We start from the raw sequence: 107,451 nt of genomic DNA on the forward strand, positions 1-107,451 counted from the left end.
CTGATGCCTAATTTGATGTAGTATTACATAAATTTCATTTCTGCTGCAGTTTATGTACAAATAACATAGAAGAACTGAACTAAAATAGATGTCATTACTGCCTACCAGTAATTCTATTCCTGACACCCAGTAATTCTATTACTGGCTTCCAATAATGCTTTACAGATAATAAAAAACCAAGTAGCTGAAGAACATGTTCTTATACCCTAGTAGTGACCTCTTCAAAATTAGAGCCCCATCTTACCAAAATCTGTTAAACAAAACAATTTGCCTATAATAATCAAACACACACTAAGACAAGTTTCAAATATTGACACGCATAATTTCTATTACTGACACCTAGTAATGCTTTACAGACACCTAGTATTAAAGAAGGACAAAAGAAAGACAGCGAAAAACATTTTCTTCTACCCTAGAAGGGGCTCTTTGCAGCTCTTCTTGTTGTGATGATCCAATTTGTGACACCGACCATAAACAAATGCCTTCTTCTCCGTCTCCGTAGAAGACTTAAATTAACCTCTTCACCTTTGGCCTCCCAGCAGGCCTCTTAACAGCAGGGGCAATATAAGCTCATTGGAGTATTCACATGTGGAAGCATCAACATTGCTGATAAGATGAATAGGAAAACTGTAGCTCATCTTGAAAAGTTTAACATGAAAGTATATATCAATGAAGTCATACACGTTCAGAGATGAGGCTTGTATAGCGAAAAGACCATGAGGGCAGGGGAATCAGTTGATCTGCCACTTTTCACACAAAGCAAGAACGGTCATTGATGTTCACGGAACACACATACTCATCATCCCTAACCTAAAAAAGAAACAGAAGAGAAGAAAAAGTATCAAATATTTGCAGCGTGTCGCTGCACCGATAGTAGAACGTGCCGCTCAATATTGAACACAGAAAAGAAGTTACTGGGGGTCAGTAAATCAATTACTGGATGTCAGTAATCATTACCACATATACACCGGCTGCAGAGTTGACAAATTTGCATTTCCTCTTAAAACCTTCTCTATCTTGGGAGTGAGCTCAGTAGTCCACGAGTTAGCCTATGCGCTTCTATCAACCATTTGCTTCATCTTTCTTAAACGAGTCTGATCCAACATAGCGTAAGGTGGCATTGTGCGCTCAACAACAATCCAATTGTTGAATGATTCAGCAATCTCATTAGCCATTATTCCATAATGGCAGCCCTTAAAAAAAGCTCAACACCAATGTTCTAAGGGGATGTCTTTCATAAAATCATCAATAATGTTTGCACCACCCTCTTCCCACAGCTTCCGCAAATTATGAAAGTATTGCCTTTCAGTAGATGAGTAAGCTACTTTCATGAACATATTCAAAACATCATCAAGAACAATAGTGTGACCCTTGCCAGTATATCACTTTTTCACACTATGTAATAACCCGAATTTTTGATTTCCATTTCGTATGATTTCTCGTAAATTATTATTTTGGTAATTTGAGTTAACTCACACCTTTTTGATAGTTGACTTTGCGAAACGGTAGTGTTTTTGGAATTCCAAAGTTTAAAAACGTTAAGTTCTTTTGACACAATAGTTGACTTTTAATCCGTCTCTCATTTTTGAAAACTCCCTTCATGAAAGTTGTAGAGCTCGCCGATACGAGTTCGTGGACGTGCGGTACGCTTAAATTGGATGTCGTATGTGGAAATTGTTAGTAACAGAAGTTTAGTTTCCGATTTTAGAAAGGGTATTTAAGGACAAGTTTGGAAACCTAATTTCATAAAATTAGAAAACCAATCGATATAGCTGCACGCGCGACTGTTCACCACAAATCGCCTTCGATCTCATTCTCCGTCAATCTCCCTTTTCTGGCCATCGATTCTATCGCCACAGGTCCCGTTGGAATCGCACGGCCATGCCACATCGATCTGTGGTGGTGGCATACCCCATGTGCAGCGTTTCAGCCGCACCCGAGATCGCACAAATTCGGCATCATCGAACTCGTTGTCGCCGGCGAGTCTGGGGCATGAGGATCGAATCAATTGACAACACCGTTGAACACAACCTCCGATCTGGGTTTTCTAGTGGCGACGTTACCGGCAGTTTTCTGCCGATTTGGTGATAGCTGCAAGTATGAAAATGTTCTACTCCACGTGATCTATGTTGTTGCTATTGGAAATTTTGTGTTTTGTTGAAGTTTTGGGTGGAGGAGACGGTGGTACACGTGCTGCCGCCTAGGGCGGCACGTGGGAGGATGTTTGGCAACATGGAGTAGGTTTTAGGCCGTAGGGTTGATACAGGTGAAAAAATGGGTTGATTTGAAATCTGCGAGTGAGGTCACGCGTGGCTGTCTTGGGTGGCATGTGAGCCCCACGTGCGACTGTCTGGGGGCGGCGCGTGAGCCCCACTCGCGACCATCTATGGTGGTGCGTAAACAGTGATTTCGTGAACAGTGATTTGCTTGTAATTATTATTCTCCCATATTTTATGATGGTCATTTTTAAGCGCGTTATTATACCACTAAGTGACAAATGAAACGAGTGAGGGAATCTCGCTTAGTGCTGTAGAAGTTGCACGCAGTATTTAAGATGAGTAAATCTCACTATGTCAAGTTTTCATTTGGCGGTGACTTGTAATTATGTTAGCGTTGTTTTAAGTTAATAAAAGGGAAAAATTCATTTTGCTTACCTCAACTTTTGGTCTCTCATCAGTTCACTCCCTCAACTTTCGTTTTAATCACTTTACTCCTTGAAGTTTTCAGTTTCCATCACCTGTCTCCAAAACTCCATTTTGGCGTCAAAAGATGACATTATGCTATGAGTTGTTCCCGATTCTACTGTGTATTTTATTCCTCTAAAAGGATAGATTGGACATTTTAACATATTTTGGCTCCTAAAAAACACACACACACAAAAAACTTTAACATCGTTTGTAAAATACTACAAGTTGCATTTTAATTAGTTGCTATACTCATTGTATGTCTCATGAACAAACACTACGTAAATCATCAAAACCACATATATGATCATCTACCGTTGCATCTAAACGAAAACATGAAAATGCAATGGTATTTATGGTTGCTATTATGGATTGAGTAATATGTTTTCATGTTTTCGTTTAGATGCAATGGTAGATGAGCATATATGTGGTTTTGATGTTTACGTGTTGCTTGTTCATGATACATACAATGACTATAATAACTAATTAAAATGCAACATCCATTATTTAACAAAAGATGTTAAAGTCTGATGTGTGTGTGTGTTTTTTTAGAGCCAAAATATGTTAAAATGTCCAATCTATCTTTTAAAATACACAGTGGAATCGAGAACAACTCATGGCATGATGTCATTTTTTGGCACAAAAATGGAGTTTTAGAGACAGGTGATGGAAACTGAAAACTTCAGGAAGTAAAATGATTAAAACGAAAATTGAGGGAGTGAACTGATGAGAGACTAAAAGTTGAGGTAGGCAAACTGAATTTTGTCCTTAATAAAATGATTTTTTTAAAATAAGTGAACGGTGACGTTGGTATAATATAGTAGGTTGTGTATCTGTATTAAAATGGTAAATATAATACATATATATAGTTTGTTATATTATATAATGCTATGATTTTATTTAAGTTATGTGATTTATATTGTACGATCAGTTAGAACTCTAGTATGTCTGTCGTTGTACGGCATGAGAGGTAACCTAGTGGGGTTACTTGGGTCTCATGAGTGCACATATTTTTAAAGAGTATTAATTGTTACCCTTCCTTTGTTTTGTGAAATATATAACTGTTTGATTTACTCATACGTGTTGTAAAGCTTACCGGGTTTGTGTTTACAATCCCGTGCACCAACCAATGGTGTAGGGGATAGTCTTGCAGGTGAGGAAGCATGCTTGGGGAGCTGACATGGAGGATTGCAGAGTGATCCCCTCTTTTGATTTTGGTGAGGGGATTGAGTGGGTATTACATTATCCAATTGTATTGATACTTGTAGGGCTGAATTGGTTGATATACCAGTCTTAATTTTCCAATACCATATACCAACCAATATATATTTGGTATGAAAATCCACAATTTATACCAACCAATAACGTTGGTATACCAATTAAGTGGTACGGTTGGTACTCGGTTGGTACGGTTAGTAATGGGCTTGTACCAACATATTTAAGGCCCAAAAATTTAAAGGCCCAATCCAAATAAGTAATAACAAATAAGTGAAATAGCAATAGAATTTCAAAGTCCTATATAACTTCAACCAAATTACCAAATACAAAGTCATAAATAGAAAGCCAAAGTCCAAATAGTCAAACTGTTAAAGTACTTATGAATTCTCAAAAAAATTGAAAAAATAAATGATAAGTTTAAATGCGATATATGTTGACATGTTGTAAGCAGTGATGGTGCTATTGATAGGTCTAAGCATTTGTATTTGGGAATTCGATTGAATCGATTCATTTATAATTAAATAAAGAAATTGAAGACGAGAAAAAGAGTGTACTTGAGAAATAAACTCAGAGAGATTAGATTAAGGTTAGTAGATTTATACGGTTTGGATTTTTTTCAATAAATCTACGATTGAAATTTAAAGATATATATATTTTTTAATTAAATAATTTAATATAATATAAGTTGATAGGTACGATATACCATGGTATATGGAAAATCTATACCACCTACCTACCATATTTTTAATGTTGGTACGGTATACTGTACCATATACCATGTACCAAGTATTTGGTATACTAACGTATTTGGTACGGTTGGTATACGAATTGGTTGAAATAGTTTTATATACCATTGCCACCCCTAGATACTTATGTATATAAATTGGTGATGTATTATTCAAGTTGACTAAATCGTACTTTGAACTCAGTCATACACTCTTGCTGTAAGATGATCTCAATTTATTTGAAATTATTTAGAGTTTTTTTTCATGGCTATGAATTTAAATTTTTATCATTTAAATTTAGGGTTATGACAGACTATGAATCAGATGGTGATAACAATAAAGATGAGGGTTTCGAGGAAAAAACAATATCAAAAGCACTCAAAGAGCCCATTACCTAGGTCACTAATGAAAGTGATTACTATTCCCTGAGTTCAAGCAAACTCTTCAGGTAATTAAAGAAGAACATCTAGTTGGATTATGTCTCTGAGTCATATATACATAAGGCCAGTGGGAATAAATCTAAAATGAAAAGACCAAACATATCATTTACTTGGAGTCAGCAGTAAGAAAATTGATGGGGTCAGTAAGGAAATTACTGGTAGGTAGTAAATGATAAATCGATACCTTTATTCCCATTTCTTCTAGTGTGTGATAGAATCTGGCCCTTGTATATGCTTTTCCCAAATGCACCATCAACATATAAAACAGGGAGGCAGGATTTAAATCCCTCAATCTGTCCCACATAAGCTACAAAAACCCTTTGGAACTTATTAGTGGACTCATCAACTTCAAGAACGAAAGAAGACCTTGGATTAGTCTCCAAAATAACATCTATGTACTACCTCAACTTGTTGAAAGAATCGGCATAGAGCTTCTCTATAGCCTTCATCTTCGCAGTCAATGCAACCTTGTACGTAATTTCAAAACTATATGCCGACTTGAACTTGTTCATTATTTCAGACGGTTTCATACCAATGTTGTAGCTAATGTCGGTTTCAATACAAGTGCTAACGATTTTAGACCCTAGATGCATGTGTTTCTGAGTTCTAAGAACTCGTTTACACTTGTGAACATCATGTAATGTAATTCGGTCACATAAAAACATTAATTAAGAGCATCCATTGAACCTTTCACAAACCAGTCACACCCCTCAATATTGTAATTTTCACAAACCGCATGCACATAGAACAAATCATTCCTCACCAAAACATAACAAAAACCGGTTTGAACGGTATATTTCCTCAACTTATCAGGAAAATCAGCAATACTAGGAAACTTCTGCCCAACACCTTTGATGAATGAACTACACTCATCCAAACGGTATGAATTGTTAGGTCTGTCTCTAAAGGCATCACCTAAATAATCATTCTCTTCAAAAGCGTCACTAATTCCAGAACAACAATCGTTAACAGTTCGGCTTCCAAATTCAACATCACTCACCACAGCTATGTTAACGTGATCAATCTTGTAAACCTTAGCACAGTAAAACAACATCTTCAAATCTTCCTCCTTGTCTAAATAGATCAGGGCAAGAAGGAGATGAGTACTGGAGCTTGAAAACATCATGAGAAAATGTCTTGAATCGACGACGAATAACTCCACATAAAAGATAAACTGACGACGTTATCTTATCGTGTAATCATTAGTGGATTATAAAAACCTTTTCCACAAAAGATAAACTGAGCAAACAGGGAATCATCCATGATCATGCATACAAAAACAACACAAAATCAAAATTACAAAATCAAAATTACCGACACCCAGTAACACATCCGGAAACACAAAATCATAATTACTGACACAAAATCATAATTATTGACACCCAGTAACACATTCAGAAACACAAAATCGTAATTACTGACACCAAGTAACACATCCAGAAACACAAAATCATAATTAATGACACCTAGTAACACATCCAGAAACACGAAATCGTAATTACTGAAACTCGGTAACACATCCAGAAAATTGAAACATTAAAGAAACAAAAGTAATATGCAAGAAAGATGTACAAAACATATAAACAAGATCTCCAATAACAAATAAAGGCAACATAGTCAAAACATAAGCATTACTGACACCTAGTAAATGATGAAACATTTGATTTAAGCGATTTAAACCAAAACATCTAGACATCTTCATGATTTATATACACAACACACAGTCACACATAGAAACGAAACTATAAGATTAAAGAAACGAATTATAGTAAAGCTACTTCAAAATGAAACGAATTACAGAAACACAGAGATGAACAACGAAATCTAAAAAAAATCACGACGGTGAAAGCAAAGATATCGGAAAATCAAACCTGAAGACGATAAGAAACCTCCAATTAAAACAAAGAACAACAGAAAATGAATTTCAAATCACGGCGAAGCTACGCTTGAAACTTCCTATTTGAAACCTCTCTCTCTCTCTCTCTCATTTCAAAAAAAATCGTTGCGATATGTTTCTCTCTCCTCGCGGCTAATTCGAAATATAGTTAAAAAGTATGGAATGGTACAAAAAACAGAATAAAAACAACTGAAAAATAGGAAGAGTTGTTGAAACGGGAAATACAATAACAACCTTGTGTTGACTAGGGAAACAATCTCCAAAGATACTTGATTTGAGCAAAAAAGGGTTTCAAATTAGTATGATTTGGACATTTTTTTTTTACATCAGATAATTCTATGATTATATCATCAGATTTGCCATGAACATTAGTAGCTAGTTAGCTCTATTTAATCACACTCATCTCGCAATCGGCCTAGTTAATTTAATAATTTGTTAACGTTGGAGCCCTATGTTGTTTACATGGCAACGTACATGAACTCAGCACAGCATTTTCATAGAGAAAAGAACTTAATTGTTTCCCTATAATGTTTTGCTAGCTGTTTGATTATGATTGATCGATGAACGAGTAGTATCGCCTTCAATCAAGAGGGGCGGTGCCGTACAGTTTAATTAGGAGGTGATTATGGATACTATATCGATCGTACCGTTTAATCAGAAGTAGTTATATATTGAGGTTCTAGGAATCCTAGGAATCCATGTATCTTAACAAAACAACGAAGATTTTATCGCTTGGGTCAGATGGGAAATTTCTGCAATTTTTATCGTCAGTAGTACTTACGTACTGCATCAGGACGTCCTTCAGTATCCGTCATCACCTGCATGTGCATGCAGACTCTTATATGTTCATTCATTACTTTCTCTGTGAATTATGTCTGGCAAGGACGATTCAAAATTTCAAACGTACAGCAAGTCAGAAATAGAATCACAAATAGTAAAAAGCTACAAATTAAACAATTACAATGATCGAGTATGTTGCTCAAAGTGACCTTCAGCAAGAATGGCAGAATCCTAATCAATCGTGTTCTCTCTTGACTTCTGCAAATGCGCGCGGACTGGGAAGCTAAATCCAAATCATGAAATAACAAAACCCTAGATTGATGCCCAGCCTAGCTAATGCACATCAAGAAAAAGAAAAGAGAAACTAAAACGAAAGGAAATGAAATCGCATCTAAATTGTATATATATTGGAAGACAGATTATTGTCCTGATTTCTTGCCCTGAATCTGGACTTGGTGACGCCAACACTAGCCATTGATAGTGGCAAGCCACTTTAAATTGCACTTGAGAATGAGACCACAAATGGGAAGAAAGGGAAATGTTTGCGTGACGTTTCTTTAGATTATTCAAATACATACACAGAGAATATGAAAAGGAAAATCACTAAGGAATCCAGCGAGCCCTTCATGCATAGAGCACCCACCACTATCAAGCAAAACTTTATACACATCATTGCCACCAAGACATCATTTTATTCAATTATTAATCTGCTTAGCTTATCCTCTCGTGATTAATTTTAAACTAAGTAGATAATCCACTTTGATCAAAAAAAAAAAAGAGTAGATAATCCACACTTTGTTAATGTATGATTAATTGGTTAGACGATTTGTGATGCCAACAGGGACTTCTTGATCAATGGAAGTCATGATTTAAATATTGCATCATAAGACAAGAATTGTTTATCAGCAACCCAGTACAGTGGTCACCATTATGTGTCTATGTTAATGGTGATTTTCTTTCTTTGGACTCTCTTTTTTCCATTTCTAAAGATTAATAGACTTTAAGCACACTGATTTTTTAATTTCCCCTCTTAATCTGAATTCCACAATTCTCTCTTTCACCCAATTTTATATTCTTTTGAATGAGTTCATTATAATCAATTTGCAGCTTGATCCACACAGTTATGGTTGTCGTGCTGCTCATCCATCTATATATATATATTCGAATTTCTATGCTATCAAAGTAATCAGACATGGTAATACAATGCAAACTGATCGCAAACTAGATTAAGGTTTTATTGAAGTAAATATCGATGAAAGGATTGAAAGCTCAAGAACTAACCTTAAAGCATGTCTGGTCTCTTTGAAAATTTAAAATTATAACATCAAAAGGTCAATAACTAAATCCTTAAGTACGTCTAGTCAATGGGGAAACTAACACCAGATTTGCCTTGAGCACTAAACCTAAGCAAACACACGCTGTTAATTAAGATTGGCTTCTTAAGAATTAAGATAGGGTATTAAGATAATGCAACTTTAACACGGCAATATTGTGGGAGCATCTAAATGCTCGTTGGTCTTCACTCTCACAGATATGGATATAAGCAAAAGTGAGTGTGATGAGATCTCTATTCTAAAGCAAGAGGTAACAGGTTTTGTTTATTCTAAAGTGTGCTAGATACTAGACAACTTGGTTATGGCGTGCCCTTGGTAGATATATATATATATATATATATATATATATATATATATATATATATATAAGTGGTGCATATAAAGGTTAACATGCACTTCTAATCCTAATTACCGATCTGATCCAACTCCCCATCGTGTTTTTGCAAACTGCCTTTTTTTTTTTCAAAAGCATTACTACTTTCCCTTCACCTTCAAAATAGAGATTGAAGAAACTAGAACTCATCCCATCTAACTCGATTTGAGAGTTCCGCTGGAACATGCATGTCATTTTCGGGCACTTTTGTTTGCTTGATCGCTCAAAATCGGACAGATTGTTCTCTATCGATCACTATACAATAGAATGTGCCTTATCATTGATTTCGATTTCATCAGTAACATGGAATTGTTTACGGTAAACCAATACATTAAAATTATCATATACTTCGCCTAATATATATGGCTCAAAAGCTCAAGATTTGTAATACAAAAATCTAAATTAAAGCTAAAACAGAATCAAGACTATAATTTTACAGCTCGGTGGATTCTGATATATAAGTACATATTGAGACGGCTCTTGTCCCCGCCCGTAGGATCATTTGAAGGGTCAATTGCATGCATTTTAAGATTCGCTTAAGTTAGGTAGTTCATCACCAAACTTTCATAACGTTTAGACGGTTTAGTGTTTGTTATTGTTGGCTTCTTCATCTTTTTTATGTGCATGGCACGCTCATGTTAATTACTTAATTATATGTCGGCTTAGTTTGCGTGCTTCATATGGCATACTTTGCGTGCTTAATCTAGCTGTTTAAACAAATCAATATTGAGGTTTTCATTCTTTCTACTATAAACGAAATGGGGAAGGAATATGAGGAAGTCATCTTAATCTTTGTTCCCCCGGCGCATTAGTGCTATAATGTATAGTTGAAACAAAGGGCAGTGTTTTTTGTTCCCAGTGACGGATCTAGAAACATTTGTTAACCAATGGAAAATTAAGATGAAGAAGATGTCAATTGAAAATCTGACTCTCGGTAAATAAATTAAACAAGAAAAACATCATCCATTCATTATTCATCATCAATGATTAAAAAATAATAATAATTGAAAATGGAAGAACACAAACAGTGAGCGACATAGATGATAGCTAGGATTGATATCTTGAGACAAAGAACGTAAGATGGACTTTGTTAGGAGAATTCAAAATGTATTGGAAAATTGAAATATTTTTTTGAAAGGAGGAAACTGAAATATTGATAGACTAGTTATGATATGCTGATACTTTAACTGTAATATTTAAAGGATTTTTTTTTCAAATTGAGGACTCAAATGAGTCATATCAATTCAATTTTAGTTGAATCCTTAAATGACACCGTTTTACTACTACAAAAGGAAAAAGAAACAGAAAAAGAACGACATGCAACTCCATCCCCATAATTTTGCCCAAAACTACCATTTTTACATGGGTTTTCCACTAAAAAAACATGGATTTTACATGCCTTGTTTGACTGGAAGTTTTCGGAGGGCTTAGCTTAACTTATTCATTGATCATCATGTGTTGGGAACACTGATGGGTGCTTAATTGTAAGCTTGCTTTGCACTACAAAGTTTTTGCTGTATATATACTATTGCAGGTTCCTTAAGCTTTTGTATCAAGTTTAATATAAATTGTTTTTTCTCATTTAAGCTTGGTGTTGTTTTCAACCAACTTTAATATGCACTTGTTTTGCCGCGTCAGTGGCTCTATATATTAACATGTGATTCTCAAAACAGATACGTAATGTGAAATGAGTTTGTATCTGTTGAAACTTGGTTTCTTAAAATTGTTTGTTGCCTTGTATGACTAGAATTGCTTTTTGAGGGCTTAGCTTACCCTATGCATTAATCGTCATGTGTTGGGAACACTAACTGTTGTTTAGTTACTTTGTGCTTTGAAATAGGAAGATGGATAAGAGAAGCTGGCTTGTCGCAGATGAATAAGTCACCACAAGTAGAGCCAATGACACAACTTCCACAATGCATCCCAACCCCAGACGACAATGGCGGGTATCGGCCTATAATGTATCAAAGGGATGTTGATTCACAACCTTGTTGAAGATGGTTAGTCTCACCTCATATAGGTGACCTTAATGCTTTAGATGGTCCTTTTTTGTTAATATTAGTGGAACTAATTATTGGACAAGGATTATGTTGTTCATAGGAGGAAAATATTAGTGATGTTCCATCTTGAACAACATTGTATTATAGAAGGCCAGCCTTGTGTTTTTTGTAATCCAAGAATGAATCTAGTTTGAAAATATATATTTTGGTAGGAATATGAACTACAAACATTTGGTCTGAATGTTAAATGTAATATTTTGGATGGAGTTATGGATTTGTTTGATTTGTTGTTAATATATTGAATATATATTATATATAATAGAGATATATGAGTATGGTAATATATATTAGGCCAATATTGATTTTTTAAAAATCTATTATAACTACTCACACAAAATAGTGTGGATATAAGTCTCAGGACATCACACTGATATCAGTGTGTATTGTAGTATGACACACCAGTGTGAATAAAGAAATTTATTCACACTGAAAACCTGTTAGACAAATTGAGTATAGTGTGGATATAGTCTCAGGACATCACACTGATATCCATGCCTAATAGCTATTAGCCCATCTCCAAAGTACATCGATAGACATTTTCATATACGCACCGTGCCTAATAACTTTCAGACACTGACATCCGTGTGAAATATTTTCAATTCTCACTTATTAAAATCAGTGTGAGAACTCTTTTCACTAGTAGTTTATATTTCAAGCAAACAATAAAATTTCAGCCTAAGCACTTGCCTAGACTTGCCTATGAATGAATCCGCCCCTGTTTGTTCCTATAGCGGTAGCCATGGTATAAAATTGCATTCAATTGATACAAAAGTTAATTTTTGAACTTCTTTACCTAGTGTAACAATACTCAGCTAAACTGATTCAATTTCGCGGTAATAGAACTCGATCAGATAGACTCCAATATACACGGCAAGTTATCAAAAGTTTTCTCTATTTTTTTTCTTTCTATTAGAAACAAAGAGCATTATAGAGAAAACCATTTGATACACTGGCCTGGTCCCTACGAAATCTAAATGGAATGCTGGGTAACCAGAGTGAGGAAGCTAAGTAGGTTACCTTACAACATCAGAAATGTACAACGATGTAAAATATTTGCCTCTCCGTATGTGTCCTTGGTGTTTCTATTCTTCCTATAAGAAAACAACGTTCTTTCCTATATGATAGTGCTCTAATGTGGTAATTTGCTCTAATTTGAGGTATGATTCCCCTAATTAATCTGCTCTAGCGCATACTGCACTAAAATTGAACCAGTCCGAAACAGGAAGGTGATCATGTAGCCGTTACTATTCCCGCTAAAAAGTCAAAACCAAAAAGCCAATCACAAATCAGAGAATTACACAAAAGACTTGTAATATTAGAAGACAAGCCCAACCCCACGCCTCAAAATCCCAAACAAACCCAAAGCCACCAAACGCTGTCTCACTTTCCAAACCGTCACTCCCCGCGAAATTAACCATTACCCACTCCCACTCCCACTCCCACCACGCCCATGCCCCGCTTTAGCGCCACTTCACCTTCGGTTCAGCTCCGATCCGACGAATGGCCAATCTCCGGCGAAGTTATATCCCACGACCTGTTGACCAGTGGTATGTTTGAATCGAAGGAACCTTAAATTAGAAGCATGACAAAATCAGTACTTCTCATTTTTCTATATTTGAGCAACTAAATATTGTACGTCGTTTGTTTCAGAGTAAGTAAATGTTGAAATTTGATATGCAAAATCTAAAATGTTCAAGGATCGTGAAGTGCAACATTAAGAGGATGAAAGAAAAAAAAAGATTGCGAGCTTTACATGGACAATAGGTTACAATGTATGGACAGTCGTTGTTGATGCTTTACAAACAATTTTTTTTGAAAATCTCAAACCTATTTTAATCATTGATTCAACTTCAATCTATGCATGAAAAGAAAAATGGGCGGTCTTATTACCTGAGTAGTTTACAGAGAACCACCTTATAGTTAAAAATAAATAAATAAAACATCGGAAATAGTATCTATTAGTACATACGTCACGGCTGTCCTTTGTAAACAACATAAACCAATGAACGAGTGCGCAGGTTCAGAGAAGAGGGCGATCCACCTGGTGGGCACATTAGCAGTTGGTGGGATGTCACAATGGGGAAGAGAGAAGTCTCAAAGGAAGTGGATTACGACGCTCTCTAGTCTTGGGTGATCCTTTGACTCTCTCTCTCTCTCTCTCTCTCTCACACACTCGGCACAAAATTACAAAACAAATTGAATCAATTCTGAAAATAATTGCATAAATCGAATTTGTTTTTTACAGAAATATATTTTTGAATATTAGTCAATAATTGAAATTAGGGAATTTATTAATATGTTAATGGGGAAGATTAGAATTTGGGTGATTAATAAAGTGGAGTGAAGGTGTCTATTAAGGTGTCGTCTTCCCACTTTGATTCTTCTGCAAGATGATGGGATTTGGAACAGTAGACATACCAAGCTCGTCTTCTTCTTCTTCTTCTCCATCATCTTCTTCCATTCATAACTCCCACAAGGCCACCTGCTCTCTCTTCTTGAACTTAGAGCGGGAAAAATAGCCAGTCTTGCTGCAAGTGAGCTTTCAAAGGTTGGATCTTTTGTTTCTGCATGCTGTTCTGTTTTGTCTTTTGTTTTCGTTTGAAGTTATTAGTGTCCAACTCTAGGGTTCTGTGTCATTATTGGGTTTGGTTTTGAGGAAGCTTATTTGGCTTTCTGAGCTTGCTTACATACCAAGCTTCGTGGGTATCATCATTTTTGATGGGTTGTTCCAATTGATTTGATGCATAAAAGTAAAGAACTAAAAGGGAAAGGATAAGTTTCTAAGTTTAGTAACTTCCCCTTCTCATCATTGACACTAACCTCTTTAGGTTTTAGAGTTTTGTATACTGATGAGGAAATGATATGAATAAGCGTCTTTCTGAGTGTCTGTATCGTTTGATCTTGTACTGAATCATTGATTGTATTCGTTTTCTGATCTCGGTCTTTGTAATTGGTGGGAAGTTGGAATGGTAGGCAGATTGATATTTCTGAAATAGTTCCCCTCCCTTGTCTGTGCTGTTGTTGTTGACTTTGACATTCAAGCTTCCCAATTCATAGACGTTGTCATCCAACCACAATGAAATCTGTAGCTTTTCTTGCAATGATAGAGGATCGAGTACAACTTTGGAGTTGTTGACTTGGTTCCGCTCCCAGCCTTTTGCATATCAAAAGGGTGAGGATATGCTAGGATTTAAGTTGGATTTTCTAGTGCTAAACGTTGGAGTTTTTGAAAATAATGAATTTTGTTCAGCTTATTCAGTTTGTTTCTGAAAGTGTTCATTCATCCCTTTGTTATCAATCTCTTTTAACTTATTTCACTGAGTTTGCATGCATCAACATGTAAATAATATAGTTACTGAGTCGACTTTGGTAATCTCGAGTCTTGTTGTATTGCATCCTTGGTTCTGTTCTGGCCTACTGTTGTTACCACATGGAACCAGTTGACTTTAGGAGAACGCTGTACAATGTGAAGTTGGATACATTTTTTTACAGTATATTATAGAAGCTTATGCTAATATGCTTTAACTATGGCAGAAAAACAGAATATTTCAACAGGTTCAAGTTATTCTATTGCTTTATGGCACATTGATGTGCTTTTAAATTGTAGTTAGCTATCAAACATCTGATTCCATGTTTCTTATTAGCCTTTCTATCTCTTCATGGTTGTCATCATCTAAAATTATTAGTTTAAATGTAGCATGTATCTTTGTTGCCGTCTGGCTTTATCATACTTGGATTTTGGTTTTGGCATGTTAATTAAGATTGCAGAATTAGTCACCATGTGCCTCGAAAATGCTCTATGATCTATATCACAAGACCATACACTGATTTGAGTTTTTCCAGTGTCAGTCGAACAACCATGAACTCTCATTCCACCCAGTTTGTCACCTCAAGAAGGATGAGTGCCTACGAGCCAATACACCAGATGAGCATGTGGGGAGAAAGCTTTATGAGTAATGGTAATTTGAATGCCTCAGCATCTCTGATCTTGGATGCAGACACAAAGCTAGATAACCAGGTAAGGTTTTGAAATTAGCGCTTTTGGTTTTTGTTTCTTGGAGCTACTAGTTATTGTCTTATTATTTTTCTAGTCAGAGGATGCCTCTCAGGGAATCCTGGGGACTTCGATCAAGTATGACCAAGAAGCAACCAAACCTACGGACAAGGTAAAAGAGACTGCTTTTAATTTATTTATTTTCAATATGTCCTTTCTATATTTAACTCAAGATCAGGCTTTTTGTACCTGCATATATACCTTAGGTTGCGATAAAAGGTTTATCGTCTCTTCTGTCTGCAAACTTACAAGCTGTTACGTTTCTTTTATATCTCCACCTCATTCTTTTTCTCTTCTAAGAGTTAAACTGCAATGATTTCAATGAAAGATAATAATAGCCAAATCACATTAATATAATCGATCCTCTCTCTCTGGATCTTACAAATGGCACAACAGTGGTGAGAAAAACAGGAATTGGCCTTCTTTGGTTGAAGCGTATCACAGGTTAACCCTCCCATGAGGTTAACCCTAAACCACCAACCAGGCATAGATCTTCCATTCATTGATTCCAATGTATTTCAGTATGAGAGGGTTAATGACCTTATTCATAGTATGGTCCTTGCTTGCTAGATGTATTGAACTAAAACAAGTTAGAGGCCTATGCTTGTGCATACTGGTTGTGTTAATGAGACATATACAGGCAGGAATAGAGTAAGAATGTTGCATACCTTGTAATGGATCCCGCATGGAAAACATTATGCTGAACTTTCTGACTGCTTAGCAGCTTATATTTGGTATTTATTTATATCTTATCTGTTAAACTTTTTAGGTGCAAAGGCGTCTTGCCCAAAATCGAGAGGCTGCTCGTAAAAGCCGGATGAGAAAAAAGGTAGGAAGTGGTATGCATATCAAAAGATATGATACATACAGCTAGTAATTTGAACTAATTGTATGACTTTTTTAAATGCAGGCTTATGTTCAGCAGTTAGAAACAAGTCGTTTGAAACTTGTTCAGTTAGAGCAAGAGCTTGACAGAGCGAGACAACAGGTTGGGAGAAGTTTCTCTTGCTTTTATCTTGATGCAATTTTATTGTATGCTCCTAAAGATCAACAAATTTAGCTTCCCACTTGTAAATAAAAGAAGCAATATATGGATGATTTTTTGTAGGGTGTTTATATTGGGAGTGGACTGGATGATAATTTTCTGGGATATTCTGGCACCATCAACGCAGGTTTGTCTGTTAAGTTGCTTTCTGCCACATAATTAGTACTGTATATGAAACTATAGGAGCTTGATAGTTTAAGGATTTCAGAATGTATGCGATAAACTAAAAAATGTGTAGTTTTTTTTTTTTGGGGTTCTCATTTTGTTTTCTTCTTCTTTCCTCCAGTCAATTTTATGAGAAACAGAAAAGTCTTTTGTTATCGGAGTTCACCATGAAGTCTCTATGTCAAATGATATATAAAGCCTTTGCTTTCCAATATGGTCTTGCTAAGATTTCTATAATTCCATATAGCCTAAACTGAAGTTGAAATGTAACCCCATCTTTTGCTAGTGCGTTTTAATGGTTTTATGACTTCTTTTAAAAAATCTTAGTATTTATGCTTTCACATAGGGTACAACTTGAGTACTTGAGTTTAGTTCAGCAGATCATGCCATATGTAAATCAGAGTTTATTGTACGTTGCTTCTAATCTTTTTGAATAGTTTCCTATTGTTATTATAGTTGCTTATACATCATATGCTTCGTATCATTACATTTGTCGTTTCATGTTCTTGTATTCTGATTTTCAAAACTTTGGCGTCCACAGGTGTTGCTGCATTTGAGATGGAGTATGGACACTGGGTGGAGGAACAAAATAGGCAGATTTCTGAACTGAGGACTGCGTTGCAGGCTCAGATAAGTGACATAGAGCTTCGTTTCCTTGTGGAGGGCGGCATGAGTCACTATTTTGAACTTTTCAGCATGAAATCAAAAGCTGCAAAAGCTGATGTTTTCTATATAATGTCTGGGATGTGGAAAACATCAGCGGAGCGGTTTTTCTCATGGATTGGAGGATTTCGACCTTCAGAGCTTCTTAAGGTACTTTTTCCTCCCTACATGTGGTTTGGTGGTTTACAGTAGAACTTGTATGATATATACATATATACACATTGAAATGGACTTGTATGATAAATTGATAATAGAATTTCCAACAAAAATAAGTTAATGGATAAAAGGGGATTAAGACGTGGTTTGCTTCAATCTATTTTTGGACGAATGGTGAAATGAAGAGTTGTACTGTAAGACAGACTAGTGCAGCATTTGTTAATAGGCTTCCTTACATACAGAGCAAGAAGTCAATGCATGTGTTGCAATGATTTTATTTACTTTTGATGTTATTTAAATAGATCAGTTCCTAAGGTAGAGTCCGGAGAACCCTGACTATGAAGTGCTTTTGCATCAGAAATGCAGTGGAATCAAACCTGGTTTTAAAATATTTTTCTATAGTTGTGTTGTTGTTGTACAAAGCCTATGGTATCATTACTGAGAATTGAGATAATATAGCTTTAGGAAAAGACTTACTGTTCTAGTCTGTCGTGCTAACCTAACTTGTTTATAACCAATCTAATCTAAAAGACTTCAGACATGCATATTAAATCAAATGCCAGTCTCGAGAGTAGGGTAAATTTAAGTTGACAAGTTTATGTTGACTACAGGTTCTACTGCCTCATTTGTACCCCTTGGCAGATCAACAACATATGGATGTTAGCAGCCTTAGGCAATCATGTCAACAAGCAGAAGATGCTCTTTCGCAAGGTATGGATAAACTACAGCTCACTCTAGCTCTTGCTGTGGCAGCTGATCCTCCAGGTGAAGGTATTTATGTCCCGCAGATGGCCATTGCGATGGAGAAGTTGGAAGCTCTCGTTAGCTTTGTGAACCAGGTAATGTACTGCATACATCCATACACCTACTGAATGGTTTTGCTCACGTTATACAGTGGGTTTAATATCTAATGACTCTAATTTTCTCTATCTTTTGCTAATCAATTTATGAAAATGTTAATGCTGGCTTGTAAAATTCAATTCGTGGATTCGTGTGCTGAATTAGTAATGAGTAACTCTTGCTCTCTCTAAGTGGAAGCATTTGGGAGGCATGACTTGTTAGTTATTATCTCACAGTATTTTTTTTTTCCAAATAGGCTGATCATCTTCGGAAGGAGACCTTACAGCAGATGTTCCGCATTCTCACAATCCGCCAGGCAGCTAGAGGCCTTCTTGCATTGGGAGAGTACTTCCAACGCCTTCGAGCTTTAAGCTCGCTTTGGACAACTCGACCTCGTGAGCCTACCTTATCTTAGCATCAAAGAGCATAGAAAGTTGAGGCCGATATCCAAGAAAGATAAGCACCTGGAGAATGATACTTCCATTGTTCCACGACCAGAGGTATCGTCTGATAGTATTATTATGTACACATGTAGCCATAATCAGCATTTCTGACATTTTTCCAGCGGCGTCCCATATTTTGAGAAGCTCTAAATATGAATATAGCCATTTTTGTCTGCAGGAAGTTTGTGTAAGTAACTTGCTTTCTGTTTTCTTTTGTAAATTATGTCATTTTGAGATATTAGTTCTCGAGCCTATAGATGGAACTGTATCATGTAAATATTGTTACGAGGGGGGACTTACTGTATTGAAATCGGTCACATAGAATGGTAAGATGTGCTTTGAAACTTATGTCTTCGTTTGGGAAGGTTAAGAATAAGTGTGTTTGTAGTTAAAAACTGTGAAATTTCGATATGAATCTCCAGATGTGGAAATAAAAAACGATCTTCAGTCTGCTAGGAAACAGATTAATCCAATTTAAATAGAACTGAAACAGTTTGTTGCCTCTCACGACTAGGAAAGCCGGATACAGAGGTTTGGAGTGACCCCCATCATGCTGCAAAAGCCTTGGGCAAATTTTGCATCAATACTGTTATATAAGGTAGTATATTATTTACACTTCCACAGAACTAGAAACGTCATCGAGGTTTCCATGATTTGCATCTGTTCTATGTAGTCAGGAAGGCAAGAATACGATGAAGACAGTTTTGAAGTTATATTCAAGCTACTGCAACTCAAGTTTCTATTCCCATCTCAGCTAGTTTTATTGCTGTAGTAAGAAATCTAAAACGAGACATCACAGTTGTATTAATACTGACTCAATCTGACAAAGAAGTTTGACAACAATCAAATAAGACTTTTCAATAACAGGGAAGATGAGTAAAAAGATGCTAATATGACTTGATAATTGATGTGACTTTGATGCTAAATAAGATCTAACAGCGTGGGGGTACTTAACAGGGCTATCCGACCAAGTCCGGCTGCTGATTTTGGCCTTCCTCCTCAGAACAGAACTCATCGTACAACTTTTTCTTAGTCAGTTTCGCATAGAACCTTCCCCATTTGTGCATGGCACGCTGCAAACGAGCACTCTCGTGTCCTGAAAATAGAAACTTGAGGTAGTCTTTCACTAGACGAGCCAATTCATCGCCACTGATGATGTAAACATACTGCAAAAGAATTAAGTTTCACACGTAATTAGATATTGGGTAGGGGTTAAAGGACACGTGATGGGCTCTCCTGCAAAACCACATTAGAATAGGAAAATTTTTTTTTTCATTCCATCATAGCCTGATCACAGCCAACACAGGTGGTAAATTAAACGAATCAATGGTGTGGGTAACCTCTATGTAATCAAATGGTTTCTCACGGTTCTTCTCCAATACCAGGAACTTATTTTGCAGTCAGAGTGGTAAGATTATTGGCCAACTATGGAAGCCTACTGATAGCTATCTATTATTATTACTAGCTACAAGCAAGTCTTGTGTCACTTGTAATGTTTTGACTTATGTAAACTGTTGTGTAACTCTTATGTTTCCTCTAACCTTTCAAAGAAAACACGAAGCTAAACATATAGTGACTATCCTGCAAGAGAGTGAGGGTTCTTACCATAAAAACAACCCCTAAAGTTGCTAGAATCACTTGCAGTGTTTCATTGATGATTCCAGCAATGCCTCCATCCTCAGATCCACTAGAGCCCCCTCCACCGCCATAGCCACCAGAACCGCCGCCGCCGCCACGTCTGCCACCGCCGCCACCACCTGTTACTTTCTCTTTGTAGAATTCTTTCTTTTCAATCTGTGTACGTAATACATCCTCTATCGATGATTCCGGACCCAATGCATTCTCAAGAGCTTTCCCTGCTGATGCCTGGTTGCATTAAAATGCGTGATGTTTGGGCACTCACAATGAATCATATGAATATCAAAGATTCTACATGTTTGTCAACTCTTATATCATAGATTCATAAGCACAAGCCTCCCTATGCATCAGACAACAAAATCACTTAATATACAAGATTAGATCAGCAAACCTTGAAAATAAATACCCCATAGTTAGTTCAGCCATACATGTCCTATATGCAACATAGTTCAACATATGTACTCCAACAATTGTGCAGCAACAGAGGAACATAAAGAAAGGTTTGTTACCTTATCATCACTTCCGTTCTTTCCCTTGCCGCCCAATAAGCAGACAGGTGAAGGGTGTTGGTACATAGATGAAGCCCTGCATATCTGGTTCTTCAATATGGGCATGCGCTGTTGTTGATTTGATGCACTTAAGGTTGCCAACGAAGGATTTTGAAGGGGATGTCTAGCATGGACTAGTAAACTACAAGGCTTAGGAGAGCGATGCCAAGACTGAGACGTTTTTCTGACATAGAGGCTAGGTTGGCAAGAGGTAATCTGCAAAATGTCCATTCTCAACAGAGCCTCGGCTTTGTGTAAGTCTCACAATCTCATATGAAGATTCCTACATTACATATCTTCAAATGTCACAGAACAATTTCCCAGAAAATTTGATAAAACTCAATGTGAGCAATAAGATGGATTGATATTAGAAGTCCAAATTTACATATGAGAGGATTACACAAACAAAATCAACTCAAATTGATCGGGAGTTCATTACTAAACTCAGGAAAGTCTAACCATTTATCGAGTGGAACAAGATTTCTTCTAGATTCAATACTGCTGTATAAAAAAGCAGCGCATTCCGTTTAAACCAAACTGCAGATACTTACTTTTTGAGACAAATGAATCTTCTCAAACAATTGTAACTCAATTTCAAGTTCATAACACCAAAATTTTAAACAATAATCGAGTCTATCATCTTACTTAATTTGAAGCTGAGATAAACAGGAAAGAATCAGACAAACCACCAATTATTAGGACTTTCTAAATGAAAATCATCAAAGTGCAAGACAGTATAGCAACCATTATCAAACTGATTGCATATCTGATCGACCTCTACAACCTGAGTTTCAGCTGTGCAATATCAAAAGACTATTGTATAGAGACTAAGAATTAAAACTTAAGCACATTCTTTTTATATATCAAGATACTCTTGTGAGTTGTGTCCTCAAAATGATGGATATATGCCATACGAGCTCCACCATAAAGCTAATACCATGTCACCCAGGTTGTGTCGTGCATGGGCTGCCCATGCCAAAAATTTGATGGAGGAACTTTGAAATCATTGCTGGCTCAAATATTGTGAAGGAAACTATCTCCACATAGAACCTGAAGTAAGAATTGCAGGAAAGACCACAATGGATTCAAACTCCCACACTCAAATGAGTCAAATCTGAGCTAGAATCCACCAGTCTAACAATCTTTCAGAATCCCTATCAAAGTATCAACTGCTTGAGGTCATACTCTTAACAAATTCTCTCTACCCCAGAGTCCGAATTCATAGAGGGCCCCGACCCCTCAAACATATCAGCTACTTTGTAATTATTGAAACTAAACAAGCAATTAATGCAATGTTGGGAACTCATATTTTAGAGCCACCTTCCCGGTTCTCCCACCCAATTGTCCCCCCAAAATCTCACCACCTTTTATAGCTTAACTTCACTTTGCAACACTCTTAACCCACCCCCATAACTTGCAAAACATCCATTGATGGAATGCATCCTAAGTACTGGCAAATAATCCACCTCAAACCAAATGAATTAGCTAAAGTTTATTGCCAACTTCCACATCTATTCCAACCTAAATAACACTACGATGGTTTATCAGGAATTTGGAGCTGTACATCATGTATTAAAAAGAAGACGGAGAAGAAGGCATATCACATATATACTACATGACTACAATCTTGCTTTTCACCTAAAACGCTACTTCTTCAAATTTGATCGACATAGAAACCGAACTAAATCATCCACCTTTTATTGAATTTTCAAGTTCTCCACTTCTCCCATATTTACATCCGAATACTAAACCAAAATCTCAGAAAGAAACTCCTATCTAAACAAATCACATGCAGAAGTTATATTGTTGCGGCAAAACCTAGCTACTGCTTTGATTAGCAGATGATGAACAAAAAAAAACTAACTAAACCTAAATAAACCATGAAAATACGAGAAGCACTTATAAACCCAACATACTGATCAAAGTAAAAGGAGTGTATTATACCTGCAACGAGAGAGAGAGAGAGAGAGATTGAGAAGCGGCAGAGAGTCCAGAATGAGGTGAAGGTGTAATTAGGCTTCAGGGTTTTAAAGGTTTATAAATATAAGAATTTAGAAAATAACATAACGAAAAAGGAATAATTGCCCCGCGAGAATCATTTAAGAAACACCAACGGACCAACCCTACGTTTAGGGACCGAAACCGACCTTCAAGTCTATCGAGTAGACTAAACTCGAAGAAGACTTCTTTCTTCTTCTTCTTTCTTCTTTCTTCTTTCTTCTTTCTTCTTCTTCCAACCCTACTACATTAACGCAGTATTAAATTCTTTGTATTAAGATATCATACTTGCTTTATCGCAAAAACCGTAATCTGATTGGTCAGTTAGCTTAATTGACATCGTTGAGGTCACAGATTCTGAAAATCATACATAGTAGACCCTTCTCGTGACACTGTTTCTAAACCCAAATATACTTGTACTGTAATGAATTTGTGCCTTGTGACAAAAGAAAGAAAGAAACATCCTGGCACAATATTTAAAGGAAGATTGCAACCCGCTTAAGGTTGAAATTTCTGTCTCTCTCTAGTCAGCGCAGTTCCACCTGATCGTAAGCGAATGGAGTGACCAGAGATCTCAATATGCACCATTACTCCTGGTGGTATAGGGAGAACAAGCATACCCGTTCATGCATTCTCTATATGGTGCCTTCTCTATATGGAGTTTCAGAATTAGCCTGAAAACTATCCAGAGAAACGTACCGTCACTTCAGCATCTGATGGCTAGTGTTGGATTTTCAGGTAATCCTTCAAATATATACAGACTTCTATTTTTCCACGGAATGCTCAATTTGGAAATCGTAAAATGCGATTAAAATTTTCAGAGAAGCCTGCTCTTCCATCATGATTTTGCTTCATCTGTGTTTGGCAATGACCATGCTTTTTACCTATTTACTTATCTTTGAAGAATGGGGTTTTGGGAAAGATCAAGCATGCTATTTCTCATTGAATTGCCACAAACTGCAACGAATTTCCCTGTACATTACTACATTAATTATTCAAGTTTCCTAGTGGAGGAGCCTCTAAGCAAAGCAATTTCCAACTCAGTCTTCTTCAAGCATTAGCTTTCACAACTTTGACATTGAATAGTCCATCGCATCTACAAGAAAATCTGCACACAGACAAGTAATAAATTAAGTACTTTTTGAAGACTCAATCAATGTTAACCAGTCAACCCCAATCAATTTTGATAAGCTGACAGAACTCATGTTATCTCTGTTGTGTGTGTGTGTGCGTGTGTGTGTGTGTGTTAGTGTTCATTAGGAAATCAGATGTGTTCATTTATACCAAGAGTATATGACATAACAATTACCTGCATCGTCCTTGGTAAAACACATCGGTGGTTTTATCCTAAAAACGTTACCATGCAACCCTCCTTTACCGACCAGAATTCCAAGCTCTTCAATAAGGAAGAACATAATGAATAATACATAGTAAAATATTTAATAGAGAAAATGTAATTTAACAGAGGAGGCTTCTGATATTATTCCAAGACTTGAGAGGGTGTCTCATTACCTCTAAGTTTTTCAAACAACACCGCTGTTTCTGCCTTGGCAGGTGTCTTTACAGTTCGATCGGTAACCAGTTCCACTCCCACCATTAATCCTCTACCTCTGACATCTCCAATGACTGGAAAAAAAATATCATACATAGGAAGTTATCAACACTTGCGCAAACATATGACCAATTTAGACAAATAAAAAAAGCAAGGCATTTAGAAAGGACTAGCCAAATTTAACACATTTTTTGCTAGAATCCGCAGCCTGTGTTTGGTGAGGTGATAAAACCAAGTCATAAGTAAGATGTAGTTGGACCATAGAGTGATAACCAATTGTGCATGTAATGAGTTATGTCTACATTGGCTATGAGATTCTTGTCAAAGCATCTTAGAAATAACCTAACCAAGATATTGGAAAAGACATATTAAACCTATTTGTTTAGGATCCACTTGCTTTTTCTAACGTCACTAATCGAGTAATGATCAGCAGCTCTCAATTCAGTGCCGTATGAGGAAACATAAAAATAGAGTAGATTACTGATTACTTATCAGATAAAGCTACACATAACTATTCTCGGGATCAAGTTATATCCCTTGAGGTATGCTCAAGGACTGATTAATTAAATACGTTAACTGGTAAAAAGTGACTAATTTACCAGAACTTAACAGGTAGAGGTCTGTTGATTCAACTACATAACCTCCACATGCACCTTATGGCTATTTTGATGTCCCCAGTCTTTCACCTTAGTCCTTGATTGTCCTTAAGTAGAAGCCAAAGAAAAAAGAAATAGAAAGTACGAGAGAACCAGAGCAATCAAATTCTATAGCTTTTTCCACAATTGCCTCTACTCACCCCAATGGATTTGCTAATTGTAGAATGGGCGTGTCAACATCTTTCTAATTGGAAAGGATGGAAAAGAGTACTTCTACTGGTTTAGACAATGATGTGGGTGACAAGGGCTGTTCAGCTCTATAGGTAATTCAGAGACCTAAAACTAGCACAGCAAATTACCTACCCAATACAAGGACAGGAACTAGATACTTACGTAAAAGAGATATATGTATTGGGACAGGAACTTCCAATATATTACAAAGTTTCAATTGTGCTTACTGTCATGTCTCTCTTGCAAGTCTCTCAAACGCCCCAACAAATGTGAGCCAACATCGGCAGAGTGACTCTGACGCTTCTCCTCATCAATGACTTTCAGAACTGCAAGCCCTCCTGCAGAGCATACAGGATTTCCTCCATAAGTGTTAAACTGTATCTTTTGCGCCAGAACACTCGCAATTTCTGGTGTAGTGACCACTGCTCCCAAAGGCAAACCATTTCCAATGCCCTGACAATATGAAAGTTGGGAATTAATTGTGTGACTAGTTTTGTAAATAAGTACTATGCTTCACTAAAATCAAACCATTGGTCATAAAGTTTATGCATCTTCCTCAAAAACTACTGTGTTGCATCAGAACGCACAAGTCAAACAATTAAACAATAAATACAACTATCTAGCAGATATGTTGAACACCTTAGCCATTGTAACAATGTCTGGGATCACACCCTGAGTTTGAAAGCCCCAATAGTGACTTCCAGTTCGGCCAAACCCAGTCTGGACCTCATCGGCTATACAGACACCACCTGCCTTTCGAACAATGTCATAAACTAGTTTCAGATAACCAGGGGCAATTTCTACAGCTCCTCCAACTCCCTACATTTACATAAAGAGGATAAGAACTAATTAATCATCAGCTGAATAATCAGTGATTTTATGTACTGAAAATAAGCTTCATTTGATACCAAACCAGTGCTTACCTGAATTGTTTCTGATATGTAACCGGCAACTTTGCCGGAAGTCCCATAATCGATGTGATCTTGCACATCTTTCGCATAACTCCTGGCATCAGAGCCAAAGATTCCACGGTAGGGATCTGGATTTACAACATGATGGATCTCACCCTGCAAAGTGGAGCTGCTCTTCAGCAGATTTTTCATTGGCATGTTTTTGTGAACAACTGATTACAGAGTTTTGAAGTTACAGAAAACAGAGATGACTTCTCATTTCAGAGGACTAAACATACAACCTATTTAGGACAAACCTGTGGAATTGGATATTTCCACGTGTTCAATGCTGTCAATCCAATGGTATTTGAACTTCCACCATGATATGCATTTCTCAACGCAATCATACCAAGACTGCCACTGTACAGACGAGCCATCAGCATTGCTAACTCATTTGCTTCTGTCCCAGAATTCACAAAGTATACAACCTGCATTTGACAATCATCTTGTATAAGATACAGTTTTAAAATGATTGCTGGCACATATTCATACCACGAAGCAATTGTTTCCATCTATATTAAAAGAAACATGAGTTAAGAATAAACACATAGTGAAGCAATAAATGCCATAAAGATACAGAAACTAAAATGGTGAACCCTGGACCTACATTCACTAAAAAGAAGTGCACTGTGGTAGTTATATTAACATATTATAGAAAAGGCTTAAACATACCATGACTGATTAATTAACTACACACTCATTTTCTGCAATGAACAAGAATCACATACAAGGTCAAATACTCATCTGGAAAAACACACTGAAGATAACAAACCTTGAGATTTCCCGGCATTTTTGAAGCCAATGCCTCTGCGAAATCTGCAATTGCATGGTGCAAGTATATGGTTGTAGCATGCTGAAGAAGCTGGCTCTGCTCCATGATAGCCTTTAAAACAACCGGATGACAATGTCCGCAAGAAACAGTCACAATCCCAGCAAATGCATCGAGGTAGCGCCTGCCATCCTCATCAAACAAGTATTGCATTTTCCCTTCTACAATATTGATCTGTTTGCACAACAAACAAAAACTCTCAAAACCCAAAACACAATAGTTGACAACAAACAAACAAACCAACTACAAGGGAATCAGAACATAAAAATATGGACTGATCTAAAATACATGCTTATATGCATCAACGTCATCCTATATATGATATTTATTAATGCAACAAAATATAAGGGGATCTTGAAACTCATGGCCCAGTTGAAAAAGACTCAATCTTGATTAAAAACCACAGAATACCATTCCAATTCTGAAGTCTACATCTTGGTTTACAAAGACTAATACTTCTGTCATTTAGAATCAAAACCAATATAAACAACAAAACAAAGAGAGCAAGAATCGTACAGGCTTCTGGTAGAAGTGAAAAAGAGAAGGACCCAGAAACTTCTTCCGCTTCTCAAGGACCTGATCGGCGCGTGGCCCATTGTACGGCCTCGGCTCATAATTAAACGGCGGCAACGAAGGCACGGAAGCTTCTTCAGAGGTAGCAGACTGAAGAGTAGAGAAGGAAGCCACCCTACCAATCTTGGGTTTGGATAAATCTCCCACAACTCTTCGGAAAAGCTGCCTCTGAAACGCCATGGATGGTTGTATGAGAATGCGGAAGGAAATGACTCAAAGGAGAGAAATGGGAAAGAGTGCCAAAGTGGGTTGCAGTATTTGTAGGCAAATGTGAGAAGAGCGTGTGTGCTGGCTATGGCGTGGAGTTTGCATCTGTTTTGTTTTTAAGCTTATCGAAAGGGAAAGATAACAACAAAGATACAGAGTCCAGCTAGGAGTTGAGTGCGTGTGTGTGACTCGATGAGATTCCCTACGAAGGGGGGTAAATAGATTCAATAGATTCAAGTGGGGTCTGCTTTCATCATTATCAAGAGACGATTCCCTACGAAGGTTAAACTGGTACTTTCTTTACTTTCATCATAATTCAAGAGACTTTTGGTGGTTGCGTACACTAGACTACTAGAGGAGTGCTTGATGATTGATGTGGCTTTAATGCTAATTGCTTAAATTGAGCTATTGAAGACAAATCACTCCAAAAAGAGATTTGCTAGTGCATTGAAAAGTTCATAGGTTTTTCTGGTGAAATCATCAATTACGGGAATGACACCATGAAATCTCACCTACTTCCATTCTATGAATAACCACAGCTTCAGAACTATAGACAAATCACAACGTACTAAGTAGCTTACATACTTATCTATGGCTCAGTTCGGTATTGAGATTTAAGTAAAATAAACACTTATATGAGTTCATTGTATGTTTGATATGTTTATCATAACTTGCTTATTTATGAAATGTAGCATAAATAACCATGATTTTAAACAGCATACGGGTTACTGCTTATTTGAACCTTAGTTTCTCAATTTTTTTCGAGGTTTTTTTTATTCCAAAGTCAGTAACCCACATGGGCTTTTGTTTTTAGTTGTGTGGTTAGTTGTTTTGATGTAATTAGTTTGTTTGTGATGCATGATGAAATAACTGTGTGTTATTGAATTATATGAGGACATATATATAGGCATTACAAAACCACAATCACGTAGGATTTAGAGTCTTAATCTATTACGGAGATGTTAATCTATCTCCTAACATGAAACCTATTAGGCTTAGACACACACAATGATATAATAGTAATTCTCCCGGAACACTCTCCCTTGTGTCGCATGCCTAGGTTGCATGGCGCACAACGTTGCCTCGGTAAAAATCTTGTCAAGCAAAACAAAAACCTCTTGGGTAAAACAAAAAACTTGATCGAAGGGAAAAAGAGCACAATGCACCAACTACTTAAAGATTTTAACATGTGATGTAAACTCCCCCTGAAGTCTACCAAACTCTAAAGTTCCGATAAACGATGCATGCCAATGCTTTTCACATGTTTCACAAAAGTAGATTTAGGTAGAGACTTGGTGAACAAATCCGCAACATTAGATTCTGAACTCACTTGATTGATCTGAACATTCAAGAACTTCTGTTGTTGAACATTGTAGAAGAACTTGGGCGAAATATGCTTGGTGTTATCTCCATTGATGAAACCTAACTTTGTCTGCTTTATGCAATCAACATTATCTTCATAAATGCATGTAGGATTAGTTGTAGAGACTAATCCACAAGAATCACGAATATGACGAACGAGTGATCGTAGCCAAACACATTCTTTAACTGCTTCATAGAGAGCGATGATCTCCGCGTGATTCGAAGAAGTAGCAACAAGAGTTTGCTTCGTGGATCTCCAAGATATCGTCGTATTCCCAATGGTAAACACATAACCGGTTTGAGAACGAGCCTTGTGAGTGTCAGAGAGGTACTATGAGTCGGCATAACCAATTAACAAGATGTTTAGAGTCTTTGCACCGGGGGAAGGAGCTGCACATGACCAGTTGCTGCTCTCGGCACCGTGGTCTGCCGCCACGCCGTGGCTGCCGGCGATGCTGTCAAGGCTTCCTACGACGCCGGTGTGAGGTGGCACAACCATGGTGTTTTCTCTGTTGTAAGGATAGAACAATCTCATGTCAAGGGAACCTTTGAAGTACCGAAACAAATGCTTGATTTCATTTTTCCAATGACGTAGCGTAGCCGCGAAGCTAAATCTAGTTAATAGGTTCACTGCGAAAGATATGTCCGGTCTAGTGCATTGAGCAAGATACAATAATGCCCCAATTGCACTAAGGTATGGAACTTTAAGACCAAGAACTTCTTCATCATCCTCTTTAGGACGGAATGGATCCTTCTTGATATCTAGACTTCAGATGACCATGGGAGTAGACAATGGACTGCATAGATCCATATTGAAACGTCGAAGCATCTTCTGCGTGTAGTTTGACTGGTGGACTAAGATGTCGTCGGCCCTATGCACAAGCTCAAGGCCGAGACAAAATTTCATCATCCCTAGGTCCTTCATCTCAAATTCCGACTTCAAATAAGACATGGTCTTTTCAATCTCATCAAGAGTACCAATTACATTCATGTCATCAACATAAACTGCAACAATGACGAATCTGGAATTTGTCTTTCGTATGAATATGCATGGGCATAGTTCATCATTCTTATATCCTCTCTCTTTCAAGTACTTGTGCAATCGATTGTACCACATTATTCCAAATTGCTTCAACCCGTACAACAAATGACATAATCTAACTGCATGAGCACTCCGTGGTCTGGAGGCACTTGATGGAGGTAAAGGTAGTCACTCTTGAGCTTTCATGTATATCTATGCGTCAAGATCCCCATAGGGATAAGTTGTCAAATCCAGAGTGGATAGACTTTAACATTGTCTGTCTGATGTACCAATGTTTAAAGTACATAAAAGAACCCATCTTCATCTTCCTCTGATGATTCATCTTCATCTGAAGATGAACTAAGCCGCCCATCATAGTCGTAGTAAGACAACATAATCATTGCATATGGTGCCATCCAACGCAAAGAGTCTGTGAAGGCAGAAATGCTGGCCAGTGTTTGCGGACAACGAAGACGTACAATCGAGACCCAAAAATGCTTGATGTTCAGCAACGGCGGTGAGAATGTCTTCTTGAAATTTTCTGGAAATGTGAGAGCTTCAGCAATGGCATCATGACGGACATTTAGCGATACTTCACTGCAGCAAGCAAAGTTTTGAAGAAAATCTCTCCAAGTAGGAAAGTGCGTCCATGGAGGGAGGAAAGTGGATTCTACAACTTGTTCATCATCCCAATCAAGCTTGAGAAATGCAGCCACTGGATTTCGAGCTTTCAGAGATATTACATCATTAGGCAGTAAATAACCATCATAGCTGAAACATCTGAGATTTGGAATATCAATAGTGGCCTTGATCAAATTATGCCGGTATGTTCCGGCCATTCCAAAGGAGGCATACGAAAGCTGAACAGAAACGCTGACATACTTTAACTTGACGCATTCATTTTCCAAGGTGATGGCCCCAAGTTGAGGAAATTCTGAAGTGAGTACAAAAGATTCAAGATTCTCGGCTTTAATGTTAATGGAATTGCACTCGCAATTCATAACCTGCAAGAATTTAAGACTGGAACTGATGACAACAAGCCAGCTATAGCTCCCCGGGAGGCCAAGAAAACACGAAAGTAGCGACAAATGCTCGATGGAAGGGCAGCCCTGCCAGGGTGATCTAGACAAATTCATGTAACAATCAAACAGCACAGCGTTTAAGGACATAGTTTTCAACAATGGAAGGCTTATCAGATCAATATTCTCCGGGATTCTCACATGCTCCAGAGTCAGACTGGTAAGATATTGCGCATTGAGAATGGTATAGGGTATGCAGTAGCATGTCCTTCCAACTAAACCATTGTCATCTTTTCTTCGAATGCTGATATCCAACTCTTTGACGCATTTATCAACCGAAAATCTAAACCAGCTGTCTATTCTAGTCGAGTCTACTAGTTCACAATCGTATGATCTCATTCGAAGCCTGAAACTATTCAACTCCAAAAGCTGGTTCCTCTCCCAATGTCTCAAACAGCTCTCCACAAAGTCCATGAACAACAGCTTCCTTCGGTCATCCCCATGATCACTGGGCGAGTCTCCCTTGTCATCAAAATCTAAGAAGGGGACTCCCAAGGACCACACAGCTTGCCATTGTTTGCAAACAATGGCTGAGCGTACGGCAAGTTTAGTGGGAATCTGTTGGAAAATCTTCTCAACAATAAGGTCCGGAAGGTGAGGCAGCATTGAGTCCACAGTTTGGTCTTGCTTTTTCAGCCTTTTGTCATTTGGGTTGTCATTCGTACCCGACACCATAACTGGATAACTAAAACGGAGAGCAGAGAGACAAAACGAAACTCAGTTAATCTATGAAACTAAACATTCAAATCCAATAACAACATACACATGTAAATACACGAATTAAGTTGTTGATTGATATAGGAATCCTTGTGGATGTGAAATTTGTGGGTAATTGGGAAAAGGAAAAACAAAAGAAAAGGGGGTTAATACCTCTTCACGGGTTTCCTTAGCCCACCGGGAACCCATCGCCGGAAAACCACTTGCCGACCCTTTTATATCTCTGAAGAAGAATAATGGTTTTAGTAAACTCCTGCTTTTCTAGGAAGCAAAAGCCGAAGTCCTCCTTTTCGGGGGGGAGCAGAAGCCGCGAGGACGCGCGGGTTAGGCCTTCAATGAATCTTTCAAAATTACATTGGGTACCCTCATAAAGTTGAAGGAATTACATTATGTACCCCTGGTTGGTTCTTAATGGAGCCTTGTTTTCAGTTTAGTTGAACAACTTGGAACTGTACGAGGCCTTGTCTTGCGGAGAAGAACTGGGTATGTTTGATTCTCAAGTTGAAGTGCTTCTGTTACTGTAGTTTGTATGCCCAAGTATGATATTGAGTGCCTTTCAGTTTATTTTCTAGCAATTGTAGGTTTTGTTTGCTTTTTTCAAGCGATTTGATTTTCATTATTTGATTAGATGGAGAAGTAGTTAAAAGTAGCTTTTTTTGCGAGAAAGGGAAAGATCTTGAAACTCAAGGTTGTGCTTTGCATTTTTACTGAGGGTTATTCAACATAGGCATGTAATAGGTGTGCGTGTATGGGTCCTTTGATCTCTTGTTGTTCCTGTTCTTGCTGCTGTAATCATAATCATTTCTAGGAAATATAACCTATAACCAACACCATCTTTTTCTTTCATTAAGATTTTACCAACTTCTATACTGTATGTATGGTTAGCAAATAGTTTGAGAATTGTGTGTGAATTTTTATTATCTGGTTTGGGATTTTCTTGCTGGGTGTAATAGGATATTGACAGTTCATATGGCTAGAAAAAGAGGTGAAAGCTGCACAGAAAGTTGCTGTGGAAATTGAAGCCCACAATGAGAGGAAGGAAGATCAGTATTCGGACCCAGATGGTATATCTTCACTTTGACACTTGTAGGTTTGGTGTGTCTATTGACAGATAGCCTTTTTAGAGAAAATGATGCTAGTTGTTATAGGAGTCGGTCTCGATGATATGTCGTTTTCCTTTACAGTTTTGTGTTCAATTAGTAACCCTAAGTTCCAAATTCAAAGACAAAAATGTCAGTTTGACACTTCTAGTTTCGTGTGTCTATTGGTAGATTTTCTTAACCATATAGCGAAATGGTGCTGGCTGTAATATGGGTGGGTTTTGATGAGAAGGCTTTCTCTTTTACAATTTTGTGTGCATTAGTAACTCTAAAGTCCAAGTTTAAACTGTGATTTAGTTACTGAGTTAGATTAAAGTACTGATTATTCTAAATTGTGGTGACAAGATGCTTTTGTTATTTGTTTGTTTCTTAAAGTTGAGCGACGGATTTCTGCCATTAAGGCTATTAGTGATGTGGAGATTGAACATGTGAGGACCAAATTGCGTTTGCTTCGCTCATGTTTTACCAAAGAGCAGCGGGAAACACCTGTTTTGGAGTTTTTCAAAGAGAACTTTCCGAACCCTGTCATTTGTAAAAACTGAAGAGAATGAAAATGTTCAACTTCAGTGGATTTGTGATGATGGAAAAGTATCTATGAACGGTCCAAATGATTTACATAGTTCTTTCCTAAACCAGTTCTCTGTGGCTCATTCTGGTTGCCAAACTTTGGATGGCTTTGAGTTTTCTAGTAAAGCAGGTATTGGTAAATTCTTCTGTTCAGACATGGAGTGCGAGAACTAGAGTATATTGCTTCCCTCATTATTCTTGTATTGCTTATCTCACATGTCTGAGTTGATTGGTGGCAGAGAGATCAATGTTTTTGGGTGATGATAATCTGCAGATAAGAGATTTTGTGAGTTCTCTGTTGACAATTATAGGGCTTTCACACCCATCTCTAAAGTGAATCAATATAGTCAATTCCATTTGAACATGTTTGTATATAGTTTGATGCTTCAAAATTCTTAGTAGCATGCTTTTTGAAGAATTGGTAATATTAAAAAGCGTGCATAGATAGATACATCATCATACACATAAACACAGACAACACCCAAATAAGTATATATAGTATCTACATACATCATATGTATACATGTTAAATGATTTCAACAATACTTTTGTGCTGTAGGTTTTAGAGGAGCCATTTGATACTCAGATGCCAGGGCAGAAAGATTCTTTCAAACTCCCGGGGTTTGTACCTTCTTTCCAATTCTTAGGGTTAACTTTCATTAACTTGTTTTCAAGTAGTGTTAGTTAGCTTGTCTGCTCACTCGTTGTCCTTATTCCCAATATGTCTAGGAATTCAGTTAGATTATAATGAGAGTCTATGGACATTGCGGAGGGCAGCATAGCAAATGGTTGGGATGTTTCTTTAGCGGGAAAAGGGTCTAGTAGGAAGATGTAATCAGATATACAGGTTGTCCGTTTGTTCTGAGGAGAGGTTCTGGGAATACTATTTCTTTGGCAATATCATTTTGTTATGCCTGTTTATTTTAACTTGTAAACATTGGGGATTGTACCCTTATGTGGTGTAATTCTTGTCGCCTGGGATGAGACACGGGGTTCAGAAGAACTATGAGGGGTGCTCAGATTGGGAAATAATGTTCTTTGCTAACTTTGCTAGAACAGATTAGGTTGATGCCTACTACACCAGATATGAGATGGATGCTGGACGGGGTTCTACTCATGTACTTCTTGGAGACATGATGTCAGCATATACTTTGAGACTCAAAAATTTGCGAGCTTGGTTGGTTTTCTTGTTGCACCTGCAAAGATTTACTGGGGTGAAATTTTTAGAGTTCAAAAACGATGATTTTTGGATTAATTTTCTCCTAACTTCTGCATCATAGGTAAATAACGATGGGTTATTTGATTGCATTCTCCTGAATTTCCAGTATGCAATGAGGCTTTGTTTAAATCTGTTCAGAGGTTTTGCCTGAGCTGGTTAATTCCTTATTGATTCGTTGCGTGGGAAAAAAAAGGACATGGTTTGAAGCATCCCAATAGAACACGTAAGTATTCTATATATATGGAGAGTTTAGTGGGCTGGAGATGGATGGGGCATTTTTGGGGTCTTCAGTTACCTCAGATTCCCCCCCCCCCCCCCCCCCCCGCCGCCACTTTTACTGAGGAATGTTTTTAAGTTTTTTGGCTGGTAGATTCTTGGTCTCAATTTGGTTCTGTAATGGATAGGATTGATTTATGTCCTTTTTTTTTTCTCTCGCAGATATCTATCAATCTAATTGCAGTCTCTTTGTCATGGTGTCTAATCCTGATAGCTTTAACTGACTCTCGATGCTTAGAAAGAAACATAAGATTATTTTAAGCCAATCTAGAGTGCTGAACAATTTATGATCATATCTTCACTAGTCATTAGTCATTAGTTACAAAGCTTTTTTTTAATATTTTGGGTGGGTGATTGTTGGTCTCAACTTGGTTCCATTTTGGATAGGACTGATTCATGTTGGTTTTCCTCTTTCTTTCTTTTTTCTCTGTTAATCATTTTTAAATCTTAAGTCTGGACTCATTTTTATGCCGGTGCAATTTTGATGGCCCTTAGCTAATGTTCATTTCCTGTCTCGAGTGGTTTGGTATTGAATTGTTCTTTTTGGTTTGAGATAGGCATTAATGTGTGACTGGATCACATAATAGATACTACTTAGCTTGATGGCACTCTGGTTACTATTGCCATAAAATGGTCCTGCTCTCGTTTTGTTAAATTATTTTAATTATCTATTAGGGAAAGGAGCACATTGATTAGTATTTAATTGAGTAGATGTTTCAGGCATTTACTTGATTGGGATTTATACTGCAGGTTAGTAGCCAGAGGCTATCTATTGGGGTCACACCCAAAACACTAAGGCATCCAAAGCCTGGAGAGACCCTCTTATTTGTACATGGATCTCCCCTTGGTGTTTACAAGGAAGAGAATATGGAAGCCTTACATGGTATGAATATCTTCCAATGAGTATCTCAATCTTCTCTTGTTTCCAGTGTTTTCAGATGCGACGTAGAGGCGTCGCCAGTGCGCGCCTTCGGGCGGAGCGGAGGAGAAAAGCCCCGCAGCTTCAAACCCAGGCGAGGCGATGGAAATGCGACCGCCGGAGCGACGGAGCGAGCGGCGGAGCGATGCGAAGCGACTTCAATCCCCAGCGCAGCTACCCAGGTCGGTTTGGGTTCATTGAAAGACTCCAGAGGGTGCTCCGGCCGTCGTCGGTTTGTATGGGTTCCGGCCGTCGTCTTGATTGAAGAGACCAGTGCTCCGGGGACGTCGCAGCCTCACAGGACTTCGTCTTGATTGAAGAGACCAGTGCTCTGGGTTCCGGCCGTCGTCTTGATTCGAGAGTGCTCCGGCCGCGTCTTGATTGAAGAGACACCAGTGCTCCGGCCGGGGACGTCGCAGCCTCGCAGCATCGCAGGAGGAAGACGACGCAGGCGGCGCAACTTCTGGCTCTGGCTCGAAGAGACGAGGAGGAAGACGACGCGAATTTTTTTTTTCTCTTGGCCAAAACGACGTCGTTTTGGCACCTCATTTAACCAAAACGGTTCCGTTTTGAATTGCAACAACCAAAACCCTCTTTATTAATATTCAATATTATTTCTTTTCTGTTATTTGCTAATTACTTATTCATCCTCCATAAATACTGTGGTCACATTGTATACTAATAAGGGGTATTTAGGTGAATTACAAATCGTGTGTGTTATGTTACTTTAATTAAAACTGTGGCGTATTGGTTACCTTATTACAATCCGCGTTGCGTGTCTCCGATCACCCCTTAACAAGTCAATTTATGTTACTTTTCAGTACACCATCATGTAGGCTTTGTATAAACGATTGGGTTTTCAATCCTCATTTTCTAAGAAAAAGAATCCATCTTTAATTATATGGTGGTGATTGGTGAAATTATTAGGGTGAAATTAATGAAGCCGAATAACAAAAAAATTTCACGTCGTAATTGTACTTGACCATGATTTTTCAAGCACTATTGTCAATCATCTCTCGTAGTTGATTAACCAAGTCATATTTTTGTATGGTTATAATGATATATTTATATATTTTGAAGGATATTCATATTATTTGAAAATGTATTGTATTAAATTAATATTTGTTGGAAAGGCGATCGCCTTAAATCGCCTTTGCACGCCGATGCTCTCGCCTTATGAGGCTTGACCATGTTGCCTTCGCCTTCGCATATGAAAACATTGCTTGTTTCTGAAATAAACACTCAAAACTGTGCATGTTCCCAGCTTCTCAAGAATCAAATTTCTTTTTGTTTGTTTTTGAATTTGAAATGTACCTGTTTCTCACCCCCTAGGACATCAGTACATGTAACTTACAGATGTGAAATGGATGGGGACTCATGTTATGTACGGAACGGAATAATGTCCCTTAAAATCTTGAACTCGAATATGTCATCTGTTTTGGTTTCCTTTTAATGTCTGGATTGATGTGCAGAGTCAGAAGAGGCATGACTGAATTCAATTAGCCCAAAGCGTCAGCCAATCCGAATGGAACTCAATGGTATGCCACTTCCCATTCAAGATTCATTTGTTTAGGCTCATAGAATTGTGTGAATGATCACCGTAACACCTGAACCATTCTAATACCTTTGGAATTTCACTCTGTCCATCATGCCTTCATTGTAATTAGGTTTAGATTAGTGCTTCATCTGTCTAGTGGACTGTCTCCTGTAACTATCATCTTATTATCTTAATGTTCCTATGCTCAGAACTTTTTAATATGATGAAATTCTCTGGCTTCATTAGCTTTAGTAATGACTAATTTCCAAGCATATTGGACAAGTGAAAAAATGCTACATCTCTCAATAGTTAATTTGACATAGTACATGTAGCCAGGAACTTTCAGATTTGCCTTAAAAAAATTTGTACACAATCAGATTCTTTTCACATTTTTGTTCTCAAAAAGCATAATCCCTACGACTCAAGTTAAATAAGTTAATTCATTCCCATCGAGTGAGTTGAGAGTTTTTTGTTTGCTTGGATAAATCAAAATTATCCATATCGATCATAGGGTTATAGACCTAGAAATAACAAGGGGAATAGTTAGAGTTCTGTCATATATGCCGGCCTGATTCCTTGTTGCTCTTTCCTGCTATCATAAAACTTATCGGCCCTAGAGTTAACTACTTGGATCTTTCGTTATTCCAAATATAACCCGCTAAGCTTGTACTTATCACAAAGGAAAAACAGCTTAGATAGTGCATAGTTTATTGATCATGTCAATCTTCCTCGATAATTACTTCAGTCTAGTATTAGTTTATAAACAACTAAAACTATTCTGCTCCCTAATCCAATTGTATATTGGTTCAATTATTATATGAAGTTTCTGTTTCATGAAATGCAGTAACAATAGTAAATTTCACACTATCTTGCATTGATCTTAACTTGGTGTCTCCTACCTCTCGTCTTCAGTCCTTTGGATAAGTGCTTAAAGATCCTACTATGAGAGGTGGCACTTGCTGCTCGGACAATTTCATGTAGTTATTTGCCAAAGACTAAAAAACAAGTCATATAAATTGTAACTACAACTTCTGAAACATGACAAAATTATTACCAAGGACAATATAAACAGTGAGATACCGAATTGTTGCTATAAATACTCAGAAGTTCGATTTAAACTGCGTGAACATTTTGGTACACTAGTTAGCTCATTGGCCCTTTGTTGTGTTATACATGGATTGGATTTGGGCAACTGGGTTGTTTGCTATTGTTTATGTACTGCAAGCATGGATTTACAAAAGCAAGAACAAGAAGATCAAGAAATTGCCTCCCGGTCCCAGAGGATTTCCTATTATCGGAAACCTTCTGATGTTAGGAGAGTTCCCTCATGTCGATCTTCATCGACTAGCCCAGAAGCACGGTGACATCATGTACCTGCGCTTAGGCTTGGTGCCTACCATTATTGTATCATCCCCTCAAGCAGCCGAGCTGTTTCTCAAAACGCACGACCTTGCTTTTGCTACTAGGCCACCGCATGAAGCTGCAAAGCACATTTCTTATGGCCAAAGAAACTTATCCTATGCCGAGTATGGGTCTTATTGGCGCACCATTCGCAAGATGTGCACCCTTGAATTACTCAGCAACCATAAAATCAATTCCTTCAAGTCCATGAGGAAAGAAGAGCTTGATCTCTTCATTAACTTCATTCGAGAGGCTTCCTGTTATCGTGCTACGGTTGATCTCAGCGCAAAGGTTTCTTCGCTCAACGCAGCAATGACCTGCCGGTTGGTGTTCGGAAAGAAGTATATGGATAAGGAATTTGATGAGAAGGGTTTCCAAGCTTGGATCCATGAGGGTATGCATCTAGCAGGCACCCCCAACTTTGGTGATTATCTTCCTTTTCTAGCTCCATTTGACCTCCAGGGTTTAACTAAGCGAATGAAGGCTGTTAGCAAGGTGTTTGATGACTTCTTTGAGAAGATCATTGATGAGCACATCGAATCTCAGTTTAATCAAGAAAGGAACAAAGACTTTGTCGATGTCATGTTGGGTTTCATGGGATCGAATGAATCCGAGTACAAGATTGAACGCGCCAATATCAAGGCCATAATTCTGGTAAGTCGATTTTGCGTCGTTTATAAATCAATTATGTTCGACATGTTATATCTATTGCATAGACCATCAATTAATCAAAACTACAACTCATCGAGTGAAACTATTTTACTTATTTTGTGATATTCACTGGATGTAGGGCTAATGCTTAAGTGTACAACTCATCGAGTGACAAGTAAAAATACTTATTTTGTGATAATTACTGATGTAGGGCTAATGCTTAACTGTAATAGTCAAGTAGAACTTCAGATCTGTAGATGACCGAACGTACACTAACTCACTACGTGAGCCCGAAATTCAAATCCGCTTAAATGCTTAGTGTCGATATATTTTGATCTATCATCATTTATACGATGAATCTGTAATACCAAGTGATTAATTAGTAACACAAGTTTCCAAACTAATTTCCTCGCAGGACATGGTCTCTGGTGGGATAGACACCTCAGCGACGGCGATTGAGTGGACACTTGCCGAACTCATGAGGCACCCTCGAGTGATGAAGAAAGTCCAGAAAGAGTTGGAAGATGTAGTAGGCATGGAGAGAATGGTTGATGAATCAGACTTGGAGAAGCTGGAATACTTGAACATGGTGGTAAAGGAAAACTTGAGGCTACACCCAGTTGCTCCATTGCTGATCCCCCATGCAGCCATTGAAGACTGCACTGTTAACGGCTTCCACATACCCGAAAAATCACACGTTATTGTAAATGTGTGGGCAGTTGGGAGAGACCCTAGTGCGTGGACTGATCCAGACATGTTCATACCGGAAAGATTTGATGGTAGTAATATAGATCTCCGCGGTCGGGACTTCCAACTCCTTCCGTTTGGTTCCGGCCGAAGAGGTTGCCCTGGGATGCATCTAGGGCTAACTGTGGTCCTTCTGGTGGTGGCGCAACTTGTGCATTGCTTTGATTGGGAACTTCCAGATAATATGTTGCCAACTGAGTTGGACATGACTGAGGAGTTTGGTCTAACAGTTCCAAGGGCCAAACATCTACTAGCCATTCCTTCTTATCGTCTTCGACAACAATAAGGTTCCTGTATGATGTCTGTACGTATGCCAATGGTACTGTGCCAATGCTTTTTTCTGGAAACAAATAATATATCCGGCCATACATGTTCTCCTTAAAATATATTGCGAGTCGTACAGACCTTGTTATTTGAATAGTAGGGCTACGCCTTCGATCATTCTATCCCACATTTCAAGCCTAAAGTTCAACCAGATTTCAGATCTAATAATAACAAATGTAAGTACCAATCGTTATATACCTTGGTAAAGAATGTCAAAGCAAATTAAATGTTGCCATTGTATTGAAGATTTTCTGGGAAACTAGCTAGAGCTAGAATATATGGAAGAACGAACTTGGTCTCGATCGCTCACAAGCCCATCTAGCTAGCATCACTGTTGGTCATAGTTGACTGAAAATGAAATTACAACTAACTGCATGCCTCTTCTCTCCTAACTCCTAAAATCAACCAATGGTCGAATTTCTATGCCAAACAATAAATCAGGAGGTGATGAAACTATTATTGTCTTGCTTCAGCAAATTGTGTCCTTTTTTTTACCTATCTGTTTTTGTGGATACAAGAAATGCACGTCAAAGGCCACAGTATGCTCCTCGGTGGCATATATCAACTTATCTAGCTAGGTTTCGCTAGGGTCTCTTGCCTTTAATTATTTATACAGGTCTCTTCCTTGCAAATGGTGAGAGAGAAGGTTATAGAGAAAGAGAGACTGTAGTGGATTAGTGGCATCGATCTCTCTTTAGTTTACTTGTGCGGGTTCAAACAGCTCGTGAGGATGAGGAAGCTTAGATCCGTTTCTTGATTATATAGTTGCCTTCAAATAATTCAACCACCTTAGCAAACTGATTGAGGAGGTTAGTTACGGTGGTTGTGTTATTTGAAGTCAAATATGTAAATCAGAATGAGATTTCAAATAAGAATCAGGTGATTAATTCTGCTTATCAAATATACATACATGTAAATTTTCGAAATTTTCTGTAAGTACACTGTACACGCTAAATTAAATCGTCAAAATCTCGGATAATGCTTCTGCTGTCGAACTGTCGGTCCTAGTGAGACTGAGACGTCCTCTCTCCAGCTGCTCGACTTCGTCATCGATGTCTATGTTGCATGTCGATCATCTTCGCCCTTGCTTCTGCTGAATATATATATTACCTCAACATCGAGATCGATCTTTACGTACGGTGTCCTGACATATATATAATCCAAGATAGAAGCTAGGGTATGAGTCTCACCTTTCACTTTTGGCTTGTTTGCCAGATAGAAGCTTACGGCCGGATCTCAAAGAAGATGCAGTGACTTTGCAGAGGATGAAACAAACAACTAAATTCTAGGATCGAGTTACTAAAGAAGATTCGTGACCAGATAGATCCTTATTCCATCATCTGCCAAGGCCAAGCCTCCTTATTTGATTTTCAGCTTCTGAATATATACTTGAATTCAAATGGCTGAACTATTAATTTGAATATTTGATGGAAACTCATTCATCGATGTACCTATATATAAGCCACTGCGGAAAGTCTAGAAACTTATATGGACTTATGGTTATCTAGCTCAACTAATAATGAAAGCACATTTCGGCTACTTCGATCTTTACGACGTACCATCCTAATGATAAAACACATTTTTCGTGTCAATGCCATCTTCACGTGCCGTGCTGGCCGGCCTACAATATACTCACCGGAATCAAGATGATGCTCGGTGGCCATTGTCTATTAATCATTGATGGCGATTGGCGATCGGCCGGGACTCGTTAATTTGGTGTGCCAGAGTTCCACTATATAAAAATTAACAATTAAGTTACAAATTAATTAACGTACTGGGAAAATGACGAGACATTTCGCAAGGGCGTTCATCGAGTACTATTGACTGGAAATATCATTGTTCTTCTTTCACTCATACGTCTCTTCTGATCTCCTTTTCAACTTCAAGCTGTGTAACACCAATTAAGATTCACGAAAAGATGTGAAAGATTCAGTCGGCAAGTACGCGCCGCAAGTAGTACTGTGTATGTGATACCAAACATCTATGCATGTATTAATTTGTAGCTGTTTGAGCCCAATATAATAGGCCCATAATTAGTGCTTAACATGCAGGCATGCAGATGAAGGCTTTTGTTGGGACTTTGTACGTGACTAGGATAGGAATAATATATTAATATTGTTAATCTGTCCCGGCTATCAGATTTGGTCATATACCAGTAGCTTCGCTATAACCTGTAAGATTTAAGATTTTCTGTTTTCATCGGTGCGCTGAGATATCACATATTAGCTAGTAGCAAACCTAGCGCTCTTTGCTAATGTCACATTCTCAGGCTTACATTGCGATTATTAGCATACTGAAAGCAAACAGTTGTAATCGTACTTGCAAACCTTCAAGTACAAGTGTACAACAAAATACAGTAGAAACGTAGTAGCTAGTAGTGTACAACCAGATACATATATATTTACACGACAATGAAATACAAGAAGTTTAACTACTTATATAAACCAGGCCGGAAGACACAGAGAGATAGAAGCCTAGAAGTCATACGTAGGAGATGTTGGCTAGATCATGGGCATCCATACTTGCCAATTGTACCATATCTTCATCCCAGAAGTTAGTGATAAAGTCATCCTCTAAGTCAAGAACAGAACTCGAGCTCATTGTTCTATACTTCTATTAATGCTATATGTACTTTCTTCTGAGAAGTCTTTCCACCGATCAAATATATTTTCTAATTGTAGGGTTTGTGATGGTGTTGTTGGTAAAGAAGTGGTATAATTCTCTTCTGAATGATTAGGCTCTAAAAGATTTGCATATACCTCCGAACAGTTCAACCTTTTGTTGAAGGTCCGTGGTCGAGGTCTAACAACTATGGGGGCTTTTGTCTCTCCTTGGAATTTATCTTTCATTCTTTTGGCGTACGAAGCCATCTTTTGATTCTTTTTCCTTTTATGAGTATTCCAATAGTTCACATCATTGGCAGTTCGTCCCGGCAATCTTCCGGCAATTAAAGACCACCTTATATCCCAAAGGATAAAAAACACCTCAGTTTACAATATGATAGCAATAATATCATTGAAATTCTTAATTAGTTATGAAACTCAGAACGACCCATTCAATTTACATAATAATAAATATTTCAAGATAAATTTTGTTGAAAAGGCTATGATTGGCATCCCTAATGTTAAGCATGTATAGCTCATGCATAGGCAATACTAAGCACTAAGTCACTAACACTGTAACACACATATCAGCTTGTGGAATCCTTTCACTGAAAGTAAGTTTGGTATATCTGATGTGAAAGGAGACTGGCTAAAAAAGCCACCCATGATATTAATTCAAGGGAGTATATAGTTATCTTCGGAATTCCACAAAGAATAAATGACGCAATCCTTAAATATTGAGAAAGTAGAATTGAAATGTATGTCTATCGATCTGCAAGCCCCGTATATCAGATGCTTTTAGAACCTGTTTCCTAGAAGCGTATGAAGTCTGATGATCAAATCAACTTCATCCTCTGCAAATTCTCCTCTCTTGATATTCGGCTTCAGATAATTCAGCCACCTCAATCTACAGCTCTTCCTGCATCTTTTTAAGCCTGCAAGTACGTACGTAAACGTGCATACATAAGCAATTTAAACTCGCAAGTGAGAGAACGTAATCGATCTTACATACTAACCAATCTATTAGCGACCTGCTTTGAGAGGAACTTGATGCCATTTTCCTTCTCCATGGATTTTGATGAATTGTTTCAGAAGTTCATCTTCCTCTTTAGTCCATGCACCTTTTCTCACACCGAAACCCTCCATGAAAATTAGGCAAAAATGTCAATTTGCACCCTAAATTTTACCATAATTGTCAGTTTGCACCTCAAACTTGTATTTGAGTCAATTTACCTCCTAAACGTGTTAAAAATTACCGATTTGCAATCTATATGTTAAATTTAATATTTTTCATCTAATTTTAAGTCACATGTCATGCATTTGAGGGGCAGTATTGTCATTATATATTTATTCATATTTAATAATGAAATAAATTAATAAAATTACTTGTTATTATGTTTTTTTACTTTTTTTGAAACATGTTATTGATTTATATATTTATTATTTTATGTGATATGGTATGTTAAAAGATATTAGAAAAATATAAATAAATATATAGAAAATTACAGTCACTACTTAAATAGAAAAGGAAATAAATAGAGGTCTTGTCAAGTAATTTGAATATGAGCCACTTAGAAGTTTAAACATGTATAATCATCTACAAGTGCATTTTCGAAAGCGAATTCAATACACTATTTTAAGTAGTTAGTGCCGACAGAGATCAACAAATTATCATCTACATGCATTAATGCATAGATTTACAAGTAAAAGAACAATTTCCGTTGCCGTATTATTTCAATTAGCTGATCAATCAAAAATACACATCACATGACAGAAGAAAACTCATCGATCTATCGTCTAAATCGGACTTCTAAGACTAAATAACCGTACGTATGTTGTCTAGATATAATTAACCATATGTTGCCCACGAATAAAGGGGCTACGTAAAAAAGAGCTTTAAAATTCAATTTTTAGGTATTTCGTGATCTTGTAACCCATTTCAACTTGGCTTACAAATGTATATATTACAGACGTTCACACATTTGACGATAAATTTACTGTTATATATATTGTGGTGATCACTAAAGTCTTTCTTTTGTGTTATCTTAATTCTACCAGCACCTCTAGTTAAAGACGTAAATTACAAATAGTAATTTTCGGCGCGCGCAAGATCTTTAAATTTATTAACAATATTCCATGTATTACTTAATGCTTCAGATATTTCCAGAGATTTGCATAATTGCATGTTTCATGTAATTAAACACAACAAAAGGTATATGCATGGTTTATTCTGGACACCGTACCGAGCTAGCTAGGCCAGAATTTCAGCTACCGCAAACAGCCTGCAGACGAAGTCTGGCTCCATAAAAGAGCATCAGACGCTACATATACAAGTACATTCACATGCTACAACAACTACAAAAACAGGTCCCTTGAGAGTTGAGACGTGCATCTGTAGTATCCACGCAAAGAGCATATCGGAGGAGGCTAGATGGCACGGAAATGTTAATTCGAATCAAATTTGATGATTAAAGATGCTTAACTTCTCAATACGCATGCCTGAATATTTGAATTCAATTCCATGTCAGGATTATCTCACAGAAGAAGAAGACGAAAGAGTTACAATCTGGTGATCGATTGGCATGGGACCATGTTTAAGATATGTAGCCGGTGACCAAGCCCTAGCTACAAGTCTTCGTTCTCCTTCTTCAATACATGGGCACAAACTGTACGTTATGGTTACTTAGCAACAGAAGAAAAGATTATAATGAACAGGGAAACCGAAAATGAGATCGATTGATGCTGTTTGTCGAGATTTGAGGTGCTTCTATATGTTAGCTGGGCAATTCATACATACGATTATTAGCAAGGCAAAGGTCATTAATTATCCAATCTCATTTTCTTTGCGCGCTGACAGTTCAGAGGCATGCATTGTTAGTCGAGTCTAGCTAGAATTGATAGTTCTTAATTGCGATCGATCAGCCATCGCGATCGCTGGTTGTGCTCCAATGATAATTTTCCATCATGCGTTGTTGTTACCTTTCAAAACCGAAACTTTATTCGTCGTCTAGATCAGTACACGTTTTGACTGTAAGGGTTGGCTGGGTGGCTCGATAGAAACCATTAGAGAATTATGGTAACCGTACCCAACAATGAATGGCACTGTCGAAAAAAAAAACAAGGAATGACTATATATGATTCTCTCATTCCAAATACATTATTCAGCATAAAAACAATGTTAATGGATACGACAAATCTATAAGTTTATTCTAAATAGGATTTGTTCAGCACGTCTAATCAGGTTGTCCGAATCTTATCGCCTTCCTTCTTCTTGTAAAAAATGCCAAAGGTCCATATCGAAATCTTGTTTGGAAGAATTAACACCTATTTTTGACATTAAGGCCGTATCCACAATCCATAACCTTGTAATTGCATTGATCTTCGTCTAATACTATATTCCACTCATCAATTCCGTTCTCTATAGGTGGTGATGTTGACGATTAACTATTTCCTGATTCAATAGATATTGAAGTTGCAGTGCTAGCTTCAGCACTTAGAGAATTAATGAAAAATTTTCGTGAAGCTTCGTGGTCGAGGTCTTATAATTACTGTGGCCTTTGTACGTTCTTTCTGGAGGCGTATTATTTATCATGATGCCACAAGTTCGCCGAGCTCTTAGGAGATTTATTTTAAGATAAATTCACACATTTATTACACTTAATTCATATTTTAAGCATTCTATATAAATTATATGTTTGTAATTAATATTTTTACCAAGTCTAATTTGCCCTTTAGTATCTTTTTATTTGAATTTGAAATTTTTAGCTAAACTTAAATCTTATTAACTCTATTTCAATTAATTCCATCCATTAATTTATCATAATTTGGTGACTTGAGAGCGTATATATATACTCATTACAAAACTATTTCATTTGAAACAAAAGTTTGTAATTCTTGACCTATTTAGTAGGTATATTCCTTTTAATATTGAGTGATTTGATATGAAGAATGAGAGATATGCTTTGAAAAAATAATGAGGCTAACTATATATATGGTACTTTCCACCATTTCTCCAATCGAGTGATAGTTGAGGACTTGATAAAAGGTTTTGAAATAATACAAGACATGTCATGGATTCGTGGAATGTGTTTACACTTTATATTTCTTATCATAAGGTACATATCTTGTTATTAGATCACTTTGTCTAATATTTAGGTATATATTACCATCTTTAAAAAAAATCTCTAGTATAGTTTACTAATAAATCACACAACTATATATGCGAAGTGTCTAAACTAATTTACATTTTGACAAGATATTGAGAAAAACCTCAAAGGATTAGAGTTATCTTTTGAATAGATAACTTACCTATATAGTATAAATATGTAACTTACCTATATAGTAAAAATAGATAACTTACCAATTTAATATAGTAAAATATAACATACCTATATGGATGACCAACTTCATTTACGAAGTTGAAACAAATTATATTCAAAAATAACTTACCTATATAGTAGATTTAATTAAATAATATACATATATGGTAGAATTAAATAACTTACATATATAATATGTTAAATTAAATAATATACTTATATGGTAGAATTAAATAATTTACTTATATAGTAAGTTTAATAAATATGCCTATATAGTAGGTTTAATTAAATAATATACGTATATGATAGAAATATTTTTAAACACAAAATAAATGTATAAAAGAAACAACTCATTTAACTTTGGTTTCTAAATTTAAATTACATGACTTTGACACAATTAATCATTACATTAAGGCTACGAATTACAAATTTGTGATTAAAATAAATATTAATGTAATAAACTTATATTATGGAATAGATTAAATTAATTATTAGTAAATTAGGTAGGTTACATATTTGACTTGCGTGACAACTTTTGTAATTTTGAAAGAATACATGTTTTAATATTAATCATACATAACAATTTTTTAGTGTAAATTGAAATAATAAAAAATGGGTTTAAACGAAAATCTCTTTTTCAAATTAGGTAGGCCTCATCATTTAGCCCGCGGACTCGAAAAGCCCGCGGAGGCCCGCAAGCCCGACGGGCTTTTACCCGGCCCGGCCCGCGAGAAAGCCCGCCAAAGCCCGTTTCCGTGGGTAGAGGGCCGGGCTTAAATTAGAGGTGTAAAACCCGGCCCGGCCCGCCAAAAGCCCGCAAGGCCCGTGAGGCCCGGGCCGCCAAAAACCTGTAAGGCCCGGCCCGAAAAAGCCCGCCAAATAATAAAATATTATACATACATATTTTATTAGGTTTAGAATAAAACTATTGCATTATGAAGCAACTATATTAAGGAAACTTCTTGGGATCGATCGACACCAGTAGATATGATCGGTATATATATTTAGTGACCATGTAAAAATTTCATCCAATTCGGAACTCGTTTTACCGTCAGAATTGCCGGTAAACCGAAAACAACACTAATACGTCATAAGGGAAGACCCATTACCAAAATGCGAACACCAAAAGTCGTTTGCATATCTGAAATCACCTAATTTTTGTCACCGATTGTGTGTGGTCGCACCAAGGAAACCAATTTGGCAAAGCCCCGGTCAATGAGGATTTTAATATGTCAAAACGCATTTTTCTTTGTTAACCGTAGGTACGGACGGTCAAACAATATCCAAAACGGACGAAATTTTTACGGGTTCCCTAAATATATATACCGATCACATCTAATGGTGTCGATCGATCATATTTCGAACTAGAGTTATTGATCGCCAAAGCGTCTACTAATGTATCGTAACCTTTTATATTAGGTTTATATTAAAACTAACGCATTATGAAGCGACTATATGAAAGAAACTTGTCGGGATCGATCGACACCAGCCGATGTGATTGGTATATATATTTAGTGATCCTGTAAAAATTTCATCCAATTCGGACTTCGTTTGACCGTCGGAATTTTTGGTAAATCGAAAACACCACTATTATGCCCTAAGAGAGGACCTATTACAAATATGCGAATGCTGAAAGCCGTTTGCATATATGAAATCACCTAATTTTTGTTACCTATCGTGCGCGGTCGAACTGAAGAGATCTATTTGGCAAAACCCCGGTCAATGAGGTTTAAATATGTCAAAACGCCTCTTTTTTAGTTGACCGTTGGTACGAACGGTCAAACCATGTCCAAAACGGACGAAATTTTTACGGGTTCCCTAAATATATATACCGATCACATATACGGGTGTCGATCGACCATATTTTGAATTTGAGTTGTCGATCGCCGAAGTGTCCACTAATGTAGTATAACCTTATATTAGGTTTATAATAAAACTATCACATTATGAAGCGACTATATGAAGGAAACTTCTCGGAATCGATCGACACCATTCGATGTGATCAATATATATATTTAATGATCATTTTAAAATTTCATCCAATTCGGACCTCGTTTAACCGTCGGAATTTCCGGTAAACCAAAAACAACACTAATATGCCATAAGGGGGAACCAATTACCAAGATGCGAATGTGGAAATTTGTTTACATATTTGAAATCACTTAATTTTTGTTACCTATCGTGCGCGGTCGAACTGAAGAAATCTATTTGGCAAAACCCCGGCCAATGAGGTTTAAATATGTCAAAACGCCTTTTTTTTAGTTGACCGTTGGTACGAACGGTCAAACCATGTCCAAAACGGACGAAATTTTTACGGGTTCCCTAAATATATATACCGATAACATCTACTGGTGTCGATCGACCATATTTTGAATTTGAGTTGTCGATCGCCGAAGTGTCTACTAATGTATTATAACCTTAAATTAGGTTTATAATAAAACTATCACATTATGAAGCGACTATATGAAGGAAACTTCTCGGAATCGATCGACACCATCCGATGTGATCAATATATATATTTAATGATCATTTTAAAATTTCATCCAATTCAGACCTTGTTTAACCGTCGGAATTTCCGGTAAACCAAAAACAACACTAATATGCCCTAAGGTGGGAACCAATTATTAAGATGCGAATGTCGAAATTTGTTTACATATTTGAAATCACCTAATTTTTGTTACCTATCGTGCGTGGTCGAACTGAAGAAATCTATTTGGCAAAGCCTCGGTCAATGAGGTTTAAATATGTCAAAACGCCTCTTTTTTAGTTGACCGTTGGTACGAACAGTCAAACCATGTCCAAAACGGACGAAATTTTTACGGGTTCCCTAAATATATATACCGATCACATCTACTGGTGTCGATCGACCATATTTTGAATTTGAGTTGTCGATCGCCGAAGTGTCCACTAATGTAGTATAACCTTATATTATGTTTATAATAAAACTATCACATTATGAAGCGACTATATGAAGGAAACTTTTCGGAATTGATCGACACCATCTGATGTGATCAATATATATATTTAATGATTATTTTAAAATTTCATCCAATTCGGACCTCGTTTAACCGTCGGAAATTCCGGTAAACAAAAAACAACACTAATATGCCATAAGGGGGACTAATTACCAAGATGCGAATGTGGAAATTTGTTTACATATTTGAAATCACCTAATTTTTGTTACCTATCGTGCGTGGTCGAACTGAAGAAATCTATTTGGCAAAGCCCTTGTCAATGAGGTTTAAATATGTCAAAACGTCGTTTTTTTAGTTGACCGTTGGTACAAACGGTCAAACCATGTTCAAAACGAAAGAAATTTTTACGGGTTCCCTAAATATATATACTGATCACATCTACTGGTGTCGATCGACCATATTTTGAATTTTAGTTGTCGATCGCCGAAGTGTCCACTAATGTATTATAACCTTTATATTAGGTTTATAATAAAACTATCACATTATGAAGCGACTATATGAAGGAAATTGTTCGGAATCGATCGACACCATCCGATATGATCAATATATATATTTAATGATCATTATAAAAGTTCATCCAATTCGGAGTTCATTTAACCGTCAGAATTTCCGTTAAACCAAAAACAACACTAATATGCCATAAGGGGGGACCAATTACCAAGATGCGAATGTGGAAATTTGTTTACATATTTGAAATCACCTAATTTTTTTCACCGATCGTGCGTTGTTGCAATGAGAAAACCATTTGGCAAAGCCCATGTCAACGAGATTTTATTATGTAAAAACGTCTTTTTTTTTGTTGACCGAAAATTCCGATGGTTAAACGAGGTCCGAATTGGATGAAATTTTTACACGGTCCCTAAATATATATATCGATCACATCTATTGGTGTCGATCGACAATATTTCGAAACTAGAATTTATTTGTGACTTTTGTTTTAGAATGTTTTTTAATAATTCTTTTATTGTTTCAAACCCTTAAATTAGAGTATTATATTGTTTTTCTAATACAAGCCCGTAAGGCCTGGCCCGTAAAACCCGCAAGGCCCGACCCGGCCCGGCCCGCAAAAGCTCGCAAGACCCGCCTTAGGTGGGCGAGCTTGAATCTTCGTATTTTTGAAAATACCCGGCCCGGCCCGCCACTTATTTCAATATATTAAGGCCCGGCCCGGGCCCGTCACTCATGGGCTGGGCCGGCCCGTTGATGAGCCCTAAAATTAGGTGTAAAATGAATTGGCCCATAGTTGTTTACATTGTCTGATGTTCCTCCATTGTCAACGACCACCTATCAAAAATGAAATCATAAAACACTTTTAGGCTTCCATTAAACTTTCACTTAAATGAACAGAAATGTTTTTGTAGATATATTTTTGTCATGTATGAGGTGGGAGTATTAACATTACGTACTGTACGTACCGTGATGAATAAGAAAATAAACTAAAGCATTATTACTAATAATCCTAAATACATATATATCCCTAATTTATTAAAATATATATATATATATATATATATATATATCTCTCTCTAATTTTCTAATGAAACTTTTCTCATATATATATATATATATTATTGTCAACATTTCAAAATCAAAACAAAAATGACTGCAAACATCCCAGGGAGGCTGGAGTACGTGCTAGACCGTGAATTATGCGAAACTTTTTAGTGCACATTGTCATATCATTCTGAAAATTCGTCGTTTGTACGCATTTGACTGTTTTGTATTATTTTGTCTTTTTCAGAAAAGTTAGGCCGTGCTTCCTTTCTGTCAATTCTGTGGAAGTTGCTTTGATGAGTTTATGACTGCTGCGTTAATAGCCTCCAAGCTCTTGCTCCTTCGGTAGTTGCGATGAGCCGATTGACCTCGACGCAAAACCCTGCCTGAGATTCTTTCTAGCTAGCTGGGGACGACTGAATACAGCTCAATATGTCATCTTTGATGCAAATGTAGCGAAATGCTTCGGTTACGTTCTTTCTACACGTAAGGCCTTTTCCTCAAATCAGGATTGTTTTTTCTTTTTCTTTTCCTGTAATCTACCTGAAACACAGTAAGGAACACAAAAAACTAATTATTTTTGTCATCAAGCTAGGATATAGATCATCTAGCTCCTAATTAACTAATATTGAAATGGATATTGGGATGATAAACGATGATTAACAAAATAATAAAATATTGGTTATTTATCTAATTTTTAGTAACTCGACAATTTAATCTTTCATGTTTCAATTTTAACTGATTACTATTTATATTTTCAAATTTTAAACAATTTGGTCATTCTGTTAAGTCTCTGTCAAATTACACCGTTAAGTGATTTTTTTCCGCTCTTATGTGATGTTTGACAAGTCAGCAACTTAACGGTGCAATTTAATGGAGACTTAACAGAATGACCAAATTGTTTAAAATTTGATAATATAAGAAGTGATCAGATAAAATTAAAATATGAATGACTAAACTGTCAAGTTACTAAAAATTGGAGAATGACCAATATTTTGTTCTTAACAAAATTAAGTACGTATGTACATCCTATCATATGCATGATATATTCAGTGGTTTATTTTTCTTAAAAAGTCCACTGTCACTTGATTTTTTTTTGTTAAATGAAGTCATGTAGCTGTCTATTAATGATCTACAAGGCTGAACCTCTCTCACTTTAAATTTAGATACAATCGATTCGTTTAATTGTGGAGAAGTTGACTGGGAGGTCAACATTTTAAATTTAGAGGTTCGAATAAAGTCCCCTTATAAATTAGAGTACGTAATATATATTAAACAAACTACAACATCAGAAAATGATGGTACCCGACAAATGACAACATATTACCAAAAAAAAAAAATTAAAAAATGACTGCATGATTCAAATGCCAAAACATCCAATAAACCAAAAAACGACGGAAACTATAATTCATCAAAACATACTCTGAAGTCTAAGTGATACATAAAAACTAAATTTAAATAGGATTTGTTCAACAAATCTAATTAAACAATACAGGCTAGATTGAAATGTTTTTATTCTCTACACCAACATTAAAGAGAATCAAGTTCCCCGAATCTTATTGCATCGTTTCTTCTTGTAAAAATTGCCACAGGTCCATTTCAAAACCTTGTTCAGTAGAATTCACATCAGTACTTGACATTGAGGCCGGATCCTCGACCCAAAAGTTTCTCAGGAGATCTTCATCTAGTAGAATTTTCCAGTCATCGATTCCATTCTCTACAGGTGGTGATGTTGACCATGAACTATTTCCTAGTTCAATAGATTTTGAAGATGTAGCCTTAGCGTTCAAGTTCTGATGTAAACTTTTTGTGAAGGTTCGTGGTCGAGGTCTTATTACTGTGGTCTTTGCTCTTTCTGGAGGCTTACTGTTTTTTATGATGCCACAATCTATGTTTCTCCTTCGCCGAGCACTCCAAAAGTTTTTTACATCGTTTGATGTTCTTCCCGGAAGCCGTCCAGCAATCAAAGACCACCTTCAAGAAAAGAAGACACACAACATTCTTAGGCATGCATAATGCATTGAATTTAATCCAATGAAGAGAATAAATATGAGACAGGGAAGCATACAAAACTTCTTCGATTAATAAGAATATTAATGATTAATTAAATCAAAATTTTGGAGGCATTTTTTGGGGGTAATATTCTGTTATCGTACCTATAATATCTGCGATAGATTTTCTATAATATCTTCCTCTTTATTTGGAGTTTGGTACAATAATGGGTAAACTGATTTATTCAGAATATAATTAATGAGAGAAAATGGCAAAGCTACGATGAAGACAGTTTGTAACTTTGTATTCTGTCGATCTGTACTTTTTTTCAATTTTTGCAAGCGCATGCAACAAAAGAGTGAAAGAAGTAGTAGAAATAATCAAATTAATCAGACTCAGATCGATGTATATACTGATGTACGTACATGGAGCTTCGTATATACGTAATTATGTAAATCGACAACACTACTTGCCTGTTTCCCAAAAGCTTCCGAAGCCTGATCATCAGATCGACTTCATCATCTGCAAAGTCTCCTCTCTTAATGGTTGGCTTCAAATAGTTCAACCATCTCATTCTGCAGCTCTTTCTGCATCTGTTTAAGCCTGCAATAATGTATATGCATTCTTAAATATGACGGATTCACCGAGACCGAAAGCATTACATAATATGAAAAACTAAAATATATATTATACTTGTGTATATATAGTTCAGGGGAATCCCATAATTTTTAATATGCAGATATAAAGATATATATATAGATCATATTAATATATACGTAATTCTTTGTATGTATAGTATACTGCTAATTACCCGCAAGCAGAGGGACCTTGTGCCATCTTCCCTCACCATATTTCTCAATGTAGTTCCTGAGAAGATGATCTTCCTCTTTGGTCCATGAACCTTTCCTCACCTCCATAGTACTTGGTAGCTACTGTATGAGGATAAACTAGCAAGAACTTAGAAGCGTCCACGTTCCAGAAGCCACTCGTACGATTGAATTTATATAATAAACTCAAGGTTGCCCGGCCAACCAGTACAAGGCAACTAAATGAGGCATCACATCGATCAAAAGTTATTCAACTTGGCTTAATTCTACGTGTAATTCTCCTCTCCACAGATACACGTATACAAGTTTTGAGTGGTACGCAGTTCTTCTCAAACTTATTAGTCTTCCGAGCGAACCATGATTTCATAATGAGTTGGGGTATAAAATATTTACGATTATTTATGAATTATATATAGAAATTTAAAATGTGCTAATATTTAAAATTTAAATCTTACACTAAAATTTAGCTAGAAATATAATTTTTTTTAGTAATTTGAGGTGGACCGCAATCCACCGTAGCCCGTGTGTAGCTACGTCATTGTGTTCCAGATCAAGCTCGAACTAGCTAACAACATCTTATCTTTGTGCTTTCACACTATGTAGTTCTGTACTTCTCGAGTTAACAATAAGTAGTGATTTTTGGAAAAAAAAAAAGGGCAGAGATTAATTGTGATAGATTAGACAATTTTTGTTGCGTACAATAATGAAATGAGTTATTTACTAGTTAGAGAGAAACCATAACAAGATTAAAAAAACGAGTCTTTTTCAAAATGATTAATTGCATATCACATATAACTAAAATAAAATGATTGCAAACTTCTCCTGGGACCAGGTTATAATTTGAAAATTTTAGTGGACATGTACATATTGTTTTATAAAAATTTGAGTATATGAACGTTTCGTCCGAATATCCGTTTTCCGCATCTGTGGTGGCATGGATTGTTCAAGCCGGTGCGCGCGAGTGTGCGACAGTGCGACAGTGCGACTTTTGTCGAACCTGTCCTCTGAAGTTCGATGGCTACCGGATCTGTGTCTTTCTTCGAACCAAATTGGTCTTGATCTACGGATTAAGGATACTATCGATTTGCATGAATGAACTTCTCCACGACTCTCTGCGTATGAACTCTCTAATACACCTCCAAATTCGATCGGTCAAGTAAACCGTATACGTACAGTCTGCTTCTTGTTTACGTACGTCCGACTGTAACTTACATGTAGGGGCGGATGTAAGTTGTAGGCTATCTAGGCTTAAGTCTAGACAAGATTTGCTCCCAAAACCTCTCAAATATATATATATATATATATATATATCAGTCCTTATTCAGAGTGAAACTTCACTATGAAATTACATAGTGAAGTTTTAATTTTGGCACACTTTTCGGTCAAATTTTTTCATCATAAACGATTCAATATTTAGATATTCTATTCAAGATCATCTCTACAAAGTTTCATCAAATTTGACAATGGTTTGAGCTTTCAAAATTGAGATTTACATGAACGGTTCACGTTGAACAGTTTTAATTTATTCATTGATTTAATCTAATTTCAATATCTTAACGATATCAGAATTAGATGAAATTTTGTATAGATAATCTTAAATATCATACCTAAATATTGAATCACCTATGGTGAAAACATTTGACCGAAAAGTGTGCCAAAATTGGAACTTCACTCTATAATTTCAGAGTGAAGCTTCACTCTAGATAGGGACTGATATATATATATATATATATTCCCCCATATGAGATTCTATCCAGCTGATTTTACTTCATATGAGTTGCTTGCTTTAGATATGGAGTGCAGGTATTTTCTAGCAGATATTCAGTTGGATCCAAGATTTGCCAACACATCTGTATCTAATTTTTGTCAGCGGTTAGTTGAGTCAAGAAAATCAGCATTCTTTCCTATGAGTTATAGATTGATTTGTCTTGTTTTGACTCTGCCAGTTTCTACAACAACAACGGAGAGAATATTTTCATCTATGAACATCATAAAAAATAAACTTCGAAACAGAATGAAAGATGAATTTCTTGATAATTTAATGATTCTCTACATTGAAAAAGAACTTGCTGATAACATTGATAATGATTATGTGATTGCAGAGTTTGAATTGAGCGGGTCTCGTAGGGTACGTTTTAGGTAGCTTATTGTTGCGTATAACGTTTTGATGCTTGTAATTTTCAATTCACGAGGTTTTGTTTTATGTCATCATCGGTCTATGTTTTAATTGAAAGTAATAAAGGCGTAAGGATGAGCCTCCCATTGAGTTCCAAACCACAAAAAAAAAAAATAGTGTCCTCGTATAAATTAGCCTAGACAGCTTTGAATTCCTAGATCCGCCACTGCTTACATGCATATATGCATGCTAATTAATCGTTATTTCTTTCTTACCAATAGAATTGTTCGAATGATTCGAATCGTCTATCATTGATATACATGGGAAAAAAAATATCTACCCTAGCAAATGACTTTTATGATGATTGTCGACCATCATATATAAATAATCCAGTACATATGGTACGATTTGTCCAAAAATAGTATATTCGATCATATGTTGTACTTACACAATAATATGGTATATATCCCATCTAAACTTGGTTAGAAACGCCTTCTTCATATGATTGCAAAGGTCATCTTCAATCTCTATATCACCTAAATCAGTTAAACGCATAGTGACCCAGGAAAATGTACACCTTGTGAGCGTAAATCACGGGTAGTAGGTGAATGAGGAAATAGTGGAGGGAATCACGGGTAGTGGAGAATACTTTATATGTGTATATATAGATGATTGTTGTGTAATAAGATCAATAAGCAAGATTAATTTCATCTTGGTATCAGAGCCTGTTTTTTCTTTGTTCTTGCTCTGTTTTTCTGGCTTTTTCTCCCGAGCACAGTCGACGTCGCCGACATTGCCGCCGATGTCTTCTCCCGCTTCCAACCGGCTCCGGCTCTGCACGTCGACGTCACCGCAGCTTTCCAACGTTTTTCATGTCGCCTCCACCCCTGCACGGTTGCTGCTGCCCTCCGAGTCGTCGACGATGTTCGTCCGGCTCCGCTGTGTTCTTCTGTCCACCAGACGACGTCGCCGCTTCCGGTCCTGTTTGGAGTTTCCCGTCGACATCGCCGCTTCCCTCCGTCGGCCCTCGCGCGATCTCGACGTCACCACTGCAACGTCGTCGTTTCTGCTCCGACGTTGCCGCTGCCGTTCCTGCACTTCTCAGCCGTCTCCGCTGCTGCCTGACGTCACCGCCGCTCCATCAACGTCGCCGCTGCCCTCCGACGTTTGCGTCACCGTCGCCATCACCACCAATGTCGCGGCTGCTCTCCGGATTCTCGTCCTCTTTCTTTCGGTGATTCTCTCCGCCCGCCCCGCCCCGACTCGATTCAAACCGACCCGCTTCGGCCCAGTTACACACAGCCCGGACCAAATACACGACCCGGTTCGCCGGCCCGACCCGGACCTCCTGCTTAACTGTTGTCAGTGCAGGTGCACCGACAGTGCAAGTGCACCCACAACCGATTCTTGTCAGTTTTTTCTTATCATATTTCGATTTCATGGATTCTGGAGATGAAGCAGAGGGTTCTACGGTTCTGAAATTTGAAATATCTGTCAAAAGTTCTGATAGCGGTTCTTTTGGGGACGTCAAACTCAATGGGACCAATTTCCGTAAATGGAAGCGAATTATGGCAGCTCATCTTCGAGGCATGCACAAAATGGGCCATGTTACCGGAATCACTAAAGCTCCAAGTACTGATGACATTGTTGCCTATACAAAGTGGGACGACGATGATGGTTTTGTCATGTCAGTTTTGTGGAAAGCTATGAATGACAAGATCGTTGATTTGGTGGAGGCATGTAACACTGCGCAGGCGATCTGGGAGACACTGGAAGGTTTATATACTAATGACTATGATTTGATTCAGGTTCATGAGTTAATGTGCACAGCTTTTGCAATGCAGCATGATGAACAACCAATGTCGCACTATTTCACCAAACTCAAAAATATTTGGGCTGAAATTGATGTGAAATGTCCTTGCATGATCAAGAATCAAGAGGACATTGTTTGGTACCAAAAGGAGAAGGAGCTTGAACGAGTTCATCATTTCCTGAAAGGTCTTGATGCGAAGCATAACAGTGCAAAAGGCGAATTGCTCCGAAAGACCGAACCTCCTAGTCTACTCACCGCTTTCACATATATCCGTAAGGATAAATCGCAACAGGAGAGTCTTCTTCCCACACCCGTCGCAGTTTCCAGCCTTATTATTCATGCTCGATCCCCAGCACCACCCATTCCGCAAGCTACTTCAGCTCATCTTCATCAGCAAGGACCACCACCAGGCTTCGGGAATTTGCCCCGCCCTCCTTGCTCATATTGTCATGATACTAACCATGCTCGTCCGACCTGTTGGAAATTGTATCCACACCTTAGGCCCAAGAGGCCTAATTATCGTCCCAAAGCGAAAGAAGCTATTCAGTTAGTCCGGGAACCTGATATCTATGGTGTGGTTGGGCATGATCATCATACAGCGGGAAGCGCTCTACCAACCGCATCCATAGCTCGTCGTGGTAAAATTGGTATGGCTTTGAATATTTCTAATTTTGTTGGTTTTGATACATGGATATTAATTATGGTGCATCTGATCATATGACTTATGACAAATCTTATTTTACCGTATTGTCTCCTCCACCTGTACCCTATGTTACTAATGCTAATGGTGAGGCATTTCCCGTCTTAGGGAAATAGTCAGTTCATATTACTCCCACCATAGAGCTTCACAATGTGCTATATGTACCCGCTTTATTTCATCATTTGCTCTCTGTTCCCCAATTAAACACTTACGCTAAGTGCTCTGTGACATTTTTTCCTATGTATGTGATATTTCAAGATCTTCTCACCGGGGAGTTGGTTGGTCGGGGGTATCTGAGGGGCCAGTTGTTTCATCTGGATTAAACGTATGCCGGGGAAAAACCAGGAGCACAATCTCGGACCGCTTTAATCTTCACTTCTGACAAGCCAAGTGAAGTTTGGTTATGACATCGTCGCTTAGGGCATCCATCTTTTCATGTTATGAAATAATATATGCCTACTTTGTTTATTCGTGTCGATGAGTCCCTTTTACGTTGTGAGACGTGTGTTTTGGGCAAAAGTCATAGATCTACTTATTCCCCTAGTACTTCTCCCAAACGTATTATTCCTTTTAAATTAATTCATTCTGATGTTTGGGGACCCTCCAAAGCTCCTACTGTATCTGGGATGCGGTATTATGTGTCATTTATTAATGATTGCACTCGTCTTTCGTGGATTGTTCTTCTCAAAACTAAAGATGAGGTTTTTTCAGCTTTTCAAGCCTTTCAGTCCACTGTTAAAACACAATACAATACCACTATTAGGATTATTCGTTCTAATAACGGGGGGAAATATGTGAATCGTGTCTTTCAGGAGTTCTTTTACACACACGGGATTGTTCATCAAACAACGTGTCCTTACACACCTGAGCAAAATGGGGTTTCTGAAAGGAAAAATCGTCATTTACTTGATATGGCTCGGTGTATTCTTTTTAGTGCACATATGCCTACATACCTTTGGGGTGATGCTGTCATCACTTCTGCCCACCTTATTAATCGTGTTCCCTCTCGTGTACTTCAAGGGAAGGTTCCATATAAGGTGCTTGATTCTGATGTCTCATTACCCTCTTTTCATAATCTTCATGCCCGTGTTTTCGGTTGTGTTGTTTTTGTCCATCTTCTACATCATCAGCGGTCTAAGTTGGATGGCCGGGCAGTTAAATGTGTGTTTGTTGGGTATGGAGGCCATCAGAAAGGATATCGATGCTATCATCCACCTACCAGGAAGTACTATGTCACTATGGATGTTACTTTCTTTGAATATATGAGCTATTTTACCTCTTCTGATACTGCTCTTCAGGAGGAGAATTCTTATTTTGAAAAGTTGTATCATGAAGAGGGGGAGCCTAGTGAGCCAGTGACAGGTTCCATTGATATTATCAATGTGTCAGCTCCACATGAACTACCGGATGATTCTGGTGTAGTCACTCCAGAAGATGACAACACAACTACCCCTCATGTCTCTTGTATTACCCCTGACCAAAGCTCTCCTGGTACAGAAGATCCTCCTAGTACAGAACCTCACTCATCTGAGGTTAGTCATTCTATTGGGGCTAATACTAGTGAGGATAATAGTAGACAATATGTATTGCCAAATAGGTCTACTCGGGGTCAGCCAATGAAAAAATATGAACCTACCCTTCAGGCTAAAGCTATGTATTATGTAGCAAATTTTATGTCTACCAAAAGATTGTCTAAGTCATATGAATCATTTGTGAATCAAATATCTACTGTATCAGTACCTAACAAAGTGCATGATGCATTGAGAGATCCAAAATGGAGAAAAGCAATGGAAGAAGAGATGGAAGCATTGCAGAAGAACAATACTTGAGAGCTTGTATCTACACCACATGACAAGAAGACTGTGGGATGTCGTTGGGTGTTTACAGTAAAACATAATCCAGATGGGACAGTGAGCCAATATAAAGCACGCCTAGTGGCAAAGGGATTCACTCAGACATATGACATATACTATGATGAGACATTCGCACCTGTTGCAAAAATAAACACTATTCGGGTATTACTCTCTTTTACTGCTAGCTTAAACTGGCCACTTAAACAGTTTGATGTTAAGAATGCATTCCTTCATGTAGAACTTACTGAAGAAGTGTACATGGATCTTCCGCCGGGATATGTGGCCGCTTCACCAAGTAGCTCTGTATGCAAATTGAGAAAATCTTTGTATGGTCTTATAAAGTCACCTCGTGCCTGGTTTGGAAGATTCTCAGAATTCATTAGGAGAATTGGCTACAGACAGAATAATTCAGACCACACATTATTTCTCAAACATCAGCAAGGGAAGGTAACAGCCCTAATTATATATGTTGATGATATGGTAGTTACTGGTAATGATACTGTTGAGGTGGATAGATTACAGAAACAACTAGCCACATAATTTGAGATGAAAGACCTAGGTACACTCAAGTACTTCTTGGGCATTGAGCTAGCCCGGGAAAGTGATGATATCTATCTGTGTCAGAGGAAGTACATCCTTGATCTACTAAAAGAGACCGGTATGCTGGATTGCACTCCCATTGATACTCCTATTGAGCAAAACCATTGATATGAGCACTTTGTGCGACGTTCTTAACATGTTTTTACCTCAATTTGTACTTTGTTTAGCCCTTACTATTGTACTATTGAGTCATTGAGTCGTAGTAAGAGTCTTGGGCGGTATTGGATGCATTTTTGTGCTTACATGAGTTTAAAACGCATAATTGGTCTAGAGTCCTAGTTTGACTAGGAATCCTTGTTAGGTTTTGAAACTAATTATCTCTTACTTATGATTTTATTTTCTTATTTTCAGATTTGATTTAAGAGATAATTAAAGAAAAAGAGATGGAGCCAAATGATGCAACAATTAAATAGAAGATGATCATTAAAGGCATAAAACATGGCATGTTTTAGGGAATAAAACATGACATGTTTTAGGGATTAAAGTATGACATGTTTTAAGGAGCAAAACATGGCATGATTTAAGGGATTAAAGCATTGCATTATAATATGAGGAAATATGCAACTACCCTCATTCTTTCCTCTATATATACATGACTTCATCTCTCAAATAAAATCACTTCTCATTAGCATTCAAGAGCCAAAACTCTACCAAAAAACCATCATAAATTTCCCTCACAAATTAGCCAAGCCGCCAACCCCAAAACTATCATCATCTCCACCGAGTTTCACTATTGAAGACACACCTCTAAGGTTCCTACAACGTGTGATTCTCACAACTCATCTCCATGGCTTCGTCTATTTGTGTTAATCTACAATTCTTTGTCTATTAAGATTATAAGTTGTTATTTATGTGGAAATATTGGTTTTGTATTTGTTTTAGAATTTTCAGATTGTATTTGATATTTTTTTTAGACTATACCGAATTTATGTTTTTATAATTATTGAAGTTTGTATTTCTATTGTTGTGTTCTAATCATCTTTCTCATACTTTTAGATAATTTTCAGATATGTGCATATGAATTTAGTGCTTGGATGCAGTCCCTAAGATTGTGTTTGAGTGCTAGATTCATCAACCATATTGACACATATCGAATCATGCCCTAAGTAGGTTCGGTTTGTGTTGATTAAAAGTGGTAAAAAAATTATGGAAATTTGCATGTGAAACCAGGGTGGGTGACGCCATACATGAAACATGTCTCCAACAAAGATTTGGTGCTTAAATGTAATCTTGTTTGATTTCTACTCTAAGTGTTATTGAATTCGATTGCATGCAAATTTAGATTAGGCCCTAAGTCAATCTAAATGTTAATTGAAATCTTGGATGATTAGATGATCCCCTAAGGCTCTAATTATATTTGTGTCTAAAAAGTATGTAATTGGTCGAATTAGAATGCATGATAGGTTCAAACTTGTAATTATGTGGTGTAATGGTAAATTTGGTTTAAGTTTGTTAAAGAGAAGTCGATCATGTAAATAGTAATTTAGGTTTTATTTTAGTAGTTAATAATCAATCTCAAACCCCCTATTATTTGTTAACACTAAAAGTTTAGAGTTCCCTTCAATTCCCCGGAAAGAACGATCCCTGCTTATTCTATACTAATGATGATGTTTTACAGGGTTTATTATAGACGTTTTAACCAACGATCTATCAACCATCAGTTAGCAGAGTATCCAGATTAAGTACCGACTGAAAAAGCTCGTTATCAGAGGCTAGTTGGACATCTGATTTATTTATCACATACCAGACAAGATGTTACATATGCAGTAAGTGTAGTAAGTCAGTTCATGCATAATCCCAGTGTGAACCACATGGATGTTGTTGTAAGGATTTTGAGGTACTTGAAGTCAGCCTCAGGAAGAGGAGTAATGTTTTTTAATCACAAAAATATCTTTGAGGTTTGTGGCTTCACATATGCAGACTGGGCTGTAAATATTACAGATCGGAGATCCACATCAGGGTACTTTACCTTTGTTGGGGGTAATCTTGTTACATGGAAGAGTAAAAAATAAAAAGTGGTAGCTCGATCTAGTGCTGAAGCAGAGTACAGAGATATGGCTTAGGGAGTATGTGAATTGTTATGGCTTAGAAACTTGCTACAAGATTTGGGTATTAAGCCTAAATATGCGATGCAGGTGTACTGTGACAACAAAACATCTATTGATATTTCACATAATCCTGTGCAACATTATCGTACAAAACATGTGGAGATTGATTGCCACTTTATAAAGGAGAAGCTAGATGCGAAGATTATTAGTTTTCATTTTATTCCTACAGAAGAGTAACTTGCCGATATGCTCACAAAAGGAGTATCTAAGAAAGCTTTTTATGACTCACTTGGCAAGTTGGGCATGGTTGATATGTATGCGCCAATTTGAGGGGGAGTGTGAGCGTAAATCACGGGTAGTAAGTGAATGAGGAAATAATAGAGGGAATCACGGGTAGTGGAGAACGTAATGAAGAACATTCTATATGTGTATATATAGATGATTGTTGTGTAATAAGATCAATAATCAAGATTAATTTCCTCTCACCTCAATCGTCTGCATATATATGCCGAAATTTCCGGTGGTCCGTTCTCATTTGATTTCCTTTCCAGAATAATAAAGGAACAAAGAAAGTGAGAAAGGACAAAGAGATACAGCTCGAGGATGTGATTTGGAGATCTCACTTCGATCCACTACTGTCGAATTAATTGATCGTGTAATTACGTATGGCAATAACTATGCAGCTATTAAGTCTGTATCTGCAGCGACGTCAAAGCATACATGCATGGTAGCGCCCTGCAGAGTCTTTACCTTTGCCACGTGTTTTTGTCAGTAATGTTGATGTAGTAACACTATTCGATCATTTAGTGAGGTTCTCGATCGGGCCCTTCGTTTAATTTGCTTGCGTTACGCCATTACGCACCTCTTAATTAAACCTCTTACTCTAGACTCTAGGCAATGTTATATACGTATAGGCATGTGGCTGGCCGTTGGGGAGGAGTTTCTGTTCAATGTTTACTTCGATCTAATTCTACCATACAACTGATACAAGGTTAATTAGCTAGTATAATCAGGTGGAAAATAAAACACTAAAGTTAAGTATATATAATGAGTACTTGTAAATAGTGAGATCAGGGTTATTGACTACAAGGTTGATTCTGATAACTTGATAAGTACCCTAGCAGCCTAGCTAAGGCAGGAAGTTTCTAGAAACATTACACATGACTCATACAAATCACTATAGGGAAGCTAATTAAGCCCGGAAAAATATTTTGGCGCCTCAATGGCATGCAACATCATCTTATCATAGCACCAATTGAAATAATCACATTATATCATTCTTTTTTAATGGGTAAAGATAACTTTATCTTTTTTAATCCAACGATTCTATATTATATATAAAAATATAGTTTTTAAACTCTTTTATTTTTCTCTTTTTCTTTTTCATCATCTTCATACATTTTCTTTTTGTTTTTTGATACAGCTTCATGATCATCATCATGCTTAGATTTACGCTATGATATATATTGCAAACTCAATATATATCCAAAAGAGAATATTCAAAAACAATATTTGGTGGAGTTCTTTTCTATTTGTTTTTATTTTTGTAGTTCGATAGAGTTAATTCGTATGTTGTAAATAAAATTTATAAATTGAAAAATCATGAATTAAATTTGAGAGAATTCTTGACTTATTTAGTGTCATAAAGATGAAAACTTTTAATACATCGTAACACGGTATTAATTAAGATTAGAGTTTAGATTAAAAAAATATTTGTTACCTTACATGTCCTATAAAATTAAAAAAAAAAATTGTTTTAAGATTAGAATCACTTGTAAGATAACTTTTTAAATAACTATTAGATTAATTGTTTTTTCGTTTAAAAATGACATAGTGTGATTATTTCAAGTGATGTGGCAATGTTACATAATATGCTACATAAGATTGAGTCATCAAATCTAGCGCCTCATCAAGGCACCTTAGCAGTAATCTTAAGCTAATTACTTGACTAATCACTACATACAGCAACATGTAATACAGTAGACATAACAACAAAATAGATATTTTGAAGCAGGCCGCAGAGAGTCGATCTTTTGCGATTACGTCAGTAACAAGTAATATAGTAGACAAGTCCTGGTATTTTCAACCAGACTAATTAATTTAATTTTAAATTAAGGTTTAGAGTTTGCGTTTAGCTAGCGTACTTATTAGAGTATCGCTTTCTTAACAAAAAAAAATATATTAGAGTATCGCTTTCGTTATCCAACGTTACAGAATAATGAATAATCAACGAGGCATAGTCGTATACAGCTAGCCATAGGTATACTCAGTTACCATTTTTGGTTTGTTGGTTTCCTTGCATTAGAGGGCAAGCTAGCTAAGAGATCAAGCCTCAAATCTACCTTTCAAGAATCTTCCGATCCCCATAGAGCTCTCACTCCCTTGTCTGTGTTTCAGAACCTCCAACCTCCCTCCAATAGTCCAACCTTCTTTCAACTCATCGATCGACATACATAAATTTCCTTTACAGGATTAATTGCTCGACGTCTTTGCACCTAGATAGCTAGCAGGGCCAAATATAGAACATTTCGAAAACGTACGTACGTGCTGTTCTTCTATGGAGTGTATGGACCACACTTCAGGCATCGTTGTTCTGAAATTATGACGGGAATCGTCTGGAAGGTGTGGGTGGATTATCCCCCGTAGAAAACCGGTCGATAGTTGGAGTCGACTGTGGAGAGCTAAGAGAGTAACCACTGCAAATGACAAGAAGTCGACAGAGAGACAGATGTGAATTGAAGTTTGGAAGACAAACCGAAACCGACGATGTCAATCAGTACTACTTGATCAATATGGCCTTGATGGATTGGTGAAAAGGACGCTTAAACTGCACGTCTCTTCGTAGACCATTAAACCTTCCCTGCTCCAACTATCTTTCTTAACACAAATGAAAGACAGATCGAAATGGTTTATTTAGATTAGGTGCACGGCTCTTTTTATTTTCTTTACGGATTTAAGTCATATAGCTGATCTGAATATGCATTGGTGTGTGGTACGTAGAGAATTTTGGTTCGGGTTGTTGAGTCTAATTCTATATATTAATTAACGAAATTCTAGATTATTTCCTGATTAATGTTGCAAATATATGTTATATGGATGAATTCATATATATATATATATATATATATATATATATATATTGTTAAAATTGATAGAGGCAAAAGCACGGTACGATTTGTAAATAATTTCTTGATAATGTCGGCCTTATATTATTCCATGATTGGTACTTGGACACAGTATGCTTGCAACCGAAATGTTGGATTTATAGTGTCCCACGTATTGTACTTGAACACTGAAAACTGAAAACCGAAAGTCATGCATAAGATAAATCAAACTAGATGCCAAACCAGGACTATGTATGGATGTAAATAGGTCGATCAATAGGGTACGTATATGTGTAATTGTGGGGGTAGTCGTTTTACATAACTTGGAAGATACTGTAGCTCGATGCATGTTGTTTTTTTTTTTTTAATTTTAGAATGCATGTTGTTCTGTTGCGATCAATTATAGTATATGATTCGTGACTAGCATCAATTTGTTGATTGAGCATTTGAACAATCAGTTTTTTCTTTTAATTCTTGTAAAATTTTGTTCAGTATTATTCTAGTTGATTAAGGTTAGGGCGCTGATGGATTAACATATCCTGTTCGATTAACAAAAAATGAAAAATTATGTTGGGTGCTCGCTAGCTGATGGATTTAGGCTGGTTGGAAATATTATGTTCAGGCCCGAATCCCTGGAGTATATTAATTTGATGTAGTGACCATGATCGATGCAGAGGCATCACAGTACTAATTCTTCATTGATTAAAGTACTAGCTACTATATGCAAGTGCTTGTTTTTGTACGTAAATATATATAAGTACTATGAGTGGTAGTCTTAGGTGAAGCCGTGATATTGCTTGGATATATGTAAGGACGTTGTTACTAAGAAGTACGTATGCTCATTTCTCATCGAGTTGCTTATGAAATGTAGAAAGAGATAGATACGTACAGTTCGTGTTTGAGGATCTTAAAATTAAGGTCCTTACCAACTTATACCAAAGGAAACAGAACTTCAAATTATCATTGGTTGATTACATACTAGCTCTGTTGATGACCATGTTACGGGATACATACACAACCTAGCTAGCTATGTATTATGAATTTATGATCGATCATGTTTCGTTATTTTCGTCTTGAACATTTCCACCTAATTTCTACAAATTGGGATCAAGTGCCTACTAATACGTGTGAGACACCTGATCTCCTCGAGTAGGTAGGCCATCGATACAATTAACCATTAGCCACTGCCAATGACACACTGAAAGCATGCATGCAATTTCCCCTAACATATAAACCTGCAGCTCGAGCATACTCGATCTATCTTCCATTTTACCTATAATATTTCAAACAAATAATTTGTCAACTTCCTGTTTTTTTTTTCTCTGCCCACAAAGATGAAGTTTTTGGGTGGAATCTTAGTCCTGTCCATCATCCTCTTGTCCCTTTCTCAGGGTAAGCGCATATATCCAATTCTTGCATGCAGTAAGAATTTTAAACTGTCTGGTGATAGATCGTGTAATTTCAAAATCTCACTGTTATGGTAACTCTAGTTGTTTTTTTTTTTATCATATTAGCATGTATGTATTATATTTCGGAAAGTTAATATATGCCGTGTTATACACAGCTGAAAGCCACTTTATTAAGCCATGGCACTTCTGCAAGTCCAAGGAAGTGACGGATCCACCCACGCCGTGCACGGCGTTGGAATGCAGCGGCTTGTGTGGGAGCTTGTACACTGGAGGCATTGGGATATGCATTGCCGAAGCTTGCGAGTGTCTCCATTCCTGCATTAAAGAGGGACCTCCTAGCAGAGAAACCAAGCCGGCGCCGGATGATAAAACCCCCAAAATGGTCAGCCCGTGGTCTTCTCCTTCTTCTATGGATCTCATCAAGTCTGATCAGATCTCGAAAATGGCACTGTCTTCTTCTATGGAGCATCTCAAACCTGAGCGACTTTCTGAAGCAGCCTCATCGTCATCTAAGGTTCTTCTCAAGCCTGAGAGAATTTCCAAAGCGGCATTGTCTTCTTCAGAGGATCTGAAGGCTGATCAGATTTCCAAAGACGCCATGTCTTCTTCTATGGATCGCAAGCATCAAATTGCCAAAGTGGCCTCGTCTTCTTCGAAGAATCAACTCAAGCCTGATCGATTTTCCAAAGTGGCCTTGACTTCTCTCATTCCTATCAACAAGCCTGAATGGATTTCCAATATAGATACGCCCGTTCAGCCTTAATTAGACTGGCCTTGCTAGCATCCCCTCATGAACCAGATAATAAGTCATCTTGCTAGAATAAGGAAATTGTTTCTCGTCAATTTATTCTTCATCTTTTTTTGTTATGGTGTTTTTCATTGTAGAAGTAATCCGATATTTAGGGCAACATGTTTGACCCTTTTGGTCAAGTAATAAGGTCATGGACTACTTGAGCCACTTCAATGGTACTATTTATGTTTTTAGAGTAATTCCTTTTAATTTCAAGCTAGGATGGGCACGTAAGTCCTTTACACTAGGGGCGTTTATTAGGTCGATCATGGCGTTTATTCAATTATTCCAGTAATTCTTGGTGCTTATCTCTATCTCAAAAAATGAAAAAGTACCTAAAGTTGCACAGTAACATCAAATTCTAGTGCACAATGCTCTGAATAATTTCTTTTTTGTTTTGTTTTGGTCAGATGGATAATTTCACTTAATTTGCCATCTAGCGTCGGATCCTGGCTCTAGCAAAAGTTTGGATGAAATAAATTCTGATGATTCTTTTTAAAAATTATTACAAAACAAAGTTTAATGAGAAATATACTTTTACTGGAGAAGATCGAACTAGCTTATGAGCTTATTTTCCAATCATAGAATCCACATAATTATGTAAATCGATTCAATATGGTTTAGGAAGCAACTATTTTCTCATTTTCTATCAATCATGCCCCCTTTCAATTTCCTTTCCGATTCCATGTCCGCTACCAATTAAGAAAGGTCTCTATACGTTCATGCAATATTGCTTGAAGCTAGGTAGCTAGCTAGCCTAAAACTATACTAACAGAATAAAAAGACCAAGAAAAGACGTAATAGCATCACATACATCACGAATTAATTAGCTTGATTACTGGCTTACGTTCTAGAAGGGATCGTCAAATACAACTATATGAGATATCTGCATTACGTACAGGAACATCATTAGTTTTTTTCGTCATATATGACCTTCCGGTTCTCCCACCGAGTTTACCAATGCTTGCGGCATCGCTGCTAAACAGTTCCGAGTAATCAAATTAACAAGAGGCAACTGAGCGTAAAAAGGACCTGAGTTCCAAAAAATATAAGAATAATCAAACCGTGCTTTGCCAAGATATCCGGTGTAGCATAGCTTTGGAATTGTGCTTACCATCCAGGTTCGAACCCTGGCACCGGAAATTATTTTTATAAAAATTATCCAAACTATACCCGTATACCGGGCTATGAAATCTGATGTAGCTCAAAATTGTGTTATGTTCCAGGTTCGAATCCCGGCACCGGAATCATTTTTTTGGTTTTTAGGCTTAGGCCAACTTCTAACAACGAGAACTATTATAGCTTGCTAGTCATCTCTTTCTTGGGTGTGTGCAATTCATGATGTTGTTTCCTCGTCCAAACTAATTGTGGGATTAGGTTGTGACGGAGTTACTTGTAGTCTTCTACATTGTTTCTAACAAGAAACCTTTGAACTCGACTGATTGAATTGGCGCTCATTCCAACAGCATGCTTGCACAACTAGTCTCTGGCTAGTAGTCCACAATGATTTTTTTCAATAGACAAAGTAAAAGCCTCATCAAGCAAAGCGCATTGTGTTCATCGCATTGATATTATCACTTCTTTAGTTTTATCTCAAACCGATCGCACACAGTATCGATAGAAACTACATTATGAGCCTGAATGAGCTTGCTTGATTATCCGTCGTAAATTGACAATTGGTTTTTCAATTATTAACGCTAGGAGAGCTACTACAACTCTATATTATTGGAGTTAGGGGTGGACATAAAAAGCTGAGATCCCGATCATGTCCCGAAATCTATAAGGATAGGATGGGACAGAGGTCTAAAAACGTTAGTTCCGTTCTAATCCCATCCCGTTTCATAATAGTGAGATGTGACGTGAGACTAATAATTTATATCCCGCTTCGTTCCGTCCCGTCCCGCATAATAATTTTTCTTTAAATTAGATGGTATGTGCATTCGATTTCTTGTAGAGACGTATGCTGCCATATCAAAGTTAGTATGAAAACATTGTCCTCATAGATTATGATACTCAAATAATTGTAGTTACTAAATTAGTAATCAAGTCATGTGCAATTTGTTACATTGTTTGTTCATTTTTATGCTTAAATGATTGATGTATTATAGGGTATCGAGGTCATCCTGTCAAATCCAAATTGCAGCATCTATAACCACGCTCATTCTGCTGATACACTTATGTAGAGATCTAGTTAAGAAACTTACGCTTGGACTCTTTGTCCTTTTTGAAGATCATGAGAACACTGCTTTAAGTTTGTGATTGATTGATGTTTATGTTTGTGATGGACTTATGATGGATTGTTTGGACTATTTAAATGAATCGATGTTGTTAATTCATAGTTGAATTATTTGAAATGTTGAATGATAATTGTATGTGATAATTAAGAAATTAGGTATATTAAAGTCATAGGATGGTGAGATTATGCCCGTCTCGTCCCGTTCCGATCCCAACCGAGATTAATACCAAGTGAGATGTATTCTAAAAAAACCATGTCTCGTCCCAATTCTATCATATATCAAAAGAGTAGGATGATACGTGTGATGAGCTTCGTCATCCCGTCCCGTGCCCACCCTAATTGGAGTCATTATTTTGGCGATGATGACTCAGAGACCGCTGTGTAGTGGACATGCCAGAGCGTCCTCGACTCTTCGGTGACTGACTTCTTTAAGGGCCTTTTGGCACAACACTTCATATGGAGGCATCTCTTTGCAAGCTCTGCGACTGCTCTCGTTTGTTCTCGGTTTCCATCGTTTAAGAGAGTTGTGGATCAACCATATTAAAGAAACCATCTTGAAATTCAATGGATGAAACAAAATGACAAGCGATAATTCTTTCGACCTTCTGGTCTGTCAAATGACATAGGCTTTTCCTTTTGTCAAAAAGTCCCCTTTTTTACCTTTGAAAGAAAAAAATGACCCTTTTTTCCAATTCCGTTAAGGCTCTGAAACACCTCTCTTGCAAAACAACTCAGCAATGGTGTTGAATCCACAAAACACTATACCTCTACTACTGTCTTGCAAATACATACTGTGCCCGTTGTGTCTAATCTAATTTCCTCCCCTTTTGCACCAAAATGCATATAATACGATGTCAAAGGCAACATGTTAGTGACTTGGTTCTGGACTGAAAGAAACTAAGCTTTCTGAACTTTCATCTGCAAAATAACATTTGATTCAGAGTTCTTCAATACAGCATCTCTCAAAATCACCAGCTCCATTAGTGTCCAGAGTGAGAAGAGAACACTATTTGGCTTCTTTACTATCATTACCTGGAACGAAATATGTGCTCATCAATCAAATCATGTTTCCTGAGAGCACACAATTTTCTTTAAATCGATTATGTCACCAACTTCTTGGAGCATGGCTTGTTCTCCTTTTGACTGCGAATCCAAACTACTTATCATTGCATATATAAGTAAGGCGTCAGGATGACCCCTACATTCTACTGTAAACATACGGGGCTTCCCATTAACATGAACAAGGCTCTGCCCAGGAATTTTTTTCACAGTTAGATCTCATCACTTTTCTTAATGTAGCAACTTCATCCCACCTTCTCTCTGATGCATATATGTTAGCCATTCCCACATATGGAACTGCAACTTCGGGCTCTAGCTCAAGGAGACGGCTAAATGCATACTCACCAACCTCTATATTACGGTGAATCCTGCAAGCACCAAGTAATGCACCCCATATGCCAGCATCCGGTTTCATTGGCATATTTCTAACAAGCTTTACTGCTTCTTCTAATTTACCTTTACGTCCAAGAAGATTGACCATACACGAATAATGATCTACTCCAGGATTCATATGAAAAACTTCTGTCATCATGTCAAACAACTCCATTCCTTTCTCAAGCAGACCTGCATGAGTACAAGCTTGAATAGCAAGAAATGTTAAGTGGTTTGGTTCCACACCTGTCTCCAGCATCCGACGGAAGACGTCCAGAGCTTCATTGTATTGACCATTCAGAGCACATCCTGCAATCATAGATGTCCAGGAAACAACAGTTTTCACCGACAAGGCATAGAAGAGCTCTCGAGCATTGTTACATTCCCACATTTTGCGTACATGTCAATTAGCGCATTGCACACTAATATATTATCTCTTAACCCAAGTGAAAAGGCATACTTATGGATCCATGTTCCAAGCTCAAGAGTTCCTGTATGTCCACAACCTGAAATTAAAGAAAGAACTCTAACCAAATCAGGTTTCTCGCCAGCTGCTTCCATAAGATGAAACAACTCGATCGCCTCATTCAGGTTCCCATTTTCAGCATACCCGCAGTCCATGAAACACATGTTCTATCACGCATGCCATCAAATAAATACTTAGCAGAAGGTATATCACCGCACTTGGAATACATAGAAATAAGGTCATTGATAACATAAATGTCAGAATCACAGCCCAGTTGAATTCCATGACAATGAATCAGCACACCTTGGAACAACTTATTGGGTTGATTGCATGAAGAAAGGACACTTATAATAGTGCTTATCAGGTCTGTATCCTTAAGACAACATTTGTTTGTAAACGTTTAGAACATCAGGAAATTTATCTGAGTTTGAATACCCCGCTATCATCGAATTCCATGAGACAACAGTCCTCACCCACATATCAGTCGCATCAAATGCAGCCTTGGCCGACCCCAAATCATCACATTTGGAATAGGCAGATATCCAAGTATTAGCCATTGAAACATCACATTCTATCCCAATTTGAATTCCAAATGCATGAATAGATTTCACCAATTCCAAATTCTTTGTGGCCAAACTCGCCTGAATCAATCCCATAACTGTAATGGTATCAGGCTGAATCCCGGCAAGCCTCATGTCATGGACAAAACATAACACTTTATAAAGAAAACCAGCCTGCACAAACCCCATAAGCATCACATTGCAGGGAGCAGTGTCCCTCATGGTAATTCTCTCAAATAGGTTGTAGGCATCACCCAATCGATTACACTTGACATACAGATCAAGAATAGATGTTTGCACAAATATATCAGACTGAAACGGTGACTTTATAACATTGGCATGAATGGTTTGAGACAATTTGAGATTGGAGAGCTTGGCACATGCTGTAGCCAAGAAGGGAAAAGTATATTTGTTAGGTTCCAAACCATTTTGTTTCATCTGACGAAAGTGAAGGAGGGCTTTTCGGGGATGGCTTTGGTTTACAGATTCTCGTATAGCAGAGTTCCATGCAGCAACAGTTGAGAGTTTTGGAAAATGCACCATGCCTCATTGTATTCGTCAGGTAAAAGGGGCAAAGAAAGATTCCCTATCTCCCTAAATCTTGATTAAGCACTAACCGCACCATCTTTAGAGTAGCAGCATGGCTAATGTCATGTTTTTAAATTGTTGGGAAGAAGATACTGCTGTATGACCTAAGCTAAGACGACCATATAATTTTTCGTCTCTCTTGCTGCTTCTTGCTGAAGAAATAACCTATTAAGAACCAACAAATATCAACTTATTGAGTGACATCTACAACTAATTTCAAAAACAACAAGCTAGATGTCTTAGAACACACATATTATCCACATTAATTAAAAGCATCAGCATGTAGCCTTTATTTTAAGACAGTAAGATAAATGAACCAAAAGTACTACCCTGAACCCTTGTTTACCCTTGTTTAAACTTCATGATTCTTGTATATTTGTAACAATGCTGGAAATAACAAGTACATTGAGGCCAAAGTAACACAATCAGATTCCACTAACCAATAGAAATATTCATATATCTAATCTGCTATAGAAGGCAATTATCAAAAAGAACATATGAAAACGAGACCAAAGTAGCATGCAACACAAAAACAGAGAAAACTAACTGAAACTACTCTAAAATAGAACAGTCAAGAATATAAGTACAAGGTCTTGTAGCCACAGTGGTCCCACCACAGAAACAAGGACCTATTATCCCTATTATCTAACAGACTTCAGCTATATAGAAAATATGTGATGAAGAACTTAGAAAGCCAAGATTTGATTTAAAAGTTATACCTTGTTCGAAATAGCATGCAGAAAAGAAAAAACACATACAAGAAAATCAGAGATCAATGTCACACAATCATTACACAGGAAAACACTATCAGATATACAAGTTTCAAATTTGATTTCTTTCCTTAGTCAGAAAAAACTTTGCCAAGATTAAGGACAAAATACAATGAAAACTAAAAAAAGCAAAGGACAACGAGAAGCAGAATATCCAAATTAAGTAGGAAGTCTGGTTCACATGGTGATCTCATTTGACCGATATCAAACTCTTATGCCACAGCTTAAACTTATGGTATAGCTAAGTTATTTTTGGATAGTATACTAAGGTATAGCTAAGTTGTAAAAATTATACCATGTTTGAAATTAAACACCCTTTTTGAATGAAAAAAAAAGTTCATTTTGTACTTATCTAGCAGAACTGCAGAAACTATGAAATATTTCAATACAGTTGAACTTATAGCCTGTAAATTTCAATATGTTATCATGAGTGACACCTCTGAAACAGTGAGAGCTAGATGCAGCTGATGCTGATTCTCATACATAAGCTAGATGCAGTATAGAAATTGGGAGCAGAAAGCAATACTTGTAAACCAGACCCTATAATAAAGTGCAAAAAAGACTTGTATATCCAGCACCTGCAGTTTAGTTTTATTAGAACAAAAAACACATGTTTCTGACAGGCTGACAGTTGATTCCAAACCAGTGACATTATGACCAGTTAATTTACAAGTGATGGACCTCAGAAACCATAAAAACTAATGAATAAGTCTCCGCAAGACAGCGAGCAGCCATTCATATGTCAAAGCGGGGATCTCAGAGAACAAAATTTCATAGAAAGCCTGCAATTTAGCTTAGATAATTACCTGGTAATCTCTGTATTGTGGAAAATAATTGACATAGATCCTCTAAAATTGTGAAGAGAAACATATGAACTGCTGAGCAGTACAAATTTAGTCTAGGAAACTTCGAAATTGGCAAATAAGCATTGGAAGCAGATGTCAAGAAAGACCAATTCTGCTAAAGAGACTCAGAACTCAGTTTGGTAAAACGAATTTCATATTAAAAACCTTGCCTAAACCATAAACCCCGTAGACTGTGTTCCACTCCAATATCTTGAAACTTAAATCCAATAGTCCATTTCATAGTACCCATATAACATAGTAGAGATTCCTTTCCAAAGCAATTGCACAAAATTATAAAAAGGTGAGAACTTTCATTGCCGAAATTAAACCCAAATCAAATTTGAGATAGTCACAAGACACGATCACAATAAATCAAAAGATCCAATAGTTCATTCCAAAATTAAAGATCATAAGTTTACAACTTCGCAGCGAGAAGTACCTGCTGAATTGGCCAACTGGAGTCTCAGCTCAAGTTTCCAAATTGAGTTTGAGATAAGCACTGAGAGAACGGAAAGTCGGTTTAACTCCAGAGAGAAAAAAGAGAACCCAGTTTGAAAGACAAATTGACCATCAAAGTTAAAGGCGGGAAAATTGAAAATATGAGAGAAACCCAAAGTGGGTTTTGCAGAGGATGAAACTGAAGCTACTTCATGAAGGGTTTGGGTGAAAGGACTAGAGAAAAAGAAACTCTGTTTTTACTGCTGGTTTTTCTTTTCTTGTGGTAAAAGTGTAAAACTATTCATGTAGCCACGTCGGTTGTTAGAAAAAGTCTTGCTCACCATCAGAGATGGTGAATTCAAGTATTGTGGTGAAAACAGTTTCCAACTTTTTCATTTCTTTAGGACTTTTTTCGTTTCTTTAACGCAATTGTATATATAAACTATCATGTTATACATAATACATATATAGAACCTAACGTTTGTGCGTGTTAATGATCTTCAGAAGTGTGACATTGAAACTAGACGATTCAAGGTTACGAAAAGAATTTGGGCAAACTCATCTAGATCGGTTTGAATGGAGTTTTTTTTCCGAGTATAATGCCAGAAGCTTGACCAGATGAACAATTTCAGCAAGAGAATCACTCAAGCTATTCTGTCATCTATGGCATTGGCTAATGTTAAGTTGGTCTAGTTTCTGTACAGTTTGAGTTTAAGGAGCATTTTAACACTTCCTTCCCAGCATTTTCAGCGTATGCACAAACATAATGATAAAATGGTTTTGAACACCTCCTATTGATATTTGTACATTTTTCTAAAAACGTAGAAAACAAACACAAGCACATTCGTTGTCAATTTAATATCAAACTCAAAACACCGTCAACTAGTCAATGGATGGGTTATCCCTTTACAAGAAAAAATTCCAAGGAAAAAGAAGTGGATAATTAGCCCCAAATCAGAAGGCTAGAAACCAATTGGGAGGAAAAAAAATAAGAATAATAATGAACAAAAAAAATTGGGTCAAGGAACCAAAAATAAAAAATCTAACTCCAAGACGCTTTACACAAATTTCAAAGGGATATAGAACAGAGGTTGTCAAATACTTGTCTGATGTTAGGCCTCTCATTTACAGGAAGAATACACCTCAGTGATATTGCAAGCAATTCATCCATTGCTTTTGAGGGTTCTTCCCCACCAGCAATGTCTCTGTCAATGCAATCCATTCCTCGTCCTTCTTGATCACAAAGTCGAACCCAGTCTGTGAGATCAACTGCCCCTGATTGACCCGATATAATGTCACCAGCACTTCTTCTAGTTAACATTTCCATTAAAATCACCCCAAAACCATAAACATCAGCTTTGAAAGAAGGGACTGGTTTGGCTGCAGTAGCAAGTTCTGGAGAGCGGTATCCAAGAGCTCCCATATTTAATAACTGCTCTGCAACACCAGCCGGTGTCATTAGACGGTGAAGACTGTAATCAGTAAGGCGAGGATGGTACTCAGGACCTGCCAGGATTACATTGGTTGGCTTTAGGTTCCCATGGGGCATGCCTCTATCATGTAGGTAAAGCAAACATCGAGCAACCTCTATTGCTACTTTTAGCCTCTGGTTGAATGATAATGGGGAGTACCTTCGAGGTGTGCTCTCTGCCAACAACATGCAAGCATGATACTTAGAAACATATTAATGGATGAATTCATAAAAGCTTACAGAAGAAAGCACAATGTGCATAAAATCAACAAGTACAATGTAATGAGAGAACACGACATCTATGTAAATACAAGTACTGACAAACTACAAGAATACTACACTTCATAACAAAATAGACAAGTAACCCACGAACATCTCGTCTACATTTCCATCATATGCAGAGCTAGATCAAAAGGCAGCATAACATGGAAACAATGATTATCACACTACTGCAATTCTGATGGATCTCATTTCCACACTACTGCAGTTCATTATCTCCAGAACATGCACAGTAAAATGAGAACATGAATTTTGTCCCTTCTTTCTACTTTTTACTCTTCATTTAACTCACTTTACATGAGATGTGTCAATTTTTTCTCAATGTCAATTCAAGTCTCTCAAAGATACATTGCCGTATTATGAGTCTATACTTTTTCCCAGATAAATAACTCTAATAGACTGTAGTTATGTCCAAATTGTATCAACGTACAAAGTTTGTTCTAAATTAATAGGGTGACTGAAACAACTACCAACAGTAATGTGAACCAATCTTCTTAACAAATCAGTTATTCGCACTTGCTTAAGGGTATGTAGCCAGAAGGAATATTATTACTTTAGCACCTAATCCAACTAGGTACCAATTTTAGCTTCCCCTGTTGATTGATGAAATGTCATTTAATGGAATAAGAAACAACAGAACGAAAAAAATTCCTGATCACAGCCTCACATTGTCAAAATTTATCTCCGTAGAAGATTGCCAACACAATATTATGTGTCAATCAGTATACTCGTGCACACTATAATTCCGTTGTTGGCCTATACTCTATACCCCATCTTAAATGTAATATCATACAACCATTAGATTAAAATTAACATCTCTACAATATGTTGTTTAGTTTGACAAGCAACCCTAAAAATAACATGGAAACTGATCTGGATCAACTATAATCAAATACAGCAAAGAGCAGCAAACAAACTGATCTGGATCAACTATGATCATGTTCATTATAAGGAAAAGAGTTTTGGCATCTAAGTAGGTACACACTAGTATACCTTCAAAGTTGTGGGTAGGCTATGACAGAATTCAAACTATGATACACTACAGTCGAAGAGGATTATTATCTTATCATGAGTTACCTACACCCTTGAAGTAAACTAAAGACTTCTATCACCAGAGATTCATCAGGAGGAGTTTTATCTTTATGAAAGTCAAAGAACCATATAGTCACGAGAGCAAATAACAATGTAATTTATAGGTCAAAGGGAGCAATCAACTTTACTGCTACTAGGCTTGTTAAGTTATTAAAAAGTTTATAGAACTCTTACCATAAAGATGTAGGGCCAAGCTATCTCCTTGGACATAATCCGCCAAAAGAAGCCTCTCTTGCTCCCTAGGCCCCCAATAGTATGCCCGTAATGGAACAATGTTTGGATGCCTTACAGAGCCAATCCTTTTTACTTCCTTGGCAAAATCTTTCTTGTGCTTGACCAGGCCCACCCGTAACCATTTCACAGTCAACATGTGCCCACTATCTAGAGTAGCTTTGTACAGAGTTCCATGGCTGCTTCTGCCTAGAACTTCAGCAGGGGCTCGAGATAATTCCTCAGCTGTAAATTGCAAAGAAGCATCAAGGAATAAGAGTTCTCCAGCCAACCGATCTGGTGAGTACACATCCAGTATTACAGGTTGCTCAACCGCCTCAAAAAATCGAGGTGAGGATGATAGTGGAGAACCAGGGGAGGACTTCCTTCCAGATGTTGTAGGCTGGCTATCCATAAGATTTATAGGTGTAGAACTTGTTGCTGCTTCTCCAGGTAAAACAGGCTTCCCAATTTCTGGTACAAACTCTGTCTGCCCTGACAATGATCTGGATTGTGAAGTTAGCAGGTGATCGTTTGAAAAGCTCAATGAAGTTGGTGGAGGCTGAACATTAGTATGGAAATTCAAAAATGAAGGACGTGTGAATCTGCCAATCTTAACATCTGTCCCTGTATTATCGCCACCAAATCTACTTCTTCCATGAAATCCTTTATGGTGTGTTTGATGATAAGCCAACAAAACGAAACCTATCATAAGAGTAACTCCAACTGAAGCAACAATGATTGCTATCCTAATATGAGCCTTTGAAGTATGACTTTTCCCTTGTTCTGGAATACGACCTGGAACCGACCTACCATGATCATCATTTGGCAAGTTTAATAACTCATTTCCAGGATGAAATGAAGTCAATGGGAAGCCTTTTAAATTTTCAGGTACAGGACCAGAAAGCTCGTTATAGGATACATTAAATACAGTTAAGCTGGATGGAAGGTTATTAGGAATCGCGCCCTTGAATTTATTACCTGATAAATCAAGATACTCCAATTTACCAAGTTTACTCAACTCACTAGGTAGTTCCCCAGAAAACTGATTCTTTGCAACGTTTAGCAACTTGAGCTCCACCATGTTACCAATGTCCCGGGGAAGGGAACCTGATAAAGAATTATTGGAGAGATCGACACTCTCAACTGGCAGATCTGGAGGAAGAGCTAAAAATTCACTTACACGTCCGCCTTGCACAGGAATTGGCCCATCTAAGTGATTTTGCGAAAGATTCAACTTTGTCAACGTCAGTGACGAGAAGAAACTGCCAGGTATGGACCCACTGAACTCATTCTGACTCAAATCAACTGTGGAGAGTCTTGGGCAAGCCTTCAGTATCGAAGGCAATGAGCCCACTAATAAATTACCACTTAGCCTAAGTGTAGTTAATTTCTCAAACCGCAAAGTCAGGTTTGTGAAGCTTCCAGAAAAATTGTTTGAACTGAAATCGAGAACCTCTAAAGCAGCACCCATATTCTGCAACATTGATATATCACCTGAAATCTTATTTTGGCTCAAGTCTACCACTACAGAACTCCGCATATCCAAATTCTGCAATGTGCCCGACATACCATTCGATGAAAGATTCAAGACTTTCAAAGTTGTAGAGTTGATCCCAGTGATGGAACCTGAGCACATAAACAATGACAACATCACATTATAGTTTTAGCTCTAACTTTCAATCAACGGAAACCACGAGATACAAGCCCTCATTTTAAGAGTACATGCAATGCTAGTTTATAACTTGCTAAGAAGAGGAAAATGGTTTCAAACCAAAAGTTCCACGCATAGTCCAATGATTTCTACTTAAATCCAAAATAATTGAAATTAACAATTATAAGACAAAGACAGAAAGACAAGAGAAGTCTTTGTTCAACATTTCCTACAAAACCAAAAACCATGAGAATTTAACAAAAAATCTTAATTCTGTACTTAGTGGTTACTATGATACGAGTAGGTGGTTAGTAGAAAAGTCAAAGGTGGGTTTGGAACAGACATAAGTCTCTGGACTAAATTTCAGATCCCCAACTTCAAAGCTCTACCACTGATCTATGCCTCGAAAGATTAAACTACATAGCAAGCAATTTCACCCGATGGAAAAGGAGTCCATACCTGTAAAAGCATTTCCACTGAGATCCAACTCCTCCACCGGAATCGAACTCTCAAGCAACTCCTCCGGTATCTTCCCAAACAACTGGTTATTCCCCAGCCTCAAAACCTTCAAATTGGACAGCGAACCGAACGAGGGAAGCTCCCCAGCGATCTGATTACCGCCCAAGTCCAGCACCTGCAAGTTCCTCAACAACTCCATCGACTCCCCGTCCAAGAACCCGCCGGTCAGATTGTTATGGCTCAAGTTCAAGTGGCGCAGAGTGTTGCTCAAGCTCGAAACATTCAGCTCAATCCCTCCGAAAAACTCGTTGTCGCTCAAATCAACATACTCCACATTGCGGAACTCGTGAAGCAGCTCGGAGACATGGCCCCATAGCCTGTTGGAGTGCACATCCAGCACCTTGAGCTGGTTCAGATTCGACACCGGCCCCGGGAAGCCGCCCTTGAAGAGATTCCCGGACAAGTTGAGGTAATTCAACCCCCAGAGGTCGTTAATCCGGGCCGGGATCGGGCCGTAGAACCGGTTGCGGGACAGATCCAGGTGCTGGAGAGACGACATTGCGCCGAGAGCCGGGGGGACGCGGCCGGTGAAGTCGTTGTTGGAGAGGGTGAGATTCTGCAATGCGGTGAGTCCGGTGAGAGTGTGGAGCTTGAGCTCGCCGCCGAGGGCGAGGCCGTCGAGGGAGAGGGCGACGACATTGCCGGCGTCGTTGCAGTAGACGCCGGTCCAGGGAGGGCAGGAGGTGGAGGAGAGGGTGAGGGAGGAGGAGGAGTCGGTCCAGGTGTCGAGGACTTTGCGGAGCGGGTCGGTCTGGATCCCTTTCTTGAACTCGTAGAGGGATCGGAGCTCGGAGTCGGTGGCGGAGAGGACGGTGGCCGGTACAAGAGTGAGGAGGAGGAAGTAGAGAAGAGATGTGGTCATGGCTAATAATTCATTTCAGGGGATGATATAGATTGAACTTGGGGGAGTGGGAGAGGATTGGGGAAACCCTAGATTGGGATTTGGAGAGGGAAATTAGGACAGGGGGAGAAGAAGAAGGAGGAGAGAGAGAGAGAGAGAGAGAGAGAGAGAATGTGGGTGGTGAGGGGTGGTAGAGTGAGAGTAGGGTTTATTAATTTTGGGGGGGGGGTGTAATTTGTGGAGTTTAGGGTTAAAAAGGGAGAGAGAGAGAGAGATGGCGTTAAAAATGGCGGTTTAGGGGTCAGGTGGAGAGTGTTGGTTGGTGAAGGTGAGTGACTACAGACTGGAAAGGAGGGAGAGTGATGAACCTCTAAAGGCCTCAGGGTCACAGCCCCCACCACATCACATGCTTCCTAACGCCGTCAACTGTCTCAACTTCCAACTCTCAAGTCGGGGAAGGCAGAAATTTGTTTTTAATTTTTGATGTGTTTTGGTTTAGAGATTTTAGAGGAAGGCGAAAGAATAGTTTGGTGCTCAATCGCACGGACTCGTCAATTGTTCGTGTTATGTCTTATGTTGTTGACTATACTACGACTGATTAGCTTTCTAAAAAATTTCAACTTTTTGGGACACAGTGAGGTCGAGCTCTATAACAACAATGGCAACGACTTGTAGGAGAACGATTTGGAACATTCTAATATGCAACACACTTTTAGCTAGAGTGCCCAAAAAACTCGGAAAATCTTCCTTCTTTTTTTCTTTCAAGTGTTGATATTTCAACTTCAACGGTCTCCAACTATGATCTAGCTAGTTGGTTAACTAGAGCGCCCAAGCGGCAACCCCTTCCTTCTACTAGTTACCAACTTGCAATAGAGACCCCATCGTGCATTCTTAAGCTGAAATTCATGCCTAAGATTCCATACTATGAAACTAACGTATAGTCATTTAAGAGAATTTATAAGACGATCATGTCCAAGAGGTTATGACACGCCATAAAAAGGTAGTCGGAATCATGATTTCTTTAGCGGAAGGCGACAATCTATCTATTACGATGTTGGATTATATTAGTAAAACGAATCATAAACAAACTTGTCCCTAAGGAAGGCATACAAATATTGGAGAATGTGTGAAAACAATAGAATTATTGTCCCTGAGGAAGGATATTGAAAAGATTGTCCACCATCCAAATACTAAGTAGTACAAAAAACAAAAACAATAAAGTGACGCCTTGATGTATACTATAATTGTGATGCTTTTGGGACCTCAAGACTGCAAATATATAGCAACGTTTTATTTTATTTTTGGTACAGAGAATATATAAAAGTTAGCCATATTTTATTTAATCTTTTTTAGTAAAAATAGCTTAAAAGTCATTTTAATTAGCCACTTTAGAAAATTTGTATACACCAGTCTTCTATGTTTTAGCTTTGCTTGAATTTAAATATGGACGATTCTAGTTGCACCTCCCTAATTGTTATTTGTTCCAATTGTACATAGGGGTGAACTCGATGCCATCGATTCAGTCTTAGAGTACTAAGCAAGAACCAAAACCGATGTCATGTATTTCAAATTTGATCTCGGATAATAGGTTGAGGATACACAATAACTTTGTGTACTTAACCAATAAGAAAAAAAATCAAGCTAAAGTAAGTAGTATACAAGTTCAATACTTCAAATTAGCTACGTTCATAAAATACATAATCAATATAAAAAGTAAAATGAAAATCTAAAAGCGACAAAAAACGAGATTAATACAACATTCAAGACTTATGTACAAAAATACTAAAATATTACTTCAGATTACTTGAGAAGTATTGAAATATTATTTATGTTATATAGACCTTATGGGTGAGTTGTGTTCATGTTGGTCTCTCTCATGCATCAATACGATAGGGCATCGTTCCCCTTAAGAAAAAAGAAGATATATACAGTATTGATATATGTATATATACACATATATACATTTTATATCAAGAATGAAAACTTCACTCTGAAATCACATAGTGAAATTCGTTATTTGACTCGTTTTTCGGTTAGATTTCCACATCTCCATCGTACATATCTTCGAACATAATATACAGATCACTCATGTAAAGTTTCATCCAATTTGATAATTCTTTAACCTGTAATTGTGATTTATACGAATGGTTCATGTTGAACATATTCGGTTTGTTCAATGATTTAGTGATGTTTCATCACCTTAGCGATTATCAAATTAGATAGAATTTTACATGAGTGATCTATATAGTATGTTTGAAGATATGTACGGTGGAGATGTGGAAATGCGATAGAAAAGTGAGTCAAATAACAAAATTCACTCTATATTTTCAAAGTTTCACTATGGATAAAATATTATACACATATATAGGGTTATGCTATTAACACACCCCCTTAATGATGAGGGTCAATCATAAAACAAATTTAAAAAGTAAATTTATAAATTCAATTAAATTCTAGTAGTATAATAATATAAATCATGTGTGAATAGTAATTCAGGTCGTGTGTGCATATATATATATATATATATATATATTGTGTTAGAGCATCTCCAACAGATTATGTATTTTATAGAAAAAAGAAGATTTGGAGAAAAAAAGTTCATTTTTCACTCCAACAGCTTTTCCATTCCATTCTCCAAAATAGAGAAATGAATGAAAGAGAATAATTGATTCTCCAAATTTGCAACATTTGCCAAAAATTTGCATAACCAAATATTAAATGCTTGCACTTTTTTCCGACAACTCAAACTTAGATTACAACCAATAAAAAATCTGCAATAAATATTTTAAGTCAACAATATGAAATTATGAAATATATTATTATTATGATAAATAAGAAAATTTAATATTTAATTATAGTACTAAATGTAAAAATCTGCAAAATAAAGAAGTTGTTGGAGTTGGAGCATAAATGTTTTTGAGATTTTGAAGTTTGCTTCTCCATTTTAGAAAAAATATGGAGAAACTGTTGGAGATGCTCTTAATAATCATACTTTGTAGCTATATTTTCCACATCACGATGCATTTTCCAAACCTTAATGATCATTACGATGATAAAGCATATACCATACCCTATACCTATACAATATATATGACATTTTGTACAAGCTTTTCTTCACTATAGTTGTCTCATCAGTTTCTCGATATGTACATGTATATATTATATTACACTCAATTATTACATCTTATATATTTTAGTTAGAAGGTATTGGAGCATTTGGAGCATTGGGCAAAGATGCAAGTGACAGACATGGTTGTGCAGGCAGAGTTGCAATGATGCAAGACAAGGTGTGAAAGCAAAGTGTGAATAATACGAAACATATTATTCAAGCTACATTTAATTGTTGAGTTGTGGTTATTGCTCAGTGGTATTTGAAATTAATTTCAACATTAATTGTTGATTGAATACTTCTCATGTTCTACATTAATGGTTGATTGAAGACTTCTCATGTTCTGCATTAATGGTTAATTGAAGACTTCTCAAGTTCTGCATTAATTTTTGATTGAAGACTTCTCATGTTCTGCATTAATTGTTGATTGAAGACTTCTCTCGTTCTGCATTAATTACTGATTGAAGACTTCACATTTGTTTAGCTTGTTAAATAGACATAAATGTTGCTCTTCGATGTTAAAGGAAAAATAGTTTATTTCGAACTAGTTTTATTCTCTTTGTTCTTATGTCTTCATTCTTCAACATAGTATCAAAGCAAGTTGCATCGCCTGTCTCTTTTACTCTGCATCTTGGATCAGAGCAGGCTTCCTCACAGGACCTGTTTCTGCAATCCTGCTTCCGCAAAACTTCATCTTCATCTTCCTTCTTCATTAATTCATAATGGCTGGAGGAAGTAACTCTATTTCCATCTATCTTACTCATTCTCGATAAGAAAATAGATTCAAATTAGAGTCATTATTTAATTTCTTCTTCTTTCATTTTGAAGAGAAATCAAGTTCGAGGTCATACCTCAAATCATTTCCGATAAGGAGTAGATCCAAGTCGGTCTCATTATCTGATTTCTTCTTCTATCATTGGGAGAGAAATCTATTGAGAGTTCTTCCATATAAGACTCCTCATTTGTTCATTGTCATTTCATGATTTCCTCTTTTCAATTTGAAGAGAAATCAAGTTCTGATATTTCCATCCCATTCTATTTTGGAGGAGATATCGTTTTAGAGTTCATAACTCCTCATTTCATTTCTCTTTGACCAATTTATTATTTCTTCTTTCATTTTTTATAGACTAGTTGTCCATGGTCAAGATCCGATTTCTTCATCTTTCATTTGGAGGAGATATTTGTTTAGAGGTTTTGTTTTAACCTCATCATTTCCGATGTTGGACTATCATAATTTTTTTTAGAAATGAAAAAACAACATAGGAAAAGGATAAAGACTGAAAACTCTAAAATGTAATGAACAAAGATACAAATGTTCAGGCTTCAGAATTAGTTAAAACACATTTTGACGTCATCAAGATTTCAGGATAAAATTCGATCGAAAAGCCTAAGTGTTGAAGAATGGAGAAGTCTTTAATCAACAATTAATGCAAAACGAATGTGAAGTCTATACTGGTTATTGCTTAGTTTTATTTTATTTTATTTTTATATATGTTGGTTCCAATCAGATTTGTTTCCTTCCAGTAAGAAGGCCGGGGTCATATCCCGATTTGGCTTCAGGGGGAGCAATTTTGAGCAATCAACCATTTGAGCAACAATTGCTCTGTTTTTTCTGGAATGACCTTGCTGCACTAAAATTGAAACTGGGATTGACTCTGACCTTCGAATTCAGTTATGTAAAAATGTATGGAAACTAGACACAAAGCTTTCCGGACATATGTGGCTCATGCTCTCCGGTTGTTGGAGCAGAAAATAGTAGTCATCCAAAATAGACTGACAAAGCTGCTATAATTTGTTTCACTTATTCACATCCACCCTCCAATAGAAATAGAAAGGGTGTTGACAAAAGATAATGTTCTCGAGGATGAGGAGTACATCTATACCAACTCTCTTCCTTCATTACATATATACAGTAATAATTAGGATATTTTGTTAATTACTTCAGATTAGCGCGCAAGCAATACCGGGTAGTACAACTTTCAAGACTTTTGTACAGAAATAGTTTACTGGATGTCCTTTATCTGAACTGGTTTATTTCAGGCAATCAGGCTCCAACTCCCTCAAACTCTCACTTCTTATATACGTACGTAAGCTAGAGATCGACCTTGAGCCTTGATGTTCAAAGGTCTTAAGATCGTTTTACTTCTTTTCCGATTTTACTACAAATTTGGTAAAACTCAAGTACATGATTAATTGAAAATGCATGCCAAGAGCCCGTAATTTTTAAGTTGATGATAAAAAAAACTATTGTCAATTGGTTTTAAATCGTTTGCTATATATTACTATATCATAGAAACATTTGTTACCAGATCGATCATTTACCCAATTTTTAAATTTTGAGTGATGTTATCATCTTCTCGGAAATTCTTAGATGAGATTTTGATTAAGACCATCATTTTATATTAATATATATTGTCCTCTTTCGAGTTATATGCCCAATATTTTGATTAAGATCTTTTAATTTTTTTGGTCAAGAGATCGATCATATCTATCTACTTGCATTTCAAAGAGTTGTTAATTAACTCTGATGGCACAAATTATCTGCATCTGACCCATCTTGAAGTTAGAGTAGCAGCTGTTACTTTGACCATAAAATTATATGAGGCTAATTGAAATTATAAGTTAAGGGTTAATTATCTTAATCAAATCTTTCGACATACTTTTCGGTTGGTGATATTAAGAGACTAATAATGTCATGTCTGTCGTCCAATCTGGGTTCATATGACCTGGCCTCGATCAATGTGACAATGACTACAATTTATTTCGAATAAAAATGAAAGTCATATATGAGTTAGACATTGAAGATTTTATTACAAAGAGGCTAAGTGAGGGAGAGACATGGGAACATGACTACCATCTGGGAATCGCTATACAAAGCTAAATTATTCATGGCCTTCTTGGGGACCATGGTGAGCTTTTTTCTTTGAAAAAATATCCTGTCTTACTGTACTGATTAACCATATTATTCTGTACATTAATATATCAAATCAAAATATTCTTTCCAATACTTCTTGTCTTCTTGAAGTTATCTTCCGAGTGCTATCCATGTGTCTCAAGACTCAAGAGACTCAACCAATTCAATATTGAATCTGTGGGTGCAGGACAGAAATGATGATGACCGATGCTAGATTGCTATGTTTTATAGTTGTGAATAACAGAATAGTTTTTCTTCTACTATATTTGCCATTTGAGCTAAAACAGAGTGGAATCAAACAAATTGCTATATGACTGAGAAAGTGGTAAATATTGACAAAAAAAGAAAAGAAAAGAGAAAGTGGTAAATATCAAACTAGGTAGTGATATATATATTTTTTGGTGGAAAACGCATTTGCAATTTGAGGTGAAACACAACTTTACGCACTCATTGTATACTTACTTCATCTAAATTATGCAAGGAACTATGTATCTAACAGTTGGTATACAACGTTTGTTCACATAACAAACCACAAGGATGTTGTTACATTTTTGTGCAAAGGGTCACATCGTACATCACCTAATACTACATGAACCACACGAAGCAAACTGCTTCCAACCGCATGAAACAGACATGCACGTGCTTCTATTTTGGTGAAAATTGGACGAGAACTAAAGAAAACTGGCAATTTCTTCTTTCTTGTGGAAATTGGACAAAAACAAGAGAAAAATGTGGTAGTGTTTCCTAATATTTCTAAGTTCTAACCAGCAGACATAAAATGTTATGTATCCTTAAAAACAAAGATGTACCCGAGAACAGTTTCATCAGCTTCTCATTTTTTCTTATTCTTACTCTATGTTTTGGGCATCTTTTTGAAAAGAGTGTAGTAGAAACAAACCAAATTTTGACGAGCTAAATAGTTTTCACCAAAAGATGCAAACAGTTCGAAAAAAAAAACGCCTACACAACTATCCCAGACTACCACTTTCTAACCCTTGTTTAACTGACCAATATAGTCTAGACAAAACTATGGCAAGGCAGACTGCAAATAGAATATGCAATTGATCCCAAGCAGTCTACGGAAGTAGATAAAAATGGATCGATACAAGGAGAAGTATCCAAAAATGAATCATAAAGATAAGCTGGTGTGCTGGAACAAGGAAGTGGGTGAAGAAAATATGCTCGTCCTTTTTAGCAATTATGTCAAGTGTGCAAAACTGCAAAACATGAGCCACAAAGAAAAGGACCACTGCACAATTGGTGTTCATACAAAAACCCTTGTAAAAAAGGCAACTTTACAACCCAATTCCCTCTAATCAACAAAAATGACCATAAGAAACTAGTAAGGAACACTCCTTTTGGTTGCTCAAAGACCAAGGTAAGAGATATCAAGTTAGATGTTCCGAACTTTACAACTATCTTCACCAACTGATACTGAAGTACAGGACATATATGGACATATATACGGTGAGAGAATCTTATTGCTTTTCATTATACAGTTAATTACATATGAGCTTGACATTACATAAGTGAAGAAGAGATCTAAATGATACAGGATTATACAACAATTATGCACATCCCACCAGGCCAAATTTTGATGGGGACCAGACAGTGGCAGTCTCAGCTACTGTTACAAGAATCTCTACACGAGCTAATACGAAACCTTACAGAGTCTTCAACCGGAAAACTGACGACACATCTTCAATAACCTACATATGGGGACTACTGCAACAAAATGAAAATAGTACACCTGACCTAATTGAGGTTCAGACTCTAATTCCTGTGTTCAGACGCAAAAATATTTGGCCCAAAAGAGTTCGTCTTCTCAAGATTCATCACAAGCCTGTAAGTTAGAGGTGCTGGATCGTATTGTTGATAAAACAACAACATTCTGTGATTTCGATATCCAAATTTTCTTCAAGGATTGGAAGGTTGATATGTGAGCTGGATCTCCCTTCAAACATGCGACAGATGCAATCAAAATTTGACAATAGAGTCATTCAGTTTTTGTAATTTTGTCCAATATCCACTACAAATCACAAGACCGATAACAATGAGAATTTTAGTCATCTATCATTTAACTTATCAAAGTTCTGAATGTGAAGATGAAAGATTACATTTTAGGATCAGGAGCCTTTGAAAAATTTATGAAGGAATAAAAAAAACATATGTAGAAGTTATAATGCCCTCATGATGCAACATACAATATTTAAGGAATGAGTGATTGTTCCTACGATGTCTTTGTAAAGATATTCAAGATATAAGAAAACATTTGGTACTAAACTGCAATTACTTATCATTTGCAAGTAAAGCCCACATGGGGCATGTTCATGATGTTCAGATAGTAATTAAAGATTTTACCTTCAGAAGTTAGAATTGCACAAGTAGTGCATTCAGTATTTCATCTTTTCTAGGATCTGGTCCAAAATGACCAAGGTAAATTGAGGCAACTACGTTCTATTGAAGCCAGTTCGACTTACTATTTACACGTGTTAATCCTAAAACTTCTTGGGAGCTTCTAATTCTCTCATTTTTCTCAGAGCATGTGCATGTGCCACTTTGTTTAAATTACAGCTCAACTGAACAAAACCTACCAAGTGTTGATGATGATCCCTAGACCCTGACAAATTACTTGATCATTTCCCTCTACACTGCTTCCACAAACCTTCAAGTAGTGTATCTCATATTCAAACACTAAGAGTTTTTCAGTATAAATTTTCACAACCAAACCCTGCTTCTCAAAAACTAGGATGAGTACCAGAAGCATAAATTACAAAATAGAATAAGCTTACCAATTGATCATGCAGTCCCTGTTATCAACCGCTCCCGTTCATCAAACTTTTTGACCTTTATGATGCCTATAAGAACTTGAACGCCAAAAAATGCACAAGAGATATATGCTGCAACAGCAGGCACCTGAAAAGATATAGACAACCAGAAAGCATTAATAAAACTAGCATCCTGGTGTCACAAATTATAATAAAAATCAAAGGTAAATTTGGTAGCTTACTCGAATGGAATTGATATACAAGATTGTTGCAAGGTTGATCAGGCTTCCAGCAGCAACAGCCTGCAAATCAGTCAACTCAATTATTGAATCAAGTAGATAATGCCCCATTATCAATCCTACAGGAATTATACAATCCCAAAGATGTACAGTGAAAAAGTACTGGTTTCAGAAGTTTGAACATTTTCCTAATGTCACCTAATGACATTGAATTCTTATCTAGACCATATATATTTTCAGTCTTGTTAAATAACCTGCTGACACCGGTGTACAAATAACTATTTCAGAATTTCTTTAGCTAATTACAGATTGAAAGTCTTAACTGAATCAGTTAAATCTATAAGCATGTCTATTATTGAGGACAGTTGTTCTCAACCCCCTAAGCTGGGCACCACATAATATCAAACCTCGTACACTATGATTACTACAATATTTTAAGCTGTTTCAACTAGTTGACTGATCAAAATAACTTAATTGCGCAGTTCTTATCATAAGCAAATTTCTGATATAACCATTGAGATGGCAGATAGCAAAGAGACTAAAATCATGTGTAGTTGACATTCTGACCTCCCAAATGACTGCACTCATTCTGCATTTCTCTCTCTACCAATGTGCTTTGTCTTTCTTTCTTTCTTTCTAAAGTTAATATAATATAACAGTGTTACTGCTTAAAATTCGTATACCCTGTGTTGCTCCTATCATCCTCTTATCCAGAAATCCATAAGACAATATGACAACATCTATAAATCACTGAAATGCACAAATTCAGTGCTTGAAAACATGAGAGCCATATATGCATCTAACAAACACTCTATGTTTGATGGAATCTTGTACAGAAAAGAACATATGAATGATAAGTTTAGTTTACGCACTTAAACAACTACGGGAAAGATAAGTATTACACAAAATTGCACTAGTTAAATAGCCAGCTGAACTCACATTTCCAACAGTCTTCTGGACAGTAGCAACTCGCTGGAATGCCCTCTCAGATTCCAAAGTCCGAACCCTAAGCTTCAGATCACCTTGCTCCTATAAATTTAATAGAGACATCAGTCTAGAATCTACCATGAAAAAGCTGTCAGAAAATATTTAAAACAGTCACATTAATGGCTCAATAGAAAAATTATCAATGAGTACCAATCTTTGGATAATTTCAGCAAGCTTTTCGACTCTGTCTGCTTGTCTAAATAAGTTATAAAATGCCTGTGTTTGCCTGTCCCATCGCTTTTTGATATCCTGTAAATAGGATAGACGGTAAGTTTAGGAGCTTGCATTAAAAGATTGTTAACATAACATTATAGGACAGAGGGTGCTTGTTTTGCCTTCCAAACAACTTCAACTCCAGCTTCACGAAATTTTAGTAATTCCAGTGCATACCTACAAGAAATAGTTGGGCAAGATTTGTTAAAGAAAAGAGATACAGTGAAACTTGCCAAATATCAGGAAGTTTTGATGGACAAAATTTTATTAAACTCACGGTTTGGCAATCTCAGTGATATCAAATCGAGGATCGAGACCCTTCCCAATTCCATCCAGCACTGTAGAGGGTGAAAAGAAACAACTTGAGTTAAGAGTGCATTGGTATATAAATTAACTGAACATTGATCATCATTAAAATGATTTAAAATTCAAGTTCACCAAAAGTTGGACTACATTCATAACAACAGCATCCTTTAAAATCTAATTTTATTCAAGGAGAATATAAACCATTTAGTTAATTAAACCCATTGGCCGGGGAGATAATGAATGTTCTGCTCAGCAGTGCATGAAATCAATCACGTGTGTATCTAACTATCTATATATGTAAGCATATGATTGATATGTACATCAAAAGTTATTTCACTACCTACATGGATACATTACATTACTGATGTCAAATGCACACACACACACACACACACATTTTGCTAATAAAATACTTGTTTGACATCATGTTTCTATTCTATTACCTGAAAATGCTCTTACAACAAACGTGAATGTCGCAGGAAATCTGAAGGGTTGGTCTGCTGCTATGGCTAATAAATCCTCCCCTGTCAAAAGATTGAAAATTATGAGTAGCAATAATCAATATTTGGTGGGCATGTGTACAACAACTTAAGGATTCATCGTTGTAAATGCAAATGATGAGTAGCAATAATCAATGTTGGGTGGATTATGTACATTCAAGTTCATATACCCAGACTCAAAGTGCAAAGTCAGTATATTATAAGTCATACTTACATACAAGCAAATATGGTTATACATACTGATGAAACCAGTCTCTTAACAGTTGATGATCCTGCAAACTTGCCTAAGACCATCTCACGTTTGACATGGCATGCTTGAAGCCGTTTAAAAAAAATAGCTACAAGCGGACTAGATATTATTTTTACAAATTAATCACGATGCTGGAGACTTAAAGACTTGCAATTCAATACAAGTATCACCTTTCAGGCATGACTCAAGTCATAATCTATGAAATGATGTTGACAGAGAAAAGAAGAGTAAAGAAAAACTCAAGCCCCCCAACCATCCATCAAAAAGCTAGTTGCTAAAATTTATAAACAAAGTCAAAGTATACAAGACCTAAGATTTGAACCAGATGAATTACCAATTGCAGCCAGCCTTTCCTTCTTTTTCATTATCTTTTCCTCCTTGCTCAGTGGCTTTTTGAATCCAAGTTCTTTTGTTGCCATTTCTCTCTCTTTTCTCTGTGCAGCAAGACGCTCTTCGAAACTGTAAAAGTTAAGTAGTCAGAAGAAGCTCCAACAAAGTGAGTCAAGTTTAAACCAGTCATTGTAAAGAAAGTATGAATGATCTAATATCTTGCTTTTAAACCAACAGTGAGCATGCTGTTATTGTAGAATTTTCATCAACACCCAGGCATATTGATGTTAATCAATGTCATTCATATCAAAACCATAGAAAATTAGCAGATATAATGCAGAATATCATTTGCGACTAATGCCAATAGATGCACAATATGCTCAAGTAGACTCCAAACTGGAAGAATCAGCCTTCTATTGCACTCTAAAAACTCAAATATCACAATTTTTACAAAATTTCTTCTCCATTAATTTTATAAAATTTTAGTAGGAAGTACGGAGTACTGTGAAAAGATGATACTAATAAAATGGAGTGGATAAGGCAATATTAACGACTACTTTATGTATTAACAAAAGAGGGGAACATATCATAAATTCTAATTTTATATTTCTTATTTATTTAATGCACCTCCTAAGGAAGAACTGTGCTGTTCGTCTGACAGCTGTCATATCTCCAGTAGGCACAAGAACACCCATTTGAATCATTGCCTGAAGGACCTGCAACATTATAAACAGTTCCACCATAAGTTAATTAAAACAACCAGCAGACACATTGAAAAAATTAAAGTGCTGCCAACTTAACCATCTTAGGCTTCCATGAGTTCCATCCATCAAAATGTCAAAGTACAAAGAGTGATAATACATATATAAAAACCTTATCTGGATCCTTCTCATACACTCCATAGAATGTTTCCAGCAAACCTTCTCTTATGTTTGGACTGATACTGCAAGATATTAAAATGAAAATTATATTAATATTATATTAAAATAAGAAATATAAGTTAATGGTTAATAGCAGATTGTCTTTAGCATGGACATTGGAGGAATTACCTTCCCATCATTCCAAAATCATAAAAGATCAATCGACCACCATTGACATCATCAACAGCAATATTTCCAGGATGCTGCAAGAAGAGTAAGAGATAGTTGTGGTTATACACTGGTAGCAGACCATAATATCCATGAGGGATCACATGCATAAAAGCAAGTCCAACTTTTATACCCATGTGGGAGTATACATGTATTAAAGCAAGTCATCTTTCTAAGACTTTTTTTTCTTATTATCATACAAGGTCCCAGAGATTGCATATTGAACTACACCAAAATGGAATGATAGATCAGTATATTCTTCCTCTTCTACAAGTACTACTACTACTACTGCTGCTGCTTATGGCATTGGCAACGCTAATAGCAACAAAACTACCCCGTACATGCTTTAATTGTTCACAACTAAAATTGCATGGTACTTGGTGTCTGAAACAATCTAGAAATTCATTCCTAGCGAAGTTTATACAGAAGGTAAACCGTATAATATTGGCATTGCACATGTTGCCAACTACGGCTATTGTGTACTTGCATTATGCATCTATGTAATGCTATTGTATATGACAGTAAGCTCAATTCCAAAGTTAACCATTAAATCATTTACAATGTCATCATATTATTCTATCATGAATATCCCGAACATGTTTTGGGAGCAAAAGTAGAATGTAATGAATATTTATAAAAAAAAAACGGAAAGCAAAAGACTTACAGGATCAGCATGGAAAAACCCATGAGACAGAATTTGTTCCAAGTATGATTCAACAGCGTACCGTCCCAGCCTGAGGAAAAACAGATTGATTATCAGAGGCATCTAATTAAGAATAAGATGACACATATCAGATTACTTCCAGAGAGGATAAGGAAGTGAATTATATTGGACCTCTGCCGATCAACTCCCAATTGATCCAAAGCTTGTATCTTGTTTATTTTGATCCCAGGGACATATTCCATAGTCAGAACCTATTTGCGATACCGCAGGGAATTAATAAAACCAATAATAGTCAACATAAAATTTCCCTCAGTTCAGTAGTAATTAGTGCTGAATCTTACCTGTGGTGTGGTGTATTCCCGTATTATCGTTGGCACTTTCACATAGTCCATTTCCTTGAAGTTACTTGCAAATAGTTCAGCATTATCAGCTTCCTTTGTGTAATCGATCTCCTGAGAAACTTCAGACATTAGCTTTTTTGCTAGGTTAAGTGCATCACATAAATCTAAGACCAAAGCTTTGGACAATAAGTTTGAATATCCACACACAACAAATGAGCAAGAAATATCTAACATTTTGAGGTTTTTTTTGTGTACGACCACACTAAAATAAAGTAAAAACAAAATCAAAAATATCACAATAGTGTCCAGAATCTAGTCATGACAACACTGTACATCTCATACAAAGTAAACATTGCACCATGTACCAGAAAACAAGCCTCTAAAGATCCCCAAAATCAGCAGCAAATAAAGCTATCAATTCCAACCACACTTCTCTTTTTGTCATATCCTGTTGCTTTCCAAAAAATTATAGCTTTGCTATCTAATTACCCAAAAAAAGCCACCATACCGCATTTCTACAAAACGTTGCCTTGAGCACAACCCTTTAAAGCAATTCTTTATGCAACTAATAAGGGTAAACAGGACTTCAATCTTCCACCTATTCGCATCTTTCCAGCCAAGTACAGTTGGAAATAGAAATGCAATTGATTGATATCTCCAGCTTCAGTTTAACACTTGATATACCAAGGAGAAAGGTACACGTTGGCTCTCCCCTATTAGATAATATCAAAAATATTCGGCCTCAAATAAGAAACTATCTAAACAAGACCAACTTTTATCCTTAACTGTTACCATATATATCAAAAGTTTAGTAACATTTCAACGGCTGATGTATAGCCATATACAACTAATGATACAATCAACATTCAACTGCCTTGTGTTGACTCTTTGGACTTTGAATATCTATATTGGAGTCTTTTATAGTTCTGTATAAAATTAAGCTTTATTCACATGATCTAGGTTTTAAAGATTATTTCAAAGCCTTCCTGCATCCTTCATAAATCACGTAAATAGCCTTCAGCTTAAACTCAAGACCATTGGCAACTTACTTTATAAAGCATGGACCTCCTTATTCCTTATCGGGATAGGAATTTTATCCAAAAAAAAAAGAGGAAAAAATAACTAGCTATTGCCCATACATGCATATACAAGGGGTACTGGATAATGTGACCTTCACCGGCACCAAGTATTAAAAGCATGAAACTCACGTGAATTTTGGCTCATCATCCAGTTCCAAAAGGCAATGAAGAATATAGTACCTCATATAAGACATTAGCACACTCATCATAGATAGCAACCCAATCCCTCTTGGCACCATCTGACTTGGGGTCAATTTTCTGTAGATATTCTGCAATTACCTGAAAAAAAAAAGACAAACGTGGTGATATTTCTTATAACTGTAATAGACAGAAACGCCAAGAAGCTAAAACATGTACAGCAAGGTAAAACACGGACCCACACAGAAAACATAAACATTATATCTATACAGTTTTTATTCTAATATACTAAAGTAAAGTATTACACAATTAACATCAACGGGGAAATTCACAACTTGGCTGCAGAAAGCCCATCAAAAAAATTTAAACATGAAAATATATCACAACCTAAGTCTCACCCCAAGCATTACTCATAATTTTAGCTCAGGCGTCATGGGATGCATGGAGTGCGGGCTGATCTTAGGGCCAAGTGTATTTTAAGAAAATAAAGCTAATTGCGGAGTGAAAGTAATATAAATAGTAAGCCAATATGAAATCTGACCCTCAGATTCTTAAGATCAATATTGAAAAGATCCTTGAGTCCAGGCCTCTGTACTTTAATAACAACTTCTTTCCCTTTCAACCTTGCACGGTGAACCTGACCTGCAAAAAGTATCATATAGTATTCTGATTAATTCATTGCATACCGATATGATCCTTATAGGTCTCGGAAACTGCAAAAATGAAGACAAGAGTACCAAGACTAGCAGCAGCTATTGGTTCAAAGTCAAATCGATCAAAGATATCATTCACAGGAGCTCCAAGCTCTTCTTTGATGATTGATACAGCTGTTTCTGATGGAAAAGGAGGAACTTGGTCCTGAAAGTAATTGTGATTCAGTCGTCAATTAAGAATCACCCAGTTGATAAGATTGATGCATGCTTGTACAGTCAAAATTAATCAATATGGGTAACAAGGAGTGTGACAATAAAAAGAACAGTATCTAAAACGTAAGGTTTTATGCTCAACAAATTTCTGTCAATATTTAAGAACGTTACTTAGAAAGTTACAGATTCAGAATGTGATAAAAGCCTAGAATTATACAGTTGCAATGATATAATATGCAATCCCAAAGAAATTGAATTTAAGTCCAACCTGAAGTTCAGATAACTGATCAACATATTCTTGAGCAAGGATGTCAACCCTTGTGGAGAACTGCTGGCCAATTTTGATGAATGTTGGACCCAATCTCAGAATATTCTCCTTAAGCCACTTGGCAAGGGCCTTACGCCTTAAGGTTTTCTTTTCCTCTGTCATTCCCCCTGAACAATTACACCATTTAATTAGATAGAAGCACCAAACCCTACACGCCTCACTTCAGCTACCTTCATGGATGCCTAGCTACAAGTCCTAGATTTTAAATAACAATCAACACTTGCCAAAAGAAGAAGTTGTCATCAACCATTTCTTTTATTATTACGTGGCATTGCTTTCATCCCAGCCTATACCATTTTTGGTTACTGTGTTAGTTTTCTTCTAAATGGGGACACTCACAGAGAACTACCAGGGGGCAATGCAATGGGCGCATAGACACTGCCATGGTAGTGAACTAGTGATGGTGTATCAGGTTGTTGTTTTTTTTTTGTCATTTAAGATAACTTCACAAAGATTGATCTACAGTGTACTTTGCTATCCTATACTTTCCAAACTGATGTAATTACCTTCCCATTGATACAACTAAAATAAAGGGATAACTCAATTGCAAAAACACTTTGGTATCTGACTCCCTCCAAAAGCATTACTAGTATTGAACAAACTAAGAAGAGCATGATCAGGAATCAACTGGCTCCGAAAAAAATTAAGCCTCTTGCTTTGAAAAATGTCCTGATGTTCCCTCTAAAAAATTGAGCCAACCTATTATTTGTACCATACATGGAACTTAAGCCTTTCAACTCATGCCACAACCCAAGAACTTCTGTTTTACAATCTACTGCCAATATAGAGAGGAAATACTTTCTTTGAAACATTTTCTTACAATTCTGTTCTTACTCATAATTATTAAATGATGGAGAATTAACATACTTCACTATTGGAAGGACTAACCTCGATAAGCAATTTTTTTAGTATTCCACCAAGCCTTGACAAGGAAAGATAGAACAAATCCCCATATTTCCAAGGTCCTCTGGATGGTTGAGTAAGTTTTGAACCTACTCCAACGGCCACCAGGTGCAACAGAAACCTGCAGAAACCATAAAATACATTAATTCGCAAGCACAATCACATACTATAACTTAAACATCCTCATACAGCAACCTAAAAGATTAGAACAGTAGGTCGTACAGCATTACCCGGCCTCTTTGCACACAGCTATACTCCATCCACATTTGCAATAGGCTTATTTATACTAATTATCATTCAGGCAAAACTTGGACATCCTAAGACAATTTAATAGTATACTAAATTTTTAGAAAGCCTTGAGCCAAGTTTCATTTCAGGTTACCTAATGAAGCCACTCAAGCAATAATGGAAACCCCCTAAACTCAAATCACCACGATTTTCCTAATCTTCACTTTTTATCTTAATTAAACAGCACATTGACAATGCATTGCATTCGGTGCAAAAAGTAGCCAACTACAAATTAGACTTGCAGACCACAAGTTCAAATCCAACTTGGATGCTCCTTGTACAAACTAATAAATTTAGAGCTCAAATCTCTCAAAAATCCAACCTAATTCCCACTGAATGCATCATACCTCGACTTTAGGCAGCTCGCTTTTCTTAAACCACGCATCCTCCTTCCCAATCTCCTCAATCTTCCTCTGCCTCCCTTCCTCCTCCGACTTCAAAACCTCCACCTCCTCCACAACCGCCGCCGCCCCATTCCCGTTCACATACTTCACCAAGCTCCCATTCTCACTCTCCACCACCCTCACACTTCCATTAGTATACTTCCTCGCCGCTCCATTAACTCCGTTCACTTTCTTGATCAGCTCCGCCTCCCTCTCCTCCACCACAACTCCGTCCTCTATCGCCGCTCTGATTCGCGATCGGAGGCCAAACCTCTGGTATCTCGAAATCGAATATCTAGAGAGAGAAAGCCGCCGTCTCCGAGTCGTCTGCGGCGAGAGGAAGGTGAGCTCCAGTAACGGTAGTGAGCACGACGCCATTGCAATCAAGGTTCCGCGAGCTTCGATCAAACCCTAATCGTCAATTTTCATGGCAGAGAGATAGAGAGAGAAAGAGATTGGGAAAACAGATGAAGGGAGTGAAGAAGAAGAAGAAGAAGACAGAGAGAGAGGTCTGTTGTGGAGTGAGGACTGGAAATGAGGAAAATTTAGATTATTTAGATTTTTTTGTGAAGAAAAAAATGGAAATAAAGAGAGGGAGGGAAATGGGTGGAGGTGGGGACGACACGTGGCAATTAGATGGATGAGTGAGGAGTGTTGTGATTGGTTGTTTCAAACTCCCGCGGCCTGTTCTCGGCCACCAAGGCGATTCCGTTGGACCCTTTTAGGCTGACGTGTGAGCCTCAGAAATGCTCTCGGCCTCCAAGTTTTTTCTAGGACTACGTGATTTTGGAAAATTCTATAATGCATGCTATACTTAATCGACTTATTTTTTTTGTAGAATACTGCTGTCTTGGAAAATAAACAACTGAGTTCTTAATCAAGTAGAATAAACACATATGAAAAATCTAAATATTGATATGTAAAGATAAAAAAATCTAAGTAAAATTAATATATATTTTACGATAGATTTTAGGGCACCAGATAAAGCTTATTTATTCAATGTAAATACAAATATAAAACTCAGAGCATTCCTCTTAAGTAAACAGTTACAGCTGTTTAACTACTCATAATTAAAATACAAACTTACTTCAAACATGTACTCCACACCGAATTTATACAGCAGAATGATATTTTACACAATTATTAAGCATACTCACACTCAAGCTATCTATCTCTTGTATTCTCAGAATGCTTAGTAGAACGACACTCTCATATTCTGAAACTTATGCTACAGTCTTCTGATTTCTCTCCCTCCCATCTCAACGAAGTTCTTCCTCATTATATAGAGCTCAGACTCTAGGCATCAAACCGAACTTGCTTTTGAAAATGGACGACAAAGAATCTTCTCCTTTTTAAAAGCTGGTTGTCCTTATGTGTCGGCAAACTATTTCACAAAAGCATAAAGAGACGTTTTTATTGTTTGGATGTGTCGACAACTTCATGTTCCTTGTTTGGATGCGTCTGCAGCTCACGTTCCTTATTTGGATGCGTCGGCAGCTCATGTTCCTTATTTGGATGCGTCGGTAACTCACTTTTCCATCATGTTTATGATATTGTAATATTCTTCATCTGCACAGTCATAATCTGCCAAAGAATCTTGGCCTTCATGGTCACTTTCTTACTCTATGTCAGTCATAGGGAAAATGATAAGGAATCATGTATCATTTTTCTTTATCTACCTTTTTTAGCCATGTAGTTGTATCTGAAGTTCCATCTATTTCATTTCTCATGATGACAGAGAAGAAATCACATGCATCTGGTGGAGGATGATTGTAGCATGTGACTATGATTTTTTCTCCACTGGCTAAAAGACTGGACTCATAATCCCTTCGAACCATGTTTTTGATGCACATTATGGCCATAGCTTTCATCCATGGAATGCTATTGTTGGGATTGCCATTTTTCCCTGAACCTTTTGAACTCTTGATCGGACCCTAAATAATTCTCACATAATGATATGGAGAAATGTAACATCTGCGTCCATCCCCTACTTCCCATTCCGAAGGGGTAGAAATGAATTTTAGTCTCAAGATGCATCCATCTGGACGAATGTTCTTTACTGCCTGAGTTATGATTTCTGAAAAACCCTCTAGGTCCTCGTTTGACTTAGTCCAAAGATTATGCACAAATCCATTCTCCATGAGCCATAGTTTCTGCTTCTAAGGGTGTTCAGTTTGAACATTTACAAGATATCTCCCATAATATGGGCCAGAAACTATTTCTAAAGTTGAAGGAAGCATTTTACCGTCTCCGATTTTATAGTGAAATTCCCACCAAGCTAATTCCTTTAGGGCTGAAATAGGAACTCGCGCGCTTTCAGGACATTCCACATACTTAATCATTGCACCTCATTCCTTTGAATTTCCTTTTTTTTTTCTTTTGCATGGACTCCATACAATTCCTCTGTCAAGTCATTGAGACTTTTCAATAGATGTTCTTCTTCTTCCTCATATAAAGCATGTAGAACATTATTCATAACTATCTTATGCTTGAAAGCCAATAGCTTTTCCATTTTGAATACTGGTTCTTTGAATATCTTCAAAGGATAGCCATGAACATTTTTCTTACCAGTGACTTCAACCATTTTCCCCCCAAAAGGGGTCATTATGCTTTTTGGCAAAGCAGCAGCCTTCAACGGACTTGATAAGCTTTTACCGTTTGCCGTTTGAGACGGGCTAGCCGGTCTTTTACCCTGAGACCGATCAGTTAAGGTTGTATCCTTTGCACATAACAAATATTCTTTTCCGAGTTTTTCTTCTTCATCAGATCCTCTAGTACTCTTTTCGGACTCTTGATCCCAACCTCCTGCAGCTGCTTCATAAGACACAATGAATTGGTAACCTGGTCCATCATGTAGAGGTCCAACAGTCTTGTCTCCTTTTTTGTATCTATTCCAAAGACTGGGTGGTTCCGATTTCCTGCCCCTAGGATTTCGCCTTTCATCTTCATCTTCATCTTCTCTTCTGAATGTTGTCATTTCTCTAGTGAGAGCGTATGGCAAGAAGTTCTTGTTACCTGCAATCATTTTCACATCATATTCATATTGGGATAAAAACATTTGACATCTTAATACTCTTCCTCTATCTGTTGCATCAGTTAATTTGTAGTTTTTAAATTTTTTAACTCGTTTATTGCAGTTCTAACTACTAATTTGTTTCCTAGGAATGCTTCAGCGCCTTTGATTCTCTTGATCAAAGCCAACACCTCTTTATCCCCAGTGGAATAGTTTAATTCCACCGCATTAAACTTTCGTGATATGAATTTGTAAATCTTTTCTTGATTGGTATCCGGGGTCATGGCCAGAAACACTCCTGCCTAGTATTAATCATTTGCATATGTCTGCAAAATGATGAAGTATCTTTCTTCTGGCAACTGTAATGGGGGTAGAATCTGGGTTAACTCTTTGATCTTTTTGATAGTATTACTGTCATCTTCCGTGAAACACCATTTTTTCTTGGAACTGGTTTTTGGTGAGAGTAGAGCAGTAAGACCACTTACTTGAGGTATAAAGCCTCTGGCAAAGTTGACAACTCCTAAAAATCTTTGCAATGATTTGCATCAGGGATTTGATTCGGAAATTGACTGATTTTTTTAACAATGTGTTCTTGGAGACGAATCTCTCCGTCTTTAACATGAATACCCAAAAAGTCAATCTCTCATTTGACCAGATGTATCTTCTTTTGTCCTAAAATGATTCCTTTTCTGGACAATAAGCTTACAGACTTGCTTCAGGTGCTTCAGATGTTCATTCATAGTTCTTGAGAAGACTAAGATATCATCTATATAAACTATGCAGAAGTCTGAATAGGGCTTAAAAATGTTTTCAATTTTCCTTTGGAAAATAGAAAGAGATTGCTTGAGACCAAACAACATAACTAGCCATTGGTAATGCCCTTGCGGTGTTCCAAAAGGCGTCAGGGCTATGGAATCTGGATGCATTTTTACTTGCCAAAATCCTGATTTAGCATCAAACTTGGAGAAAAGTTTTGCTCCTTTGAGACGATTTATAAGGACCCTCACTTGAGCTATCTGATAACCATATTTTACGGTCTTTTTGTTAACATCCCTGTAATCAATTACCATTCTAGCTTTTCCTCTAACCTGTTCCGCATGGTTTCTTACTATAAAAGCTGGAGCATGATGCAGACTGTTTGAAGGTCTGATTAACCTTTTCTAAAGTAGTTCCTGAATCTGACTTTCCATCTCTTTCATATCTTCTTCCCTATAATGAGGGATGGCTTTGACATAGCAGATGGCGTTGACATCATGCATTTTAAGCTTGGCAATATACTGGATCCTTGTCCCAGTATAGTTGAGGATCTTCACTGATCACTGGTTTAAACAAATTCTCTATTTCTGCAACAGTTGTCACCTTCTTTTGCTCAACTCTAATAGCATATACCTTCAGGTTATGCTCTCTGCTATATTCATCTTCTCTATCTGAGCATTCTAGTTCTAGTAAATCTGAATCAAATTCAATTTCAAGAAAATTGAATGCTTCTCCTGACTCAGAGTCTTTTGAGTCCATGTTTGGCATTATCTCACTGTGAGTTTTTTAAATGATCTTTTAGTAACAAAATGGGTTCCTTATAATCACCACTCTTTGCTGACGACCACTGATATTGATCTGTAAACCCTTTTCCGGTGACACTTACTGCTTCTGCAAGGCGAGATTCCCAGAAGAACTTACGGTTCTTCTCAAACACAATCATTTGTGGATTTTGAACCACAATTTGTTGGAGAAGGAAATCATTTCCGATCAACACATTAGCTCCTTGGCTTTCACATTGCTAGATAATCTTGCATATAAAATTTCCTCCACCTAGGGAAATGTTAGCATTTCACGCCATAATATTCATGATGATCTCATGTTCTCCCATAGCGACTCTTGTAACTGTTCTTTGAGCTTTTTCCCAATATTCGTCTGGGATGACATATCTCTTGGCAAGTGTATATCTTGAGCCACTGTCGATGAATGCATGCAGGTGGTATTTCTTGTATTTGGGAAAATTTAGTCCTATGGTAATGTAGTTGCTAAATCTACTAGTCTGAACTTGCTTGACATGTTCTTCCTTTTTTCCTTCGGTTAGCAACTCCATGAAAGGGTTAATCCTTTTAATGATAGGTTCTTTGGTGATATGATGGTTTTTGCTAGAATAATCTTCTATTCCTGTGTTGGTATTAATAGACTCTGTTAATTCTCTCTTCTGACTTAATGAAGTTACTAGCTTTACCCTTTTTAGGTTTTCTTCGAGCTTTGCCTTTTAATTCTTCCTTTTGTTCTATTGAATCATAGAACTCTGCATATTCTTGTGTTATAAGAATATGAGTTTCTTTTTCTCATGTTCTTCTCCTCAATTCTGCTATAAAACATTATTGATGATAAGTTTCTCTTGTACTTTCACAATACATTGGAATCAGTTTATTTTATACGAGCTTATAGAAATCACAAGTGAATTTTCCTGAATTCGGATAGAAACCACTGATAATATCAGGGGTGTCTTGTTTCTAATTGAGAAACTGCAACACAAAGATAGGACGATATCCTTCACCGCTATCTTCTTCTTCTCTTCTTCTTCTGTACTTTCTAAAGAGACTTCCTCAAACTCATCTTCTGACAGGTACTCAAGAGAATAGATAGAATCATTCTCTTCATCAGAATATACTATTTCTAATCCTTTCAAGTTTGCATACTCAATCGCTTATTCATATTCTTCAATTAGAGCTCTTGACGATCTTTTATCCTTTTTTGGACACTCATTTGCATAATGTTCTTTTGCTTTGCACAACCAATATCGACATTTCTTAACATCTCTTGTAGAACCAAGATTGGTTTTCTTCTTCTTGAAAAATCTTTTTCTAGAATCAAATTTTCCCTTTCCATCTTCAGATCTTCTTTTGAAGCTTTTTCGAAAATTGTACTTCTTTTTTTAGGAAAATTGTTTCTTTCCATGTTTGTTGTTAGAGAACTTCTTTTTGTATTTTCTTTCCATGTGACATCCCCACTGCGTAGGAGTCTCCAATATCTTAGGACACATGTTTTCAACTCCTCTGAGTTGTTTCTTCGTAGTTTGGATTTCATGTTTTCTACGCATTGCCTTCTCAAGAGACCCCTGACTATCTCTACAATTTCTCCTACTGTAAAAAATGTTAAGGGATTTTTTTCTATAGACTGTGCTACTGCATCGTTCCAGGGTTCTGGTAGTTTCTTATAATAGGTTCTTACCAGATCTTCATTATCTATGTCTCTGATTGTGCAATAGTAATTTTGGAACTCATTGGTGTACTCCTCAAAGTATCTCATGTTGCAGATATTTAATTTTTGAATGTTTTCCTTGGCCCTTTCCTTTGCTTGCTCACTATGTCCCGTTAAATCTCCGCAAAATTGTGCATATATCGGACATGCAAAATCTTGTGGATTGTTGGTTTGAGTCAACTTGGTCGCCCAATCAGGCCACTGGGTGCTCCTCTTGAAAGATTGATACCACTTCTGGACAATTTCAGTTAGTGTTGACTCGTAATATACATGAGCTTCAGAGTATTCATATTTTGATAATACCAAAGCTTGGATTAATCTCAAGCTAGCCACACAATTGTATATGACCTTTATTTTGTCTCTAACCTAGTCTAGATCAAGATATACTCCTATTTCGGATACCGACTGTCCCCACTTTGGTTCAGTAGGAATGAACTTTTGAGAACTCATTTCTCCAGGTTTTCATGTAGGGGCTAATCCTTTAGGAAGATTAATTTTATTTTCTCTAATGATCTTAGTATGGTAGTTGGTGATATTCT

General features: G+C 37.0%; 8 protein-coding genes and 1 pseudogene across 10 annotated transcripts; 2 read left to right on the forward strand and 7 right to left on the reverse strand.

Annotated features, from left to right (window-relative positions):
* Nucleotides 1–13,878: 13,878 nt before the first annotated feature.
* On the forward strand, nucleotides 13,879–19,229 carry LOC126804835 (transcription factor TGA4). Of its 2 annotated transcripts, none has more exons than XM_050532011.1 (9): nucleotides 13,879–14,059; nucleotides 15,355–15,529; nucleotides 15,603–15,677; nucleotides 16,335–16,394; nucleotides 16,476–16,553; nucleotides 16,674–16,737; nucleotides 17,317–17,588; nucleotides 18,206–18,433; nucleotides 18,691–19,229. In XM_050532011.1, exons 2-9 carry the CDS (start codon nucleotides 15,371–15,373, stop codon nucleotides 18,847–18,849), a joined length of 1,095 nt encoding a protein of 364 aa, XP_050387968.1. In that variant the 5' UTR covers nucleotides 13,879–14,059; nucleotides 15,355–15,370; the 3' UTR covers nucleotides 18,850–19,229. The 2 variants fall into 2 exon arrangements, with proteins under 2 accessions (XP_050387968.1, XP_050387969.1); XM_050532012.1 differs by having other exon boundaries at nucleotides 15,361–15,529.
* Nucleotides 19,230–19,694: 465 nt separating this feature from the next.
* On the reverse strand, nucleotides 19,695–23,105 carry LOC126793985 (uncharacterized). Of its 2 annotated transcripts, XM_050520635.1 has the most exons (4): nucleotides 23,008–23,103; nucleotides 21,025–21,346; nucleotides 20,483–20,743; nucleotides 19,695–20,043 (listed from the first exon to the last, which is right to left on the reverse strand). In XM_050520635.1, the coding sequence occupies exons 2-4, from the start codon at nucleotides 21,292–21,294 to the stop codon at nucleotides 19,837–19,839; spliced, it is 738 nt and encodes a 245-aa protein (XP_050376592.1). In that variant the 5' UTR covers nucleotides 21,295–21,346; nucleotides 23,008–23,103; the 3' UTR covers nucleotides 19,695–19,836. The 2 variants fall into 2 exon arrangements, with proteins under 2 accessions (XP_050376592.1, XP_050376584.1); XM_050520627.1 differs by having other exon boundaries at nucleotides 21,025–23,105.
* Nucleotides 23,106–23,921: 816 nt separating this feature from the next.
* LOC126795520 (alanine--glyoxylate aminotransferase 2 homolog 1, mitochondrial-like) lies at nucleotides 23,922–28,107 on the reverse strand. Its single transcript, XM_050522349.1, has 9 exons — nucleotides 27,736–28,107; nucleotides 27,163–27,393; nucleotides 26,648–26,818; nucleotides 26,364–26,507; nucleotides 26,080–26,259; nucleotides 25,668–25,893; nucleotides 24,574–24,687; nucleotides 24,371–24,457; nucleotides 23,922–24,169 (listed from the first exon to the last, which is right to left on the reverse strand). Exons 1-9 carry the CDS (start codon nucleotides 27,970–27,972, stop codon nucleotides 24,126–24,128), a joined length of 1,434 nt encoding a protein of 477 aa, XP_050378306.1. The 5' UTR covers nucleotides 27,973–28,107; the 3' UTR covers nucleotides 23,922–24,125.
* Nucleotides 28,108–38,304: 10,197 nt separating this feature from the next.
* LOC126795512 (cytochrome P450 71AU50-like) lies at nucleotides 38,305–41,128 on the forward strand. The gene is made up of 2 exons (XM_050522342.1): nucleotides 38,305–39,851; nucleotides 40,264–41,128. Exons 1-2 carry the CDS (start codon nucleotides 38,970–38,972, stop codon nucleotides 40,879–40,881), a joined length of 1,500 nt encoding a protein of 499 aa, XP_050378299.1. The 5' UTR covers nucleotides 38,305–38,969; the 3' UTR covers nucleotides 40,882–41,128.
* A 2,272-nt stretch (nucleotides 41,129–43,400) lies between these two features.
* LOC126795537 (transcription factor MYB90-like) lies at nucleotides 43,401–44,668 on the reverse strand (annotated as a pseudogene).
* Nucleotides 44,669–53,866: 9,198 nt separating this feature from the next.
* Nucleotides 53,867–55,242, reverse strand: LOC126795546 (transcription factor MYB75-like). The gene is made up of 3 exons (XM_050522365.1): nucleotides 55,114–55,242; nucleotides 54,776–54,905; nucleotides 53,867–54,284 (listed from the first exon to the last, which is right to left on the reverse strand). The coding sequence occupies exons 1-3, from the start codon at nucleotides 55,217–55,219 to the stop codon at nucleotides 53,867–53,869; spliced, it is 654 nt and encodes a 217-aa protein (XP_050378322.1). The 5' UTR covers nucleotides 55,220–55,242.
* A 17,618-nt stretch (nucleotides 55,243–72,860) lies between these two features.
* On the reverse strand, nucleotides 72,861–76,995 carry LOC126802098 (pentatricopeptide repeat-containing protein At4g19191, mitochondrial-like). The gene is given in 6 exon segments (XM_050529649.1): nucleotides 72,861–73,068; nucleotides 73,070–73,610; nucleotides 73,613–73,843; nucleotides 73,846–74,054; nucleotides 74,056–75,008; nucleotides 76,898–76,995. Coding segments are annotated over 5 exon segments (1,932 nt in total). The 5' UTR covers nucleotides 74,799–75,008; nucleotides 76,898–76,995.
* Nucleotides 76,996–77,735: 740 nt separating this feature from the next.
* LOC126795480 (probable inactive receptor kinase At5g10020) lies at nucleotides 77,736–83,162 on the reverse strand. Its single transcript, XM_050522316.1, has 3 exons — nucleotides 82,062–83,162; nucleotides 79,913–81,577; nucleotides 77,736–78,543 (listed from the first exon to the last, which is right to left on the reverse strand). The coding sequence occupies exons 1-3, from the start codon at nucleotides 82,981–82,983 to the stop codon at nucleotides 77,966–77,968; spliced, it is 3,165 nt and encodes a 1,054-aa protein (XP_050378273.1). The 5' UTR covers nucleotides 82,984–83,162; the 3' UTR covers nucleotides 77,736–77,965.
* A 7,245-nt stretch (nucleotides 83,163–90,407) lies between these two features.
* LOC126795503 (protein ACTIVITY OF BC1 COMPLEX KINASE 8, chloroplastic) lies at nucleotides 90,408–101,174 on the reverse strand. Its single transcript, XM_050522335.1, has 21 exons — nucleotides 100,621–101,174; nucleotides 99,971–100,106; nucleotides 99,023–99,189; nucleotides 98,626–98,746; nucleotides 98,430–98,530; nucleotides 97,931–98,029; nucleotides 96,672–96,782; nucleotides 96,502–96,581; nucleotides 96,331–96,400; nucleotides 95,628–95,701; nucleotides 95,452–95,521; nucleotides 95,206–95,294; nucleotides 94,583–94,707; nucleotides 93,942–94,022; nucleotides 93,470–93,530; nucleotides 93,315–93,369; nucleotides 93,130–93,228; nucleotides 92,932–93,021; nucleotides 91,996–92,055; nucleotides 91,778–91,901; nucleotides 90,408–90,939 (listed from the first exon to the last, which is right to left on the reverse strand). The coding sequence occupies exons 1-20, from the start codon at nucleotides 101,032–101,034 to the stop codon at nucleotides 91,785–91,787; spliced, it is 2,220 nt and encodes a 739-aa protein (XP_050378292.1). The 5' UTR covers nucleotides 101,035–101,174; the 3' UTR covers nucleotides 90,408–90,939; nucleotides 91,778–91,784.
* Between the last annotated feature and the right edge of the window lie 6,277 nt (nucleotides 101,175–107,451).

The sequence above is a fragment of the Argentina anserina genome, chromosome 1, assembly GCF_933775445.1.
Source record: "Argentina anserina chromosome 1, drPotAnse1.1, whole genome shotgun sequence".
Lineage (NCBI taxonomy): Eukaryota > Viridiplantae > Streptophyta > Magnoliopsida > Rosales > Rosaceae > Argentina > Argentina anserina.

Bases quoted from the DNA above. Each gene is read 5' to 3' on its own strand.
- LOC126804835 (XM_050532011.1), top strand. From the start codon at position 15,371: ATGAACTCTCATTCCACCCAGTTTGTCACCTCAAGAAGGATGAGTGCC. The intron at 16,554-16,673 runs GTTGGGAGAAGT...GATTTTTTGTAG, and splicing joins TTGACAGAGCGAGACAACAG to GGTGTTTATATTGGGAGTGG. The intron at 17,589-18,205 runs GTACTTTTTCCT...TGTTGACTACAG, and splicing joins GACCTTCAGAGCTTCTTAAG to GTTCTACTGCCTCATTTGTA.
- LOC126793985 (XM_050520627.1), bottom strand. From the start codon at position 21,294: ATGGACATTTTGCAGATTACCTCTTGCCAACCTAGCCTCTATGTCAGA. The intron at 20,744-21,024 runs GTAACAAACCTT...TAATGCAACCAG, and splicing joins AGAACGGAAGTGATGATAAG to GCATCAGCAGGGAAAGCTCT. The intron at 20,044-20,482 runs GTAAGAACCCTC...ATTCTTTTGCAG, and splicing joins CTTTAGGGGTTGTTTTTATG to TATGTTTACATCATCAGTGG.
- LOC126795520 (XM_050522349.1), bottom strand. From the start codon at position 27,972: ATGGCGTTTCAGAGGCAGCTTTTCCGAAGAGTTGTGGGAGATTTATCC. The intron at 26,260-26,363 runs GTAAGCACTGGT...ATGTAAATGTAG, and splicing joins ACATATCAGAAACAATTCAG to GGAGTTGGAGGAGCTGTAGA. The intron at 24,170-24,370 runs GTAATTGTTATG...GTCTGTGTGCAG, and splicing joins TTTTACCAAGGACGATGCAG to ATTTTCTTGTAGATGCGATG.
- LOC126795512 (XM_050522342.1), top strand. From the start codon at position 38,970: ATGGATTGGATTTGGGCAACTGGGTTGTTTGCTATTGTTTATGTACTG. The intron at 39,852-40,263 runs GTAAGTCGATTT...ATTTCCTCGCAG, and splicing joins ATATCAAGGCCATAATTCTG to GACATGGTCTCTGGTGGGAT.
- LOC126795546 (XM_050522365.1), bottom strand. From the start codon at position 55,219: ATGGAGGTGAGGAAAGGTTCATGGACCAAAGAGGAAGATCATCTTCTC. The intron at 54,906-55,113 runs GTAATTAGCAGT...ACATTATTGCAG, and splicing joins CAAGGTCCCTCTGCTTGCGG to GCTTAAACAGATGCAGAAAG. The intron at 54,285-54,775 runs GCAAGTAGTGTT...CTTTTCTTGAAG, and splicing joins CGGAAGCTTTTGGGAAACAG to GTGGTCTTTGATTGCTGGAC.
- LOC126795480 (XM_050522316.1), bottom strand. From the start codon at position 82,983: ATGACCACATCTCTTCTCTACTTCCTCCTCCTCACTCTTGTACCGGCC. The intron at 81,578-82,061 runs GTATGGACTCCT...TTATGTGCTCAG, and splicing joins CAGTGGAAATGCTTTTACAG to GTTCCATCACTGGGATCAAC. The intron at 78,544-79,912 runs GTAAGAGTTCTA...TGTTGTTGGCAG, and splicing joins CTTGGCCCTACATCTTTATG to AGAGCACACCTCGAAGGTAC.
- LOC126795503 (XM_050522335.1), bottom strand. From the start codon at position 101,034: ATGGCGTCGTGCTCACTACCGTTACTGGAGCTCACCTTCCTCTCGCCG. The intron at 95,702-96,330 runs GTAAGTCTTTTG...CTCTTCTTGCAG, and splicing joins GGTTTTTCCATGCTGATCCT to CATCCTGGAAATATTGCTGT. The intron at 91,902-91,995 runs GTAAGCTACCAA...ATATCTTTTCAG, and splicing joins TGTATATCAATTCCATTCGA to GTGCCTGCTGTTGCAGCATA.